The sequence below is a fragment of the Phocoena sinus genome, chromosome X (assembly GCF_008692025.1).
Source record: "Phocoena sinus isolate mPhoSin1 chromosome X, mPhoSin1.pri, whole genome shotgun sequence".
Taxonomy (NCBI): domain Eukaryota; kingdom Metazoa; phylum Chordata; class Mammalia; order Artiodactyla; family Phocoenidae; genus Phocoena; species Phocoena sinus.
The window spans coordinates 115,072,721-115,216,231 of NC_045784.1; the positions used below are offsets into that span (position 1 = coordinate 115,072,721).

The window sequence follows — 143,511 nt, forward strand, 5'->3', positions numbered from 1 at the left end:
TTCCCTCTATTTCAGGATTTATACCAGTTTTCCAGTAAATAAAGCAGGATAGAAGTAGCGAATCTTTTTTTTTTTTTTTTTTTTGCGGTACGCGGGCCTCTCACTGTTGCGGCCTCTCCCGTTGTGGAGCACAGGCTCTGGACGCGCAGGCTCAGCGGCCACGGCTCACGGGCCCAGGCGCTCCGTGGCATGTGGGATCTTCCCAGACCCATGTCCCCTGCATCGGCCGGCGGACTCTCAACCACTGAGCCACCAGGGAAGCCCCGAAGTAGCAAATTTTTAAGTAAAATCTTATCAGCTCCAACTCCACTGGAGATGAGACAACTCAGACCTCTGTCTTCCACTGTGTTTCTCTTCAGAATAAAATTAACTTGTGTGAGTCTCCTGTCTTAGGATTTATGGCAGAAGCAGCAGAGTTTTAGAAACAGAATTGGAAGGTTTGTGAGGACTTCCTGAAATCCGTCACCTCCACTTTGGGGTTTCCCACTTGACAAATGAAATCACAATATTGCAAGATTTTTAGACCATGATTTTAGAAAAGGGAAAATGTATCCAAAACAATCGAAGACGTGCTTCTCACATCCTCACTCATACAATTTCCCACCAGATAGCTCTCTGTCTTCAGGCAAACGTGTATTAGAAGGATGCTCTCTAGGCCCTGTTATGCACACTCTATCTCTAGTGGAGCATGTGTGCCTGATGTCACCTTGCCCCTACCTCCTTTGTTTTTAAAATTTCAGTTTTTAGTTGGACTAATAGTTTTCAAGCTAGAAGAGCTATCCACTGGGAAAGTTTTCCCCTCTGGTAGTCTTAGTTTCTTAATTCACAAAAATCCCAGGGAGAACAGCCTCGGGGTCACTGCTGTACCGTCTCATTAGAATCTCCACTCAAGGCACACAACGCTGTTTTTCCGTTACTGGCATCAAACTCAGGGGGAAAGCATGTGAAGCTTTAAGTGGCCCTTGGCTCTGATTTTTAGCATTCTCCTCTCTGGATTTTGGGACGCATACGTGCTCACTCCCCCTTTGTGATATTTCCTAAAGCTGTGACCAATAAAAAGTGAATCTCCCATAACGCAAAATAGTCACTAGAGTAGGGGTAATACATCATTCTTTAAATTAGATGAGGTAATAAAACACCCTTGACTGCCTAGGGAAACCTTCCAGTTCCTGGCTACTACTCTGACCCTTATAATATGTCAAAATTGCCTCAAGGTTAAGATACAGGTGTCTTTTTTTTTGCGGTACGCAGGCCTCTTACTGTTGTGGCCTCTCCCGTTGCGGAGCACAGGCTCCGGACGCGCAGGCCCAGCGGCCATGGCTCACGGGCCCAGCCGCTCCGCGGCATGTGGGATCTTCCCGGACCGGGGCACGAACCCGTGTCCCCTGCATCGGCAGGCGGACTCCCAACCACTGTGCCACCAGGGAAGCCCCAGGTGTCATTTTTAATTGTAAGAATTCTAATTCCAGAAAACTTTATCCTTCTGTACTAATATGTTGAACATATTCAGGATGCTGTCATAAATTTCCGGTTTCTCCAGGCTGAGTCCACTTTGGCTTCCAATCTTCTCTCCAATACCTGTGTGCCCAGGAAGGTCTGGGCTAGGGGCCCAATGTGTGTAGGTAACAGAGGAACATTAGGATTATAAAGGCATGCACCACAAATCCTATGCATTAGAGAATTTGCTAGACCTGCTGGGAGACATGGTAAGAATTTTGATGCTAATAAATTTTTTTAATGGCCCCTTCTTCCCCCACCGAGAAAGCTTCCTTTGACCTCTGGGAGGCATGTCTTAAGGAATCTTCTCTAGGACTAGAAATGAGGTAGGCTGGGACCTGGGCCCCTTTGCTGCAGGGCTGCAGAGCTTGCACCTGGACAGATGTCTCCAGGAGCAACAAAATACAACGAAACTACATGGGACTAAAAATCACTGCACGCATGCGCAGTGGGGGCAGATTACGGACAAAAAACTACAAAAAAGCCAAAAAAACCAGCTGCCACTTCTGAAGAGCTGAAGCAAAAACAGGGTACTGCACACGCCCCCGGCACTCGACACCACCAAAGGGGTGGGCACACCACCTAAGCCAAACCCCTGGACACACCCCTACCCTCCCCATATAAGGAACCAGCTCGCCTGCCCCCCAGGAGTGAGTGAGGGAACCCGCTACTTGTTCTCGCTCCCCCCTGCTGTAGCAGGGGCCCCACTGAAGCCTTGCCTGAATTTCTTGTCTGGCCTCTAGTCAATTTCTATTGATTGGGGAAGGCCAAGAACCCTGGTCGGTAACAGGAGGAGGGCTGAAGTGTACCTGGGCTCTGTCCTTGATTGTGTCCTAATCATTCATAAAAAGATTCACTTTTGGTATGACCGTGGGTGGAGCCACCAAGTAATCCTCAGGTGCAGCTCTGCCGTAATTCATCCCGAGTTCTTAAAGCTAATAGTAAGCCCCGAGAAAGCAAGCTGCCCCTCCGGGAACCTCACTGAAGAGCAGTGAGGATGGTGGGGACAGAAGCTTCAGCTGCCACTGAGCAGCACAGAGAGCTGGGGCCTAATCAGAGGCAGTGGCGGTGCCGGCACCATGGCTGGCAGGAGACGGTCATCCAGCAGACACTGAGGCTTGAGTCCCAACACGAGGACCTGTAGCAAGTGTTCAAGGAACGCAGCACCTGTGTGAGTGTCAGTTATTCTGAACTCATCATGATAATTCTGTTCCCCTTGTCAGGGCAAGACTGACACGTATCTGGGATGCGACCCTGTGCCGTGAGACATGATGGTGAAGTTGCTCTGCTGTCGTGTCCCTGTCCCCCATGGGAGACATCCTCCCCACTAGGCAGCATAGCAGAAAAGAACCTGGCAGCCCCAGAAGCACCTGAACGGACACTAAGAACGTACCACCCTCTGGCACGCTGCCAGGGAAATGTGGGGCTTTGGGGCTCCCTGGTGGGGAATCTACCCCTGAAACCATCTTTCCTGAGGCCAGGCAGCCTGAGACAACTAGGTTGTTGCTTTGTTTCCTTAGAATTTTTTTTTAACCCATCTCATCCTTAAATATTCTCCCCTTTTCTAAGCCTGGCTTCATGTTGGAAAACCAAGATTATATTTTAGCGGATTTATCCAGAATTATCAAAACCTGGTGCTGCCTCCATCTGATCCACAGATTATTACTAAGCCAAAAATCAGAGTCAAATGACCTTTTGGGGGCAGTGTGTTAGTCTCGTAGGGCTGTCTCACCAAAGTACCACAGACTCAGTAGAAGGAATTTAATCTCTCACAGTTCTGGAGCCTGGAAGTCTGGGACAAAGGTGTCAGCAGGCCTGTGTTCCCTCTGAGAGCTCTAGGAGAGGCTACTTCCTTGCCTCTTCCTGGCTCGTGGTGGTTACCAGCCGTCCTTGGGATCCTTTGGCTTGGAAGCACCTCGCTCCACCCTTGGCCTCCATCATCACGTTGCGCTCGCCCAGCGCGTGCCTGTGCCCGAATTTCCTCTTTTTATAAGGACACCAAGTCACGTTGGGTCAGGGCCTGCTTTACTCCATCTTGACCTCGTCTTAACTTGATTCCATCTGCAAAGAACTTATTTCCAAATAAGGTGACATTCCCAGGAGGCAGGGGTTAAGACTTGAACATATCTTTTTGGGGGACAAAATTCAACCCACAAAAGGCAATGTTGGTGAGTCTATTAAAAGGCTGATGTGATGGTGGAAAATCATCCTTCATTGGAAGATTTGAATGAACTCTTGGCAGCATGAAAGAGAAGAATCAAAGGGCAGATTTAGGATGGCTGGATTTAAACAGCGAGGTGCTTGGATGACCAGGAAGGAGAATGTGAAAGGAGGCTGGGTAAACTTTTCTGAGGATATGGAATTCTCTTGGGTAGCCAGGGAAATCTTTGGGAGAGAATAGTGTCTTCCATTTTTCCGGCACATAAACTTGGCAGCCATAAGATGAAACCCTGTGTACGTTGTTTCATTATTTGTCACAATTCTAATAGGAAGTAGCTCCATTTTCTAGAAAAGGAAGTTGGAGCATAAAGAAGTAAATCGCTTCAAGTTTACTTAGTAAATAAATGGCGGGGCCAGGAATAAAATTCAACTCTGTCTGATAGCAAAGTCCATGCTCTTTCCATTCACAAAAGTAATCCTGCGTTAAGTCAACGGATAATTATCACATGCCTACCATATGCCACGTACCGGACCAGAGGGTCCACACTGCCTTCCACAGAGGTAATCATTGTTTACATTTCCACTAACAGTGCTTAAAAGTACCTGATTGTCCAGCCCATTCACCAAACTGTGTATTCAATCTAGAATTCTTCAAAATCTGATGGTATAAGTGGTGTCTTGTTTTAATTTACACGTTTTTGATTATTAATGAAGTTGACCATCTCTTCAAATGGTTATTTTACCATTTTAATTTATTTTTCTCTAAACTACTGTGTCATGCATTTTGACCCTTTTCTGTTGGATTGTTTGTCTTCTTACAGATTTGCTGAAGCTTTTTATGTATTGTATGTATCCAGTATGTATCCAACATGATGGATAGTAACACTGTTATTTTATATCTTACAAATATTACTCCCTTTAAGTTGCTTTTCATTTCCCTTTCTTTCTAGTACTTACTTAGAATGATATTCCCACCGCAAGACTGTAGAACTGTTACCTATTTTTTTCTGTATTTGTATTTTTATGTAAAATGTAATAAAATACGTTTTGTTCTCAAATGATAGCCATTATCTCAAAGCCATCTACTGATTACTCTACTTGTCTTCTTTGTATCTTAAATTACAGTTTACATATGAATCATACTGGAATCTCATTTGTTTCAATTGATTTAATTATCTATTCCTTTTTCAATACCAAACTCTTTTAATATACCTTTATTAAAAACATATTTGTTATATCATTTTCCTCTTTATGTCTTCTTTTTCAGAATTTCTTTTCTACTTCTGTATTTTTCTCTTCTTGAAAAATATCAGAATCATCTTGTCAAATTCTTTCCACTGTCATTTTTAGAGGGGAATAACATTAAATGTACAGGTTAATATAAAATAATTATGGGACTTCCCTGGTGGAGCAGTGGTTAAGACTCCACACTCCCAATGCAGGGAGCCCCGTCTTGATCCCTGGTACGGGAACTAGATCCCACATGCATGCCACAACTAAGAGTTTGTGTGCCACAACTAAGGAGCCGGCGAGCCACAACTAAGGAGCCCGACTGCCGCAACTAAGACCTGATGCAACCAAATAGATAAATAAATAAACATTTTTTTTAAATTCTGTTTTTATAGAATTGTTTCCCACCCTTTAATTTAGGACTTTAAAGTTTTATAGTTTTTTGTCACGTAGCTCAAGCGCTTTTCTTATTAGATTCATGCCAAGGTTAGTTGGTGTCTGAGAGTTGCTCGGTGGTGTGGGGACGCCCTCCACACGTTGGACACAGTGACCAGAACCCTTAGTCGGTGTCAGAGAAAAGGGGTTTGCTAGAGTGGCCCTGGCTCACACAAACACGTGGTTTGTTAAGAGAAAGGATAAAGGGTGAAGGATGAAGGACGTTTGACCCCTGGAATGGCTACCTGGTCACGCATGGTATGAAGCTGCCATCAGTTACTAATCCAGTGAGTAAGTGGGTTCCCTGAGCTCTGGGAGCTGCTCTAGCAAATTAGTCAAACCCACAGAGAGAATCGTCAGTGTCCAATCTGTAGCCAGTCAGTCAGAAGCGCAGTTAAAAACCTGGGCTTGTGCTTGCCGTCTGAAGTGGAGGGCAGTCTCGTGGGTCTGAGCCCCGACCTGTGGGAGCTGATGCCGTCTCCAGGTGGATAGTGTCAGAGTTGAGTTGAATTGTAGGACACCCAGCTGCTCCTTGGTGTTGTGGGAACTTCCCCCAAAAAATACACATTGGAATTGGGTCCAAAACTTTATAACGTGTTATCTAAGAATGGTTAATGCAACTTGTAAAAAGCTGTTGCCTGTCTTTTTAAAAATCCCTGGAAAAAAATTTCACATAAAGGGCTAATTCACAGAGTTGTAAAGGGCATTGAGAATAAATAGAAGGAAAAGTTATTTACTCACAGTAACACGCATTCCACTCTGCTATGCTGGGAATTCTATTTACATATGCAAAGTTTACATGAACTTCTTTGGGATACAGCAAAAACCTTTGATTGTATTTAGAAAAAAGAAGAAGAAAACACCATGAAATAGCAAAAAGGAAAGAGAGGATTCAAAGTGAATGGAAACTCTTGGCCAACTAAAAAATTTCACACACACCCCAACTCTTTCTCTGCCTCCTGAGGCAAAGCTCTAAGGCATGTAAACACTAGAAATTAGTGTTTCATGCAAAAGCCTTCTCAGAGTATATAAAACCAGAACAGAGTTCTTAATGAATTAAGAAACTATTGAGAGAGCCCAGCACCTTTGGAGTTACTAGCTCCTCAAAAGGAGGACTGTGTATTTTATTTCTTTCAACCTGCCCAGAGCACAATGGAAAGATATTCAATAAATGCTAACTGAATTGAATCTTGATGAGAAGCAGACGACGCCGTTCTCCAAACTATTAGTTCTATTTTATGGGGCTAGCTTAAAAATTAATCCATGTAGATGGTGACATTAAGGTCAAGAATATCCTCCTTCCTCTTCCTCACTCGATTTGTGATGCCTTCTCAGCTTATTGTATTCATTGTTCTTCCCTAAAATACAGAGACTGGTTATCCGAATTATCATAAAAAATTACAAACAAAATTGCAAAATTACAAAGTGCTCCTATTAAAAGTTTAAAAAAGTCATTTCATCAAGAGAAAAGACTTTGGTGTTCTCTTCAAGTCCAATAAAGGGCTTTGAGAAAAATACTGAGCAGTTTTCTTTGCTAAGGTCCAAGAAAGACAAAAGGGACCTAAAGTGAAACTCAACTTGAACATTTCACTTATTCAATCTTCATCAGAAAATATTTCTAAGTGCCGACTGCATACCAGGCAATGTGACAACTAATTGTTCACACTGGGTTATCTGGGAAGTAGTATAATGTGAATCATTACAGATCTGTGATCTGCAGAAGCAAGATAGCTCTCTATCTTGGGGGGCTAACTGGAAAATAGCACATGGAAGTAGGTAAAACTCAAGGTGCCTCTGTCACTCTAACTCTCACTCCATGTTTATCGTAAACCAAGAGGGAAAAATCTCAGACATTCTGACTTAGGAGGTGTTAACAGATCACAGTCTGATAGGGTGAAACAAGCCTTGGCACGGCTCTGTTACCTGAACTTCCAGTAATGAAATTAAGTGAAATGAAACTAAGCATTAGTGAATAACTTAATTCGGTTCAGTGAATCAGCTATTACAGTTACTCCAAAATCATAATGAACCAAATGGCGAAATTTTTCTGTCACTTGAAAACCCGTGATGTACAAAACTAGATCAAGTGCATTGCATTCTTAAGCAACACTGAAAGTCTGGATGAAAGACATTTCTAGACCCACTGGCTTCCCTAAGGATCTCTAGATGTTTAGACTCTTTCAGAGCCGCCGTGTGGGCCTCCAGGACAGACCTGGAGGACCATATTCTCAGGAATGAATCTAGGAGTTATACTAGGTAGGTGTAAATGGTTCCTTATCCTTTTTGCTACTCTGAATTTAATCTGGAATGACAGAATTAGGATCTAAAAGCAAACAGGCAAAATGGCATCCAAAGGTTAAACAAGGGATTGAACCTAACAAGGCAAGTTTGAAATGAGATTGGAGAAGAAAGCTGAAAATAGGCAGAAATGGGTCTTATTCGCTCCTATAAGGAGCCAGACAGTTACTGACATTTCGGGAGGGACAGTTCATCATTAGGGCATTCAGGTTAGGGTTTTTAATGACAGTGTTAGGGATGAAGGCCGCAGGGGGCCCGATAAGCTTGTGGACCTTCTTCTGATTGGCTGGTGGAGGGGTAACAGGGTGATGTCTCAGGAATCTCAGTCATCAACCTTCTGGTTCCAACCAGTCTGGGTCTAGATGCTCGTGGTCAGCATCCTCCACTAGGTGGGAATGGTGGGAGGGTCTTACTTTCTAAAGAACAACCCAAGATCTGCGTCAGATTATTATCTCTATCCCTTCAGGAGGCACTAGGGGTCCTGTGACTCTACTGTTCCATTCACTACTGGAGTCTGCTCTTTGGAACTGCGGAACACCTAGGATATGAAAGCCTTTCTTCTACAAGCAAGAAACAGGGGGACACAGAGGGGCATTTGTATCCAGGAAGACCCCTCAGTGTCCTGCTTGGTTTCAAGCCAAGTTCAATTTTCTCTTTTAAATTTTTAATCAGATTTTATTTGGGAATTTTAAACAGATTCAATATTTAACATTTTCCTGAATACTTATCATTTTATTTTTCTTTTAATTGTCCAATGCAGAGAAAATGCAGTGGTGTTTTCACCAAGTCCATCCGGACGCCGTCTCCTCGTCCCCTGCAGGTGACCCGTGTGTAGATGACTATGCTACTTTCCATGACCACCGACCGGGACGTGAAAGGGCTGAGGAGCACAGATTTCCTTTGGTTGCTAGATAGAAACTTGACTGACGCATTCTGCTCCCGACCCTTCCATAAGGCAGGCCCCAGCTCTACGCTGGAGATACAACATATGGATGTCTTCTGCTCATGTATTTTTCAAGGGTTGATGGTTATTTTTGCCTGCAGACCCTTTACCCCTGCCCTCCTGGTCACTTCCCATGTGACTGAGCTGCCTCACCCCAGGGCCCCTCCCTGGGACAGCCTGAAGCAATGGGGTTTTGTATGAACCTCACTGTGGACGTGATCCCTGCCTGGAATCTGCTGACCTGCTCTTCTTCCAGCCCTGAAAGCAAGGGCCCAGGTTTCTGAGAACCTGCAGCTGTTGGGGAAATTAACTCCTCTTTTCCATGGTGCACACATGCCCTTACTGTGCCAGGAGTGGTAAAAAACTAATTTCCCTAATTCTCCTCTTTGGCTAGGAATTTTCTCTTTCCTTTCCCACTGGGTCTCTGAAGGGAGGGGAGGTGGCAATGAATTTGCTTGTGTATTTATCACCAGTTGCAAGGCTGAACTCTGTGAACCATTCATCTGGCAGGATGACTACACGTTAGGATCACCTGGAGAGCTTTAAAACCTTACCAATGCCTGGGCCAAACCCCAGACAAATGGGACTGGAATCGCTGAGGGTGGAGTTGGGGCATCGGGAGATTTTAACAGCTCTCCTGGTGTTTCTAGTTTTCAGCCAAGGTTGAGATCCCCTGCTCTTAGGGGATCTCAAGAACTAACTTAGAAAGATCTAAATTTCAATCTCCATATCAGTGGCGTAAGATTACACTTTAGAACCCTTGTCAAAAATGTTTACAGAGGGACTTCTCTGGTGGCGTAGTGGTTGAGAGTCCGCCTGCTGATGCAGGGGACACGGTTTGTGCCCCGGTCTGGGAAGATCCCACATGCCGCAGAGTGGCTGGGCCTGTGAGCCATGGCTGCTGGGCTTGCACGTCTGGAGCCTGTGCTCCGCAACGGGAGAGGCCACAACAGTGAAAGGCCCCGTGTACTGCAAAAAAAAAAAAAAAAATAGAGAATTCCCCTTCTTGAGCACCGTGTCTTTTTAAAAAGTTAATTATTTAATTAATATTTAGTTTTTGGCTGCGTTGGATCTCCATTGCTGCATGCGGGCTTTCTCTAGTTGCGGTGAGCAGGGGCTACTCTTCGCTGCAGTGCGCGGGCTTCTCGTTGTGGTGGCTTCTCTTGTTGCAGAGCATGGGCTCTAGGTGCACAGGCTTCAGTAGTTGCAGCTCGTGGGCTCTAGAGTGCAGGCTCAGTAGTTGTGGCACATGGGCTTAGTTGCTCTGCGGCATGTGGGATCTTCCCAGACCAGGGCTTGAACCCGTGTCCCCTGCATTGGCAGGAGGATTCATTAACCGCTGCGTCACCAGGGAAGTCCTGTGTCTTTTTCTTGTCTCTAAACCTTGTAGGGGATTTTTGCACGCCTCCCTTACCTTGCAGGCCTAGTCTTCTGAGATAGACACAAGGAGTATAACTAACCTAAGTTAATGCCAGGGCAGTGTCAGACGGGTAAGACATTCCCTTTTCCAATTTCACTCATTCCCCTTTTCAAATTTGTTATCAGTTTATTCCACGAATATCAAATTATGTGCAAGGAAGTATTCTCATCTAGTGTGGGATAAAAAAGATCCTTGGGACACTTCTGTGGTCTTCAAGGGTGCTTTTGGTCCAGCTTTCTACAACTAGCTAAACCCACAGCGGTGTGTGATGGCTTGAGTGAGGTTCAAAAATTTTCTACTTTAGGAGTGGTGGAGTGAAGATAATAAGTAGAATTATGACTGATAACATTATACGAGGACATCAAAATTTCAGGAATTTTATAGTTTCTAGAAAATTTATATTAAAAAAGTCACCCTTATACTATGACCTAAGAAGGTTTATCATTATTTATTTTACAATACTTCCCATGTAATTCAATATACCAAGTAAGCTAGTTTAACATCTCTTCCCCTCCCCCCTCCTTTTTTTTTTTTTTTTTTAAATAAGGCAGGAGAACAAATCCTTTAAGATGTTTCAAGGGCCTTCTGGCAATCTCAAATTAGTTCAAGGGCAAAAAGACTTCATTTAGAATTTGAATTTGGGGAATTTTATCAAAAATATCAAAAAGGTTTGCACACTTGACTAAATAGGATCACAGACTATTATGAAACAATAATTATCCATTTAACCAAACTGACAATAAAAGATTTCAAAGGCAAATGCAGAAGGTTACCTAATTATGAGTAAAACCAATCAAAGACCTGATAAAGCACAGAAAATAATTTTGATAACACACAAAATCTTTGCTTTCTAGGCAGATCACTTAAGAGGTAAAGAAAAACTTTTAATAATCTCTTATCAGGATCAGACCAATAATCTAAAAAAACTTTGTCCTTTTACAGAGAAAGAAACTAATTTTAATTTTGTACCACCTTACTTTTGATATTAAACTCATTTTTTAACTTAAATACATTAATTCCAATCTTAGCCAGCTTGACCACACATAAAGTTCCTATCCCAAGATTTCAAAAAATAAGCCTTCTGTAATTTTCTATGTCTATTTTAGTTTGTTCATTTTCTTCCTTCTCATTCTGAAATAACTGGCTTTTAGAACAAAATCACTTTTATTTCCTCAACAAAAACGCGTCTCCATTCCTTACACATTTTCTTGCCAAAAACACGTACCCTACTTTTCTTGCATACAGAGATATTTCCCTTATTATTTCTAGTAGTTTTGATTACATATATTAATTAGAATTTTTAACCCTTAGAAACCTTAATTTCTAGTGAAAACTAAGAAGTAAGCAATTGTGTACTGTCTGTTACACCAGCATTCTTTAGGTAGACAAATTTATAAATATCTTTCATAATTTCTAGAAACATGCCTTTTCATGCTGTGAGCTTTCAGTGTAGCACAAGACATGTTTACTAATAAACCCATATATCTTTAGTTCCTCTGTAATAAGACAAGAGTAGGTAATTAATGCTTCATTATTTTATCTTATTTGGAAATGATCTAGATATTTAATTACTATTCATCATTTAATCTAAATTAGCAAAAATTCTAAGGTTTCAAATTACCAAAGAGATGTGGAAAACTATTTTTAAGTACGTGTACCGTAAACCATAATTACTATTAAAAACTTCACCTAGGGCTTCCCTGGTGGCGCAGTGGTTGGGGGTCCGCCTGCCGATGCAGGGGGCACGGGTTCGTGCCCCGGTCCGGGAGGATCCCACGTGTCGCGGAGCGGCTGGGCCCATGAGCCGTGGCCGCTGGGCCTGCGCGTCTGGAGCCTGTGCTCCGCAGCGGGAGAGGCCACAGCAGTGAGAGGCCCGCGTACCGCAAAAAAAAAAAAAACAAAAAAAAACAAACAAAAAAAACTTCACCTAAAACTCTTATCCCACTTACATTTATCTAAATTATTTGTTCCCAGCAGTTATGTTTAAACTACTCATGAAAACTTCATGAGTCATTAGACAGAGTCAGCTATCAGACTAAGCTATTTTTCCTGCAGACAAATTTTTGCAACGGAAATAACGTGAACTTATTTGCCTAACAAACCCAGGTAGACTGTAAGTTGTTTATCTACATTATATTGAATGCTGATAACTTTGAAAACATGTTTAATTAAACCAACAAACTTAAACTAGCTTTTATTTACCAAAGATTATTAGGGTTAAGTTGTTTTTGTTTTTTTAATTTAATTTTTATTTTTTTGGCTGCGTTGGGTCTTTGTTGCTCTGTGTGGGCTTTCTCTAGTTGTGGAAGGACCTGGGGGTGGCTTCCAGCTTTTGGCTATTAGAAGTAAGCCCGTGTGAACATTTGTTTGCTGAATTATTTTTACGGTCGATGCTTTACAATCATGGTCAGATCATTCTGACACCTAATTCACTTTGGAGTTAGTGTCACTTGATTGTCTTTTCTCATTCAGGTTGTGAATTTCCTGGTTCTTTGTATGAAGGATGATCTTCCATTCTGTCCTGGACATTTTGGTGTCGTGTCAGGAGACACTGGGTTCTGTTGGAGCTGGGTACTGTAGCACAGGGGTCCCCAAACCCCAGGCCGAGGGCCGATCCTGGTCGGAGGCCTGTTAGGAACCCGGCCGCACAGCAGGAGGTGAGGGGCGGGCGAGGGAGCGAAGCTTTGTCTGCGGCTTCCCACGGCTCCCATTACCGCCTGGACCACCCCCGCTCCCCCCGTCCGTGGGAAAATTGTCTTCCATGGAAACCGGACCCTGGAGCCAAGAAGGTTGGGGACCGCTGCTCTAGCTTGCAGTCCCCCTGTTGAGGTTTGGCGAGCAGGCCCTGGCCTCCTGCCGTGAGCTGTGCTTGGGAGGACAGCATGAATTTCCAAGCCTCTGCGGTGCTGTTTTGGTTTGCTTGGTTTACCGCAGGCTGCTGGGGATGCTGCCTGGGGAAATGGAAGGAGCTTCCCCAGGCCGGGCCACCTTGGCATTCTAGGCGGGGGAAGGGATTCCACCTGCTGCCTCCGAGAAAGGGATGCTTCTGGAGGCAGGAGCCCCTGCCAGTGGGCAATGGGGAATGTTTCCTGGGCCTGGGCTCTTTGTGGCCGGTGCCTCCCAGCAGTAGAGTGTCTCTTGGGGGCGGAGAGGGCAGTTTCAGGGCCAGCAGAGAAGCAGTGTGCTTGCTTGGCAGGGCACGGAGGAATGGAGTCTCAGCTGTGAAGGAAAGAATTTCCCAGGTTGGGTGTTCCTTTTGGTGACCCGTCCCTTGCCAGTGCCCCCAGTTACAAGATTTCTCTGTGTGAGGGAGGGGAGCCTCAGACCGGGTGGGGAGGGGAGTCCTGTTCAATGTGGAGGGAGGGCCCCTGGATGACAGGAGCCCTACAGCCAGCAGGGAAGGATGGCCGCTATTCCTTTACTGTGACCTCACCATTTGGGATATTATTAAGCCCCATTTGCCTTCTCTTTTTAGAGTGTTTAGTCCTAAGGAGCAGGGACTGGGTTTGGGCGATGCTGTTGTCATTGTGATTTCCGTCGCCTTCAGCATTTTCTGTCCCCAGACTTCCTCTCCTTCCTCCTGAGGGAACCATGGAAGACAAAGTCATGATGGCCCCGGGTGGTGTGACAGATGCTACTGTCTCCCCGCAGTGCCCTACCCCCTCCTGAGTGCTCCTCTTGGGGGGCCCTTCCTGCCACTTGCAGAGGGTCCTTCTTCTGTCACCCACACGTGTCACCCCACCCTCCTTGTTTGTCTCCCCCCATCTCAAATGCAGGCCTGCTCCCCTTCTCCCCCATGAAATCTGTTCTTGGCCCGACCATTTTGTCCCTTTACCCCCTGCCTCTTTTATAGAACTGTTCTTGATGGATCTGGAGCTGAAGGGGACCTTGTGCTCTTTCCGGTGACTATGTACTTCTCCCAGGAGCCATGGGGTGTCAGGGTCCCAGCAAGAGGGTCCTCTCCAGGGACATGGTACAGGAGATTAATGGGAATGTGGACTCAGTGGGTGAGGACTTCTTTTCCAGGGATGAAGACTGGGCTGTTTCTGACCAGGATCCTGTCCCTTAGACACCCACCTCCTGACATCAGCTCTGAGTTGGGCCAAGAAAGCTCCACAGGAGGTGTCCCTTGATGTGATGTCCCCTTGACTAGATCAGTTCAGCATCAGCTAAGCAGCACAGTAGCCTCAGACTCAAGCCCCAGCCACCAGAGCTTCCGGAAGGGAGGTTGCACCATAGTGGACGTCCTAGGGCAGAACAAGGAGACTCCAGTGACGCCCTCACCCCACACACACTCACGGTGTCTCAGGGTACTGCGCCTGCTTGAAGTTTTTGACTCCTTGCAATTTCAAGGAACTTGTGCTTCTGAATCTCTCGTACTTTCTATTCTCCATTGGTATATTTAGGGTCCTTCCCAAAGACAAATATTTCAGGGGCACTCACTCAGTGTTTCAGTTTATCAGCTGTCAAGGGCCTTAAAAATTCAGGAAGGAGGATCTGTGTGCTCAGAGATTTTCAGCAAGCATACTTATAATTGTGGAAATTTGGAACCAAGGATTATGTCCAAAATAAGAGGCTGTCTAAATAAATAATATGCATGGATATGATGAACTATTACACAGAAATGTACAATGATGCCCATAAAGCATGACAAAAAGCTAATCACTGGATTTTGCTGGAGGGTATAGAGGTGTTCATGGTCCAATTTTTCCAACTCTTCTATACATAGGAAAATCCTCATGGGAAGAAATTTGGGAAAGCCTTAAAAAACAACATTATGGTTCATGCCTACCCAGGGACCTCAAAAAAGAAAAGAAGAACATAAAACAAGATCCATATACATTATGATGACCACCACGATGAGGCACACACCAGGCAGTATTCTAGGAGTAGGGAACTGCGATGCCAGGAAAGTATCTCAGGATATGGCTCTGAAGGAAGACACCTAACAACTATTATTTGGGAGAAAGAGCAGGTGAGAAAATTCTACTGGCAACAGGCCATCCAAAATAGCAATTCAAGTGATGGAAACACCCTTGCTTCCCTTTCCTTAACAGCCTTGTCTTAGCCCTGCACCAGTTTAGTATGAGTTTTTCCTTGGTTTTCTTAGCCAATTAAAAAAACGAACGTTGGGCTTCCCTGGTGGCGCAGTGGTTGAGAGTCCGCCTGCCGATGCAGGGGACACGGGTTCGTGCCCCGGTCCGGGAGGATCCCACATGCCGCGGAGCTAGTGGGCCTATGAGCCATGGCCACTGAGCCTGCGCGTCCGGAGCCTGTGCTCCGCAACGGGAGAGGCCACAACAGTGAGGCCTGCATACTGCAAAAAAACCCAACCAAACAAACAAACAAAATAAAACACGAATGTTCTCTTACTTTCTCCCTTTCTTTGATCCATATTGTTCACAGGAGGAAATCAGTGTGGGGGACAGGGAGGCAGGGATTAGGAAGATTAGGAAGGGCAAGGGGAGGGGTATTAGAGAGAGATTGATATATGATCACCAATGGCGGGACCAGGGCCAAAGTCAAATACAGCAGGGCAGGGCTGGTATATGTGTTGAAGACATGAAATGTGTTGGGGGGAGTAAAGTTGACACTATTACTAAGCATTCTCTCTGGTTAAGATGGCAATTTATGTGGATGGTAAACCTCATAAGGATGTAGCCTCTCCTCACCACCATGGCCACTGTAATAGCCCCCATGCGGATCTTATGATGTCACCAAACTGCTGTTGCTCCTACTTAGAGCATTGTGCCTGGAGCTGGAGCAACGAGAAGGCCCAGATAATTGCCCTTAGGCACCAGAGAAAGGTATTCCAATAGGGGTCTTCACCCAGTCCCTAATTTAGTTCCCCTTCTGGCAAACTTTACAGGCACTGCTGTTCTCTGTTTTGTTTTAATGAGATGATGTTATACAAAATATTATGTGTAAAACACTTAGCACAGTGCCTGGTGCACACATGTATCTGTGTCAACTGTGGGCAGATAAAACTAGCAGATTTCCTTTCTTCTAAGTCCCTGGCACTGGGGTCAATGTAAGACAACATTGGAAGGAATTTCAAAGAGTAATCTGCTGTTGATCAGCAGGACTAATGACCTTCCATCCACTTGTAGTCATATTTCAAACAGCAGTATCAGTGCTTTACTGGAGGCTCCTATGAGGTCACTACAAAGGATGGCTAAGTTCATACTTTTTACATTCATATTTGTACATCACATGCCTACTTTTACATTTATACTTTTACTCTCAAGTCCTCTCATAAAAGAAGCCAGAACAGATTTCACTGTCTTTTATATCAAAGGAAGACTAAATGTGGGGTCATAAGGATCCCTGGCCCCCAAATCCAAGTGGGTACAAAAGGAGACCTGGGAAATGTGGACTTACCTTGAGCAAGAACCACAACTCCCTGTAACAAAGGTAGCACGTGAGACTGGCAGAAGTCTCATGGGTGGAGCTTCAGTACCACGCTAAATCAAAGTGAAAGGCTCGGCAGAGCCACGTTCAAAGGTAAAATGAGATGCCCAGCCTAACAGTGAAAACAAAGCCTGTGGTACCGGGGGTTGGGTGGGGAGCGGACAGGGAGTATGGAAGAAGTTTTATAGCAACGACAACAGAATCACTATATTGCTTTCACTTTTTATTTTTTTCGGGAAAATCCCTTAGAAATCACTTTATCTGAAGTTTTTTTTACTGAAGTCATAAAGGAACTTATGGGTCTAAACATCATAATCAGAAATTTGAGGTTTTATACTCAGCACCTTTTTAAGAAGAATTTAGAAGCTTACTGTTGAATCACTCCATCTGCTTATATAATTTTGGAATGTGCAAAATCACCACCACTACTTAACAGCTGGAATTTATCTAAATGTTTTACAAGTGGTTGAAACAGTTGAGTCTTCATATGTGCTATAAGAAAACCAACTAGCACTAAGAGAATTTCTAACTTTTCTTTCTCCCCAAGAGCTCAGGAATATGAAGATCAGTGAAAGGAAAAATGGGTTTGTTTTGAAACATTTTCTTTTACCCTTCAAGCTATCTTACAAGCACTTTTGAATAAAAATTGACTTCCATTCTTGAAAAGAAAACTCATTTCATTATGGTCATATAATTTCTTACAAAGAAGGGATTATGTGTGTTTCTTCTACAGGAGGAAAGGTTTAAGAGTGCCTCTTGCTTGCAATAGGTACAAAGAAAAGAGGCAGTAGGAATGACCCAGGAAAATCTTAAAATATTAGACAATGTCTATTGATATCACACCCTCAAAGTGTTTGATAAATCTTGCAGTTGATATTAATATCCTTATACAAATGGCCAATAAGCACATGAAAATATGCTCAATATCATTAACTATCAAGGAAAGGCAAATCAAAACCACAATGAGATACCATGTCACATGTACTATGATGGAGATAACAAAAGAGACAGATCATAACAAGTGTTAACAAGAATGTGGAGTAATTAGAACCCTTATACACTTCTGGTGGGACTATAAAGTGGTGTAGCTTATTTGGAAAATAGTCTGGCAGTTCCTCAAACAGTTAAACATAGAGTTACCATATGATCCAGCAATTACACCTCTAGGTATATATGCAAAAGAAATGAAAACATATGTCCACACAAAGAGGTGTACATGAATATTCATAGCAGCATTAGTCATAATAGCCAAACAACCCTAATATCCATTAACTGATCCATCTTGTTTATCCATACGACAGTAATATACGTTTATCCATACAATGGTAAAAATGTAATCCATACATTTTGAAACACTAAGAATAGAAACTATGTAAAATCTAAAAGGCATATTTTGGGCTTTCCTGGTGGCGCAGTGGTTAAGAATCCACCTGCCAATGCAAGAGACGGGTTCGAGCCCTGGTCCGGGAAGATCCCACCTGCCGTGGACCAACTAAGCCCGTGCACCACAACTACTGAGCCTGCGTGCCACAGCTACTGAAGCCTGCGCGCCTAGAGCCCATGCTCCGCAACAAGAGAAGCCACCGCAATGAGAAGCCCACACACCGCAACAAAGAGTAGCCCCCACTCGCTGCAACTAGAGAAAAGCCTGCACGCAGCAACGAAGACCCAACCCAGCCAATAAATAAAAATAAAAGCCATATTTTTCCCCTAAACATTTCAATATGTATATCCATACAAAACAAAATGTGGTCTATCCATACAATGGAAAATTATTCAGCAGTAAAATAGAAATGAAGTACCGATGCATGCTACAACATAGATGAAGCTTGAAAACATCAGGCTTAATAAAAGAAACCAGACACAAAAGATCACATATTGTATGATTCCATTTATATGATATGTCCTCTACAGAGAAGAAGGTAGATCAGTGGTTGCTTAGGGTTGATGGGGGGAATTATAGGAAATGAGGAGTTACAGCTAAAGGGTTTGGTGTTTGTTTTGGGGGTGATGTAAAAATTTTATAATGGATTGCCATAATAGTAGTACAACTCTACATATATACTAAAAACTACTGACTTTTGGCATTCTACAAATGGGTGAATTGTATGATTTGTGAGTTATATCACAATAAAGCTGTTTTAAAAATCTGATTACTAGAACCAGAAGTCAAAGTCATGTTTAACAACTCCTTAATATTATGAGGCCTCAGTTTCAAAAGCTACCACTTTTACAATGGAATCTGCACTGGAACTGTTCTTTGATTACTACCTGTTGCATCTCCTTCAGCACGAAATAAAACTTTTAAAATTCCTTTGTAGCATCAACAGAATCATGGAGGGAGTCCGAACTCTGTCTTACAGCAGAGATAATTTCAATTCAGCAGCCTGCTGTTATTCTCCACCCGTCTTTCCTCTTTTCCAAACGACTCCCTTTGTCATCACAACTTTGGTTTTTGGAGGCAATCCTTTTCTTTCTCATTCTCATTTAACCACATCCTTTCTCTTCCAAGTTGGTTTCCAATTCTCTGTATTTCTCAAGAATTTATCTACAATTGCCCTCTGCTAAGCCTTCCAGAACATCTTCAGATTCCTTTCTGTAAAGGTTTCCTATGCAGTTGCTAAACAAATTCCTCTATCCCAACTCTTGGCCCAGTTAGAAATTACAACATTTTTGTGTTGTAGGTTTTAATTTTAGAAATTCCTTCTCCTTCTTTGTCCTGCTCATATGACCTTATTCAAAAATTGCAAGATCTTCTTCAAGTTGCTTCCACCTATAAAGTTGTTTGCTGCCCAGGATCACATCTTGATTCCTTGGGTGAATCGAGGTTGAAGTGTTTAGGGGAAAGAAAATGCCCTTTAGATTTTACATAGTTTCTCTTCTTTATTTTGTGTTTCAAACATATTAGCCAAGACATTACTGTGGATGGGATCGGGTGTTATGGGTTTAAATTATAAACCTTTAATTTTGTAGAGTTTTATAAAAGAAAACATGACTCAGTGCATGCTTTTACCACTAACCATATTAACAATATGTGATGAAATTTGTTTTAAGTGAATTACAACTTGTCTTCCTGGAACCTCTAGTCCTTTTCAAGAATTTTCTCTTTTCTTTGAAGCGTAAAAGCCATAGTAGGCTATAAGAAAAATTGAAGAGATCGTTATATTTATGTCCATATTCGTTCTAAATGGCTAACTATATAATCTATAGATAATTTCTATTGAAGACAATTACAAGGGATAACTGGCAGATTAATATTAAACTCCACACGGTTTAAAAACCTTACTATTTCAAATAAAAAGGAAAAAGAAAAGAAAAAGAAAATGCCTTTATCCCACCGTCCTCATTGGTTAGTGACTCAGCTGAAAGGTAAGCCTGGGAATTGTCCAGAAGCAACAGTGCTCTGACTTCCCCTTCATTGTCCTAAAACATTCGGTTGACAGTGCCTGACCTCAGGAACAGAGCTTTGAAGGAATCATTCTGAAAATGATTCTCTGGTGAAGCAAACATCTTTACTAGGTGTACAATCACAGACAACGCAGTGTCCTCTCGCACACTTCTGGGCAGCTTTACTTTGCAAATATGGATTGACCTTATCTTCTGAGAGTAATCTTCATTTGCATGTAAAAAGGTGGACAGGAGATCCTTGTTTATTTTCCTCCCAGGCATGCAGAGCTCTGGTCCCCTAGCCTGAGTGGTTTCTCACACTGATTTACAAAAGACGTCAATTTCATCCCCACTGTACAACTGAGCTACATACAGTTTCTCCTCTTTGATTCATATGGATAACTTCTGTCCAAATGGCTCAACACTAGGTAAACACTGAAAATTTGGAGGCACTGACAACCCGAGATATTCGGGTTCTTAGAAAGACGCCTTCTCCAGAGGACTATGCTAAGCATTACAGAAGATATAAGACGAAACAAGGTTCCTCTCCTTCAGGGAAGCATAATGTAGTAGCAGAAACACGGGGTATGCCAACAGGAGACCAAAATTGGTCTAAAAACTGCCACCGGTAATCCAAGTGACCCTGCGGACGTCGCGTCCTACATCTCAATTTTTTTATATGTCAAGGAGAAATATAAATGGAACCCACACCATACGGTTAAAACCTACCTAACAAGAATAAAATAATAATAGCTGGGAAGGAAGTGCCAGCGAACCAGACAAGGGTTTTAAAAATATAAGGGACTGTTATTCCTGATCTAGCGAGGGGTCTGACCAGGAGGACCAAAGGCCTCTTAACTTAAGGAGTCCCGGGACAAGCCTAGGGATGATTTTCGGGGTTGGTGGCCCTAACCAGGCGAACTTCCCGGTAGAAAGGGACACCGACTGCCAGAACGCGACGCAGGAGTAATCTGGACGCCACTCCGCAAGTCGGGGGTCCGAGATCACGGCGTCGCGCGTCAGCAGGCTGCATCGTTCCCAAGAGACGAGACGCCTTTGTGGCATAGCTAGGCCTCCCGCGAGCCCGAGACGCGGTGACCAGAACTCTTTTTTTTGCATCCGGGGCTAAACCCGGGATGGGAAGGACCCGCGGGCCGTTCCAAACTCGCTCTGCTGCGACTCCCCAGACTGAGGGAGGGCGAGGTTGGGCGTGGCTGTCACGGAGCCACCGGAAACGCATTCTTCCTTTTCCGGTTGGGGCCTGTCCACAGCCCGCGACCCCAAAATGGCGGGTTGCGGAATGTTCTCGGGCCGCTAGTGGGATTGGGCTGGGGACTGAGCTGCCAAAGCCCCGCGCTCCCGGACCCCGGCGTCTTGGCGCGCCGCTCGCGGGGCCTCGCGCTTTCCCGACATCGCCCCCGGGAGCGCGGGAACCCGGACCTTCCTTCCTCCCCGCGGGGGCGAGAGGCGTGGCGACTTCATAGCCGAGCCCAGAAAGAGGGAAGTGGCGTCCACGGAAGCCGGAGCTGGGTGGAGGTAATTTGATTTTCCTTCTGGGTTTGGTCAGGAGGGCCCCCGAGAGATGCCGGCCGCACGCGCCAGCTGCGTGGTGGCGAGCTGGGGTGCGGGCGCGCAGCCTTTTCCTTTTCGCGGTGGCGTCGCTGCCGGGCGGCGGGTCGGCCTGAGAGCCGGTGGGACCTGTTCTCAGCGAGGCCGGCACTCAGTCTCCTACAGCCACATCTAATCTCTGGAAGCAACCTCTTTGTACCCTGTGTGCAGATATAACCCGGGGCTGCTGCTGAAGCACGCTCGGAGGCTGCCGGTGTGCTGAGTGCACGCGGGCGCCCTCGCGGTCGGTCCCCACATGTAGGTGTAGATGGGGGATGGGTTGTAAGGCCTACCAATGAGCCCAGCGAAACTTGCCCGTTTCCGCTGGCTTATGAGCATATCCCTGGACAAAGGGTCATTTCAGCTTCCTAGACATTAGTTTTGGCTGACAAAGAAAAACAGGACGTGTCCCTGTACCTCCTGAGCCTGTACAGGCAGCAAGGAACCAGCCAAATTATTTCTTTGAATACCGGTGGCATCCTTGAAAGAACTTTGTTGTTGTTTCTGCTGGATCACCTCCGAGAAAATCAGACTCTCAAGGCCGTCCTCAGCCTTGCTTAAAGATCTCTATGACCCTGAGGAAGTGTAAAGTCAAGAGAAGGCTTACGTTTACAAGGACCCTTCCTGTCTCTGAAGAACCTTAATTGTCACCGTTTCTCCTTTCCTTTTTTATAGTTTGACGTTTGGGTATCTTGTAAACAAAGCCAACTGTCAGTTTTTCCAGTAAAGTAAGCAAAAAATTTCAGACACAGGTACAAAGCCGCTCAGTGCCCTTTATAAGTCTTCCCCCAAAAAAACAATGTTGACGCCATCTGATTGCTTAGTGGGAGGATACTTGCTGAGAGAAATAAGGTTACTTTTTCTCTAATTACTTCTTTTCCGATCTGGCCGCCTCAGTTTCCTTTCCAATATTAATATGATGGAAAAGAGAATATCAAATGTTCCATGAAGCAAAGGCATCAGTCTCCATAATAGGATGAAGGGGCAGAGAAGTTGTTTTCACCCTGACTAAAGACAAAAAACTGGGGTGATCTATTACAATTTAGAGAAAGTCAGATATGCCCCGTTTGTAAAGGTGGGACAGGAAGCACATAGATTAAGTATTGGATAATATCAAAACTCATTTTAGTGAATGGGTGCCAGTTTTTTCACCCATCAACCTTAAAAAAAAAAAAGTGATCAACTGACTTTTGTCTTCCCTGAGCTGTGCTTTGTTTCAGAGTTGGGTAACAAAGGAAAGGGGAAAAACATGTCTAGAAGTAGTCTTGAGTCATCCTGAGTGGCAGTTGATTTTAAAGGCGAGGCAGGACAGGAACTTTTCTGTTCTTTCTTCTCTGATAACTATAAATAGCAAGTAAATATGTGTCATGTGGCTTTCTTCTTGACGTGTACTTTTTTTTTCTGCCCCCCCTCAGTGACCTTGGGGAGAAGATCCACTCATTGGTTTTGTACCAAGCCTGACAAGGCCTCAGTTGTCAAAGGTGGCACCAGGAGGATGTCACACATAGGAGTAAAACTATTCCTAGAGCAAATGATGATGAGACATCTGAAGGTGAATGCATGCTTGTACCCACACGTGGAGGCTTTGTGGGAGACTAAGGGGTCTGTGAAAGAGAGCTCCAGTCAGAGTAAGAAATCCAGCCCACAGATGGACAGTCTTGGTCCTGAGAGCGCTCGCCAGCACTTCCGGAGCTTCTATTATCATGAAGCACCTGGACCGCTTGAGGCTGTCAGCCAACTGCAGGAATTATGCCATCAGTGGCTGAGGCCAGAGATCCACTCAAAAGAGCAGATCTTGGAATTGCTGGTGCTAGAGCAGTTCCTGACCATTCTGCCCAGGGATATCCAGAACTGGGTGCAGAAGTATCATCCACAGAGCATCAGAGAGGCTGTGGCCCTGGTAGACCGTTTTCAGAAAGAACATGGTGGAATAAGTAATGAGGTGAGCAGAAAGATTCCTTACGTGTACACTGAAATAGGGTAAAGGTCCGGGGGGGGGGGGGCTGCTAATTGGATAATGGGATGGATTAGGTCACTGTTCTGTTGTTGCTTTAGAACAGCTAAGTGCGATCTGAAATCACAGACTGGCAGCGACAGTCAGCCTCCAGGTTTCGGAGTTCCTGGGAGTCTTTCCTGGCCTTCGAGAAAAGAAATGCATTTCGCCCTCTTCAGGGCCAGGGTGAATTGAGGGTGATGGGCCTGGTCTAGCATGGCCGAGGAGACAGGACTTAGCAACAGAGAAATAAAAGGCAAGAAAGACTTGGGGAAGGAGAAAAAAACCTGAAAGCGTGGACAGCACTTAGAGGTCAAAGGCAAGAGAGGGTAGCAACTGAAGTATAAATCAAATATCTCTGGGGAGACTGCAAAGGAAGAGATAGAAAGAAAAAAGGGAAACAGGGATACGGAAAGAAGAAAAGTGCCAACAGAAAAATGGAGAGAAAGTGCTGAGGGGTGGTGCCCTCTGTGGTGGGAACACACATCTCAGGGCCAGGAGGAAAGAGCCCTGTGGCCTCCCTTAGTGCTCGGCCTTGGCCTTGCTGGTGAGTGGGGAACCAAGGTCTGTCCTTGGGAGATGGCAGCACACTTCCTTTCCTCGAGAGTCCACCTTGAGGAACACAGGTGTCTTATTACAACTGAAGCATATGGAGGAAAGTTAGAGTCCCAACTCTTCCCTCATTTTTTCCCTCTGCTGCATCCCCTTTCTCCATGAAATCGTTCCCTGGACATGGGAGGATTGGAAAATCTGACTGACAGGAAAACCTTTTTTCTTTGCATCCTTATTGTTTTAGAGAAAACTAGAAGATACAAATCCACTAGGTCAAGGATCCAAGTCTAGAAAGCAAGAGAGTGGAGGCAGCGAAAGGACAGGCATCCTACCCCACCCTGCTCGTGGCCTGAGCTGTGGCCATCTGTTGAGGGGTGGAGGCCAGCAGCAGTCACAGCTTCTCTCATTTTATCCTAATCTTCCCAGATCACGTGTATAGTTCCTTGTGAGGAAACCATGGTGCAGTATCTCTTTTAAAAAATGACTTCCTGGGCTTCCCTGGTGGCGCAGTGGTTGAGAATCTGCCTGCTAATGCAGGGGACATGGGTTGAGCCCTGGTCTGGGAGGATCCCACATGCCGCAGAGCGACTAGGCCCGTGAGCCACAACTACTGAGCCTGCGCGTCTGGCGCCTGTGCTCCGCAACAAGAGAGGCCGCGACAGTGAGAGGCCCGCACACCGCGATAAAGAGTGGCCCCCGCTTGCCACAACTAGAGAAAGCCCTCGCACAGAAACGAAGACCCAACACAGCAAAAATTAATTAATTAATTTAAAAAATGACTTCCTTTAACGTTACACGCTCCCCAAACCTGGGCTCTAGTCTTGTTTGTTCCTCCACCACCACCCCAAGACCAAAAGTTCTTTGCTAATGAGGATGGGGATTATTTCTAGGTCACAGCCCATGAGCTGGGAAAGGAGGCATTGCTCTTGGGAGGAACAGCAGTGGCCCCAGGCTTTAAGTGGAAGCCAGCAGAGCCCCAACCAATGGGTGTGTTCCAGAAAGAATGTTGGAATACATACCGGGTACTGCAAGAACAGCTGGGCTGGAATACTCAGAAAGAAACCCAGCCTTTATATGGAAGAGGTGAGGAGCTTCATAATAATTCTCTTCTCCTGGGAGCTGTGATAGTAATTGGTTCAGCTAGAATGTCACGGGAATTTTCCAGCTGCCCAGCCCTGCTGGCACTTAGGATGTCTCTCTGGTGGGAGTATAGTAGGCCAGTGGTGGGTGAAGGTGAGGGTCATTCTGTGGTACAGAAACATCCCAACCACAGAACCCTGGTATTTACAATGTGGACCTTGCTCCTTAGAAATGTGAGAGGAGAGAGGAAGATACAGCAGGGACAGGCGGGGTCATCTCACCCTTACAAGTTAAAGGAGAAATTGGGATCAGAAATGGGCTGTCATTGGCAGAATGGGAAGATAATTGTACACCAGGAAAAAAGTAATAAATCTCCCACATTTCCTACCGTACACTGGAGGACCTGAGGCTTTCATTTTCAAACACCTCTAATTCTTGCCCAGCTCAGCGAACAGTTTATTTTATGAGAGGAAAAACATAATGGATTTCCTTTTATTTCATGAAATCTGTGGAAAGAGTCAACTGGGAACCAATTCTGCGGAGTGGTGGATATTTGGTTCTTGTTTGCAAGGAGAAGGCCACTTCTGGCACAGCACATCACACACGCACGCACACACACGTGCGCGAAGATGAGCCATCTTTACCGAAGGAGTCCTATATTGTAGAAATTGCCTCAGGGTATTCGTAAATAGAAAAGAGAAAGTTTTTCTGGCTCTTTTCCCCCCACAGCTGTGCCTGCTCAACAGATTCTAGCCTTTTCTGAGCAGGAAAGCACCCCAAGCTGGAAGATGGCATCTGAGCTCATCCTGCCTGAGTCCCAGGTGAGCTGTACTTTCCAGCTTTTCCAGGCAGCCTGAACGTGGCCTTGTCTGCTTTTCTCTGCTACCCATGACCCACCCGTACCTGGCAGGTGCTCTGAGGGGCGTTAGCCCCAGGTGTTCGCTAGGCAACGAGGCTTGGCCCTGTGGGAATTGGGCACCTCCCAAGCTGTGTACTGATCTCTTTGGTGCCTTCCTTTTCTGCCATCTCACTTCTTTTCCCTTAAATATTATACTCTTAAGGTCTTCAGTGACTGACCTCCCGTGTCATTCGGAGATGAGTGATAGGATGGCTTTTGTCGTGGCAAGTACTGAACTACAACTTATTCTCTTCTTTAGAGTCTGTTGACATTTGAAGATGTGGCCTTGTTTTTTACCGAGGAAGAATGGCAATTACTGGACCCTGCTCAGAAGATCCTCTACAATAATGTAATGCAGGAAAACTATGAGACTGTCATCTCTCTAGGTAAAGATTCTTCCTTTCCTTTGTGTAGAACTTGTGTAATCTGTCCCGTCCTCAGTTCATGAAAAATGAACTCCTGTGAGAAAGTCCCAGTGTTCCAGTGGCGGGTTGGTTCTCAGCTTGATGGTGTGGGGAAAAGGAAAGGCATATCCAGACCACCCGGAGAGCTTTTTACGAATACACATCTCACTTCTTTATTCTAGGTAGAGTTCTTGATCTCTCATACTCGTGCCCCACCCTGCAAACCCACTCTTCCCATATCTTTTCCATGTCAGTAGCAGGCACCACGACTTACCCAGTTGCTCAGGCCCAAAACCTCTCAGTTATCCTTCTTTCTGGTCTTTTTGTTACACCCCCCAGCCGATCCGTCAGCAAGTGCCCTGAGCTCTGTCTTCAAAATAGGTCCTGCAACGCCGTTAATCAACTATACTCCAGTATAAGATAAAAAAGTTTTTAACAAAAGGTGCTGAATACAACCACGTCTCAACCTCTTCTGCTCTCACCATCTGGTCTAAGCCACCTCATCTCTAAACAGGTCTGCTGGAATACCACTGGACTCCCCGCCCCCTCCACGTCGTTTCCATCTGTCCTCCTTATAGGTTTAGTTCTTCGCTTCATCATTGCATATCCACCTACAACCACAGTAGAGTATAAAGAAGATGTGGAATCTAAGATTCTGCCCGTTTAAATGTTGGGAGTAAATAAAAGTATAAAAGAGTCATTCATTTTTCCTGAAAATAGTCTGGAATTAAGATGGCAGTCCATGACCTCAAAGTTTTATTCTCAGAACATTATCATTGCACCCTAAACTTAAAGCGATCTGTTTAGCACAAGGGCAAGAACCATAGACCCGAGGTCCCCAAGAGTTCAAGGACAGTCTTAGAGAGTCTCCTTGAGGTAAGTGTATACATAGGAAGAGGAGAAGATTCCTTGATAGGAACCGTTATAGGAGCTTAACATTTTTAAGATTCTGTTCCTGTATTTTTTTAATTAAATTTTAATTGAGTTAATTGTAGATTCATATGCATATTTAAAATGTAATACAAAGAGAACCCATGTACACTTTACCCATTTTCCCTCAATGATAACTTTTGCAAAAGTATATAATATCACAACCAGGATATTAATACTGATATAGTCCACTGACCTTATTCATGTTTCCGTTTTCCCTTGTATGTGTGTGTGTTTAGATCTATAAAGTTTTATCACATGTTGAGGTTTGTGTATTCACCCCCACAATCAAGATACTGGACAGTTACATAACCACAAGGAGCCCTCCTGTTGCCCTTTTATAACCACACACACTTCCCTCCCACATCCCACCCCATCACCAACCTATGCCAACCACTGATCTGTTCTACAGTTTTTTAATTTTGCCATTTCAAAAATGTTATATGAATAGAGTCATGCAGTATGTAGCTTTGGGGGATTAACTTTTCTCATTCAGAATAAGTCCCTGGAAATTCATCTTAGCTATTGCGTGTATTGGTAGTTCAGATGAACTGCTGAGAAGCATTCCATGATATTGATATACCACAATTTGTTTAACCATTCACCCATCGAAAGGTATTTTTGCTGTCTTCAGTTTTTGGCTATTGCGAATAAAGCTGCCGTGAACATTCACGTACAGGATTTTGTGTAGAGATAAGTTTTCGTTTCTCTGGGATAAATGCCTTTAAGGGTGCAATTGCTGTTTCATATGGTAATTACGTGTTTAATGCCAAACTGTTTTTCAAAGTTGCTGTACCATTTTACATTCTCAGCCAGCAATGGATGTGATCCAGTTTTTCTACATTCTTGCCATTGCTTAGTAGTATCACCATTTTTAAAAAATACTTTTTTTGCCTTTCTGCTAAGTATGTAGTGTTATCTCATTGTGGTTTGGATTTGCATTTCCCTAATAGCTAATGATGTTTTGTAGCTTTTCATGTGCTTATTTGCTATCTCTATGTTCAGTGAAATGGCTTTTGCCCATATTTTAATTAAGTTGTTTTTTAACTGTTGAGTTTTGAGAGTTCTTTATAGATTCTAGATTCTAGTGCTTTCGTGGATATGTGGTTTGCAAGGAGTTTCCCCAAGGCTGTGTATTTTTCTTTTTATCCTCTTCCCATGGGCTTCCACAGAGTAAAAGTTTTGAATTGTGATAACCAATTTTTAATTTTTTCCTTTTACAGATTGTATTTTTGTTATCAAGGCTAGCAGTCTGACTAGCTGTAGATCCCTAAAATTTTCTGTGTTTTTCCTAAAAGTTTTATAATTTTACATTTAAGTCCACGATTCTTATTGAGTTGATTATTATATAAGGTATGAAGTTTAGGTTGAAGTTCATTTTTTTGCTATGGAGGTCCAGTTGCTTCAGCCTCGTTTGTTGAAGAGACTGGCCTTCCTCCACTGAAATGCTTTTGCACTTTTGTCAAAGATCAGTTGGACATATTTGTGTACATCTATTTTGTTCCATCGAGCTATGTGTCTATCCTTCTGCCAGTATTGCACTGTCTTGATTACTGTAGCTGTACAATTTAGGAAGCCTTAATATCTATCAGGTAGAGTGATTCTTCCTACTTTATTCTTTTGTCAAGATAAAATTTTATTTTAGCTATTCTAGGGCCTGTTCCTTTCCATGTAAATTTTAGAATAAGCTTATCTATGTCTACAATAAACTTTGTTGGAATTTTGCTAGAAATTACATTAAAGCTATATGTTAATTTGAGGGGGAGTGATATCTTTACTATGTTGATCTTTCTAATCAGTGAACACAGTATGTCTATTTATTCGGGTCTTCTTTGACTTCTTTCATCAGCTTTTTGTAATTTTCAGTGTACAGATCTTTTGCATGTTTGTTACGTGTATGTAGAAGCTAATTTTCATTGGAGCAATTGTAAATGGTATTATTTTAAATTTGGTTTCTGCATGTTTATTGTTTTTGTATAGGCGTGCCACTAATTTTGTTTTGTTCTCTTATCCTGTGACCCTACTGAATTCACTTATTAGTTCTAAGAAGTTTTTTAAGTCTTTCACTATTACCTATGATGTTAGTACAGGTTTTTTTGTTGATACTCTTATCAGGTCGATATAATTCCTTATTTTCTGAGTGTTTTTTTATCGTGAATGGATGTGGGGTTTGTCAAATACTTTTCTGTGTCAGTTAATGGGATTATGATCTTTCAAAGCTCGTTGATATGGTGGGTTACGTTGATTGATTTCAAATGTTGAACCAGCTTTGCATACCTGCAGTAAATCCTACTTGATCATGGTATATAATTCTTAATTATTGTTACATTCAGTTTGCCAGTATTTTGTTGAGGATTGTTGTATTTAAGTTCATGGGAGCTGTTAGTCTGTAGTTTTCTTTTTTAGTACTGTCTTTGTATGATTTTGCTATCAGGGTAATTACTGGTCTTATAAAATGACTTGGGTAGTATTTCTTCCTCTTGTCTTTTCTGGAAGAGATTATATAAAAGTGGTGTTAGTTCTATAAATATTTGGTAGAATTCTTCAGTAACACTATATGAACCTGGAGATGTCTTTTTTAGCAGCTTTTAAATTATGAATTCAGTTTCTCTAATGGTCAGAGTGCTATTCAGATTATCTATTTCATATTGGTTGAATTATGGTAGTTTGTGGATTTTGAGAAATTTGCCCATTTTTCCTAACTTTTAAAATCCATGAACATAAGTTGTTCATAGTATTCCCTTATTATCTTTTTTTTTTTTTTTTTTTTTGCGGTACGCGGGCCTCTCTCACTGTTGTGGCCTCTCCCGCTGCGGAGCACAGGCTCTGGATGCGCAGGCTCAGCGGCCATGGCTCACGGGCCCAGCCGCTCCGCGGCATGTGGGATCTTCCTGGACCGGGGCACGAACCCACGTCCCCTGCATCGGCAGGCGGACTCTCAACCACTGCGCCACCAGGGAAGCCCCCTTATTAATTTCTTAATTGCTTCAGAATGTGTAGAGATATACCCAATTTCCTTCTTGACACTGATGGTTTATATCTTCTCTCCTATTATTTTTGTCAGTGTTGATATAGGTTTATCAATTTTATTTTCTTTAAGAATAAGCTTTTTGTTTGATTGTGATTTCTGTTGTGATCTTTATTATTCCTTTCTTCAACTTTTTAAAATTTTATTTTGCTTTTTTTCTAGTTTCTTGAGTTAGGAACTTAAGATTATTTATTTGAGACCTTTCCTCTTTTTTATTGTAAGCATTTAGGGCTATACATTTTCCTCTGAGCGTTCCCTTAGCTGCATTCCACATATTTTGATATATTTTAATTTCATTTTCATTTAACTATGTATTTTTAAATTACCCTTGAGACTTTCTTTTTGAATCATGGATTATTTAGAAGTATACTGTTTCATTTCCATATATTTTTAGATTTTTCTGTTGTCTTTCTGGTTTTGACTTCCAGTCTGATTCCATTTTTGTCAGATTGCCTTTTCTCACTCAAGCTGTGATTTTTTTTTTTTTTTGGTTCTAGGTGTGATGTGTTATTTTCTTTATTGCATCCTGATCATTTTGTCTATTATGTTAGGAGAGTCTGGGTCCTATTTAAATATTTTATTTTAATGGGCAGTCACTCTGTTTTAATTTAGCACACAGGTTCTTTCCTACTTTTGTGGAGTATGTGTCTAGTGACAGTTTAGTTTTCAGAGCCTTTATAGTGTTATTGTGGTCTCCTTGGTTTATATGGTACTGCTAGGGTTCCCTTGCGTCCCCGCTGGTGCTGCCTGATGGTGAGGAAGATATTTACCTAGGCCAGAGTGTCTCTCAGTGGGAATCTCTGACCTGTAGGGATGAAGAGGCTTCCTGGGCCCGGCCACTTGTGGCTAGGTCCCTCTTGCTAGTTCTGCATGCCTAATTTGGTGTCTCCTCACTGGAGTTCTAGTGTTGTCAGAAGGTTTCCCATTCAGATTTGGGAAGGAATAAGCCTATCCAGATAGCCTTCTGTTGCTAGGTTGCGGTTTGGAAAACACTAGATCTGGTTTGCCTTCTTTTTTGGGTGTGGGGATGTAAGACACCTGCTGTGTTACTCTTGTAGTTCTGGGGTCCCAAACCATTTTGCCTTCTTTTTACCACTTTTTAGAATTCTCTGTCCATTGTGTCTTGCATTCTTGAATGGGTTTGTTGTTGTGCCTAGCAAGGAGGATCAGGGAGAAATGGGTCTGTGCCATTTTGTCCAGATTGGACCAGAAATCACTTGTTCTTGTATTTTTTAAAAGCTGTCATCGTTGATTTTTCTTTTCATTCCTGTAGTTTTCTTGTTTTGGGATCAGATGTCTGATTCTTCTGTTTATTCCAACAGGGTTAAAGCTCAAAAATGACACTGGAAATGACCAACCTATGTCTCTTTCTACATTAGAAATACAAGCATCAGGATGCAAAGTATTAAGAAAGGCCAGAATGAAAGTTGCCCAGAAAACAACGGGCAAAGAAAATCATGGTGGTACACACAGGGTACGGAAACGGCATCGAGCTTTTCCAGGGAAGAAAAGAAAGAAACTTACAACTTGCAGACAAGAGCTTCCAAAACGTATGGATCTTCATGGGAAAGGCCATGCAGGAGAGAAACCTTTTAAATGTCAGGAATGTGGGAAAAGCTTCAGGGTTAGCTCTGACCTAATTAAGCACCAGAGAATTCACACTGAAGAGAAACCCTATAAATGTCAACAATGTGATAAGAGGTTTAGGTGGAGTTCAGATCTTAATAAGCACTTACTGGCACACCAAGGAATAAAACCATATAGATGCTCATGGTGTGGGAAAAGCTTCAGTCATAACACAAATCTACACACCCACCTAAGAATTCACACAGGAGAAAAACCCTTTAAATGTTATGAATGTGGGAAAAGATTCATTCAGAACTCCCACCTTATTAAACACCAGAGAACCCACACAGGTGAGCAGCCTTATACTTGTAGCATATGCAGGAGAAATTTTAGCAGGCGGTCAAGCCTTCTTAGACACCAGAAACTCCACAGGAGAAGGGAATCGTGTCCAGTGTCTCCAGTCTGAAGAAAGCCAGCAGCTAGAGCTTGACCCTAGAGGTGATAAAAGAATACAAAATGATGAGGCACCCAGTGATAGGAATCTATCATCAACAAAATTTGGGAGGGGCACATGTCATGTTTCATAAAAAGGAATCTAAACTCTCTTTTATTCAGCATTGTATCCTCAGTGCCTCCTAGCACAAGACTGATCCATAATGACTTCTTTATAAATAAAAGAGTGAAATAGTTCTCATATATCTAAAGTTACCTATCTATCTATTTCTAACTATCTGTATCTGTCTGGTTACTCAGCTTCCCCACCCTCCGTGATCTAAATTCTTCAGGTATCAGGTGCTCAGCAAATATGTGATGGCCATGAGTCCTACTCCCATTCTTTCTCAGGAGAGACGGAAAATAAGTATTCAGGTCCTCTGAAGGGAGCTCAGAGAGAATTACTAAGTTTGAGGCAGTTTCTGTGGCTACCATTCTGGCTACATGAACAACCAAACCAGGGTTCAGGGAACTTCATTCTGGAATAGGAAGAGAGGGTTCAGTGTTTGCCCTGGGAGAAGTACCCCCATTCTAGTTGCCTCTCTCCTGAGCAGCCACTACTGCTGCAGTGTTTTCTGTCAAAGGAATTCCAAGCAGCACGCAGAGGCCTGAATGCCAGCACAGACCTAGGGACCCTGGAAGCACTTGATATCTTTCTTCCTGCTGGTCCTCTCAACACTGAGGTATTCAGAATGAAATGATGAAGGAGGTAATCGGGGCCCTCATCCAGGTATCTGTAGAAGGCAGAGGGCAGTGGTGAATGGCCTTTTTTTGACTTTCACTATGTGGACTGGAAGGCTTTCAAGTTGATGCCACCCTGCTCCAGGACCTAACAGGAGGCCCATTTTTATGGCTGTTCAGCCACAGCTCCATATACATGGATGCTTTGCAGGAAGGTCTGGATATTTTGCAAACTGATTTACTAGAGTGGTAAGGAGAGCCACGTGGCCTCATGGCCTCGTAGCCTCGGTGAACATTGGATGTGAGGAGGGAGTGTCCAGTCAGAGCAGGGTGAGGCCTGTGACTTAGAGTGATAGCTCAGTGAGAGCCAGGTCAGACAGAAACTGGTTTGTTCATGGTGGTTCCTCTTCCTTCCCCATTGGCCTGAGGTTGCGCAGTTGGCCCTCTATATCCACAGGTTCCACGTGCACAGATTCAACCAACCGCGGATCAAAAAAATTCCAGAGCTTAGGAAAGGTAAAACATGAATTTGCTGCATGCTGGCAACTGTTTGCATAGCATTTACATTGTACTAGGTATTGTAGGTAATCTAGAGGTGATTTAAAGTATATGGGAAGATGTGTGTAGGTTATATGTAAATACTGCACCATTTTACATAAGGGACTTAAGCATCCTCAGATTTTGGTAGCTGCAGGGGGTCCTAGAACCAATCCCCTGCGGGAGAGACAACTGTATCTCCTGAGAAGACGATGTGATGTCAAGGGAAGGGCAGGGAAGTTGGAAGACATGGGTTTATACCTGTGTCAGATCCTAGTTTAGGATGTTGGTCAAGCCTTCTATATACTTATTATTTCAAAATTTTTATTCAAAAATTTTACTTTTTAAATGAAAACGGCATTTTGTTTCATAAGAGATTTAAACATCAGACAAAATTCCATTGTTTCCATATTACCCAAAGATGACCAGCGTTCACTTTTTTAGAATAGGTGTCTTCAGATAATTTTTCTCTTTTTTTCTTTTTTTTTTTTTTTTTTGGCCACACCGCACGGCATGCGTGATCTTAGTTCCCCAACCAGGGGTGGAACCCGGGGCCCGGCAGTGAGAGTGCTGAGTCTTAACCACTGGACCACCAGGGAATTCCCCAGATAATTTTTCCATGAAGAGTCCTTTCTAAGCTTGTTTACATGTTTATAAAATGGAGATAGTGATTCCTTCCTATCAGGGCTGCTGTGAGAATTAAGAGAGACTGGTGAGATTGCCTAACATTGACTGGTTACAGAAGATGGTCCATAAACATTTGGAACAGTCTATGTTCATGGTCCCTAAACCATGTTACAGAAGATGGTCCATAAACATTTGGAACATCTTTCATCTTGTTTTAAAAAATCAACTGTCTACTTATTCAGCTTTTAAGCATCCTTACTGAGTTTTCCATCATTTCCAGCTGTTTTTTTTAATATAAATTTATTTATTTATTTATTTTTGCTGTATGCGGGTCTCTCACTGTTGTGGCCTCTCCCGTTGCGGAGCACAGGCTCCGGACGCGCAGGCTCAGTGGCCATGGCGCGCAGGCTCAGTGGCCATGGCTCACAGGCCCAGCCGCTCTGGGGCATGTGGGATCCTCCCGGACCGGGGCATGAACCCGTGTACCCTGCATCGGCAGGCGGACTCTCAACCACTGCGCCACCAGGGAAGCCCTGTTTGTTTATTTTTGCCTGTGTTTGGGTCTTCGTTTCTGTGCGAGGGCTTTCTCCAGTTGCGGTGAGCGGGGGCCACTCTTCATCACAGTGCGCGGGCCTCTCACTGTCGCGGCCTCTCCCGTTGCGGAGCACAGGCTCCAGACGCGCAGGCTCAGTAGTTGTGGTGCACGGGCCTAGCCGCTCCGCGGCACGTGGGATCTTCCCGGACCGGGGCTCGAACCCGTGTCCCCTGCATTGGCAGGCGGATTCTTAACCACTGCGCCAGCAGGGAAGCCTCTCCAGCTCTTTTTAAAGCTGGCTTATGATGGTCAGAAGGGTAGCCTTCTGGTGTGACATTCCTTTCTAGAGATGCTCCTCTCTCGTCAGTGGTAAACAATAAGCTAATGTCCCCATTCAGCTAGGTACACTGCTAATGAGTAACAACCACAATATATTAGATTCCTTAAACTTGAGATGCTTGAAAAAGGAGGGCAAGTGATGGCTAGGGGTGGAAATTTTGTGGACAGTATTTACACTATTAGGTATATCCTCAAACTCATGAGAGGTGACTGTAGAATGGCCACTAAAAAGAATGAAAGAGTTAATCTCACAGGAGGAAGTGACCCGGAAGGAAAGGAGACCATTATACTGCAAAAGGCTTGGAGAAGGACTGCCCTGCCATCCCTTCAGGTCTCTCTGTGATTGTGCCCTTGGAACTAAGGGGAAGTTCAGCTTCCTGCAGAGGGCACTTTCTGTGTGAATCCATGTTTGGTAGCACCCTAGATAGCTGGTATCATGCTGCCACGCAAAGGACATTTATTTGTGTAGCTTTTTTTTTTTTTTTTTTTTAGCCGCGACACGTGGCTTGCGGGATCTTAATTCCCCGACCAGGGATCGAACCTGCGTCCCCCTGCAGTGGAAGCACGGAGTCCTAACAACTGGACCGCCAGGGAATTCCCTGTTTAGCATTTAGGAAGAAGAGATGGATTCAAAAGTTGAAGGAAGTACCGCGTGGATGGAGCCCGCAGATACTGCCCCTTCATGAGATTCAGCAAAGTTCCTGAAAACGGGTCAGCAAAAGGGCACTCTGTTTTCCCAAAGCTGCCATCCCGTTACAACACCTTTTAGCTTCAGAGCTCATCTTCCAGGTCCTCGTCTATGCTGACCTTCCCAGGAGAGGTCAGAAGCATGGAACATGGGTCCTGTTTTAGAGATTTTTTTTTAAGGCAAGTGGCAGGAAGACCTTTAGATGTGAATGGGCAGAAACAGGAAAAGAATCGAGGATTCCTGGTTCCAAGTTCAAATACTCCAGCACCCTTTGAACACAGGGGCTCCAGGAAGAATGGACATTCTTGTCCCAGCTGTTGTGGCACAGGATGTAGAAGTTGGGGCTCCTAGCTGGCTCATTAGTACCTCTTCTTCCCTATCAACCCTCTGCCACAGCCTCGCAGGGGCTCCTTGCTCATGCATCTTGACCACTCACAGCCCTCATCATCTCAGACAAAGAAGAGACGTGGGCACTAAGGAAGGAAATGGCAGGAGGGAATGGAGGGGAGATGTCATTCTGCTTCATACTCACCTGCCACCTCCCCAGCGTGTGGCTGAAAGACGAGAACTCTGATGCTTTTCTTGAGGACACAACAGGAAGACATCACACAAAAGCCCAGGGGCTGGAGACACAGGCCGGATATTCACTCAGGGGACAGAATGGAGAGGCAGAGCACTCCAACTTCAGATCCCACAGGCAGAGATGGCACTGAGGAGACGAAAGCTGACCTGAGCCAGGTGTGAGGGGTGTGGGCTCCTATCCCCACCCCTGTGCTCCGGCCCTCAGCAACTGAGGGACATCAGGGAAAAGATGGGCTGAGCAAAGAGGATGAGAAAGGAGCCAGGAGAGCAGAGGCCAGCGGTCCTCTTGCACTCTGATCGGTCTGCATTTGTGATGCCTGAGGTTGGGAGTCAAGGGGTCGGGGAGCAGGGGGCCGCTGCCCGCTGTGGCCGAGACGCTAGTGCGTGTCTGCGTGTCCAGGCCAGATCTGTCCAGCTGCGTGCAGGGCCTGGCTCTTCAGCTTCTCCCTCCCAGAAAACAGCGAGGTGACTGCTACTCAAGAGCCTGTTGTGTGTGGGGGGGTCCGTTCCAGCCCTTCCCCCACTCCAGCGGCCTCTTCCTCCTTCACTGCCTGTCTCCCTCTGCCATGGCCACTGCCAATAGTGAGTGTAAACTGTCCCACTGTTCCCAGAGGAACGGCCACGGTGACTGAGAATGGGCAGGCAGGGCGGGAGAGAGAAGAAAAAAGGAATCATGGTCTCATCTTTGTCAGGAGATTTAAATGCTCTCCTTGCTACCTTCCCTCTGTGTCCTTTGAAAATCATTAAATGTTAGGTTGTCGGTCATGTAAAGGAGGGGACTCCCTGCCAAAGTCTGTCCCAGGCTCGGCAGCCGGACGTAGTCGCTTCTAAGCCCTTCCACTCCCGTGGCCGTCTTCGCCTCTCTTCCCTCCCTCTGTGCCCCCTGCTTCTTACTACCATCGTGGTGCCAGGCAAGGGATGCAGCTGTGGACAAAGTGACAGGGAGTCAGGGAAGCCCTCCCGAGGGTCAACAATCATGAGCGTATGAGGGGGAGAGGGCGGGAGGCGAGGTGAGAGGAGTGGTGGTGAGCACCCTTCGCCCTCAGATCTGGACAACCCGGGGGAAGGAGGGAGGGAGGTGGCCAGGCCAGCTTCCGGAGGGAGCTCTGCTCCAGGGTTGGGATTTAGGGGGGAAGTGGAGAGGAAGAGCCATGAAACACCAAGAAACATTTCCCTCGTCCCTCCTTAGGCTCTGGTATGGCCGTGTGCGACTTGGGGTGACAAGAAGGAACTGACTCCGACCCAAGGGCTGCAGACACCTCAGAGGAACCCGAGTTTGGTAGCAGAAGATGTCATGGCTGAGAGCATTCTCTCTTCAGGTAGTACCCATATATCTGCCATCCCCAGGCCTCCCTTGGGGAGGCTCTCAGCTTTCCTAAAGGGTGTTATTCTGGGTTTTCTTCTTCACCTCGTGCCCCATTCGCTGGAGTCTCAGCACCTTATTTTTTGGGCATTCCCCCTGTTGGAGCTGGTGCAGGATCTCACACAGAGTAGAGGTAGTATGGGCGTAAGCTGTCTGCAGATTTTTGTGTGTGAGAGAAATAAACCTAAAGGGATAAGTGTAACCCCCTGCCAAGATTGAAAAATAATCATCTCAACTCTACACATTGTTTGCTTTTAAAATCCTTGCTACAACAGGGAAGCGGGAATGTGAGCTGAGAAAAATACAGCAGCATAGGGCAGTCTATATGGATTATACTCTGCTTTGTCCAGTCCCCACTCCCACAGATCCTGACACAGTGGGTGAAATCTTCCTGAAAATTCTCAAGAATGGAGAAAATTCTCAAGTCTTCAGGCTCAGTGGACATAGGCCTACCCAGGGCCAGGCTCCTAATGGTCCTTGTGCAAAGACTCTCCCCCTCCCCTGCCAAAGGGATCCAAAGCCTTTTCCACCCATTTTGCTGGCAAGGGCCCCTCTGGGAGCTGGGCATACCCACGGGATAGATCAGCACACAAAAAAACATTGGATTGGCCAAAAAGTTCGTTCGGGTTTTTCGTGGCATCCTATGGAAAACCCGAACGAACTTTTGGGCCAACCCAGTATATCAATATCTTTCCTTCAGTGGTCTTTGACCAACCTGGGAAGCAAGGCTTCCTCATCTGGGGGTCCATGGATGACTTCAAAGGGCCTTCAAAGTTTTGAGTATGCGGGCAATTGTCCAAAAAGCTAGCCCGTACCTTTGTGGGGTTATCAAAAGTCTTCGTGACCCCCAAGCATTTAGGTACAATTACAGCTGCAGTTACTTAAAGCTGTATCCCCAACTCCCTCAAGTCTTGTAGTGCATTAGGGTTGAAAGAGCCCTTGGAGAAGCCGTGGAGACCATGCCCCTGGTTTTACAGAGAGGCAACTGGAGCTTAGGGGGTTTCCTTTCCAGGACCTTGAGGCAGAGGGGGGATTGGAATAGAGTCTCCCAAGCCCCAGGCCTGGAGACTAAGGTCCCTCTTTCTACACATCACAATACCTTCACCTCCTGGCAGTGGCATCTCAGGAAATGTTATCACTCTCAAATTATGATCTCTTGGCTGTCTCCCAGGGGCTAGGAATTCCTTTTTAGTGATGGTCTGTTCTGTTCTAGGAGGGCTCCAAACTATTCTTTCAGGATAACCACTCAGGCAGGGATTCCACTCCTGAGCTCTTTAAGAAAGGGCTTCCCTGTTAATGGGATACTGTGTCCTTCAAAAGTACGTCTTGTCCCTGTACACAGACTGTGACCAGATAATCATCCCCATTCTAACGCCCGAAGGGGTCTGGGACTTGTGGGAGAGTCACAGGAAAAGCTGGACAAGAGGGGCATGTCCCTGGAGAGGCAGACTCTCCTCCAAATACCCCCTCCTCATTTTTATTTTTTGGCTGTGCCACGCGGCATGTGGGATCTTAGCTCCCCGATCAGGGATCGAACCCGTGCCCCCTGCAATGGAAGTGTGGAGTGTTAACCACTGGACCGCCAGGGAAGTCCCCCACCTCCTCGTTTCTGTGCTACATATTCATTAATTGTCCTCAAGCACCATGGTCACCAAGTCACTCTTCCACTCAATTTTCAACAGCTCCCATATCGTTTAAGTCCCACACCCTGCTTTGGCTCAGTAGATCACGTGGCTTCACATGATCGCCAACCCTCTCTCCTCTCTCCCAGCTCACATATTGTTGCTGCTGAACCAGGCTGTTAGTCTGTCTTCAATTATTCTTTGCATTTAGCCCCCAGTGTTGCCTCCTGGCCTGTCCAAGTCCTTCTTTCAACATCGCATCCCCCCTTCCTCCTTCTACCTCCGCCCCAAACTCACTCCATACTGACTGTCCTTTCCACTAGAACAGTATTTAAAACCCAGATTTTGCTAAAACACTGATTGCTGGGCCTCACCCCCAGAGTTTATGCTCCAGTTAGCTGGGGGTAGGGCCAGAAAACTGGCATTTCCAGCAAGTTCCCCCGTAATGCTGATGTGCCAGCAACCCCACTTTGAGAACCTCTGCCTTAGAACCTGTCTCATGTACTTTCTCCTGAGGGCAGAGGTTGTCTTAGAAGCTTAGTAACTCTATCAGAGGCTGGCCCAGGGCTGCATAGCAATCGAAACTCCCTGAACAAATGGGCCTGACCACTTTAGGGTTAAATGTGATCTTAATCGGCGCTTTATTTCTTTCTTTTATAAATTTATTTATTTTTATTTATTTATTTTTGGCTGTGTGCGGGCTTTCTCTAGTTGCAGCGAGCGAGGGCTACTCTTCGTTGCAGTGCACGGGCTTCTCATTGCGGTGGCTTCTCTTGTTGCGGAGCACAGGCTCTAGGCGCGCGGCCTTCAGTAGTTGTCGTGCGCGGGCCCAGTAGTTGTTATGCATGGGCTTAGTTGCTCTGTGGCATGTGGGATCTTCCCAGACCAGGGCTCGAGCCTGTGTCCCCTGCATTGGCAGGTGGATTCTTAACCACTGAGCCACCAGGGAAGCCCTGTATTTTTTAAAGTTGTTTTCTAAGTGTTTACCCTGGGGACTACACTTGACATATTAAACTTTTAACAATCTAGTTTGAATTAATAGCAACCTAGTCTCAATAGTATACAAAAGCTTTGCTCCTATACAGCTCAGTCCCCACTCTTGTACTTATTATTACAAGTTAAATTTCTATTTATTGTTTCCATTAACATAGATTTGTAAGTATTGTTTTATGTGTTTGCATCTTAAATAATGTAGGAGAAACAGAGGTATTACAAACCGTAAATATGATAAAAGTGGCTTTTATATTTACCTGTATTGTTATCTTTACCACTGTTCTTTATTTCTTCATATGACTTACATTTACTGCCTAGTATCCTTTCATTTCAGCTGGAAGAATTAACTTTAGCATTTCTTCTAGGGTGGGTCTACTAGCGATGACTTTTCTCAGCTTTTTTAAAATATGGGGATGTCTTAATTTCTCTTTCCATTTTTTTTTTTTTCGGTACGGGGGCCTCTCACTGTTGTGGACTCTCCTGTTGCGGAGCACAGGCTCCGGACGTGCAGGCTCAGCGGCCATGGCTCACAGGCCTAGCCGCTCTATGGCATGTGGGATCCTCCTGGACCGGGGCACAAACCCGTATCCCCTGCATCAGCAGGCAGACTCTCAACCACTGCGCCACCAGGGAAGCCCTCTCTTTCTATTTTGAAGCATAGTTTTGCCAGATATAGAATTCTTGGTTGAGAGATCGACAGATTTTTTTTTCTGTCAGCACTTTAAATATGTTATCCCATTACCTTCTGGTCTCCATGGTTTCTTCTGAGAAATTGACTGCTAGTCTTATTGAAGATTCCTTTTACTTGATGAGTCACTTCTTTCTTGCTGCTTTCAAGATTCTATCTTTGTCTTTTTACAGCCACTGTGTCACCATGAGAGAGTTCTGAGTTGGGTGAAAAAAAACTTGCACCTTGTATCTGTCCTCAGGGAAACCCTAGACGGGTCAAAATAGACAAATACAATTCCTTGGGAACAAGGTCTACGCTGTTCCTCCAGAACAAGATACCTACATCAGGAATGAGGGCTACTGTCTTCAAGACTATCACCATGGAGGGGAGGGGAAGGGGGCAAGGCTCAGTTAAAACACCACAAAGCCCTCCTGTCGAAGGCTTCTTTTTGTTGATTCAGCATTCATTTGGTTGCTTCAAACCTTTATTTCCTAGAGTCTGACCAATTTAGTTCTGACAGTGTTTGCTCATTTTGGTGTTTCTGTGGAAGGACAGGCCCTTCAAATTCCCTACTCTACTACTTTTGTTGATGCCACTCCTCTGTATTCTACCTGTCTATTCTTGCCTGTTGTCTATTTTTTTTCCATTATAGCCCTTAACATATTAACCATAGCCATTTTTTTATTTTTTTAATTTTTTACTTCATTTTTTTATTTTTGCTGTACGCGGGCCTCTCACTGTTGTGGCCTCTCCCGTTTTGGAGCACAGGCTCCGGACGCGCAGGCTCAGCGGCCATGGTTCACGGGCCCAGCCGCTCCGCGGCATGTGGGATCTTCCCGGACCGGGGCACGAACCCACGTCCCCTGCATCGGCAGGCGGACTCTCAACCACTGCGCCACCAGGGAAGCCCGATAGCCATTTTTAATTCCCTGTTTGACCATTCTAAACTCTGTGCCGTATCTGAATGTTGTTCTGATGTTTGCTTTGTCTCTTCAGACTCTGAATATTATTTCATTCTAACATGGATTGTAATTCTTTGTTGAAAGCTGTAATGATATATTAGATAACAGGAACTAAGGTAAATAGGCCTTCAGAGTGAGGTTTTATGTTAATCTGCCTAGGAGTTGGGCTTTGTTTAGTGCTTGCTCTAGCTGTAAGTGTCAGACACATCAATTTCCTCTAGCATCCTTATTTTTATCTCCCTTGTTGGCTTGGTTGTCCCTAAAAACTCCTTCTTAGAGGCTGGACCTTGCAGCCTTTTCCACTGCAGTGTAACAGTATAATAATCCCCTGTTCTTATACTAGATCCTGTTACTGTGGTGTCATTATGTGGGGGGAAGCGAAGTATTATGTTATCAATCACCAGATCCTATGGATTCTGCTTCCTTATGTTTTCCTTATCTCTTTTCCCTCTTCATTTGCTGTAGCACTATTTTTTTTGTGTGTGTGGTACGCGGGCCTCTCCCGTTGTGGAGCACAGGCTCCGGACGCGCAGGCCCAGCGGCCATGGCTCACGGGCCCAGCCGCTCCATGGCATGTGGGATCTTCCCGGACCGGGGCACGAACTCGTGTCCCCTGCATCGGGAGGTGGACTCTCAACCACTGCGCCACCAGGGAAGCCCTGCAGCACTATTTTAATTCAGGCTTTCACTCTATTTTCTGTCTAGATTAATGTAGTGGACCTTATCTTAATCAGAACTCCGTGCTTTTAGTCTAAGAAATCAGACTGTGCATATTAGTGCACAGAAATCAACCACCTTGTTTTCAATGGCTGCAGTGTAGTCCATGGAATGAACTCACCATGACTCATTCAGACAGGCCCCTATCGAGAGACATTGTATCAATCCCAATTTATATGTCACTGGCAAGAGGGACAGGCAGGTTCCAGGAGGATGGCAAGAATGAAAAAAGAGAAAGTGAACACAGTCTAGTTTTTTCATTGAAGAAAGTAAACAAGGAAAAAGCATCTCGAAGGGTAGAATTCTTACTAATGTTTTGTTGAAAGAGATAACACAGAGAGATCCTGTAACTTGGTGTTTCTAAACTATTTTCTGGGAGAGTGGGGCCCACAACACACTTGGATCAAATAAAATCTTTCTTGAAGGTCCAATATGCAAAAATAGTGGACAATAGGAGCTGCTCTGGCAGAAGGATGGGCTAAGCTTAGAGCCACCCCTACCAGCTTCCTGCAGATAGACTTCAGGTAATCTGTGAAACCTAAGAGAGAGATAGGAAGTTATTGGTGCATGTGCTTTTTCACTAAGGAAATCCATAATCCCCATGGCCTATAATTTTCATTTGATTTTAACAAGGAACACTGATATGCCAAAGTTTAAGGATCTGTTCTCTAGGGGTTCAAGGGGCATATTTTGAAAACCAATACTCTAGTCCAAATCTCTACCCATTTATAAATTAGAAGGCTAATAATGCTTGCATTTGGGTTGAATGGCTTATTTCGTTCATAGCTCTTGCTGTAATTGGAAATTGCTGTTTCTTTATGTATGGTGTGTGACCCCCCGCCTCGCCCTAGCCTGTGTGTTAAGCTCACTGGAGCAGGGATCTTGCCTATCATGTTCACTGTTAAACTCATGGAACATACAACTGGCAGTGTGAGGGGTACATAGGAGACTTTCAATAAATATTTGAGGTAAACGTGAATGAGTAAAGGGCATTATCAAGAAAGTGAAAGAATGAGAGAATATATTTGCAAATCATAGCTATTAATAGAAGCAAGGGTCTAGTATTCATAGCATTATTATTTGACGAGATTGGGGTGTTCCCTGGAAGGTTCCATTTGCAAACCTGATTTTATTTGTCCTGACTTGGAGTTAACCCAGGGTGAAAAGCCTTTCCTGAGGCCATTTGTCGAAAAGAAAGTTACTGGCAATTGGCTAATTTTATGGCTGCCTGCGGCTATGGTACACTTGAGAAGGCTGATGCTTTTGCTCTGGCTGATCTTGAGTTTCTGTGTAAGCAAGAATTGAGACTAAAGTAGACTTGTAACCTGTCTACATGTGCATTGAAGGTATGACCTAACATGAACACAAAAGTTGGGAGACTTATTGATTCAAGATATTTAATAAAATCTATTTCCAGTTGTTTGTTCACCACAAAGGTAACTGAGAAGAAACTTCAGTGACCGCAAGTGACAAAGAATACAAACAGTAAAAATTCATTCGGGAAAGTCACTAAACAAACAACAACAACAAAAACGATAAAACAAACTCCCAACAACAACAAACCTGGAAGAAGGGGAAAATGTGACTTCCAGAGTTGGCACATTATAGTATTTGAAATGTATAATTTAAGCAAAATGATCGAGGCATGCAAAGAAGCAGAAATGTGTAACCAATACAGAGGGGAACAAAGCAGTTCATGGGAACTGTCCCTGACAAGGCCCAGATGTTGCCTTACTAGATAAAGCCTTTCAAGAGCTGTATTGAATGTGTCCAAAGGTATAAATTAAAACATGCTTAAAAATGAAAGGAAAGTAGGAGAGCAATATCTCACCAAACAGAGAATATTAATGAAGATGGGGAAATTATTAAAAAAAAAAGAACTGAGTGAAAATTCTGAAGTTGAACAATACAGTATTGGAAATGAAAAGTCCCTAGAGAATCTCAAAAGCAGATTTTTGCAGGCTGAAGAGAGAATCAGCAAGTGTGAAGACAGCCTAATGGAGACTATCCGGTTTGAGGAATGGAAAGAAGAAAGGATGAAGAAAAATGAATAGACCCTCAGAGCACAGCAGAAGTGATGCTTTATGAATTCCAAGGTGAGGTCATGTAAGACCATGGAGTGTGCATTTTATTTTTCACTAGGTATACAGTGGAGAGATTTTGTGTCCCAATTAAAGAGTCTGTGGCTACATTAACTTAATGCCTGTTCATAATCTGTATGTTTATATTTACTTTGGAGGTAGAACCACACTGTTTTGATTACTGTAGCTTCGTAGTAAGTTCTGAAATCAGGAAGTGTGAGCCCTCCAACTTTTCTTCTTTTCAAGATTGTTTTGGCTATTCAGGGTCCCTTGAGATTCTATAGGAATCGTAGGATGACTTTTTCTATTTCTGCCCAAAAAAATGTATTTAGGGTTTTGATAGGGAGTGCCTTGAACGTGTAGATCACTTTGGGGAGTACTGACATCTGAACAATATTAAGTCATCCAGCCCATTTACATGAAATGTCTTTCCATTTACTTCTTTAATTTCAGCAATGTTTTATAGCTTTCTGTGTACAAGTCCTTTGCCTTCTTGGTTCAGTTTATTCCTAAGTATTTTATTCTTTCTGATGATGTTGTAAATGGAATTGTTTTCCTGATTTCCTTTCTGGACTGTCCATTGTTAGTGTATAGAAACACAATAGACTTTTGTGCTTTGGTTTTGTATCCCGCAACTTGGTGAACTCAGTTATTTGTTCTAACTGTTTTGTGGGGGAATCATTAGGGGCCTCTGCTTTTTAACTGTCTTCATATACTATACCTTCAAGAGAGATTTCTTTGACCCAAGTGAACTGCAGCCTTTACCCATCCAAAAAGTAGCTTAGAAATACCCACCTAGATATATACCCACCTATCCGTCTCTACTTATAGTTCCAACATTCCATTTGTGAACCTCCTATGCAGCAAGATATTTTCTCTATTTACTTTCTTCTTTTAAAAAAAAAGATTGTGTTCACCTGCATTTTTTCAATGGCCTAATGGCAGTCTCACTGGCACTATTTCTCTCAGATCGCTCATCCTGCTAGAACATGCAGCTGCCCACCACCCTGGCCAATGTGTTACAAATTGGAAACACTTAAGTGAATATCAACAGAGGCCTCCCTGAATAAACTATAGTGAATCCATTCCACAGACTACACTGAAGACACTGCAAACAATGTGATGGATTTCTGTGCACTAATGTGCAAAGATGGCCATATATATTAATGAATGAGAAAGCAAGTTTGGAAGACAATGTACATAAAATAATACCATTTTTCTTATACTGGAAAAATATTTTTATGTTGAAATATCTGCATAGATACCCAAGATATAAAAAGGGCCCCTCTAGAGAGTAGAATTGGCGGGGGTGGGGTTCAGCTTGTACTTTTCACTCTGTGTTCGCTGCACATTTGATATTTTTCAGAGCTACTAAAAGTTTTATGTCATGCTAAACATAGCCCATGAATATACATATATAAACCAAAAAATATAGTCAGCTAAATGTCAGAGGGGACCTTTGATGTTTTTCTCTGTAGCTCATATAGCCTTAACTTGTTAAAATCTCATTACTGAGATATTTGCTGCACTGGGATGCAGAGGATGCAGAAAGTGACTGTGAAAAGCAGACACTGCCCATTGAGAAACAAATTTGTGAAGTTTTCAAACTAGGATGGAACTGCGTCTCAAGCTCAAATAAGTGACTTTGAGCCATATGGAAGTAAACAGAGCACAGACCTACCTCCAAATTGTCAAAGACTCTCCTGTGTCTTTCCGTGGGTAAAAGGGAGGGTGGCAATTCGTGGACGCTGCAGTGAGATGTCAGCTAACAGCTCCGCAGCAGCCTCGCGTCGCAAACTTCACTAAGCCTCAGCCACCTCTGCGGGGTTCCAACTCCTCCAGCTCTGCTGGCAGAGAAGCTGCAGGGAGATTCCGGCACCTGGAAGCCGGGGCCCTGCTGAGGGAATAATGGTGCTCAAAAGCCGTCTCTGGGGGCTTCCCTGGTGGCGGAGTGGTTGAGAGTCCGCCTGCCGATGCAGGGGACACGGGTTCGTGCCCCGGTCCGGGAAGATCCCACGTGCCGCAGAGCGGCTGGGCCCGTGAGCCACGGCCGCTGAGCCTGCGCGTCCGGAGCCTGTGCTCCGCAACGGGAGAGGCCACAACAGTGAGAGGTCCGCATACCGCAAAAAAAAAAAAAAAGCCGTCTCTGGCAAACTGCCATCCTGAGCAAACGCCCGGCGCACGGACTCCCGGGCAGTAGGCGCCCGGGGCGAAGCGCAGAGGTCAGGAAGCGGCCGTGGGGCTTCGGGGCCTCGTGAGACTGGCCTGTGCCTGCCCTTCCCTGCCTGCGTCTCCCCGACCCCGCCGCCAAATGGACTCGGAAACACTGCGACTTGTCTCCGGGAGTTGCTTGAGGGTTAAAGGACGTGGATGCCTCTCAGGCCCTGAGCCCAGTGGTTGGCACAGATGAGCGCTCAGCACCCACGGAATCAATGCAACCAGAGCACGGACGCCACCCTCCCCAGCAAACCTCAATTTAACAGATGCCCGCCAAGAAAATGACGTCTTCTCCGTGTCCCCCGAGTCATCCCCTCGGTGCCAGACTCTGGGGCAGGTTTCTAGGGCAGAAAGGTGAGCAAGTTAAACACGGCCCCTGCCCTCCGACGGGGACAGATATATGATTCCTCCACTTGGCTTCAAATACGTACGCGTTTGTCAAGTAAAATCAGGGTCACCCTCAGATCGGGCCGATGCACCGTAGGGGAAATCTGGAAAGGCATCTGCTGCAGGAGCAGCTGGGGAAATGCAGGGTCGGGAAGCGCCCCCATGGGCCTTCTCTGCGAGGGTGCTGTGGGGGGACAAGGGGACTGAGAGGTACCTGGTGGGAGCGCTGGCTGCCCGGGGCACGCCCCCTCCGCGGGGTCCCCCTCTTCCAGAAGACGGGCACCGCCCTGGTCAGAGGCCTGAGCGTGGTCACCGCAGCCTGGGCACACGCCACACGAGATGATGCACGAGGCTGACGCCGCTGCCTCGCGGATGCCCTCTGGTCACAGCGACCTCTCGGGGCCTGAGCCTCCTGCTGTCTGTCCTCAGCCTCGGTGCCCCCAAGGGACCCAGCTTCCACCCTAGTAGGTGACACGGGCCCCATGCTCCAGTGTGTGGGTTCATCACATGCAAGGCCCACCCCTGTGGCCGTCCAGCCAATGAGGGTGCAGCTGGCGGGCTCCTGTGGCGGCTGTCTGGAGCTATCCAGATGCGGGAGCAGCCTGTGCAAAGCTTCTGAGGCCAGAGTGTGCCTGATGCGTTCAAGGAAAAGCCAAGTGCTTGGAGCAGAGTAGGTGAGAGATAGAATAGTAGGAAATGTGATCGGAAAGAGAATAAGGATTCAGGCTTCTACTGTACATGAGATCTGAAGTCCCTGGAGGGTTTGGATCCTTAGAGAGGATTCTGTCTTATGTTTTGGAAGGATACCTGTGGCTGCTTGACTGTGAAGAGGTTATAATGGGCTGAAGAGTGAAGCAGGAAGGCCAAGTAGAAGGGTACTGCTTCATGCCTGGGCACTGTGGCGGAAACTGTGCGCCCTTCATGCCCTGCAGAGGGAGACGGCAGAAGAGCTGCAAAGGGGATCATCTGATGGAGGAGATGGAAAGGGAGACGCCCGAGAACCAGGGGAGAGCAGTGTTCGCACAACGAGGGGAGGTCTATAGGGCGTGGGGGGCGTGGTGTTGTGTGCAGGGGGCTAGAAATGTCTGCTGGGCTTAGGTGATCGCCAGTGGCTGTGGGACGGATTTGGGCAGCAACAAGTCACAAGGGGAGAATAGAGTGTGGTCTGTCCTTTCAGCAAGTGTCAGCCTGAAAAAGAATGAGAGAGATGGGGAAGAATAAAGGCAAGGTTTTTCCTTAACGTGCTAGTCGTGGTTGAGCCTTTAGAGTGTGTGCTCTGTGCTGGTACTGTGCTGAGCACTTGACGTGCAGCAACTGATTTCATCTGCCGAGTTCTTCATGGTCGGCGTTATTATTATTATCCCCACTTTATAGATGAGGGTCCTGAGGCTAAAGGAAGTGGAACAACTTGCCTGAGGGTGCCAGCCAGGGGGAAATGGGATGTGGGTCTGAGCAGTCTGGCTCCATCATTGGTGCCCATGAGCACAGGGTCACGCTCAGCGGCCAGAGCCTGGAGACACCCATCCTTCTACTGCTTCCCCCTTCGTTCCGGAAACACTCCCCAAGAGAGTGGTAAAGACCCCGGGGAGAGGGGTTGGTTGACAGATCAGGAGGGGGTCTGGGGTGTGTGCTAGCATCTTTCCCTGGCTTTCTGATCCTTGTAAGCTGTGAGTCGGTGTATTTGCTTCTTGCTCCAACTTTAGGGGCAGTGGTTTTCCTTTAACATCTGATGTATCTGAAAAGAGTTGTTGATTTTCAATTTGTTCATCTTTTTTTCTTGTTATGAGGATGAGAGTCATGACTTCCAAGCTCCTTACTTGCTGGGTAGGAAACCTGGTTTTATTTTTATGTCGGAGAATGTTCTGGTTTTTAGGAGATATGTGCTAAAAAAAAATTAGGAATGAGGTGTCATGAGGTTAGAAAATGTCTTTGAAAAGGTTCAGCATGTTGGGGAGGAAGAGATTTTCCTCTACCCTTCTAGCTTTTTCTGGCTGGTCTAAGAATTAAACTTTTAAAAATTTTAATTTTATTGGAGTATAGTTGATTTACAATGTTGTGTTAGTTTCAGAAGTAATAAGACTTAAATTGACATGAGACTGATTAACAGGAGAAAATCACAGAAAAGTATAATAATGTGTGTACATGGGAGAGACCCCAGGAGAACTGAGTAACTCCCCCAAATGGACAAAACCTTCATCTTAAATACCAACTTCAGCTAAAGATAGAAAAGGATGTTGGGGGTAGGGGTTTGGAATGTAAAAGGGGAGGAAGGCATTCCACATGAAGATGGAAAAGCAAATGTTTGGTAAACAAATGTTTGCTGGGTCCTGCAGAGACAATGGGACCCGGGGTGGACTCTGATCTCTAAGAGTTGCCCCCCCCAGCCCCAGCCCATATTCTTACAGATGTCTCTGGTGATAGTTCTATTCTGAGAACAAGCCCTGTATCTAAATTCTTTAGGTGGTTAGGGGGAAAGTCAAAGTTTCTTCTTGAGTCTTTTGGGCCTAAGAGACATTTTGGAGTGGCAAATTTTGCTCTCCTATGTGCACAGTGTTCATGGCAAGAATGTTAATGACAGTTGTGTTTAGATGGTGAATATTTGGGTGTTCATGGTGCTATTCTTTCAATTTCTCTGTATATTTGAAATTTTGTATATCATTTTGAATTTAAAATCGAAAGGAAAATAGGAATCTAATCATGTGAAGGAGCATGGAAGTGACTATTTCCCTAAGGGAAATTGTTAGCCTGGTGAGGTTTGACATCCTTAACTGACAAGGTGAGAGAAACCAGAGGCACACAACATGGGGATTCTAACTCTGCCAGAAATGATCTGGGCCCCCAAGTTGTTATGATCTAACGGCTGGGAGGAACAGGAAGTGGACTTAATATTGGGTGGAATTATAGATTACTTTCAAATACCCTGGTTTGTGTAGGGGCCTCAAGTTTTGCACTTGGTTTTCTTGGACCCCATGTAGAATGACCCCAGGCATCTGGCAGAAGCCAATGAAAATCCTCTCTGGAGTAAGCTGCTAGCATTCTAGGTCTCAAGTTATTCTTACCAATATATTTGAAACACAGTGGACAGCAGGAGTGCAAAAACACGTAGGCACAGATAGAAACAAGTCTCTGTGAATGCAAACCAGCAGAAACGGAGTCACTCTGCCCCGTTTGACAGGCACTTGCCAATAGGTTTTGTTTTAGGCTGTTCAGGCTGCTCTAACAGAATATCATAAACTGGGTGTCTTATAAACAACAGAAATTTATTTTTCATAGTTCTGGAGGTTGGGAAGCCCAAGATCAAGATGCTGACAGATTCGGTGTCTGGTGAATGCTCACTTCCTGGTTCTTACACAGAGGTTTTCTTGCAGTGTCCTCACATGGCAGAAGAGAACTCTGGTCTTTTCAGCTCCTTATATGGGCACTAATCCCATTCATGAGGGCTCTACCCTCATGACCCAATCACATCCCAAAGGCCTCACCTCTAAATACCATCACACTGGGGGTTAGGATTTCAACATCTGAATTGGGAAGAGGGGGAACACAAACATTCAGTCCATAAGTTTGTTTTGTTTACTCTGTGAAGGTCTCTTTGCCACTGATATTTTATTTTCTCATTATCATATTCTGCTTCACAGGAAATAGTTTGCATAGTCAAAGAAGGAATTACTTTGATGATTAAAGGCTGTTTAAAAATGCAGATTTTAAGTAGGTAAACATCAGGTAGACCTGGGTAGGCCATATTCCAAGTCTGGCAAAATCCACTATTAGACAAATTGTAAAAGAGGCAGAGAAGAAAAAGACATTAGGTAATAAACTTCTAATTGCATATTAATTACATGTTGATCATATGTAATATTTACTATGCCTGGAAAGCATCTCCAAACGACTTATTCTGTAATGACTGAATAATAGTGATGTGGTTAGTGCTTTCATTTGCAAGAGCATATCTCCAATACTGAATAAGATAAGCCTGTTCTAAACTTTTAAGGTATAAGTAATATTTTTAAAATATTATACTTGATTATACTTACCAAAGGAACATTAAGTTTTTTTTAAATTCTTTTTTGAATTTTAGAATTTTATTTTTTTACACAGCAGGTTCTCATTAGTCATCCATGTTATACATATTAGCGTATACATGTCGATCCCAATCTCCCAATTCATCCCACCACCACCCCACCCCACCCCCCGCCGCTTTCCCCCCTCGGTGTCCATACGTTTGTGGAACGTTAATTTTTTCCCTTTGTATTAAATATGGATTTAGTCTTTTACCTAAAAAGGAATTAATGTGATCAAAATGATTAACCTCCGGGACTTCCCTGGAGGTCCAGTGGTTAAGACTCCGCACTTCCACTGCAGGGGGCGCAGGTTCTATCCGCGGTCGGGGAACTGCAATCCCTCATGCCACGCTGCAAAAAAAAGAAAAAAAGAAAAAAGAAAGAAAGATTAATTCCAGCCATCACTGTTGATTCATACCTAGTATCCAATCAGTCTCTGAAACTTTTGCTTCTGTCCTCCTCATTGCACGGTTGCCGGAGTCAATGCGTTCAGGTGAATTTGGGGGAAGACCAGTAGGAGGCTCCACAAGAGCTACAGGAGGTCCTTTCCTCAGGGTGCCCTGGTGTTCCAGAACCTCTGGGTCTGCATAATGGCTCATGGCTGGTAATTGTGTGTAAGGATGATTCCAGGGCAAGGTACACTTACGTCCTTGTACAGTTGACTTATAATTTGCACCTGACTATACTCAGCTGGCAGAAAAACACGGACACAGTGGGTTAATACTTCCACATATATGGGGGGGGGAAGTCAACCCATAACCCCCTGTTTTAATTTTTATTGGGCTGTATTAACTATTTTCTGTGGGATTGAAGGTCCAAGCGCTTCCATTTTGTAAAACCAATTGTGCCAAAGACTTTATCTTTCATTGAATCAGAGCATAGTTTTGGGTAATGGCCATTTGACTATGGGGGAATTTATGCAAGGCAACAGTTCTGATGGTTAGGGTGAGGCATATTTTTGTCCTTTATTTTGTGTTTGATAACTCTCTCCTAAAAGTATAATTGGTACCTTTTTAAGATTTAGTGAAAATCTCCAGGTATAACTGTATTCGTGTCCTAAGTCTGATGCTGATTAAGGCTATGAAGCTTTGCCAATTGGTACATATTGAGATGCTAAAGTTAATTCAGAACCTCTCTTGTAGAAGTACAAAAGCCAGTTAGCATAATTTAATCTTTTGTTGCATAAATTCTTTTAGTAAATTTTGGATTTCCAATTGGGTAAAACTATGAACCTCTATTTTAGTTTTTTGTCCCCCTCACCATCCAGTGTTTTGCTTTTTGAGTAGTTACTGGATACTTCCAGGGTCCTCTCTGTTCTGCTTAACCCCAAATTTGGTTTAGATATCAAGACAGGTTACGCCTTACATGCATTAAAGCACTAGTAACAGGATCACTACTCACATATTGAGGCTTTCTTGGGAGACCAGGGCAGCCTCCCCAAGTAGGTCTGAAAATGGCTTGAGTGAACAGGGAAAGGAAATTGACTTTGGGTCTTTATTATGCTTAGGAGATGGAGCTGGGGTGAGGGATTTTGCTTCCACTGGGTGGGGCTGGCATGGTTTGAACTTCTGGCTTGCATCAAAGGAGGGAATATATGTACCACGTCTTCTTTAAAATGATGTGGTCCGTGTATACAATGGAATATTACTCAGCCATTAAAAAGAGTGAAATAATGCCATCTGCAGCAATATGGATGGACCTAGAGATTGTCACACTGAGTGAAGTAAGTCGGACAGAGAAAGACAAATATCGTATGATATCACTTATATGTGGAATCTATAAAAAATGGTACAAATGAACTTACTTACAAAACAGAAACAGACTGATACACTTAGAGAACTGAACTTATGGTTACCAGGGGGAAAGGGTGGGGGGAGGGATTGGCTGGGAGTTTGGGATGTACACACTGCTATATTTAAAATAGATAACCAACAAGGACCTGCTGTATAGCACAGGAAACTCTGCTCAATATTATGTTTCTAAGTGGGAAAAGAATTTGAAAAAAAGTTGTAATAAGAGGGAGAAATTGGGAAATGTATTCCACAATGAATGCATAATCCAAGTACACAAAATGCTAAATAAAAACTAAGAAAAAACAGAGACATATAAAAAAAGGAGGGAGTACTCAGGCTCTCTTACAGCTTGCCCACATGTAGGGGAGAAGGGGAAGGGGTAGTAGTAGGGCTTAAAATCTCTCAGCAAACATTCAAACCGAAGTAAAACACGTTACTACAGACGTTTCCTTGACAAACTCTGGGGTAGGAGCAATTATGACCTTCACTTTAGAGATGAAGAAATGTGGCTTAGATAAATCATATTCTCACAGTGATGGGATTTGAGCACACATTTATTTTATGTCAGTCAGTGCTTGTGTCTTTAACTGATCTAAGGTAAAGTGGGGAACATTTGCACTAACAACGAGTTGATTTCCAAAGCAAGTGAGCAGAGTGTTCTTATTATGTCTGGATTCCTGTAAATTAATGAAAAATGTTGCACCAGTTACGTACAGTATACAATTACCCTTTAAATTTCAGGATGTTACTGCTGGTATATGAATCCTTATTCCAGTTGGACATGAAGTTCACCTTTACATCAGTGCCTCGTACTGCATTAATGAAAATGTTCTGGCCTGAGGACACACATGTCCCTCGCTGCCACCAGCAATGCTGTAGACAGAGGCGGTAGGTTGGTGTGTCTGTAGGCTATGGAACTTCACAGTCTTGTGCCTGACTTGGGGCAATGACTCCCTGAGCACCATTAGTATCACCAGCAGCAGTGCTTCCGGCCTAGATGCCCATACTGGCACCCATCCTGGTCACAGGCATACCTCGGGATCCCCAGTGCCAGCGGGAACTGGAATTGAGGTCATGCATGGCTGCAAGAGTAGTTGTCCTAGCTCTCTGGGAATATGGCACATGCCGAGTTATTCCAGCAATGCTTCTCAGCAGCAGATGCTAGCAGAACTTTCAGGGATACAAATGGAATGTTCTCCCCTGAGAGAATACAAGTAATTGCATAGCCAAGGACCTGACCATCAGCGTGATGTGGAGACCAGCTCAAGACTCGGGAGCCCCAGCCCTTCTGATACTGCAAGGAGCATGAGTTTTGCCTCACTCCAAGACCTCTTCTTTGGAAATGGGCTGGAGAGGAGGGGAACAGTGCCACTGGGGAGATGAACTTTGAAGGGATTGGATATACAGTAGATCCAACCAAGACTGAGCCAAATCAAAGAGGTTGGCTGAGATGAGAACTCTTAAGGAAGGAAGTGTTGTCCTCTCCGTTTTACAGAGGGGGAGCCTGTGGATCAGAGAGTTTAAGGGACTTGCCCGAGATCCCACAGAACCGGGATTGGAAATTAAACGGTCTGTTTCCTGAGCTTGTACTCTTAACACTTCTGTGTGCAGCATCATTTCCCTAATGTGGACAAATGGTACTCACATAACTATTACCCAGCAGGGCTGGAGTTTATCAAAGCCAATTCATTTTGTGATGGCAGATAAAGATGCTACGTTAGCTAGATGTATCTGAGTGTTTTATCCCAGGAGTTGTTCTGATAAGCCACATTTCTCACAGCAGTAACAATTGGTCTGGAAGAGAGAGCAAAAAAGGGGAGAAAAATTCTTTTGCTCCTTCTCCCACTACCTTTCTCTAAGTCCCAGGACCTGATTCATTAGGCACCAAGAGGAGTCATGGTGACGCACAATGGCTCAGAACACTGTGGCCACATGCAATGGCAAGATCTGACAGTGGCTGCCACCACCTGAGTTACTCCATGTTCAGGGCTGAATACGCTGAATTAGAGGTGCTGGAAGGCAGGGCAGACATTACCTATGTTTGGGTACCACCTGTGTATCTGTTGCCTGGACACTCAGCTCTCTTCTCTCAGGCTTTTCCTTGACTTGAGCAAAATCTCTCCATTAAAATTTCTCCCATGGGAGGAATTACAAAAAGTGTCCTAACAGTGTTCATTGCATTTCAACAGGTCCACTGGGTACTGTCAGCGATTGTGGTCTCAAGATCCAATTACCCCGTGAAAGCTGCAAGGCAATTCAGTCCCAGGTAGGATTCTCTACACTTCCTTGATCTCTGGATCCAGCCTTGGCAATGACTCTCACATGACTGCTTTTTGTTAAACACCAATTCACGTAAATGGGGTGTTTAATTGTAGAAAATATGGTTGTGAGTGGTCAGACTTCTCACGCCATATTACCTTGTGAGTGTCTGATATAGAACAAGTATATAGTTAACATTAAAGTGTGTGACCCATGTGGATATTGTCTAGAAGTAGGACGTGGATTTTTACAGGATATTTTTACTAACAGTGAGGACAGGGCTTTGTGTTTCTTACGGTGCTGCTGTTTAAGGAACTAAAATGACTATTACGATGAAATGTGCCTTGCCCCCATATTGGCTGTCCTACTCAGTCTCACATAACAACTGAGGAAATTGAGACACATATGTGGAAGAGGGATCCAGGTCACACACACCCTTCCTAGAGTGCAGGGAAGGCTCAGTCATCCAGGTTTCTTCTCACCCATGTAGAACCATGTAAAGGCACTAAGATACTGTTTTCAGTGTTCAAAACAAATAGAAGGAGGGGAATTGTTTCTTTGTCTTCCACGAGGATCAAGAGGAGGCAAACTGAAGGGGTGGAAGGCGGGGGCTCTGAAGCCAAACAAATTGGGTTTACACCCTGGTTCTGCTACGCACTAGCTATGTGACCTTGGGCCAATTACATGCCTTTCCCGTACCCCAGTGCCCTGCTCTGGGTAAATGGGCATGACAGTGGCACTCACCAAACCTGTTAAGACATGAAATGAGCCAGTGTATGTTAAGCCCCTTGGAGAAGTGCCTGGCGGGCAGACTCCCTGAGCAGACGTCTGCTGCTGCTGCTGTTGCTATTCTTATCATGAGTGTATTCCTGGTAAAATGGGGAGGACAAGGAAGCCTAAGAGACTGCAGAATGGGTGTCATCACCTCCACTTTCCCTCCTGAATGAGAACCTCTTAAAGCCACAGACAGGTAGAGAGTCTTCCCTGGCTAAGTCTGTGCTCTTGCCTTCAACTCCAGTTACAGGTTGGTTGACTCTTTGTTTGGGGGTTTTGATGTCATTCTTCTGAGCCCCAGTGCCCTTCCCATGGAGAAAACAGGCTGAATCTGCGTCAGTCTGCCTTGGTGTTTGCACCTGTCTGCGTCTCAAATGTATGCTTCTGAGGAATCTTGTATTATTTAAATAATTTTACAGAATTGACTTATATTTTTACATTCCTATAGAAAATACAAGTAAGAATTACATTTATAGAGATCAACTAATAATCCATCTCCCCACTCCTTTCTTATATTCCCCCATCTTACACACCTACACCAGAAGAACTGCCATTAGCAGTTTGCTGTAAAATTTTCAGATCCTATTCTTTGCATTTACTTTTATTGATATAGATGACTCTGAAGAAAGACAAATGGGATGATAAGACACATTGTTTTTCGAGTTTCTTTCTTCAACTACCATTTCTTGGAGATCTTTCCAGGTCAGTACATAGAGGACCCCTTTATCATTTTCAATAGCTGTAATTTACATCATATTATTGATATACTATAATTTATGTACATAAGGAAATTGAAAAAATTGCCTTTCTCCTTGAGTGTCTCTTTAGAATAACAAGTCATTCAACCAGATATTTTGCAAAAAAGTATGATTGGATACAAGTTAAACACAGAAGATATTATATACTTGAAGAATAAAATATGAAATAACAGAAATGATATGTCCATTTCACACTGGCCACAAAACACATGTGAATATCATTTTTTAAACTAGAGGGAAATATGCTTGAAACGTTTTTATGTTTCCTGTTTTGAGACTAAAAATACCATTTCTTGCAGGATAGGAAAACTAATTATTGTCATCCTATCAATTCTTCCCAAAATACATCTATGAATTCAGTGTAAACATAGTCATGAACCTCAGCAGGATCTTGCCATGAAATGAGCCGACTGAAGAGACTATGTGGAAACAGCCATGATAGTGAGCTGTTTCAAGATATGAAAATCTACATTATAGATTTAGCAATTAAAACAGGAATCAAAAATTTGTCCATGGAACAGAACAGAGATTCTCGACACAGACTCATGTATATGACAGAATGAAGGAAATGATAAGGTTGACATTTCAAATCAGACTATGCCCCAAAGCAAGGTCTTATGACCACTGCTGGAAACAAGTGTGTGTGGTGGGGAGGTGGCCGGGGGGCGGGGCAAGAGGCCCCAGGGTCCACTGGATTAAGTGGGTTTCATCATCTCTTTCAGGCCACCTCGGTCGGTTGTGCTCTCTTCCTGAAGCTGCCTGTGGCGTCAACCAGTCATGGATAAAGGAGCCTCTGAAGTCACTCCCAGGACGCCCCACCCATCGTCAGAAGGATGACAGATGAATACCTAAAACCCTCCCTGGCCTCCAAAAACATAATGAGTTTTTTACTCGGTAGGCAACTGGGGAGGCACAGAAATGATGTGGATTTGTCCAAATGGCTATGGATGCTGACACGAGCTGCACCAGGATGGAGTTGGCCATTGCCAAAAAGTCGTATAACCTACCTGCTTATGCCTATCTGTAATTTTGGAAAATGAAAAAAAATGTAGAGGACTTCCCTGGTGGCACAGTGGTTGAGAATCCGCCTGCCAATGCAGGGGACACGGGTTCGAGCCCTGGTCCAGGAAGATCCCACATACTGTGGGGCAGCTAAGCCCGTGCACCACAACTACTGAGCCTGAGCTCTAGAGCCCATGAGGCACAACTACTGAGCACGCGTGCCACAACTTCTGAAGCCCGTGCACCTAGAGCCCGTGCTCCACAATAAGAGAAGCCACCGCAATGAGAAGTCCGCGCACTGCAATGAAGAGTAGCCCCCGCTCGCTGCAACTAGAGAAAGCCCGTGTGCAGCAACGAAGATCCAACACAGCCATAAATCAATAAATAATTGTAGAATAACAAACTCCTCCCTTGTTTCACCTGTTAAAATAAAAGGTGCCTGTCACTCCTTTTCATTTGATATGTTGTTATGTCGATACAGTTTTCCTGGGTTACACTGGAGAGGGGATTCTATTCCTCCTAACAGTCTATGCAGGGGCTCTCAGACACAGCGGAGATGGTGAGATCACACTGCATGTCAGATTTCTTCCATCTTTAATCTGAAAAAAAATGTAATAGTTATGTAGTTCTAGGTCACTCAAGGAAGACATCCACTGCGAAGCAAGCACACTGCTTCTCTGCTGGCCCTGAAACTGCCCTCTCCGCCCCCAAGAGACACTCTACTGCTGGGAGGCACCGGCCACAAAGAGCCCAGGCCCAGGAAACATTCCCCATTGCCCACTGGCAGGGGCTCCTGCCTCCAGAAGCATCCCTTTCTCGGAGGCAGCAGGTAGAATCCCTTCCCCCGCCTAGAATGCCAAGGTGGCCCGGCCTGGGGAAGCTCCTTCCATTTCCCCAGGCAGCATCCCCAGCAGCCTGAGATAAACCAAGCAAACCAAAACAGCACCGCAGAGGCTTGGAAATTCATGCTGTCCTCCCAAGCACAGCTCACGGCAGGAGGCCAGGGCCTGCTCGCCAAACCTCAACAGGGGGACTGCAAGCTAGAGCAGCGGTCCCCAACCTTCTTGGCTCCAGGGTCCGGTTTCCATGGAAGACAATTTTCCCACGGACGGGGGGAGCGGGGGTGGTCCAGGCGGTAATGGGAGCCGTGGGAAGCCGCAGACAAAGCTTCGCTCCCTCGCCCGCCCCTCACCTCCTGCTGTGCGGCCGGGTTCCTAACAGGCCTCCGACCAGGATCGGCCCTCGGCCTGGGGTTTGGGGACCCCTGTGCTACAGTACCCAGCTCCAACAGAACCCAGTGTCTCCTGACACGACACCAAAATGTCCAGGACAGAATGGAAGATCATCCTTCATACAAAGAACCAGGAAATTCACAACCTGAATGAGAAAAGACAATCAAGTGACACTAACTCCAAAGTGAATTAGATGTCAGAATGATCTGACCATGATTGTAAAGCATCGACCGTAAAAATAATTCAGCAAACAAATGTTCACATGGGCTTACTTCTAATAGCCAAAAGCTGGAAACCACCCCCAGGTCCTTCAGTGGGTGACTGGTTCAACAAACTGTGGTACATCCATACCATGGGATGCTACCCAGCAATAAAAAGGAACAAATAATTGTTACACAGAAGGATGTGGATAAATCTCCAGTGAATTATGCTGAGTGGGACAAAAAAAGCCAATCTCAAAAGGTTACAGACTATATGATTTCATGTATAAAACATTCTTGAAATGACAAACTTCTAGAAAAGGAGAACAGATTCGTGGTTGCCAGGGGTGAGGGGTCTGGGAATGGGCAGGAGAGGGGTGGATGGGAAGGACAAGATGTGGGTGCGTCTACAAAGGGGCAGCAGGAGGGCCCCTTGCAGTGATGAACTGTTCTGTATCCAGACTGTATTCATGTCAATATCCTGGTTGTGCCTTGTGCTATAGTTTTGCAAGATGTTACCTACCACTGGGGAAAGGAGGGAGAGGGGAAAGGAGACCTCTCTATTTCTTTCAACTGCCTTCCACTCTACAATAATGTCAAGATTAAAAGTTTAATTTAAAAGAGGGACTCTACTAAGAGATATTCCCCAGCCCCCTTCCAGAAAAACCCCAAACCACCATTTCTGAGGTCTTTCTCTCCGCACTGAGGAACCTTGACTTCAGAAACTCTTTCTTGTTAGCATCCATGCTCCACCCTCTCGGTGTCAGTGAGGCCATTCCACAGCCCTGACTGCTGACCCTAATATACAGCTAACAGATTTGGCCACGCGGCTGTGGGATTTTGGTTCCCTGACCAGGGATCGAACCCGGGCTCTCGGCAGTGAGAGCGCAGAGTCCTAACCACTGGACTGCCAGGGAACTCGATGGCTAAGAGTTTTGTTTGTTTGTCAGGGCGGGGGTCTTGCTCTGTTGCCCAGGCTGGAGGGCAGTGGCTAGTCACAGGTGCCATGTGGCTACTGATCAGCAGGGCAGTTTTGACCTGCTCCATTTCAGACCTGGGCCTGTTCACCCCTCCATAGGAAAGCTGGTGGTCCCCCGCTTCCTGAAGGTTCCCAGATTGAAGCTGAACTTAGTGCAGACACCGATCACAGAGCGCCCTACAGCCCGGAAGTCCAGGGCTCAAGCGGTTCTCCCGCCTCAACCACCGGAGTAGCTGGGACCACCGGCGTGTGCCGCCGCGCCCAGCCAGCTCACAGTTTTAAGCACTGACTACGTGCCAGCAGTGTGATCAAAATGTACGCGCTGCTCTCCCTTTAATCCTCAAAACAATACCAGAAGCCATTTTACCAAAGGGGAAACTGAGGCGCAAAGAGGAAAGTAACTTGTCCCAAGCCACGGAGCCAGTGGGCAGAGGGCAGAGCCAAGATTCGAACCCCTGTGATCCAAGCTGACACTGGCTATTGCAGCAGTGACCTGCCTCCCTGTGGAAACAGGCCCTCTTCACTGTTCCCTCTGTGCGCTTGGGGGGAAATCTGGAGGATGGAAGTTCCAGACTAAACTACAAAGTCACTTGCCCGTGTAGGTCTACTCAGGGCAATCAAGAGACTCCGGGTGGGGAAGTACGACACCGTGATGTCCCAGTCGCGGCCACCAAACCGCACATAAAACATCTCCGTCTCACTCACCTATTCCCTCCCCTCCGTCTCGCAACCTCTGTCTGCGTGCGTTTTAAAAGACTCACAGCTTCTTGGCAAGCTGTGCGGGTGCAGCTTCTGCACGCTGTTGTGGATCTCCTGGGACGGGATAGTCGGCAGCTGCTCCAACACCAGCAGCGCCAGGACCTGCTTCATGGTGCACACCTCAAGCCAAAGCCACCCAGCCGTGGCAAAGCTCCAGAAGCCGCCTGAGGGTTTCTGGGGGACCAGCGGCAGAACCCATAGAAGCGCAGATGACATGCTTCCAAGCTGGGCCTCGCATGGCTCCAGGCGCAGAAACTACTCTGCTATCACAATGAGGACTACTTTTCACTCCTGGGAGTTGGGGTCAAACGCAGACCATCTTGGTCCGGAAACCAGCTGCGACAGCTGGCGAAGGCGCCTGGCGCCTCACCCAACGATACACGGAATCCGCAGGAGTCGGCGTACCCCTGGGGCCACCCAGTCCATGAGCCCAACTCCAGCCCAGGCGGAGCAGATCAAGTGCCTTGGCCTCTGTAGGCTCGCGACAGCGGGGCGCCTGCCCCAGGTCTTGCTTCCACCAGAGCCTCTGGGAGGCACAATCGCAGGCAGCTCTTTCTTCTCTGTCTTGGACCAACACTAAACTTTGGCGTCCAGAGACACACACACTCACAAACTAGCTCGGGACGAATGTGAGGACTACATCTCCAGAATGACATCATCGCCTCTGGCCTGGCCACAACTCACGGCTGACCACCCAGAAGGGAAAATTTGACTCCAGGGGCGGGACCTGCGGACGACCAATTGGAAGACAAGAGGAGGGGCCATTTGGGCTAACTTAAAGACCCAAGAGCCCTCTGGTGGCGGCCGAAAGCAGAGAGGAATGCACGGGGTAGTTTCGTCGAAGCTCGGTTCTTTACGAGAAGAAAATACAAAGGTAGCTAGGCCACTGTGACCCGGGAGCGGAAGATCAGAGTCATTATCCCCAGAAAAGTTTATTGAAATGCAAATTCTCGAGTTCATGCGAGATCCAATGAGTATGGGTGTCGGGGTAGAGCGCAGAAATCTGAATTTTTAAGATTCTCGCAAAAAAATTCTTCCTAAAAAGAGAGGTTTGAGAATCACTGATACAGTCATAACAGATTTAAGGATGTCCCCAGTCGCTCCGGTTACTCTAGGGCTGACGGGAGAGAAGCCCTCACTCGGATCTAGAACTGGAGCACGCCCCACCCAGTCCCCGGGAATCTAGAGTCGCTTAAGACCGGAAATGGGATCGCTTCCAAAAGCGGCCTCAGGCCGAGGGGAGACCAAGGAAACTCCCAGCCTCTCCCGCGTCAGCATCCTTAGGGGCCGAGATCTTTAGGCGAGTGGCGTGTAGCCTGCCGGGGGTTGTAGTCCGCAGCCTGGCCGCGCGCCTGCGCCCTGGGCAGCTGCCCCCGGTGAGCCTGGGAGAGCCGTGGGCGCTGAGGCGGTGAGTCCCGGAGCGGTCAGAGGGCGTGGCCGTCCCTGGGGCGCGGGCGCGGGGAGCGGGGCTCCCTTCCCGCTCGGGCTGCGCTAACCGGCCGCTTCCAGCCCCGGTCCGGGTGCGGGCACGGGAAGGAGCGACGGGCGGCGGGCCCCTGTCCGGCCCGGATCCCCGCCGCCGCTCCCTGCGACCCGGCCGGGCCTTCCCGGGCTTCTCCTGGGCGGGGAGCGCCCCTCCGGGCGGCGGGACATCCTCCCCGGGGAGCACGCTCGGGCCGCGCCGCGGCCCCCCGATTTTAAGCCGGCTTTTAGGCTTGTCCCCCTATCCTTTCCCCGAGTGCCCTCTCTTTACACCCTTCTTCATCCACGGGCCCTGTGGGCCGGCTTCATTCAGGAGGCTTTGAGGAGAAGCCATCAGCCCCGGGGTGGAGTGAAGTTTTCATCCGGAAGGGCCGACGGGGAGAAAGGCGGAGGGTCAAGTCCCTGGTCGGCGTGGTGGAAGGTTGGGGACCGTCCGCGGAGGGCTGCCCAGCTGTGAGGCTGGAGCGCATTCAAGGCGGGTCCATAGCACAAACCAGCACGGTCCCTGGATGCCCTCCAGCGACGGTTAGGTGCCTTGGCGGGGTGGGGTGGGAGGAAATAGAAGCTTCCTAGGAAATGAGCTTTCCTGAGCGCTTCCTCTGTGCCAGGCACACTGCTGTTCCTTTCCCTGCGCTGGGATCCGCCTCAGGAACTTCTATGAAAGAGATGCCGTGATTATCTCGTGTTAGCGACAGAAGCCCTGGGCGTCAGGGACTCAGAGCTAGCATGTTATCACGAGATGGGTCTGCCGCTGAAGCCCAGGCTGCCATCCAGATAACGGTGCTATGGGGGCAGTGCCCATCTGGCATGACTGGGTGGGATCATGAGCATATTTTTCCTTGTCCCACCACTCCAAGGAAGAGGACAGGTACATGAGGCGTCCTGGCAAATGCAGACAGAGTGCGGCCACAGCACACGGGGCGGTGGGGGGATTGGGCACCGGTGCTGAGACCTGTGGGGACATGTACGTGACGGCCTCTGTGACCTCAGAGGCTGCACTCAGAGAACATGTGGATGTTTGGGACGTGAGCAGTGCGGGAGTCTGTAGATTCCAACCTCCTCCCCACTTCCCTCTGACGTTTACTGTGTGACTTGGGACAAAGTTATTCCGTCCTCCTCAGGTTCACCTCAGTCTCCTCATCTGTATTCAGGGCACAGTACTAGAACCCACCTCCTAACGTTGGGTGAGGGCTAAATGAACCGATGCCTGTGGGAGGCTTAGAACAGTAGCTGGCACAAGGCGTGATGAATGTGACAGATGTTCTTGGTTATTAATGTAGAACTGATTCCTGCTGGCCTGCCCTGTTGCCATGTGTTTTGCTCATGAGAAAGTCACTTAGAATACTGTTTCAGGATGAGGGTCACAGTGATGTTGCCTGAACTATGCATAACCTCCAGTGGAGAGGAATGATTGGTGGTTTGCTGTCTTTGCAAGGCATGGCCCTAGCCAAGATGCCCATGGTTGAAGGTGACTAAGGGTTACTCAAAGGTAGATGGACTTTCATGGTTCTTCACCATTGTAAGTGTTGCTCCTGCATTTCTTCTGTGGCCTAGCTATATTCAGAAACACAAGACATTTGAAATTAGGCTGGGACTGGGTTTAAAGGCCACTAAATCTGTAGGGGTTCACTGGGTCCATGGAATTCTAGAGCAGAGCTGTCCAATAGAACTTTCTGCAAAGATGTCTCTTTTTTAAAATTTTTATTGGGGTATAGTCGATTAACTATGTTGTGTTAGTTTCATGTGTACAGCAAAGTGAATCTGTTATACATATACGTATATCCACTCTTTCTTTAGATTCTTTTCCCACATAGACCGTTACAGAGTACTGAGTAGAGTTCTCTGTGCTATACAGTAGGTCCTTATTAGTTATCTATTTTACATATAGTAGTGTGTATGTGTCAATCCCAATCTTCCAGTTTATCCCTCCCCCACCCCTTACCCCCTGGTAACCATAAGTTTATTTTCTACATCTGTAACTGTATTTCTGTTTTGTCCATAAGTTCATTTGTAGCCTTTTTTTAGATTCCACATATAAGCGATATCATATATTTGTCTTTGTCTGACTTACTTCACTCAGTATGACAACCTCTAGGTCCATCAATGTTGCTGCAAATGGCATTATTTCATCCTTTTTTATAGCTGAGTAATATTCCATTGTATATATGTACCATACAAAGATGTCTCTTGAGCACTTGAAATGTGGCTAGTATGAATGAGAAATTGAATTTTTAGTTTTAATTAATTTAAACTTCCACATGGGACTATTTTATTTTTACTGAGGTGTAGTTAATTTACAGTGTTGTATTAGTTTCAAATATACAGCAAAGTGGTTCAGATATATATGTATTGGGTCAGCCAAAAAGTTTGTTCGGTTTTAAGTGAAAATAAAGGACACATTTTTCATTTTCATGAGAAACCTTATGGAACAACGTATTCACTAACCAAACGAACTTTTTGGCCAACCCAATATGTACATATATGTGTGTGTGTGTGTGTGTGTGTGTGTATATGTTCTTTTTCAGATTCTTTTTCCATTATAGGTTATTATAAGATATTGAGTATAGTTCCCTGTGCTGTACAGTAGGTCCTTGTTGTCTACTTATTTTATATATAGTAGTGTGTATCTGTTAATCCCAAACTCCTAATTTATCTCTCCCCCGACCCACATGGGACTATCGAATACCATATTGGATAGCACAGTTCTAGAGAATCCGTGGATGGTCTTGAAGATTTTGTGAACTTTTTGAAATTGAATGCAGAATTTGCTGTGTAGTGTATCTTTCTAGAAATTGTCCATGACTTTCATCAGATTCTCAAAACCCCCCAAAAGATTATGATCTGCTTCTTTAGGGCTTTGGAGAAAAGTAAGCAAGGTAAGGGAGGTTAGTCTGCCCTCTGGTAACCACTGCTGTTTCTCCTTCCTCATTTTGTCCCGTCCTCAGCTTGTAGGTGGCTCTGCCCGGAGGATAACACAAAGAAAGAAATTGGAATCTGCCGCTTCGGGACCCAGATAAATTGTACAGTGCTGGAAGTTGGCGATGGCTGTGGCCCTGGGTTGTGCAATCCAGGCCTCCTTGAATCAGGGCTCGGTGTTTCAAGAGTATGATACCGACTGTGAGGTCTTCCGCCAGCGCTTCCGGCAGTTCCAGTACAAAGAAGCATCTGGGCCTCATGAAGCTTTCAACAAACTCTGGGAGCTCTGCTGTCAATGGCTGAAGCCAAAGATGCGTTCTAAGGAGCAAATCTTGGAGCTGCTGGTGTTGGAGCAATTCCTAACGATTCTGCCCACAGAGATAGAGACCTGGGTGAGGGAACATTGCCCGGAGAACAGAGAAAGAGTTGTGTCACTGATAGAAGACTTACAGAGAGAACTTGAGATACCAGAGCAGCAGGTGAGAAAAGAGGTTGGGATCTTGGGAATTAGACCAAAAGAAGTAGCAGAGGCAGCTGGGACCGGATCAGACATTCTGTCTGGTGCCTCAGGATTTCCTTGCAGGGCTTTCCATTTTTTCCTTCTGCTGGAATTGGCATATGTTTCAGTGATTCTCAACTATTAAACCCAACTCCACTTCTATAACAGATATTTGGTAATGTCCCCTTTACTGTGCTAAAATGAAATTTATAGATAATATAACCTCCTTATATACACCGAATTAGAAAAAAAAATCAACATAATAAGTGCTCTATGGGCCAAATATTGGACAAAGCCTGTTTTTATACAACCCATGAGCTAGTAATGGTTATTACCTTTTTGAAGAGTGGTTTAAAAAAGAAGAGGCAACAGACCAATACTACCCACAAAGCCTAGAATATTTACTGTCTGTCTCTTTACAAGAAAATTTTGCCAACCCTGAGTCAAGTAGAGTCTAGAAGGAATATAAAGGAAAAGGAATGTGATTTCTTATGAATTAATAAGCATGTGAGCGTGCACATATTTGGACTTGACTGCACCAAAACTTCAGGAGGTTGTCATTTGCTTGAATCTATGCACAGATACATTGGGAAGGCGACAGGCAGAACTTCTGACTGATGTGATACAGCTCAAACACTGTGAGCGGTGTTGCTGTTGGTCATATGATTTCTCAAAGTGGCAAACAACTCTTGGTCAGTCCAAACAATAAGTAGTATAGTCTTCATTTGATTTCCAAAGTAATGCTTTCCTAGAGCATTCAAGTCATGCTAAAATATGCAAAAATATTTTGTGTTTATATGACCAACAGGGTGAGGTCCTTGAAAGGTTCTTTTTACCTACATGAATGTTTGAGGGAACATTCCTAAATTGTTTGGGAGGTGGAACAATTCTGCCCTGTGAATTGTTGGGTTGGCCAAAGAGTTTGTTCTGGTTTTTCCGTAAGACGTTACAGCAAAACCCGAACGAACATTTTGGCCAGCCGAGTACATAGACTCCCACCTCTGGCTCGTTACATTCTGATAGCCACCACCTGCCATCATAGGCAAACTGCCCCATGGGGGCGGTGGCGCTGGCCTCTGTTCAGAACCATCCAGTGAAAGCCATAGCTGAGCACGGACAGAATCTTTGGGAGAAGAAAGTGTTTGTTGGTGGGCATTAGGGGCACTTCTGCCTGGTGTGTTGATGGGGTCAACTCTCCTTGGAGTCATCCAAGGGTCCCTGTCCCCCTAGGATAGAATGAATTTATGGTTTCCCTTCCTTTCTCCATCTTCTCGGTTTAGCTTACCACATAGATTTTATCTTTGTATGGTCTAGTCGCGCACCACCCAGAACAGTAGCCACTAGCCAGGGGTGGCTCTGGGGCACTTGCAATGTGGCTAGTCCAAATCGAGATGTGCTGTAAGTGTAACATGCACAGCACATTCCAAAAACTTAGTATGAAAGAAAAGTCGGTGTAATATCTCGTAACAATTGTTTATATTGATTACATTCTGAAATTATGATATTTTAGATATTTTGGGTTAAATACTGTGTGTTATTAAGATCAACTTTACCTATTTCATTTTTTGTTTCATATGGCTGCTGGTACATTTAAAAGGACATGGGTGGCTTGCATTATATTGCTACTGGGCAGGGCTGGTCTGGACTTCAGTGACGGTTCTGGCATTTCCCCCAGCTCGATAGGCAGGAAATGCTCTTGGAAGAACTGGCACCAGTGGGAATGGCACACATACCGCCAAACATCCACCTGGAGTCACCCCCACTCCAAGTAATGGGACCTGCCCCGGAGGTCCCAGTGGCAGAGGCGTGGATCCCACAGGCAGGGCCGCAGGAGCTGAGCTTCGGTGCTGCTGGGGAAGGCCAGCCCTTTCTGGACCCTGGTAAGGCAAGGGTTTTATTTCCTTTCTTTGGTTTCCATTTTGAGAGCTCAAGAGCTCTCCAGGGTTGAGGTTGCTTAGAATACCGATAACCTGATGGAAACAGGCCACTCTGATCAAGAGTAGAAGGAGGAGGGACTTCCCTGGCGGTCCAGTGGTTAAGACTTTGCCTTCCAAATGCAGGGAGTGTGGGTTTGATCCCTGGTCAGGGAGCTAAGATCCAAATGCAGGGAGTGTGGGTTCGATCCCTGGTCAGGGAGCTAAGATCCCACTGGCCCCGTGGACAAAAAAACCAAAACATAAAACAGAAGCAACATTGTAACAAATTCAGTAAAGACTTTAAAAATGGTCCACATCAAAAAAATCAAAAAATAAAAAAAGAGCAGAAGGAGGAAATATCTCTCTGAGAATAGCTGGGCACAAAGCACCTTCAATCGAATGGGATTGAAAACCCCTTAAGCTGATGACCCTGCTCAGGAAGCCTATTTTTCTCTTTTCAATTTTTTTTATTGTGGTAAAATACCCACGACCTAAGATTTGCCACCTTAACCATTTTTATGTGTACAGTTCAGTGGTATTGAATACATTTATAATTTTGTGGAGCCATTACCAATATCCATCTCCATAACTATATTCATCTTGTAAAACTGAAACTCTAGATCCATTTAAACAATAACTCCCCATTTTTACATTCCACCACTGCCCCCCACCCCCGGCAACCACCATTCACCTTTCTGGCTTATTTCACTTAGCATAATGTCCTCAGGGTTCAGAATTTCCATCCTTTTAATGGCTGAATAGTAATCCTTTGTATGTATATATCACATTTAGCTTATCCATTTTCCATAAACGTATACTTGGGTTGCTTCTACATCTTAGCTATTGTGAATAATGCTTCTGTGAACATGGGTGTAAAAATATCTGTTTGAGACCCTGCTTTTACTTCTTTTGGGTATATAACCAGAAGTGAAATTGCTGGATCATACGGCATTTCTAGTTTTAATTTTTTGAGGTACTTCCATTCTGTTTTCCACAGAGACTGTACCATTTTATGTTCCCACCAACTGTGCACAAGGTTTCCAATTTCTCCACATCTTCACCAACACCTGTTTTTTTTTTTGATAGTAGCATTCCTAATGGGTGTGAGGTGGTATCTCATTGTAGTTTTGATTTGCATTTTCCAAATGATTAGTGATATTGAGCATCTTTTCATGTGCTTATTGACCATTTGTAAATCTTCCTTGGAGAATGTCTAATCAGGTCCTTTGCACATTTTTGATTTTTTTTTTGGTGTTGTTGAATTTTAGAGTTCTCAATATATGCTGGATATCCATCCTTTATCAGGTATATGATTTGCAAATATTTTCCTCATTCAGTGGGTTGCCACCCTGGGGTCTCTAGTACACAAGACAGAAAATCAGTCCCCGGCACCTTGGAGCTTCAGCTCCTATGGATGATTCAGATATGAAAATAGGACTGTTAAATGATGTATTGGAGGGAGTAGGATGTTATGGGAGCTCATAGGATTGCCACCTAACCAGCTTTTTGGCAGAGAGGGAAGGCATCCCTGAGGAAGGGGGATCTGGGTAGACACCTACAAGATGAATTGCAGTAAGCCTGCTGAGTGGTGGAAGTGGGGAGGGGAGAGGGCTTTGGACAGAATGGGCAGCCTATGCAAAGGCTCAGAGGGGTAGAGAGCATGGCATACCTGAAGACTTCCTGCTGCAGTGTGAGGGCGCAGAGGAGAAGCAGAGGAGCCAGAGTTGCACTGAGGAGGCTGGAGAGAGAAAGCAGGGTCCTGGATCTTGAAGAACTTTGTCAGCCTTGTTGAGAAGATATACTTTATTACCAGGACATTGGGGAACCACTGGATGTTCTTAAGTAAGGCAGGGATATACACAGATTTGCATTTAGAAGGTCACTCTGGCTACAATAAGAGAGGGAAGACTGGAAATAGCTATCCTGCAATCATCCACCTTAGAGAGCATGATTTTCTGGTCTAAGATTGTGTCGGTGGTGGTAGAGAGAAAAAGACCAATTTGAAAGATAGGTAGGAAATAGAAATTATGGGACTTGGTGATTGACTGGGTGTTGGATGAAGAAGAAAAAGAGGTTAAGGATGGTATCCAGGATTCTGGCCAGTGAACTGGGAAGATTGATAATATTATTGACTGACACAGGGAACAGAAGAGAGGATCAATGTGAGTTTAGATTTGACCATGTTGACCATGTGGAGTTTGAGTTTGAGGTGTTTGTGGGTCTCTAGATATTTTAAAATAAAGGTGACAAAAAAGAAAAACCGACAACTACATATGTATGTATATTATGGTCAAAGCAGAACTATATAATATTGTCATTTACGTTCCAATCTTTACATTACCTATAGTCTATAGTCTGTTTAAAAGTTCTAAAAAATCTGTAATTTTGTATGTATGCCAGCAACAAGTAGTGAAACTTAGCTAGAAATATTTAATGATAAATGTTTTTGCACATGCACTCTCATTCCCCACGTTAATCTGCTCCTCTTAGCAACAGTCCCAGGTACAAAGATCACAGATGATGCAGAACAGCAATGTTGCTCTTGATTGTAATACTTTACTCTTTAAAGCACGGGAATGTCCAGTGTGTTCAACAAGGAAGAGATAGAATGAATTAAACAAGTAAAATATACCAATTTGGAGGAGAGGAAACTACCCCTTTTTCATCACTGTTAAAGTGATATATTATGCTTTGCAAAATGACGCAAGACTTAGTGTTCTATAATTTAAAGGTTGCTTATACTTTTACTGGTTTTTTTTTTAAATGAAAACATCTTCGGTATATTACATGAAGCACATCATATTGTAGGCTGAGTGAGTGAAAAGCACAGGATGCTGGCAGAATAGAAGAAATTTCAAAGTAATGGAAGAGGTCAGTTGATTTTATATTAAAGTTTGGAATGTATTCCCTGTTAGCAAAACATTAAGTTGTTGGGTATATATAAAATGGAAAAAAATATATGTATATACACACATATATTCACCTAATGATATTCATTTAATGTGAATACAGAGGGGGGTGGGAAGAGAGAATAAGAGAGAAAGAGGGAAAAGAACTTAAGTAGAAAATATAAAGAAATCTAAGAAATACATAAGCTTTAAAAAATCCCTTATTTAAAAAAAAAATCCCTTATTTGAATTCAAGCCAGACACGCCAGATGTTAAGAGATAGGCAAAAATATTAGAATGTCTGCAATAAGAAAGAAAAGATGTGCTGGTCCTAAAAATATAAAGTATACCATGCTTATCTTTGAAAGTCTGGAGTTCAAAATTAGTACACCAAATTTGGAACAATTTTCATTTGCCAAAGCCTCAGGTTTTTAAAATTTAACTGCATGAGCTTACACTAGGAAATTGTATACAAAATGTCAAAGGTCACATCTTTTTGGTGATGCAGGATATGAGAGATGAAAATTTAAAGTAAAATGTAGGGCAAAAAATGCTGTCTGTAAAGCAACAAAAGAGTCTTGTAACTTAAATTTCTTCAGATTATTCTTATACTAAATGATGTATCATTAACTAATATCCAGCCCTAACAATAGTAATGATATTTCTTGGTACAGTGGAGACTTTATGACACAATGTTTGATAATGGGGCTTAATGAAGTCATTCCCTGAGCCTGGGATGGGGGGAACATTCATCAATCAAGCACCTTCTTTGTTAACCTCAAGTTGCTTTTTCCCTCTTTGTATTAGGTAGCTTTTGCTGAATAACAAATTACCCCCCAAAATTTAGTAGCTTAAAAGAAAAAGCACTTATCACTTCACAGTTTCTGAGAGTCAGGAATTTGGGAGTGGTTGACAGGGTGTTTCTGGCTCAGAGCTGCTCATGTAGTTGCTGTCAAGATGTCAGCAGGGGCTGGCAGGAGACCTCAGTTCCTTGCTAAGCAATCTTCTCCATAGGCTGCCTGAGTGTCCTCACAACACAGCAGCAGATTTCCCCCAGAGCAAACGAATCAAGAGAAAGCAAGGAGGATGCCACAATGTTTTTGATGAACTAGTCACACACCATCACTTCTACCATATTCTATTCATTAGAAGAAAGTCACTAAATCCAACCCACACTTAAGGGGAAGAAAATCAAACTCCACCACTTGAAGGGAAAAATATCAAAGAATTTGGAGCTATATTTTAAAACAAGTATGCACCTATGCTTCCCTGTCGCTACTAGCCTTTTACTTTATACTTCAGTTTTCTTAGGTCAGAAAGTAGTTTTTAAATTGAAGTGTAGTTGATTTACAATATTGTGTTAGTTTCAGATGTACAACTTAGTGATTCAGTATTTTTATAGACTATACTCCATTTAAAGTTATTATAAAATATTGGCTATATTCCCTGTGCTGTACATTATATCCTTGTATCTTTTTTTTCTTTTTCTGCAGTCAATTTTTCTTGAGTAAATTTCTTCAGTTAATTAGGTCAAATAAAATATACCCATGATGAGTCTCTTGGCTATAACCATGAGGTGAGTTTAACATCCTGGCCAACACATTATCATCACTTGGAAACTAAGGTCTAAGGTTCTAGACTATAGTCTAAAAGACAGAAGCAATGGTTGAATTTAAGGTAATAGGCTTTGGTTTCTATTTGTAGGACCCTCTTATTTTATACCAACTGAATAGCAATTGATGTTTCTTCTATTGCTGTAAAACCACTCATCCAATGGTAATAATAGCAGCTACACAGACTAGTCTGCATTGAGGGTGAAGAGAAGAGCCCCCTGACAGAAGTAGAAATTAGAGCCTGCTTTCTGACTGCCATTCAACATTGATTCAAAGCCCTGGAGCCAAGCTATAAAATATACAGTGAGCATCCTTGTGTATATGCAGGTGTCAGTAGGCTAAATTTCTAGAAGTGGGGTTGATTGGTTAATGGGTATTTAAAACTTTAATAGATATTGTCAAATTGTCCTCCAAAATTGTTGTTCTCCCACCACAGCATATGAGAGTGCCAAATTCTCCTTGCCTTCACTTATTCTGTATCATCAAAGTATTTGATCTTTGCTGTATAAAAGTCATAACTGTTATCACCATGTTAGCAAATAGAAGGAGGGCTGATATCTGTGAAAACCTTTTCAATAAGCGTCCAATTCATTCAGCATCTGTGATGGTATACTATGGAGTGTGTAAGAGTAGAGGACAGGAACTAACATCAGAAGGGTGGAAGATGGGTCAAGGAATGGTCAGTAGCCTCCGCTGACATGGGTCATGAGCATAGGTTGGGAAATGCAAACTGGTTATAGTGTCAGGAGCAGGGCTCTGAGAGTCCAGGAAGTGGAGGCTGAGTGCGCCAGAGGCACAAGGATCTGAATGTTATGTAGGATGTAGGACGACAAGGTAAGTGGGGGGCGAGGTTGGTAGATAATTAAGAAGTTCATCCAAGAAGAAGCTCAAGTATGAGCACATGTTCTCTGTATCCAGAGATGGTGTAAGGTGCAAAGTTAGGTTATTGAGATTTTTCTTCCTTTCTAATATAGGCATTCATAGCTATAAATTTCCCTCTAAGCACTGGTTTTACAGTCCTAAGTTCTCATTTTCATTTCGTTTCCATTTACCTCAAAATACTTCTAATTTCCCTTTTGATTTCTTCTTTGACTGATTGGTTACTTAGGAGTATGTTGTTCAATTTTGAAATATTTGTGAAGTTCCCAGTTTTCTTTCTGTTATTTATTTATAATTTCATTCCATTTTGGTGGGAGAATATACTTTGTAATTGTGATCCTTTAACATTTTTTATAAATTTTTATTCACTTATCTATTTTTATCTTGGGGCTGCATTGGGTCTTCTTTGCTGTGCGCGGGCTTTCTCTAGTTGTGGCGAGTGGGGGCAACTCTTCATTGTGGTGGTTTCTCTTGTTGTGGAGCACGGGCTCTAGGTGCATGGGCTTCAGTAGTTGTGGCACGTGGGCTTCAGTAGTGGTGGCACGCAGGCTCTAGAGTGCAGGCTCAGTAGTTGTGGCGCACGGGCTTAGTTGCTCTGCAGCATGTGCGGTCTTCCCGGACCAGAGCTTGAACCCGTGTCCCCTGCACTGGCAGGCGGATTCTTAACCACTGCGCCACCAAAGAAGTCCCCTTTAACATTTTTGAACATTTGTTTTACGGTATAGTATCTCAACTGTCCTGTAGAATTTTCTCTGTGCACTTGAGAAGCATGTATATTCTGCTGTTGTTGGTTGGAGTGTTCTATAAATGTCTGTGATGTTTAGTTGGTTTATGGTAATTTTTAAGTCTTCTGTTGTTGATCATCTGCCTAAATTTCCTATGCAAGGAGATATTGAAGTCTCCAGCTATTACTATTCAATTGCCTATTTCTTTTACTATTTCTGTCCATTTTTTCTTCATGTATTTTGGTATTCTGTTATTAAGTGCACTTATGGTTATAATTGTTACATCTTCCTGATGGATTGATTCTTTTATCATTATAAAATGATTCTATTTATCTCTAATAACTTTTTTGTTTTAATGTCTATTTTGTATGATATTAATGTAGTCATTCTAGCTGTCTTGTGGTTACTACTTGCATGATATATCTTTTTCCATTCTTTTACATTCAATCTATTTGTATATTTGAATCTGAAATGTGTCTCCTTAGACAGCATATAGTTGGATTTTTAAAAATCCAGTCTGACAATCTCTGCCTTTTGATCGAGTTGTTTAATTCATACCATTTAACCTTATTTTTCATATGGTTGGATTTATATCTGCTATTTCACTTTTTGTTTTTGTATGTGTCTCATATCTGTTTTGCTCCTCTATCCCTCACTTACTGCTTTCTTTGACACTAAGTAAATATTTTCAATGTAAAATTTATGTACTTTAATGAATTTTCACTATTTTTAAAGTTATTTCCTTAGTGGTTACTCTAGGATTTATTATGTACATCTTATCATAATCAGCTTCGGATTTATACTAACAATGTCAGTGAGCTATAGAAATATTTCTCCTATGTAACTCTATTCCCTTTTTCCCCTTTTGGGTTGTTACTGTCATACATATTATATCAAAAATGTTACAAACTCAACAATATCTTGTTATAGTTATCACTTTATATAATTTTAAGACTTTTAAAGGAGCTGGGAGAAGAAAGGAAAACAAGTATATGTTATAGCTTTTGTTATATTAACATTATTTATCATTTCTGATTTTCTTCATTTTTCCCGTGGATTCAAGTTACTAACTGGTCATTCCTTTAGCCCAGTACAGCTTTCTCCTACCCACTTCATTTGTGCTGTTATTGGCAAATAGAATACATTTCTATATGTTATTTGCCCAACAATATACTACATACATACTGTTTTACATAATTGCTTTTAAAATCTTTTAAGACAAGAAACAGAAATTTGTATTTGTACTATCTTTTATAATTAAATAATTACCCTTACTTGTGCCCTTTGTTTTTCCATGTAGATTCAGGTACTGTTTGGGATCACTTGCTTTCAGACTAAGGAACTTCCTTTAGTGTTTCATGTTAGGCAAGTCTGCTACCAATGAATTCTCATCAGTTTTTGTTTATCAGAAATGTTATTTCATATTCATTTTTGAAAGATAGCATTTCTGGATATAAGATTCTTGGTTGACAGTTTTTATTTTTCTTTGAACACTTTGAATATATTATCCCACTCTCTTCTGGCCTCTGTTGTTTCTGATGAGAACTCAGCTTTTATTCTTGCTAGGGTTCCCGTGTAAGTGGCAAGTCATTTTTCATTTGCTGTCTTTCAAGGTTTTTTCTTCTTATTTGGCTTTTAGGATTTTTACTCTGATATGTCTGTTTGTAGATCTCTTTGTAGTTATTGTACATGGAATTTATTGAGCTTCCTAGGTGTGTATATTGATATTTTTAAATACATTTGGGGAGTTTGGGGCCATCATTTCTTCAAATATTTTTTCGGCTCCTTTCTCTCACTCCTCTCCTTCTGGTTCTCTCATTATATATCTGTTGGTGCACTTAATGGTGCCCCACTTTTCTCTGAGACTCCATTCATGTTTCTTCACTCTTTTCTGCCTCTGTTCTTTTCATAGCATAACCTCTATTGATCTGTCTTCGAGCTCAGCAATTCTTCTGACAGTTCAGATGTACTCTTGAGCCACTGTAGTGAAGTTTTCATTTCAGTCATTGTACTTTTCAACTCCAGAATTACCACTTGATTCTGTTGTCAGACCCAAGTTTTTGTGCCTGGCACACAGTGAGGCCAAACAAACAGAAATGTCGGAGTTTGGAGCAAGGGAAGGTTTATTGCAGGGCCAAGCAAGGAGAACAGATGGCTCATACCTAAAAGACCTGAACTCCCTGATGGGTTTCAGGGAAGAGTTTTTAAAGGCAGCATTCGGAGTGAGGGCTGCAGGGTGCATGACATTCTTCGGATTGGTTGATAGTGAGGTAGCAGAGTGATGTTTCAGGAATCTCAGTCATCAAGTTTCTGACCAGTCTGGGGTCTCAGAAGGTAGTTACCATCCTCCACCTGGGTGGGGAACCTTAGCTCCTGCAGAACAACTCAAAGATATGTATCAGATTATTTTATACACACACACACACACACACACACACACACACGTATATCTCCCTCCCTTGAGGAGGAACTAGGACTCTGTTTACTGAACTATTGTTTCTTGACTGCTTTTCCTTTGTTTCTGCATTCCCTCACTTCCCTAATTAGTAACTGCTTGAATTTGCTCTTTGGAAGTCAGGGAAGGCCTAGGAGACTAAAGCCTTTTTCTACAAACAAGAAATGGAGGACACAGAGAGTCCTGCTTGGTTCCAATCCCCCCTTTGCATTGAGACTCCTCATTCCTGAGGGGAACAGGTGCCAGACAAGAAAGGGAATAAAATTTTGGATAGAGGGGTTAATCATAAACTCAGCAGAGGAACTCAGTTTTAGGGGGACTCGATTTCAATTATTTTTTTAATAATTTCTATTTATCAATATTTTTAAATTTTAATTATTTATTTATCTTTGGGCTGCGTTGGGTCTTCATTGCTGCGCACGGGCTTTCTCTAGTTGTAGCGAGCAGGTCCTACTCTTTGTTGCGGTGTGCAGGCTTCTCATTGCACTGGCTTCTCTTGTTGTGGAGCACGGGCTCTAGGCGTGCAGGCTTCAGTAGTTGTGGCACGCAGGCTCAGTAGTTGTGGCTCACGGACTCTAGAGCACAGGCTCAGTAGTTGCGGCGCACGGGCTTAGTTGCTCCACAGCATGTGGGATCTTCCTGGACCAGGGCTTGAACCCGTGTCCCCTGCATTAGCAGGCAGATTCTTAACTACTGTGCCACCAGGGAAGTCCCTGTTTATCAATATTCTCTATTTGATGTGATGTAATGCCATCATAATTTACTGTACTTCTTTAATCATGGTTTCCTTTAGTCCTTGAAACATATTCATAATGCCTACTTTGAAGTCTGCTAAATTAGATAGCTAGTCAATTTCATAGGCAGATTCTGTTGCCTGCTCTTTTTTTTTTTTTCCAGTGTAGGGGTCATACTTTCCTGTTCACATACATGTCTTGTTTTTTGTTGGAAACTGGACATTTTAGATTACATACTGTAGCAACTGTGTGTCCTTCTTCCCACTCTCCAGAGTTTATTTATTTGTTTGGTGAGTGGCTGGATTATTTTAGTGAACTCTAGTTCACCCTGCAATATTAAGCATTTGGTATTGCCCTCATGGAGCACAGCCTTGGGTGTGTGCATAGTCGCCCTGGAATGACAGTAGTTTTTGCAGGGCTTTCTTTGGCTGTCTCTTGCCGTGACCAGCCCCAGCTACTAATTGTCAGCTAATTGCTCTATTGCGTTCAACAATGCCCTGGAGCATAAATTGCTCTGTAGACTAATTCAATCAAATTCAGACACCTTAGATGGGCTAGTTCCTGAGGTCAGTTTTTGAGATTTGTTCTGATCCCAGGAGGGCTCCTCCCAGCTGTCTCTTTCCCCAGTTCTCTTCTGCAAACTAGTCAGCCTACAGTTTAGTGTGTATATGCAATAAATCTATCACTCTTTCCAATTGCCTTTCATTACAGCCTCCACTCTTTTTGAGAGTATCCTTAGGCTTGAACGTCTCCTCTCTCTCTTGGAAGTGAAGTCAGTTTCTTTGAGAAGACTTTAGGAGCTACCTCTTTTAAGGCCTGCTTGTCCTCTCAGGCCAAATCTCAGATGCATTGCTCTGGAGCTGGAGGTGGGGACAATAATGTGCTTATCTCTGAGTCACATTGCCACTTTAGGAGCTGAGCACTAAATCTGAGCCTCAGGTCTCCTTGACTTGCCTTTCCAGGCAAGAAACCACTGCCTTACAATCACAGTTGCCTTACAAAACCACAACTGCCTTGCAAGGGCAGTCAGGGCCCTAGTATTCTCAGCAATACTACACCCAAGGTAGATAGATCCTCTATCCCACCAGTGGAGACTGGGTAGATGAAAGGAGCCCTCACCTCTCAGCCACAGTGGCCTGGAATTTAGACTCAACTGTAGATAGCTAAGGGCAGGGTGACAAATGCTGGGGTCCTGCCCCTCCCAGGAAGATATCCCTCTGAATGGGAGCTGGGGGAAAGAGTGCCCCAGGCTCTTGGCTATGCCAGTCTGTAGTGAAGCTGGGAGAGGGACCAAAGAGAACAGTTTTGGTTTAAATGTGTAAGACTCTTGCTGTTCTCTGTAAATTTTAGCAGATTTTTAAAAATATTGGGCTGGCCAAGAAGTTTGTTCAGGTTCTTCTAGAACATCTTATGGAAAAACCCGAACGAACTTCTTGGCCAACCCAATAGATGTTTCCTAATTTTCTAGACTTTGAACGTTTCTTTGTTATTTTTAGTAATTTTCACCAGTTTCACTAGGAAATAGGTCTGCAAAGCTCCTCATGGTATCGTGTTGGAAGTCTGTCTGTCTCCCTCCCTGCATTTAGATTATAAATTAGTGTTTCACACCTAGGACTTTGCTACTCTCTCTGCTTATTTCAAGTTTCAGTTTGCTCCTACTTTTATGTAATTGCAGCTTTCCTTTGATCTATGACCTCCATTTTTATTTGACCTCGGTCTCATTACCCTCTCATCCTATTCTTAGCTTTGAAACCCAAACAAAAGCAATATAGTGAATTTAAACAGAATTTTATTTGCAACGCATTTTTGCTTCTTAATCTTAAAAGGTCCTTTTTTCCATGAAAATATAAAATAAGGTATTTTAGTCCACTTCCTCTGTTTTGACATGTCTTAAATTTTAAAGTTTCATCAAATTAACTTGCTGATATTATTTTAATGATGCTAATATTTAAACATCATGCCGCATTTTGATCTCAGATGAGCCACTTGCAACCCAAACTTGATGGCGGACCGGTTAACTTGGCCAGAGCAGAGGAAGGCGAGGAAGGGGCGTGGAGAGCGGATGGGAGTCAGAGTGGCTCTCCTCAGTGAGGAGAGGGTGGTAGGACACAGCAGAGCACTGAATGTAGAAACTTCTCTGGTTGTCCTTAGCTTGACAGTGAGAAACACCCTTTGATGGTTACTTGGGTTAATTTCAAGAGGATCCACTTCTAGTCTTCAGCTGAAACAAGCATAAAGACTGCTTTTCTGGTTGCTAACCCAGTCCGTTTCCATTATAATTTGAAAATCTCAACTGAAATTATTCCAGTAAGCAGTTGTATAACTTCTGGCTTTACCTCTCTCTCTTTACGTAGTACTCAGTATCAGCATTTCTCAGTTTTAATGTGCCAAAACTTTATGAAGATTTACTTCATATTTTGGCTCTAACCTAAATAAATCTATTATCAAAATAGATACAGTAGCAGTTTATTGTATTGATTTCTGCACAGAATTGATTTACTCCCTTTCCATAGGTTAGAAGAGAACAGCCTTGTTTTGTTCTTGTCTTAAAGAAAAATAAGACTCCCGCAAGAGATTCCAGATGACATAATAATAGTTGAGGAGGACGTAGATATTAAGGGCCATATGTCCAAGATATCAGCCTCAACTCTGGAAAAATCTTTGGTGACCTAAACTATTATGCTTCTCATCTTTCTTCTGGCCAGGATATCCAATACCAAAACTCGACGTGAGCTTTCCATTGGAGCATAGAGAAGAGGCATGGGTGAAGGAACTACAAGATTCCAAAGAAATTAAGCAATTACTCGATTCCAAGTTAGGTAAGTAATCATTCGTTGATAACACAGAAGAAAGAAAAGAAAAAACTCAACTTTGAACAAGGTAAAGAGTTTTGGATTCTATTGTACTTAAGAATGTCTCTATTTCTACCAGTGGTTTAATATAACTCATTTTCCTTCATGTTCTTTTCAATGTGGGACACAGTGACATCTGCATTCTGTTTCTTCTCTCAGGTTTTGAGATCGGGATAGAAAATGAAGAAGCTACTTCAGAAAAACAGAAAAAAATGGAGAATATGTATCCATTTATTGTTACTTTAGAGGGGAATGCTCTTCATGGCCCCATTTTGCAAAAAGACTATGTACAGTTAGAAAATCAATGGGAAACCCCCCCAGAGGATTTACAGAGAGATTTAACAAAACTTGTAGAGCATCAGAACCCCTCAGCAGGAGAGAAACCTGAGAGCTCCAACTTGGAAGAACCCCTCAACGCTAGACCCCATAAGAAAAAGAGTCCAGGAGACAAACCTCACCGATGTTCTCAGTGTGGGAAATGTTTTGCTCGGAAGTCACAGCTTACAGGGCACCAGAGAATTCATTCAGGAGAGGAACCTCATAAGTGCCCTGAATGTGGAAAAAGATTCCTTCGTAGTTCAGACCTTTACAGACACCAACGACTTCATACTGGGGAGAGACCCTATGAATGCACGGTGTGTAAAAAGCGATTCACTCGGCGGTCACACCTTATAGGGCACCAGAGAACCCACTCTGAAGAAGAAACATATAAATGCCTTGAGTGTGGGAAAAGCTTTTGTCATGGATCAAGTCTTAAAAGACATCTGAAAACTCATTCAGGTGAGAAACCTCATAGATGTCATAATTGTGGGAAAAGTTTTAGTAGGCTGACAGCTCTTACTTTGCACCAGAGAACTCACACTGAAGAGAGACCATTTAAATGTAATTACTGTGGGAAAAGCTTTAGACAGAGACCAAGCCTTGTTATTCATTTAAGAATTCATACAGGGGAGAAGCCATACAAGTGTAGTCATTGTTCTAAAAGCTTCAGACAGAGAGCAGGCCTTATTATGCACCAAGTCACTCACTTTAGAGGTCTTCTTTAAGGATTGTTAAAGGAAACAAGTCCTACAGAGATTGACAGTAACTCAAAAAACAAAATCTTAAACCTGCAGCATCCTGTTTGTCTTGGAAGAATTTTTTTGTTTGAGCTTATAAGAACAGCTTTTTTTTTTCTACTTTAAAAACCCATCTTCCAAGTCATATGAATTCTAGAGTATCTATCTACTCTTGCAGTTTTCCTAGATTTGATTTATTCTGTCTCTACAACTTTTATTTTTTTATTACATTGAAAAATTTTGTGAACTAAGCCAACCGTATCATAGATGTAAGCATAAAAATAATGGCAATCCTTTTCAGGGTAGGGTCAACATAATGGATAATCATATTTATCTGACATATCTATTATAGCAGCACTATAATTATTCTGCTGTCATTATTAAAGGTGATTATATTAGTTTAAAGCTTTATATGTGTCCCAAGTGGCAAGAAAGGAGACAGTGTATTTTATGAAATAATGAAAATGTGTTAGGAACACGTGGATGAAGACGATTTCATTTGCCTGGTATGAACTGGGTTCTTTCCATTGAAAATTTTATTTTTGAGGAAATTAGAATTTTAATCTTTACTTTTGAATTTTGCAAAGGTGGCTAGTCTGCTTAGCTGCAGCCTGGGGTGACGCCGCTTCGAGCTGAGTATTGATTTGATGATTTATTTTGTTCCCAGAATAAGTCAGCTCTTTGTGGAAGAACCCATTTGACAGTTGAAGCTATACAAGTGGAATCTAATTTAATTTAGATTGACTGAGGAACCAGTGTCCATTGCTTTTCACTCTCCTTTGCTATCCAGCTATGTATCTCTCAGTGCTTTTAAATTTTACCCATCCTTTAATTCAGTGTCTCCCTAAGTGTATGTCATAGAACACCTAGTTATACAAGATAGTCTGCAAATAAGTTTGGGAATCACTTCCTGCTGTTTCTGCTTTGTAGATTCACAGCGCACATCAGCATATAAGAATTCTGAGAGGTCCTCTGGTAAAGGCGGAAAAAGCACCTCTTTTGGCTCAGTGTTTTACAATCCTGTTTGAGCCCAGAACCCTTTTTCATGTATACCCAGTAATGACCCGCAAAGCTAGTATTCTGCAAATATGCTTTGGAACACACTGCCTTTAACAGATATTTCTATAGCTATCTGTATAGTCTGATTGTTCCCAAGCCTAGTTATCTCCAGTTGTCTCAAGGGTGTTATGAAAAACTCTTTAAACTTATATGTTTTTTATGTAACACACACACACATTATTTAAGGAGGTGAAGGTCACTAATTCAGATATTTATACGTTGCTCAGTGATTCACAGCCTCTTTGAATTTTACTTATAATCTCACACACACACATTGCTACTTATATAAATGTTCTCATATAATAGTGGTAATGACTCAAGTTCCTGTAGCAAGGGAAGAACTCTCTTTGTCAGTTAAAGCTGTTAATACATGAAAATATTCATTCAGCCTAGTTCCTTGTAAAATACAAGAAATAGGACATTCAAGTGAGGATACCAGTCATCCTTTCCTTAAACTAGAATTACGGAAAGTATATTTTTTTCTATTCCATTGAAGTTCTTGGAAGTGATATTTAATAGAAGCATTTTGGGGGTATCTACTATGTGCCTAACTAGTCCTGTTCTAGGCTTAATGAAAACTAGTAAAGAAATTAATCCATAAAGAGTTTATAATATCTTTAGTTAAACAAGAGTTGGGAAACAAATGGAGAGCAATGCAAGAGAGTTTGTAGTTAAGTGCCAAATCATATCAAGTGCTAGAGCCAGGATGTGTCTCTCATTTTTGTCATCTAGGTCCCAGTATGATGCTGCTATAAGTTTGGGGTTAAAATTGAGATCCCAGTAGCAATAAACATGGAACATGGGAGGAGTCTGAATGTAGAGGTGAATAATACCGAATGTAATGGCTTCTCTTTTCTCTCTTGTGGAATTGCATTCAAACCAGGACAGTGCCTTAGAATGGATGTGCCCAACTGCTCTGTATCTATGCAATATTTTAATAAAGTGGAAATGTATGTGCCCTTCCCGCTTCAATCACATTAACTCATTGTTTGAACAACTTAGAGATGCTTCCCTGAGCAGTGGCAGCAAGCACCACGATGGACTCCTGCCCCCAACCTCAGTTGGAATCACTTTACTCCCTGCAACCATGGTGCTGGGTTTATGTACCAGTTTTAGCATTTAATACAATCAATTTAGCTAGTAGTGTTCGTTGCAATCATAATATGAGCTGTATCATCTATATCATAAACACACATGACTGGATCTTACAGGGTAGAGAACATCTATTATTCATTTCTTTGTCATAGTGTCTTGTATATAATAAGCACTAATAAATATGTGTGGCATTGAATCAAGAATTACGTGAAATAGTCCTTGGAAACATATCATAGTTAAAACATTGTGTGGATGTGCCTAATTATACTTCTGAGCATTTCAAAAAGATAAGGGCAAAATATAGTACGTACCTCCTGAGTATTACGAATAGCAAAACGCAGCACCCACCTCATAAGTACTATGGAGGTTAAATGAAATATATTTTCTTCAGGCCTCACACAGTGTACACTTTCAATAAATATCCAGCATATCGTATCTTAAGTATTTGTTGTTTAATGAGAAAAGCATTTAAGGCTATGGATTTTCCTCTAAATATGTCTTTAGTCACATTCCATACTTTTTATATATAATGCTTCTATTAGCCAGGATTCTCCAGAGAAACAGGTAGGATGGGTAGGTGGATATATATATATATATATATATATATATATATATATATATATACACACACATACATATACATATGTGTATGTATTTATATATATACACACATATACATATGTGTATGTATTTATATATATATATAAAATTCGATTTATTATAGAACTTCACTCATACAGTTATGAAGATTGATACATCCCATAATCTGCTGTCTGCAAGCTGGGGGACCAGGAAAGCTGGTGGTGTCATTCAGTCCAGGTCCGAAGATGTAAGAACCAGGGGAGCCAATGGTTTAGCTCCCAGTCCAAGTCCAAAAGCCTGAGAATGGGGGATGGAGGGAGAGCTGCAGGTGTAGGTCCCTGAGTCTAAAAGCCAGAGATAGATAACTAATGAGAACCTACTGTATAGCACAGGGAACTCTACTCAGTGGTCTGTGGTGACCTAAATGGGAAGGAAATCCAAAAAAGAGGGGATATATGTATACGTATAGCTGATTCACTTTGCTGTACAGCAGAAACTAACACAACATTGTAAAGCAACTATACTCCAATAAAAATTTAAAAAATAAATAAAAGCCAGAGAACCAGGAGCTCCAATGTTCAAGGGCAGGAAAAGGTGGACATCCCAGCTGAAGAAGAGAGCGAGGGAATTCGCCCTTCCTCTGCCTTTTTGTTCTATTCAGGCTCTCAACAGATTGGGTGATGCCCACCCACATCGGTGAGGGCGGAACTCTTTACTCAGTCACGGAATGAATGCACATCTCTTCTGAAAACACTCGCACAGACATGCCCAGAAATAATGTTTTACCAGCTATCTGGGAATCCTTTAGCCCAGTCAAGTTGGCACATAAAATTAACCATCACAATGTTATTATTGATGACTTCAAAATTATTTATTATCACAGTTTTCATTATAATTCCCCTTTGACCCAAGAACTGTACAATATTGCCATTTTCCTCTTAATTTTTGGTTCTCCTGCCCTGTGATCAGAAAATGAGGTTCACTCTATTTCTACATTTAAAGTTCTTTTAGGTTTTGTTTTGTTTTGTTTTGTTTTGTTTTGCGGTACGCGGGCCTCTCACTGTTGTGGCCTCTCCCGCCGTGGAGCACAGGCTCCGGACACACAGGCCCAGCGGCCATGGCTCACGGGCCCAGCCGCTCCGCGGCATGTGGGATCTTCCAGGACCGGGGCACAAACCCGTGTCCCCTGCATCGGCAGGCGGACTCTCAACCACTGCGCCACCAGGGAAGCCCTCTTTTAGGTTTTTTAAAAAGACACATATTTGGGGCTTCCCTGGTGGCGCAGTGGTTGAGAGTCCGCCTGCGGATGCAGGGGACACGGGTTCGTGTCCTGGTCCGGGAAAATCCCACGTGCCGTGGAGCAGCTAGGCTAGGCCCATGAGCCATGGCCACTGAGCCTGCGCGTCCGGAGCCTGTGCTCCGCAACGGGAGAGGCCACAATAGTGAGAGGCCCGCGTAACGTAAAAAAAAAAAAAAAAAAAAAGACACATATTTGACAAAATTTGCTAAGTATCCGAAAAACCCTAGAGAATCAGGATTCTATTTGTAAGGCACAAATTTAGAATACAGTCTTGGACCTCTAAATTACTTTAATGCCTTTGGCAATGCCCTTGGTGTGTGTGAAGAGGCAGTAACTTAGAGGAGATTGCCTTGCTCCCCGTTCGGCCCCCCTGCAATTTTGTACTCCCCATTCCCTTGGTAAGAGTTTTATTGGGTCCATTTTATGGATGTTATATGGCGATTCTTAACAGCTGTGCAGCTATCAAGGCTGGCCCTAAAAGCAGGAGGCTAAAAGACCTTGGAGAGACTTACCCTTTCCCAGCCAGGCTGAGAAAGCTCTCCCTCGGGATTCCACAGTGGTCTGTCCCGAAAGCAGCAAGAACCTGCGATGGGCACTTTGAGGTTTTTGCAACAGTGGCCCTGCTAAATCAGCAGGGATTGTTTCCCAGTGTGCTGGCGAGGTTGTCTAGGGAACAACTGGCTCACCATCTGCAACCCTCTCTCATTTCTAGCCCAGCGTATAAACCGAACATTCTTAAAAAGAACCAAAGCTTACACTTAAGCCTTGGGCAGCTCCTGCTTCTTTTTGAGTCCTCTGTAACAGATATGGAACAGATGAGAAGACAGCTCATCTCCTAGTCTTTCTTCAGCATTAATAATCAGCTTAGTCCCCCCATTTCTGGAAATTCAACTACTGGGATTGGGGGCGGGGGGGTTAAGTTCTCTCCTCACCAAAGTGATGTGTAAGTCAGTCACTATCTAGTCTTTTTCAGCTTGCATTGTCAAACAGGACTTCTCAGAGGTCTAGCATGGCCTAGATTCACATTTTTTAAGGATCAGAAGGTATTAAAATGTCATCTTTCCTCTGAGCGAGTGAAGCCCATCACAATCTCCAACATAATACACTGATTTTCAAAAACAAAATTTTATTTCCAAGGATTACCTGGAAACCTGATTCGTATATTAGAGAACCAGTTTACATTCAAAATATATATAACTCCTGAGTCACTGAAGAATTCCTCTAGATATTTATTAGAAATAAACAACGTTAGTCCGGGTTGATTGTATGCAACCACTTACTGCTGCACTCAGAGTCTCCTTTCAACACAACAATGATGAGTCCGTTCGTGGTCTTCCCTCTCCTGGATACTCCTACTGCTGTCTTAACCTTTCACTGTGGCCTGCATTTTGAAGTGCTTAGTGCTAAAGGGAATGTTACCGAACTCAGGTTCGGCTGTTCACCACTTGAAAAGTCAATATTAAAGAGACAAGAGTTGGTTGGAAAGGAAATGTTGCTTTAATCAGGAAACCGGCTACCCAGGGAGAAGGTGGAATCCCAAAACCAACCCCAAAGACTCTGCTCAGTCATGAAAGTTTTTAAAGGGAAAAAGGGGAAATAATCTCAGTTAATCATTAAGGTAGAGGGTCAGATTCTTCGTCATTTTTCTGTTGCGTGCAGATCTGCTGGCTCGTGATCTTCCTTTGGATGCTATCTTGTCCACGTGGTTCACCTGCAAATTTGCTAACGGGGAAATTAGGAGTAGAGGGTCAGTCATTCTTCAACTATTTAATTCTTCATTCTTACTCCTTAGAATCCGGGAAATGACTCAACGCGTTAGGGAAGGCATGGTGTACATTCAGAAGAGCATAAGTCAGGAGTTAGGTTAAACGTTACCTAGTGATCTCATTTTTTTTTTTTTTTTTTTTTTTTTTGCGGTACGCGGGCCTCTCACTGTGGTGGCCTCTCCCGTTGCGGAGCACAGACTCCGGATGCGCAGGCTCAGCGGCCATGGCTCACGGGCCCAGCCGCTCCGCGGCATGTGGGATCTTCCCAGACCGGGGCACGAACCCGTATACCCTGCATCTGCAGGCGGACTCTCAACCACTGCGCCACCAGGGAAGCCCGTGATCTCATTTTTATAACTAAGGTCTGAGGGGAAACAGAGATAGACAAACAGAAAAGGGGCAAAAGAGCTGCTTACAGGAAGATTGTGCAGGATGAATAATAGTCTGTACTTCGCACCACACTTTATATCCCTTAAACCACTTGCTTCTTCATACTCCCTTTCAAAACACAATACCTTTCGGCTCAGTCTTACCAAAGCCCCTGCTCTGACTCCTACATACACTGACCCAGATTGGATGCCCCTAGAGAAGTCAAAAGCATGAAATAGAGAAGCTGGACCACCCTTCTTCATGCAACTTCACGCTTATCCTTCAACTACTCCAGCTGCTGAAGGGCTATAGAAGTTAAAGAAATCTCCCTGTGTTGTGTGTGCAGCACCTTGCCTGAGAGCGATTAAGTCAAGCCAGGCTGCTTCCCCTGTCCAGCTCAGCAAGCTTCGGGTTCCATTCAGACCTCCTTCTTCACACACTGAACTCTGAACAATAGAATCTCCAAGCTTCCGGAATTCCCTGGCTATCCAGGGGTTAGGACTCTGCGCTTCCACTGCAGGGGTCACAGGTTCGATCCCTGGTTGGGGAACTAAGATCCCGCAAGCTGCGGAGCGCGGCCAGGAAAAGAAAGAAAAAGAAATGAATCTCCAAGCTTTGGAGTCTGGTTTTGCACTTAGAGAGCGTTATCTTAACTTTCCCACACCACTACATTCCGATTCACCTCTCTAAAGGCCACTGAGATTAAGAGCATCAGCTAGCTCTTGGATTAATATATATAGCTGTACCAAGACCCATATACAAGGGGAGAGGTCACCCATATTGGTAAAGGTGGGACTGAAAGTTCAATTCTATGTGATGCCAGGAAACCTCTTAGTAGAAGTCATTTGGTCATAGTGAAGGTGCACGTCGCTACTAGATTTAGCTGCCTAACAGCTTTAATATGGAGAAGTTGAATTACCCTCAAGAAAATGGCTCACTCTCCTTTCTTCTCTGCTAAAAGCCATTGGCTGTTGGTCGTCTGAACACAGTTGTCAGTTTGACCTTCTTGGAGGGGCACCAGCTTTGCCTCAAAAGGGCGTTGTTTACCACTCTGCATTCCACTCTACAAAATGAATTGCAAGGTTTCCCCTTGTCCGCACCTTATAGTGTGATGACGTTGCTCCCCTAAGGAGTAAACAATACATGCTTTAAAGTGGACTTGTAGGATTTGAGTGTCTTTCTTTTGATTTGAAACTACATCAGATAAACTTGTACAGAGGTGGTCTGCTTCTGAGTCATAGCTTATGGTTCCTGGGATAATTATATTTGATGGGGGCTCTACGTGGTTCAGGGTTTGGTAGTTGTCCTGATCCCAAGCCTGTGCCATCTTTGTTATTGTTTTTTTCTTTAATTGGAGTATAGTTGCCTGTGCCATCTTTGTAACCTAACCTTTTCCTGCCTTTGAGGCAGCCCACGGGTATGTGCCCTCTTAGGCACTGAGGAATAGTAGGGGTTTAGCAGCCAGTCTGGAGACCTGATCTGGGAGAGAGCCAGGCATTCAGTTTCATCTACAAATGCCCGTTAGGATTCAAAGTCGACCATCCTGAAAAAGGGTAAGGTTCACAGTAAGACAGCATGAAGCTGGCCTTGGGATAAGTTCAAGTTAAAAATGAGATAAGTATAAGGGCGTTCAGTGGAGTAAGTTTAAGGTTTATTGGGAGACAATGAGAATGATGATAATACCTGGAACTGTTACTGGTCAGGAGACAAAAACATTAAGACAAAGATTTGAATAATGTTAATGTCGTGTGTGACAACAGCATAAAAATGACTGCTGGGGTCCTGGCTCAGCGGGGAAGCACGGTTGCACGTCAGAGCTGAGTGCGGCCGACACAGGGCCGCCTTCACCGGGTTGCTGGGCAGTGGCGCGCCTCCCAAGGGGCAGTGGGTTCCTCATCTCCACACCCTCCCGTCCGTAATCAGTGACCAGGGCCACTGCAGAAATCACATCGCGGCAGGATAAATGAAGAAGGAAACGGGGAAGGGGCAAAGCATTGATTGCAAATGGCAAATGTCTTAATAATGAATAAATGTGGCAGGAAAAAAAAATAGAAGACAACTGACCATGTAAACAGTTGAATCCCAGCAGGATGGATCAGATTCTGTGTGACAGAGAGTGAATCTGCTCATATGCAGACTCAGACTGGTCAAAATTCAATCCCTGGTTTAGCTCATGTTTCTGTAGCTGCATCAGGCACCAGAAGAGGCTCCCCAGCTGTCACTCTAGTGCTGTCACCTTCTGGCCAAACGGTACATGCCCAGGGAATAATAAATGAGACACCACAGCCATCGGTTATTCAGTCACCACGAATACAAACTGTTCAGACAGCAGCGATTGCAGAGACAGGTGAGTCTGCAGAATCAGAAGGTGTGATTGAATCTCGCAGAGAAATCATTTCACGAAGACCCTTTATAGAAAAATACTGAATGAACTTTTCTCTGATGTGCCTAGTGTTCCCAAGATTGAGGAATAAAATGCAGAGGACCAAGGAATGTCCCCTAGCCTGACTACCATGGCAGTACCAGCTACCATATATCAGACTAGCCAGCGCAATACAGTGTGTAAGATACAGTGTTAGGTTAGGCATCATTAATACCTAACCTGTGTCTATAAAATTAAAAGTGAATGTTAAAGTGAGACATTTGCACTGGTAGCTGTCATATACTATTGAAAAGTAAAAAAAAAAAATTATTACTGAATATAGAAGAAAACTGGGGGTAAAAATAAACAAGGGACAGTTTTTCCTATTTATATGTTATATCTACCTCTCATGAAAGTTTTAAACACGTTTTATGTTGTCTTTATGTGCACGCAAACATGATAAGATGTAAATGTCTGTATTTCATTCTCGTTGGTTTTGTTACCAACAATTACATATCATACATACTAACCTAAAATAAGCACATTTGATTTCAAAATTATGTTTTAAATGTAATTCTGTTTTCACTACTTTCTACTGAGTTACTTTGTGCTGCACTTTTTTCCTAAAAGAGAATGGAAAAATGATCTACTTTTTAAAACTATAGCAATTGGACAGATCATTTTATTTTAAATGTTAAGCACCAAACAGATACAGTCACATTTACTTTTCAAATGACTTACATGAATTATATTAAGGTTCAGAGTGAGACAACAAGCATAAGTGACACCTGGAATAAAGTTAAGGTTCAGTATTTGATAACAGGAATATAGATCTTCTATGGTTCAGCATGAAACAACACACATAAAGGGGACCGCTGGAATAAAGTTTAAGATTCAGGCTGAAACCACAAGCACAAAGACAACTATTTGTTCAGTGTGAGACAAAAACAGGAAATTTTCACTGGGAAAAGGTTATGGTTCAGTGTGAAAAAACAATCCTGAAGATTGGATTGGAATCTTCAATCCTCATTCTGCTGCAATGAGGTCAAGGTTCACTAGGCAACGCAAGCAATTAGATGACCGCTCAAATAAGATCACGTTTCAGTTTAGTGCAGGAAGCATAACAATGAATGGCAGAATTTATTCTTCAGTGTGAGACCAAAAGCATCCAGCTGACTGCTGAATGAGGTGAGTTTGGTGTGCGACGAGAAAGAAGATCACCAGGGAAATAAGTATAAAGCTCGGTGTGCCACAGCATTCCTGAACATGACGCTGGAATTAGGTAAAGGCTTAGAGGATGACAAGCTGGAAGGTCACTGCAGCAATAGGATAACGTCCAGTGTGACACAACCACCACGAAAATGATGGATTATTGTTAAGGATAAGAGTGAGACAAGAGCGTGAAGATGACTCCTGGCAGAAGGTTAAGGCCCAGTGTGAGATGCAATCAGAAAGGTAAACACTGGACGAAGGTTATTCTTCAGTGTGGGACAAAAAGCTAGAAGATAAGTGCTGGAATAAACTTAGAGTCAATGGGAGAAAACAGGCCTGTTGCTGACTGCTAGAATAAAGGTACACACGGTTCAGTGTGACCTGACAAACATGTTGGTGACTGCTTCAATAAAGGTTCAGGATGAGACCACCAACCTGAAAATGACTGTGGAAATATGGTTAGGATTGAAAGGGTGACGATGTGTATGAAGATGGCTGCTGGAATAAGGTTAAGGTTCAGTATGCAACAATAAGCAAGTGGATGGATTACAAAAATAATTAGGCTTCAGTGTGAGGCAACAGGCAAGAAGATGGCCTCTGGAATAAAGGTCAGTTCAGTGTGAGACTATAATTATGAGGAAGACCACTGGAATACAGATAAGGTTTATTGAAAAACATCAAGCATGAAGCTGACCACTGCTATTCCGTTACTGTTCAGTATGAGTCAACCAACGTGAAGATGACCACTGATATAAGGTTAAGGTTAAGTGTCAAACATTGTCAGAAACATGATAGCTTGAATGAGGTTAAGGTTGAGTGTGGGAAGGCAAGCATGGTATGACCGCTGGAACCAGCTCAAGATTCAGTACGAGACAAAATGCGTGAAGATGGCTGGTAGACTCATGTCTTGCTATGACGTGTGATCAAGCATTCAGTTGACTGCTGGAAGAAAGTTAAGGTTCACCAAGCCAACACAAACAAGATGAGTCGTGGAAAAGTTAAAGTTCAATGTGACACCAACAAACATTAGCACAGCCACTGGAATAAGATTAAGATTTAAAGAGTGTCAACAATCTAGAATATTACTGATGGAACAAGTTAAGGTTCAGTGTGACACAACTACCAAGAGGATGCCTGTTGGAATAAGGGCAGCATTCAGGTGAGTTAAGAAGCATAAAAACAACAAGGTCCTATTGTATAGCTCAGGGAACTATATTCCATATCTTGTGATAAACCATAGTGGAAAAGAATATGAAAAAGAATGTATATATCTATAACTGAATCACTTTGCTATACAGTAGAAATTAACACAAAATATTGTAAATTAACTATACTTCAATTTAAAAAAAGATGCATGAAGATGACTACTGGAATAAAAGTTTAAGTTTCAGCATATGTCTGACCACAAGCATGATGATGAATGCTGATAGAAGGCAATTATTCAGGGTTTCCCTGGTGGTGCAGTGGTTGAGAATCCGCCTGCCAATGCAGGGGACACGGGTTCGAGCCCTGGTCCGGGAAGATCCCACATGCCGCAGAGCAGCTAAGCCCATGAGCCTACAACTACTGAGAGTGCGCTCTAGAGCCTGCAAGCCACAACTACTGAAGCCCACGCACCTAGCGCCCGTGCTCCGCAGCAAGAGAAGCCACTGCAATGAGAAGCCCGCTCACCGCATCGCACACTGCAACAAAGAGTAGCCCCTGCTCACCGCAACTAGAGAAAGCCCGCGTGCAGCAACAAAGACCCAATGCAGCCATAAATAAATAAATTTATGTTAAAAAAACCAAAAAACAAATGGTTCAATTAGAACATGACAAAAGACATTTCACTAAAGAAGACATACAGATAGAAAATAAGCACATAAAATGATTTTCACCATTATTAGCCATTAGAGAAATATAAATTAAAACCACAATGAGATATCACTATACACCTATCAGAATGTCAAGAATAAAAAATAGTGATAATACCAAATGTTGATGAGTATGAAGAGAAACTGGATCTGTTCATAAATTGCTGATGGGAATGTAAAATGTTACAGCCACGATGGAAAAGTTTGGCTGAGTCTTATGAAACTAAACACGCACTTACCATACAACCCAGCAATTGCACTCTTGGGCATTTATCCCAGATAAATAGAAATTTTTGTTCACACAGTAACCCGTGAACAAATATTCACAGCAGCGTTATTCCTAATAGCCAAAAACTGGAAACTCTGGTGTGCTTCCTGGGTAAGTGGTATACAAACTATGGTACAACCATACCAAGGAATACTAACTCAGCAATAAAAGCAGTGAACTATTGACACTTGACATTCCCAGCAAATTGGATGACTCTCCAAAGAATGATGTTGAGTGACAAAGCCAATCCCCAAAGGTTACATACTGTATGAGTCCATTTGTATAACATTCTCAAAAAGACAAAATTATAGAAATAGACAACAGATTAGTGATTGCCAGGCATTAAGGAGGAAGGGCAGGAAGGAAGTGGGTGTGGCCAAAAAAGGGCAACACAAGGGATCCTGACAGTTATGAAACTGTTCTATATCTTGAGTATGACGGTGGATGCATGAATCCACACGTGATAAAATTGCATAGAACTAAACACACACACACACACACACACACACACACACACACACACACACACACAGAGTAAATTGGGGAAATCTGAACAAGATAGATAGATTTGTGTCAATATCCTGATTTTGATATTGTACAGTACTGAAGTTTTGAAAGATGCTACCACTGTGGAAAACTGGGTAAAATGTACATGGGATCTCTCTATTTTTTCTTGCAATTGTATGTAAATCTACAATTATCTCAAAAGAAAAGCTTTAATTAAAAAATCAATTGCAGTTTTATATACTAACAATGAACATGTGGAAACCAAAATTAAACACACAGTACCACTTACAGCCACTCTAAAGGAAATGAGATAGATGTAACTCTAACAGAATATCTACAGGGTTGCTGAGTAAGTACAAAGAGGTAGCCCAAAGCAGTTCTTTTGTGGTGATGGAATATTTTTGTATCTTGATTGTAGTAGTGGTTACATGAATCCTGACATGGGATAAAATTGCTAGAGCTATACATGCACACACACACACACACACACACACAAATTAATGCAGGTTAGAAAAATGGTGAAAACTGAATTAGGCCTGTAGTCTAGTCAAGAGTAATATACCAGTGTCAGTTTCCTGGTTTTGATATTATACTCTGTCTATAGAAAATGCCACCATTGGGGAAGCTGGGTGAAAGGCACAATGTCTTTTTTGTTCTATTTGTGCAGCTTCCTGTGAGTCTATAATTATTTCAAAATAAAATGTTAAAAATAAATGAGATGAGGCCAAGGAGAGGTTTCAGAAATGATTGGAGGGAACAGGTTCTGCAAATGAATGACGCTGGATCCAGTCTGGAACAAAGGGTTTCTATAAAGCATAAGTCTATATTCCTGTGCCCCTTCTTTTTCAAATAATTTTTATTGCATTATACAAGTAATACTTATAGATATACATATGGATATACATACATATACATGGAGAATAAAAAGTATGTCCTCCTTCCTACTGCCTTAACCAGAGTAAACAATGTTCCGTAATTTGATATATATCTGCCCTGGTGTTTTTTATGCATTCATATCCATGCATGGTTATATTGTTGATAAAATCATGATGCAATCCAATAACCTAGTGCCTCTCAAACTTACTTTTCTTCCTTGATCATGCAGGTAGACATTTGCTCAGTGTATATGAATCTGCTGGGTTCCTTAAACACTTATACAGAGGTTACAGAGATATTCAGTGTGATGGTGAACAGGCATTTTGAGAGGGACTATTAAGGTATTAATTTAGGCCAGCCCTCCTTGTGAAAATTGGGATGAGGTCTTCGTGAATCAGCTTCATGCAGACAGCTTTTTAAAAGTCCTGACTATAATGAAGCATGCGCATTTCAATAGTCTTGAAAACGTGATGGAGTTTGGATTGGATGTGGTTTAGAAAAAGATTAGACGAAACCACGAAAAGGCTTTAAAGCCCAACAGCAAGAAAAAGGCAATGAATGAGAGCAGATTAATACCTGAGAGGACCTTGTGCGGTATCCAGGGCAAAGATAGACTAAGAGGAGTGCTTAGAAATCACTACGGAGTGGAAGGTAAGGAAAACGAGGCAATGGAGTAATTCACGAATAAAGAAATACACATGACCAGCCAATATACCCGAAAGGAAAAAAATGCGCGTGTGGGTTTGGTGAAACTCCATAGTGCAGAGTTACCATAAACATGTGAATTCTTAGAAAAGTACAAGTGGGTTGGCTGGCCCGGTTTTCTGTGGAGACAGGGAGGGAGAGGAGATGGTGTAAACAGGGCAGAGGGTTCAGGGTGAGCCTTCTGTGCAGAATCAGCCCAGCGGTCCAGACCCTCACGGCCTCTACTCCTCTGCTCTAGCGCATTCTGCAAAAGGATCCCAGGGCAGCAGCGCCTTACAACGCGCTCTGGCCCTGTGGCTCTGTTCTCGGGAGTCGGAGAGGAGGCGGGGCTTGCCGGCGGGGCGTGTCCCGTGGGTGGGGCTGAGTCCGCGGCGGCCAGTCTGTAGCCCCTGAAAGGGGCACGGCCACGCTAGGGGCGGGGTTAAGCTGGCGGCCGCCACTCAGGGAGCAGGCGAGGGGGTGGAGCTGTCTGTGGCTGTGGCTGCTGCTGCCTCGGGAGACGGCGGAGCGGGCGGGGCGGGCTGTTGCCTCCAGGCCTCACGTCCACCTGCCCGTCCGCTCCCACTGCGGTCAGTCGGCGGGGTGTGCGCCGGACCGAACCCATGGCGGCGTCGGCGGCCCTGTCTGCGGCTGCGGCGGCTGCCATGTCGGGCCTGGCTGTGCGGCTGTCTCGCTCGGCTGCGGCCCGCGGCTCGTACGGCGCCTTCTGCAAGGGGCTCACGCGCACGCTGATCACCTTCTTCGACCTGGCCTGGCGGCTGCGCATGAACTTCCCCTACTTCTACATCGTGGCCTCGGTGATGCTCAACGTCCGCCTGCAGGTGCGGATCGAGTGAGCGCCCGCAACCACCGCGCGGCCGCGACGGCAGGGGCGCCGGCATGAAGCTCCGCGGGGCCCAGGGCCGCCGGGACGCGGCGGGGGAAGGAGAAGGGGCGGCCCGGGCCCCCGGACCCTAGACCTCGGCGGAGGTCACGGCCACCGAGCCCCAAGCCCCGGCTCTGGTCACCCACGTCGCGGCCGGTGACGAACTGCACAGAAACTCGCGAAACGGGCCCTTTCCATCGAACTCGAGAACATTACTTGAGTGCGGCCGACCTGTTGCCTCACCTTGGGCGAAGTGGGGAGCAGAAGGAAGAAATTCTGCAGCAGGAACGTGAATGACTGGCCCTGACCAAAGAGGTAGGAGGCCAGAGGTTGGACTTCGGGCTGGAGGGAGGCGGTTGCCATGACATGTAGATGTCCGGGCCCCTCGGTGGTTTCGGGGAGACGTGGAAGGGGCCCGAGAAAGCCAGCCCGGAAAGCTGCCGAGCCGCGAGCAGGCAAGGCAGGGCGGGCGCATGCCCTCCGGAGTCCCTTGTCATATTTCCAAGATGGGGGTGAGAGGCGGCGGCCTCGGCATCTTGGAGGGTCAGCCCATCACCTCCCGGCCACAGCCCCAGTGGTGTCACCTGAACACGGGGGAGTGGAGGGAAATGGGCTCAGGGAGGCCCAGGGGAGGCCCAGGGAAGGCCCTAGAGGAGAAAAGATGCTGCTACCCTTGTCCTCTACACGCTGGGGGGCAGCCTGGAAGGGTGGCTGTGTTCTTGGCCAAAGCCCAGGTCTATCTGTTTCTCAGTGCTTTGCAAACCGGCCCCCTGCCTGGTCTCTGCGGCCGGGGGACTGCTCTCTGCCTGCTGCTGCTGGCCCTGTTGCTCCCCTCTCCGCTCTCCTGGGGCATCCTCCAAAGCTCCGCATCTGCGGCCACGGAAGAGCAGGAAAGGTGCATTCCTCCCCGGCCCTCCCGCCATCTCAGCCATGCTCCCTCCAGCTCCTCCCTGTGCCCTCCCGGTGCCACAGCCCTGGACGGCCTCCAGCAGCCCCCGTGTCCCAGAGGATTTGGGAAAGTGGGGATCTCCTTGAGCGGAGGGCAGCTCTCAGGCTGGGATGGAGGGGAGATGGAGAAGGGGCTTGTAGAGGAGGTGACACTTGGCGAGACAGGGACCTCTCTGGGTGGGGAGGCAGCTCTCAAGTCCCCATCTCTTTCTTTGTCTCAGGAACTGGTGTTATAGGAAGTGACCTGCCCCTTCTCTGGTCTTGTCAAGAGAGTCCCTAACCCTAACCCTGACCCTGACCCTAGAGGTGCCTGGGGAGCAGCCTAGAGAAGGGCCTGACCCACGAGGACAGGAAGGGACCAGGCAGAGACCCCGAGGGGTGGGGTGGCCCAGTGGTCCGGTTCTGGCGTGGGGAAGGAAGGACAGACCTAGCGACACTCTGGGGGAGCTCTGTCCTCCCCACCTACTGGGGCTCTGAGAGGGGAGCGCTTTGCCCTTGTCACACAGGTAAGAAGTGGTGGAGCCGAATCTGCCTCTGGGCCTGCACTCTCCCACCTTCTTCTGGAAGACCTAGCACCGTGGGATGGGGGAAGGGAGCAGAGGCTCCCAGGGGACCTAGAGACAGAGGGGCCCATGGTAGGGAAAGTGGAGTGTATGGGAAGTCACGGGGAAGACCGGGGACAGTCTGAGCTGAGATGGGCACGGGAGAGATGAGTCCCAGCACCCCTGGGGAGCAAGGTCCTCACCCACAGAGCCGGACCTCCCCACCCTGCCGCAAATCCCACCCAAGGCTGGACCAAGGGCTCCTCAGTGTTGAGTGGCACAACCCTCTCAGTTTGGGTGGCAGGACGGGAGGATGGGTGGCTCCTGGGGACCGTGTCACCAGGAGGGGAAGGGACAGTGGTGGGTGGGTGGGGCTGAGACCCACGCCTGACCCCATGTCTCTGTCCCCAGGCTGGCCCCTGGGCCCAGCATCGCACGGGAGAGTCTCCTCTGGATGGGCCTGCATTGGTCCTGGAGGCCTTGGCTGCGCTGCTGCCTGGCGCCCCAGGAGCGGTGCAGAGGGGAGGCAGGAGAGACCCTGGCCCTCAGCCCGCACCGCTCCCACGTCTGCTCGGGCGGTGGTTGCTCATGGTCGATGCACTCAGACTTCCTGGGGCTGAGCACCCCAGCAGCCTGGTTGCCCCCAGGACAGAGTGGCCGAGCCTCACACCGTGTGCCCTCCTCAGCTGCCCAGCTGGAGCCCGGGTCCCAGGTGAGGATCTCTGCCTGCCTCACCCCGGGGCCGGAGGCTGCACCGCGGCCACCACGCGCCCCCCACAGATGCCCACTGACGGGGCCTGATGGCTTCCTTCCTTGTGCCAAGTCACCCGGGAGCCCTGGTCCTGGTGGCCCTCCTCCAGCCCAACTGTGCCCACCCAGGGCCACTTCTGGGAGCCTGCCAGCCTGCGGACTGCATCCCCGGAGCTCTGGGGACAGCCTCTGAGAGACTGTGCCACGGGGCTGCATGGGAGGAGAGCAGAGGACGAGGGGCCTCTTTGGGGCTGATTCGCAGACGTGCCCCTTTCAAGCCCAGCTCTCACCCTCCGGGTGGCTCGATCCCCAGCTCCAGCCTCTTGCTGGGCCAGCCTGAGAGGGCCTGAGAATGGCACAGGGGAGGCTCTTCACTGACCGCGTGGGTGCCCGTGCGTGAGTGCGCATGTATGAGTGTGTGCGGGTGTGAGCGCGTGTGAGTGAACGTGCGGGTGTGAGCGTGTGTGTGAGTGCTTGTGCACACACACGAGTGGCTGTGCGTTGCAGCGGGCGTGGAGCTGTTGAGCAGGGTGAGCTGTGCAGGGTGCCCTGTCCTCCCTGGGCTCCGGGCTCAGCCGGAGCTGCTTGGGGCTGCTTCCCAACAGGGAGAATGCGCGCTGGAGGCCCCGGGGCCCGGGCTCAGAGACCCCCTCCCACCCATCGTGGGAGGAGCACGGCGGTGGCCCTGGCTGGGGCTGTCTGCGCTCTGAGGGGCTGGCCGTGGGAGGGGCTGGGGACGCGTCCTTAGCATGTGCTCCTGCCGCGGCTGTTCTTATGGTTCTGGCCCTGAGTCCTTAGCTGCTTCTGCTTTCCCACCTCTTCCTCGTCTCCCCCACTGGGCCCTTGCTGCTTGACGGGCTCTCAGAGCACTTTATTTATTTGCCGTCTGTTTCTCAGGCAGTGGAGCTTTTACAAAATCAGACACCGACTTGAATAAGACAACTTCCACTTTCCTGTGTGTGATGTACTCTGCACCGGGCAGCAGCGTCTGGTCAGAGAAATGTTCTTGTCTCGGGTGTTGTCAAATCTTGTTGTCTGTCTCAGTTAAGAAGAAAGTCCTTTGAGTTCAATCTAATAAAACCTGGAGGCCTCCTGTTTCTGCCGCCTCGGAGGAGAGAGGGGCGGCGAGCTCACCCCACTCTGGTGGCCGGGAGCTGGGGGAGGGGAGCACCCCGAGGACTCTAAGGGGGCGGGGCTGAGGGCGGGGCTGGTGCCCGGTCAGAAGATGTGGCGAGACCCGAGCTGACCCGGACCACTGCTCCCGTGAGGGGAAGGCAGCAGCACAGGCCTGGCCCAAGAGGTGGCACTTTGTCCCATTCACAAACTTTATTTGAATCAACTAACGCCTAGGCCTTTTCTTCATCTTAGAGGCTGGTGTTAGAAGGCGCGTAATTCAGCTGAACCCGGAGGGTGGGCTGCGGTAGGTGAGGTGGAATGGACTGTCTGCAGGTCATTTTGTGTCCCCGAAGGCCCTTCCGCAGCCGCAGGTGGCAGGGTCTCCATCACCTCCCAGCTGGCCAGGTGGTGCCTGAGTTTTGGAGATCAACCTCTGGGACTGGAAACCTGCCTCCCTTACTCCCACCTTAGACGCAAGCTGTCCGGGCAGAGAAGCCGGGGCGGGGGCTCTGAGGCTGCTGCAGGGGAAGGGTGGGCCGAGGACAGAGGGCTGGGGGAGGGGCACCTGCAGGGGAGGGCAGCACCCGCCTCGGAGGAATGCAGCCCCATAGGACCCAGGAGAGGGGTTTCCTGAGGACTCGGGGTGTGGTCACACGAGGAGCACAGCCTGGGGTAAGACACCTGTCGCCAAGAGCTCCGCAGGGGTCAGTGTAACTTGACAAGAGGGCCCCTTCCAGCATCCGCCACCCTAGGAGAGAGGGGTAGACCCCAGTCCCAGCCAGAGCCCCGAGCTTCCCGTCCCTTGGTCCAGATGTTCCTGTTCAGTCCCTGATGGTTCTGCACCCACTTCAGGGACCAGGTAGCCTGGCACAGCCAGATGGGAGAGAGGATCCAGCACCCAGGGGCCAAGGGACCGTGATGAGGGAGGACCGTATTCCCCCGCGAGGGAGGCAGGCAGGCTGGCACATCACACTCTGGTTAAGAGGGGTGCCTAGGAGACCAGAGACCTGTGCGCTGAGCCCAGCTCTTCCACTGACCACAGCGGAGCCCCAGGCCAGCCACGGGCACTCGTGCATTTTCAGGAAGGAACCTTCAGGGTGCTGTGGGCCTTCGGTATGAGGATGTCTCTTCAACAAATGGCCCCAGGTCTCAGCCAGAGCAGCCCTGTCACCATGAGGAAAGGAAACAAACTGACAGCTGATGAGAGCCTGCCGAGCTCCAGGCACCATGCCTTAACCTCTTTATCCCCATGGCCACCTTCTGGAGGAGGTCACCACTAGGATGTCACTGAGGTTGAACCTCGAGCTGGCCTCAGGCCGTCGGTGGCTCCTCACCCTTCCCCGCTCCTTGGGATGCATGTTCTGCCCACTGTTCCCACAGCCAGAGCCCTTTTGAGGACGCGGCCTTGAGAGACTAAGGCGTCTCTGGGACTATCTGGACTGAATACGTGACTGAATTCCATTAAGACCTCTGTACAAACTTTTAAGATTCTGGCAGGTGGGTGGGGAGATCTGCTTGTCTTGTGCACTCAAGCCAAGCCTCATCTGTAAGTCCATTTGCTTAGTAACCGTGCCCCCTTCCCAATCTGGAGTGGTCTGCTTCTTTCTAGGTCTCTCCTTGCCTTCTGTGTACAGGACCAGTTTGCAAACCAGCACCACCGTTATCCCCATTTTTTGGAGAAACTGAGTCTCGGAGCCCAGTCTGAACTAGAAGCCCAAGCAGAAGCTGCTTTCCTGAGGCCCCAGTGCCTCTTGCAGGGGCAGGGAATTAGGCTGGAGGGATGGTGCAAAGACACAGTCTGAAGGCGACCCTGGTCTTTCTGGGTAGGGGCCAGGGGACAGACAAGAAACCCAGGGCTTGGGGGCGGAGCTGGGAGCCTTAGCAACGTGGAGCTCCCCATTGGAGCAGCTGGGGCCACGCTGAGGTGGGGCCACCTGTCTTCTTGCGAACCTCCCACCTCTGCAGACTGACTGGGATCCAAGCAACTGAGTCAGGGGAGGGCGAAAGAGCAGCTGAGAGGGCAGTTCCAGGAGGGCCAGTCAGAACCCAATACAGTCAGAACACGAGAGAGAGAAACGGCATACAGAGTCCCAGCCCAGCCCACCCCGAGGGAAACTGCCCAGTTTCGGATGAATTTTCACTTTGTGTGCATGTCCTTTATATACGTAAAATTAGGAACATATGACTTTTGTCACGTTATGACATAAATACTTCCTGCTCACCTTCCTGTGTGATTAAGTACGCTTCTGCTTCCAAAGCCACAGAGTATCTCTGGTATGAAGCTCTCATCATGTATTTCGCACTGCCTCTTGCTTGTTTTCCTTTGTTGTTGTTTGTTTGGGGGGTTGAGTTTGAGCTTGTTGTTGGCTTTGGTTTGCTTTTGTGGTTTTTATTGGGTTTTACTGATGACGCGGTGACAGGTGTCCTTGTGGATAAATGCTGTGCTGCAGTCATGGTCGATCTCTTACCATACACTCCTGCACGTGGGCCACAGGGTAGGCACGCCTTAGGGGTTTGACACCCTCCAGAGCAGCGGTGCCACGTTACTGTGCTCATGCCACTCGGGAGTGACACTGTTGTCAGACGAGGGTGGCAATTGTGGGTCACAACACGTTTCAAAATCTGTTACTGCCTTTCCTGCCTCAAGCTGGGTGCATTTCTCTCTCCTCAAGATCAGTGTAATCTTTCATTTAACTCATCATTTCCCTCAAACTCTTCCTTTCCCATCATCCCCAGTTCACGGCTAGAATTAAATCCACTCTCCAGTTGTCCTGGGATAAAGTCGTGGTTCCTTTCTTTCTGCTCCTCACCTTTGCCTGTAGCGAAGTCTCAAGGCAGGTTTTGAATCTCTCAATTGGATAAGCCAAATTGTTTATTTTGATATTTTATTTTGCATGCCTTTCAATACGTATCAAGATTACATTTTTTTCATATGTCCATTGGCCGTTTGTAGTTTTCTTTTCGATTGTAGGGAGTAATTTTTTATTGAGATATAATTGACATATAAATTGTGTACCTTTAAGGTGTACACATGTTGGTTTGGTACATTTATATATTGCAATTTGATTACCACCAGTAGTGTTAGCTCACACCTCCATCACATCACATAATTATCATTTCTTTTTTGTAGTATGAATCATTAAGATCTAGTCTCTTAGCAGCTTTGAAGTTTATAATACAATATTGTTGACTATAATCAGTATGCTGTGCATTAGATCTCCAGAACTTATTCATCTACTTGTTGGAAGTGTGTATCCTTAAATAACTGATCCTTGATTTTCCCACCTCCCAGCCCCTGCTAACCATCATTCTACTCTCTGTTTGGCTTTCTTGGATTGTACATAATGTAACATCATATAGTATTTGTCTTTTTCTGTTGTTCTTGTCTCACTTAGCGTAATGCCCTCAAGGTCCATCCATGTTGTCACAATTGGAAGGACTTCCTTCTTTTTCCACTACTGAATAATATTCCTTTGTGTGTGTGTGTGTGTGTGTGTGTGTGTGTGTATCTCACATCTTCTTTATCCATTCATCCACTGATGGATAATTAACCTTTTTTATTTTTAATGGCCACACCACGTGGCTTGTGGGATCTCACTTCCCCAACCAGGGATTGAACCCGGGCCATGGTAGTGAAAGCCCAGTATGCTAACCACTAGGCCACCAGCGAACTCCCCACTGATGGATACTTAGATTGTTTCCATATCTTGGCTATTGTGTATAATGTTGCAATAAACATGGGAGTTCAGATATCTTTTTGACTTCCTGTTTTCATTTCCTTTAAATATATACCCGGAAGTGGAATTCCTGGACCATATGGCTGTTCTGTTTTTAAAACCTAGAACCTAGGGACATGGAGTTGTCCTGGTGCTGAGGCCAGCCTGCCTGTGGTTCAGGGTGAAGTCGGGTGCTCACTTCCCTCTCCTGCCAGGGCACAGACAGATACTCAACAAACAATAGAATTAATGCAATCAGCACGGATGCCACCTTCCCCAGCAAACTTTCTCAGTTTAATGGATTCCCACCAACAAAATGACGCTTTCTCAGTGTCCCCCAAGTCATCCCTTCAGTGCCAGACTCTGGGGCAGGTTTTTAGGGCACAAAGGTGAGCAAGTTCAACGTGGCCCCTGCCCTCTGACTGGGGACAGATCCATGGTTCTTCCACTTGGCTTCAAATACACAGGCGTTTGTGAAAAAAAATCAAATTCACCCTTAGCTCAGGGTGATGCACCGTAGGGGAAATCTGGAAAGTCATCTGCTGCAGGAGCAGCTGGGGAAATGCAGGGTCGGGAAGCGCCCCCATGGGCCTTCTCTGCGAGGGTGCTGTGGGGGGACAAGGGGACTGAGAGGTACCTGGTGGGAGCGCTGGCTGCCCGGGGCACTCCCCCTCCGCAGGGTCCCCCTCCTCCGGAAAACGGGCACCGCCCTGGTCAGAGGCCTGAGCGTGGTCACCGCAGCTCGGGCACGCGCCACACGAGATGATGCACGAGGCTGACGCCGCTGCCTCGCGGATGCCCCCTGGTCACAGCGACCTCTCGGGGCCTGAGCCTCCTGCTGTCAGTTCTCAGCCTCGGTGCCCCCAGGGAACCCTGCTGCCACCCTAGGAGGTGACACGAGCCCCATGCTCCAGTCCCTGGGTGTGCAGTGTGCAGGGTCCACCTCCATGGCCGTCCAGCCAATGAGGGTGCAGCGGGTGGGCTCCTGTGGCCGCTAAGAGGAGGTGGGCGGGGACATCCTGGCTCCTCCCATCATTGGTGAGGGCGCCAATTTGGTGGCCATAGGGAAATGGGCTGGGGTCTATGCCCTGTGTGTGCTTCAAGGGGATGAGGGGCTCCTCTGTGGGGTCCTTGGGAGGATGGGAGACTGGCATGGAAGGTGTGGCTTTTTGATCAGAGATACAGCCCTAGAAGAAGCTGGGGGATCGGCACCCTCCTCATTATGATTCTCTTTTTTCTGCTTCATGGATCACATCCTCTGTGAATGGGAAGTAGGGAGACCCGGAAAGGCCTGGTCCAAACCCCCTAGACATACATACCATGACCAAGTGGCATTTATACCAGGAATGCAAAGTTGGTTTAACATCAGAAAACTAATTAATGTTATACTCCATATTAATAGAACAAAGGGATAACACATGATCATTGAAATAGGTTTAAAAAATGGATTTGATGAAATCCAACACCCATTCATGATTTTTTTAAAAATATTTATTTATTTATTTAGGCTGCGCCGGGTCTTAGTTGCGGCCTGCGAGATCTTCGTTGCGGCATGCAGACTTCTTTGTTGCAGCAGTCATGCAGGATCTAGTTCCCCAACCAGGGCTCGAACCCAGGCCCCCTGCATTGGGAGCGCAGAGTCTTACCCACTGGACCACCAGGGAAGTCCCCCCATTCATGATTTTAAAAACTTTTTTTAAATAAATTTTTAACGTTTTTTATTGATTGCTGGGAAGATGTTTTACTTATTTATTTATTTATTTGGTTGTGCCGGGTCTTAGTTGCGGCTCATTGGCTCCTTAGTTGTGGCAGGCGGTCTCCTTAGGTGTGGCATGTGAACTCTTAGTTGCAGCATGCATGTGGGATCCAGTTCCCTGGCCAGGGATCGAACGCAGGCCCCCTGCATTGAGAGCATGGAGTCGTAACCACTGTGCCACCAGGGAAGTCCCTCATTTTAAAAACCTTTAACAAATTTTGAATAATAGGAACTCATTCATCCCAGCAAATAGTATCTACAAAAACCTCAGTGTGCATAATACTTAATGGTGAAAGAATGAGTATTTTCCCTAGTACTGGGAACAATGCAGGGTGTTCACTTTTGCCATTTCTATTCAACATTGTACTGGAGGTTCTAGCCAGTGGAATAAGCCCCCTACCTCACTGAAATAAAGCCATCCTGATTGGAAAGGAAGAAATAAAACTGTATTTATTCACAGGTGATCCTATATGGAGAAAATCCCAAGAAATGCACACACACAAAACAGCTAGTAGACCCACAGACAAATTTAGCAAGGCCATGGGACACAATATCAACATCAAAATATCAATTGTGTTTGTATATACTAGCAACAAAACTCCAAAAACGAAATTAAGAAAACAATTTGATTCACAATAGCCTTTAAAATAGAATAAAACACTTAGGGATAAATCTGATAAAATATGTACAAAACCTGCATACTAAAAGTTACTACAAATTACAAAACATTGCTGAGAAAATTTAAAGAAGTTCTTAATAAATAGGGATAGTTCATAGATTGGGAGACTCAATATTGTCAATATGTCAACCTTCCCTAGATTTATCTGTAGATTGAACACAATATCTATCAAAATCTCAGCTGACTTTCCTGTAGAAATTGACAAGCAGATCTTAAAATGTGTGTGGAATATACATTTATATTACCTTAAACAGCCAAAACATTCTGAAAAAGGAAAACAGTTGAAGGACTTACCATACCTATTTCGAAACTTATAAAGCCACAGTAATTAAGACAGTGTGGTACTGGTGGAAGGATAAGTGAGTAGATCAGTGGAACAGATTGGAACATAAATCCTTAAATTTATGATCAATTGGGTCTTTTATTGTGGCAAAATACATATAACAAATGTTGCCATTTTAACCGTTTTAAAGTATAGAATTCAGTGGCATGAAGTACATTCATAATGTTGTGTAACCATCACCATTATCTAGTTCTAGAACATTTTCATCACCCCAAATGAGAACACCATGCCCATTAAGTGGTCAGTCTCCATTCCCTCCCTACCCCAGCCCTCGGCAAACACAAATATGCTTTCTGTCTCTATCTATATGCTTTTCATGGATATTTCAAAAAAATGGAATCATACGATATGTGACCTTTTATATCTGGCTTCTTTAACTTAGGATAATATTTTGGCAGTTCATTCACATTATTGTATTATCAGTACCTTTTTCCTTTTATGGCTGAATAATATTCCATTTTATGGATATATGACGTTTATCCATTCATATGTTGATGGACATTTGTGTTGCTTCCACCTTTTGGCCATTGTGAATAGTCCTACTATGGACATTCAAGTACAAGTTTGTTTAAACACCTGATTTCAATTTTGGGGGTCCACATCTAGGAGTGGAATTGCTGGATCACTTGGTAGTTCTATATTTAACTTATTGAGAAACCACCAAACTGTTTTACATAGAAGCTGCGCCATTTACAGTCTCACTCAGTAATGTATGATGGTTCCACATGCTCTCTAACAGTTGTTCTTTTTCTTTTTTTAATTTATGGCTATCCTAGTATGTGTGAAGTAGTATCTCATTGTAATTCTCATTTGCATTTCCCTAGGGTTAATGATGTGGAGCATCTGTTCATTTGCTTGGTGGCCATTTATACGTCTTCTTTGCAGAAATATTAAGTATTTAGGGATAAATTTGACAAAAGGTCTGCAAGACCTGTACACTGAAAACTACAGAAGAAATTAAATAATACATACATAAATAAATGGAGTGATATACCATGCTCACAGACTTGAAAACTCAGTGTTGCTGGATGTCAGCTCTACCAAACTGATCTATAGATTCAATGCATTCCCAATAAAATCACAGTAGGACTTTTAAAAGAAATTGACAAAGTGATTCCAACATTTCTATAGAAATGCAAAAGGCTAAGGACAGCCAAAAAATTTTGAAAAAGAACAAAGATGCAGGACTTACACTACATTTCAGGACTTAGTATAGAACAACAATAATCCAGGCAGTGTGGTATTGGCATTAAGATAGATTTAGAGATCAATGGAACAGAACAGAGAGTTCAGAATATACTCACAACTATAGGGACAATTGACTTTTGACTGAGATGCCAAGGCAATACAATGGAGAAAAAGATAACATTTTCAACAAAGTACTGGAAACATTGGAAAAGCACATCTTTAAAACCAAACTTGACTTAAAATTTTTTTTAAATTTATTTATGCATTTATTTTGCTGTGCTGGGTCTTAGTTGTAGCACGTGGGATCTTTGCTGCCACGTGCAAAACATGACTCTTAACTCACATCATATACAAAAATTAACTCGATATCATGACATACATATGAGATAAAACCATAATACATGCCACCTGCGAATTACTGCAGTTCCGTCGTATTGCACTGCTGGGTGCCCTTTCCCCGATGCCAATTTTAATAAAAAGTTAGATTCTATCACCCTGGGGATCACAGCGGAATGGCTAAAGCAGAGGCTCTACAACCTCACATTGACACCCACTCCCTCCACTCCCTTCCTGTGTCCCAAAACCTCTCTTCTCTTTCTTCTCTTTCCCTTATCAAAACTGGCTGTGCACGGGTGCTGTCCCCGTGTCTGAAGGCCTTGGCAACACGACACCCTCCAGCGGTTTCTGGAGTAGTTCACGGAATCCACCAGGAGATGGCGCTGCTCCACTAGCGCCGGCCAGCTTCGGGCTGGAGCGTGGAGCTTTCACCCAGCTTTGGCAGAATTCGCTTTCTGTAAATGCACAAACCATGAGGACGAGATATATAGGTTTTCGAGTTATACGAGGTGCAAGATCTTGGGCAAATAAGAACCTATGAACTGATTACGTGCTCCCGATTTCCATGCACGCTACAACAAGACTTGCAGATGCATCCGGCGGGCAGGGCATCCCAGTAAGTCACCAGGGACTTTTCAGAACACCATCAGTACTGGAGATGGGCCGTCCCATCTTTAAACCAGACGCACGGCGGGTGGAGCAGGCTTGGGAGGGGGAAACCAGCTGGGCTCGAACCCGGCGTCTTCAGGTTACGAGCGGAGTCACTTTGGCCAGGTCCTTCAGGCTCTCTGCGCTTCGCTTCCTTCATCTGCGAGATGATTAGTAATTCCCAGGTTCTCTGAGGAATCGGTGAACTAACGCACGTCAGTCAGTGAACACCGAGCACGGTGGCTGACACGTGGGAGCGGTTCGAACACGAGGACTCGCCATTATTAGTGATCAGCCTGATTCGGAGCTGGTCGGACGAGCTGCTCAGTCTCAGGACGTCAAAAGGCAGCACTGCGTCAGGGTCAAGGGCGCAAACTGTCGTTGGACACAGCAGCTCTACCACTTAATCAGGGCGGCGGGATGGCCCTGGCCTCTCTGAGCCGCAGCGCCGTGACCGGTCCAATTGGCGTGGGCAGCACCCAGCTGGCGGGCTGTCGCGGGGTCCTAGGCGGCCGCGAGCGTGGGGAGGGCCTGGCTCGTGGGAAGGACTGGGTGGGTGGCGGCTGCCGTGGGAACCCGGCCGCAGGGGCGGCGCCGCCGCGCACCGCCCGGAATCAAAGGTCTCCTTGCGCCCGGTCCGCGCCTAGTTCCCCCAGTTCTCCTCTGCTCGCGCTCAGCCACACAGAGGGGTAGCCGAGCTCCAAAGGGAGAAAAAGAAAACGGGAAACACAGGCGATTCTATCCATCAACATTTCCCCGGATTTGGAAAAGACAAAGCCACCCTGTGACTTTGATGGCGGTACTACCGCTGAAATCCGCGGTGAGCCTCCCTGAAGCTCACAGCCTGCCTCTGCTGCCTCCCAGCTTTGCTGGAAACGTCCAGAGGCCTAGTTCGCCGGAACCTTTAACCTCGCACCGCCTCTTAGGGCTGTCTCTCCTCGCCAGAGCCTCTGGGAGGACAACTGAAGGACAAGAGCCCGGCCACATTCCTGTCCCCACTCCGTCCTTCTTGTGACTTCACCTTGTCAGGGAGAAGCCGGCCTTGTAATGCTTTGTGCAGTTCCCTGTCCCTGCTTCCCGAGGTCGCTCCAAACCGGGCCCAGTTGTCCATTCAGTCCAGCCAGTGAGGCTCTGGAGCTTGTTGGTAGTGCGAAGAATTTTGAACCCCAGCATTTCAGAAACCAAAGATAGTCTTCAGGTTCGCTTGTAGTTGCTTTAAACAGAAGGCAACAAACAAACAAATCAACCAAACAGATTTAACAAAAAGTCTGGTTTGGTTTCATCGTCATCGCTAATAGTATTGTGACCACCTAGAGGGGTGGGATAGGGAGGGTGGGAGGGAGACGCAAGAGGGAGGAGATATGGAGATATATGTATATATGTATAGCTGATTCACTTTGTTATACAGCAGAAACTTAGACAACAACGTAAAGCAATTATACTCCAATAAAGATGTTAAAAAAATAATATTTATTGGACCCTGAAGAGGAACAAGGTTCTGGCCTAGGCACCTCATAGTACTGGATTCTACAACGCTCTTTATAGACAATATAGATGAAACAGAGCAGCTTGTGTCAGATAAACATAAGGCATTCAAGGAACAACCAAGTTTTTTTTTTAACCTTGAAAGCTTCCCCCCCCACCACAATCTTTTAAATCTGGCTTCAAGAAGAGCAATAGAATAAATGTATTAAAATTATGCCAGAAAGATGGTAGTTGGAGGGGAGGAAGTAGGTTAGACAAGGAGAGGCATTTTACAGCCACATCCTCAATCATTTTCCGGGTCCAAGCTGTCCTCATGTCTTGCCTGGATGATGGCGACAGCCTCCTCCTACCTGGAAGCCTTTTGCCCCTCTACACAGCAGCAAGGTTGAGTTTTTTAAAACGTGAATCACGTTTCTTCCCTGCCTAAAGCCCTAGGATTCCACACTTAAACTACGCAGCAAACACCATCCTTGTGTTCTCTCGTGCTCCCCCAATGCTCCTGCCGCATGTGCCTTGGGAGGAGCTGTCCCTTTTGAACCCCGATCATCTCATGGGACCTCCTTCTTGTCATTCAGACCTCAGCTTAACATGACATCTCAAAGAGGCCCTTCCTGACTACCCTCTGCTTCATTTGCTCAGTTCTTTGTCGCACAGGACTTATTTGAGATGAGTTATTGATCATCTGGCTCTCACTAGAGAGCGTGTATCCCAGGAGGGCAGCGTCCTTGTCTGTCCTGCCCCCCAGCTGTCCCCAACACTTAAACGGTGCCTGAGAAACAGTGGTTTAATGATGATCAAGATAATCCCACCACCTTTTCCCCTTTCCCTAAACATACAGTGATTTTCCACCCGGTTTTGTGACACTTCACGGTGACTTTACACTTGTAAGTGGAAAAGGGAGCCGGATGTGAACTCTTGTACTTGAGAAACCTTAGATAAGTGCTTTGACTTTTTGAGACTTCAACTTGACTTACACTCCTCTACTTACCCTGTGGGCTGTGAGGATTAGATAATAAATGTGAAAGCTCTTATGAACTGCAAAGCACTGTACAGTAAATCCTTGTTTGTTAATCCCAAACTCCTAATTCACTCCTCCCCCCGCTCCTTTCCCCTTTGGTAGCCATAAGTTTGTTTTCTATGTCTGTGGGGAAAGGAAGCCAAGAAAAAAAATTCTTTTAAGTGATAGCAAGTCAACAGAGATCTGCCTACTGCACCCAGCTATAAAGCACAAATATTAAACAATATGTAAATGCATTGATTTTAAGGAGACAAAATTCCAATATGCTTTTAGGAGAGGGAATAGGTGTTGAACAGTGTTGAAAAACTTCTTTCAGTGGATATTTTCCTTTTTAAAATTGTTCTCTCCTGTTTGTCAAATTGCTGGGCCTTGAGAATTTAAAATGAGCTCATAGCAGCCTTGTTTCCATGTTTTTCAGTCCTTCGCCTTCCCTAGAGTCTACACTACATGAACTGCCTTCAGACAGACAATAGTATTGCTTATCATCTTTGTCTTCTGTAGTTTTTTTAAACCTGGGATAGAATTTTTTGAAATTCTATTCACATAATCAATTACCCCAATTATTTTAAATTTCGATAGTGACTACAGAATTATGTTATAATGTAATGGAAATGTCTTGATTCTTTTAGGCATTTGCGGGTTTTCATAGAGACAACCTAGTGGTTCCAGCACTGTAAGCTCTGGGGTGAGGTGCCCTAGGTTGGAATTCCAACTGTCATGTTGGGAGGATTCGGTGAAAATCGTATATGTGAAATGCCTCAGACACAGTAAATGCTCAGTCATAACTATTCTATGGAATTTTGCCTCATCTTAGAATCTTAGATCAATAAAATGTTTAATGTTCTCCCAGATACATTCTACATGTGTCATTCAGTAGTTTAAACATCTTAACTTACCAGAAGCATAAAAAAAACCAAACACATAACTAGTTTTTACTGCATAATAATGTTAAAGTGTACTTAAGAGTCTTGAAGGACACTGTCCCGCATATGAGAAAAATCAAGTTTACCATGAAACCTGAATTATATGACATTGCAAACTGAAAAAAGAACTATCCCCAAACCACCACTCACTCATTTGTTTAACTTGCCATTAGATTCCATTTCAGTCAGAATAATCTTTGTTTCAAAATATCATTTTAATTATACAAAACTATAAAAATCTAGCAAAGCCAGAGATATGGATATATTTTCCTGGAGGTTCACATGTCAATTTTTATTCACAATCTCTTTTTCAATACAATTTACAACCTCATCCCCATTTCCAGTCTGATTATACAAATGCTAAGTGGCAGAAAGGTCTGGAATAAATATATCAAAAAAAAGTGGGGTGGGAGGGAGCTGTGAAACTAAGTTGCATTCAACAGGTTCTATGAGGCTGGGAAATAAAAAAGCATAAGACACATAAAATAAGCTACAAGGATACATGTAACAATACAGGGAATATAGCAAATATTTTATAACAGTAAATGGAGTATAACCTTTAAAACTTGTAAATCACTATATTGTACACCTGTAACATATAATAGTGTATATCAACTATACTTCAATTTTAAAAAAGAGTAAGACAAACTACTATATATAAAATAGATAAACAACAAGATCCTACTGTATAGCACAGGGAACTATATTCAATATCTTGTAATAAAGTGTAATTAAAAAGAATAAATATATGCGTATTTATACATATATACATATATGTATAACTGAATCACTTTGCTGTACACCAGAAACTAACACAACATTGTAAATTAACTATAGTCTAATAAAAACATTTTTTTTAAAAAGTAAGTGGAAGTTGGTTTTTTGTTTTTTGTTTTTTAAAGATTTTTTTTGATGTGGACCATTTTTAAAGGCTTTTATGGAATTTGTTACAACATTGCTTCTGTTTTATGTTTTTTTGGTTTTGTGGTCCCAAGGCATGTAGGATCTTAGCTCCCTAACCAGGGATCAAACATGTACCCCCTGCATTGGAAGGCAAAGTCTGAACCCCTGGACCGCAAGGGAAGTCCCTGGAAGTTTTTTGGTTTTTTGTTTTTTAATTTTTTAAAACCATTTATTTATTTAGGCTCCTCCGGGTCTTCATTGTGGCATGCAGGATCTTAGTTGCAGCACGCGGGCTTCTTAGTTGCGACATGTAGGATCTAGTTCCCCGACCAGGGATCGAACCCGGGCCCCCTGCTTTGGGATCATGGAGTCTTACCCACTGGACCACCAGGGAAGTCCCAGTAGTTGGAAGTTTTTAGCTAAAGTTCTTTCAATGTCTTCTTTGCCTTTTGCTCCAAGTTTAAGAATGCACGTGAACTCAGTTAAATGAAAGTTTCCCTTTTTGTCAGTTGTCTCTGAACAGCTCATCCACTTCTTCATCTACCAACTGATCTCCCGTTGTCGTCAGATCTCTCTTGGATAATCCTCCTGAATGGTGCCTACTGCTTCTTTATCAAAGCAAGCTAGAGCGTTCTTCTGGATCTGCACCATTTAACTTCTCACCAAACACCGGGAGGAGCAAGGTGAAATTTATGGGCCCTGGGACCTCATTCATCATGGCATTGAGGTATGCATCAGCTGGATTCTTCCCTGGAGAAACAAGCACATCACACAAGTTTTCCTTGATGAAACCATCTCTGTTCTGATCAATTACATTGGAGGCCTCTTTGAACACTTGAATCTGTCGTTGGTCAAATATGGCAAACACATTGGAGGTGGCGAATTGAGGACATTTCTTGGTGGTCTTAGTCTTTGCCATTTTGCTCTATGTGGTGGCTGTTTAACTCTGGGAATCGGTCCTTCAGAAGTTGCAGTTAATCTTGTCCAAACTCAGTCCCATTAAAGCATGAATGAATATCCCAGTCAGCCACTGTAGAAGTCTCTTCAACAGAGCCCATGGCCAGACACAAGAGCTGCCCTGTGCCCTGTTTTTTTTAAGTTCCTATCAGTTGGATATGAAACGAGATTGACAAATTGCGGTACTTGTTGAATCTTAGTAATGGGTACCTGCGAGTTTCTTAGACTTTTCTTTTGAATTTGTTGTATGTTTGAAATCTTCCATAATAAAAATAGGTTAAACTATCCTATCCCCGCAAAGGGCTGCTATTCAATGGTTGTCAAGCTCTTAAAAAAATAAACAAACTGACTCCTTTTATTTTTCAAATAAAATCTTAGGTGGAACCCTAATACGTAAACCAAAGGTGAGGTGCTCTGGCTGAAGCTAGGGTGTGGGGTGACTAGAGTCCTGCCTCTGGCCTTCCGTCCACACCAGCAGTGAGAGCCCTTGAGCCACTTCTGTAATCTATGCTTACTTGCTACTCAAAGTGTGGGTCAGGGACCAGCGGCACGAGCATCACCTGGAGGCTTGTGACGCTGAGGCCTCCACCCCAGACCAACTGAATCAGGACTTGCACTTTCACAATGTGCCCAGTGATTCCAGTGCACATTAGAGTTTGAGAAGCACAACTCCGTGGTAGCTTGAGGCTGGAGAGGCTAAGTGAGCTATATCTTACAAATGAACTAAGGAAGGCTCACGATGTGCACAAAGCCACACGGCTAGTGGGTGGGAGAGCCAAGGTTAGCAGCCAGGTTGCCTGACTTTCAGCTCAGCCATTTCTGCGCTATTCTTGTCAATTGCAACCTATGGCAGATTCCCCTCTGGTCCCAGGGGACAAGTTCATGCTTTGTTTCTGGGACCAAGCCCCTGTCTCATGTCCTTGCATCTAAATCCATGACTTGCTCCCTTACCTAACATCAAGGTGCTCCAGAACTGGGGTCAAGGGGCTTCCCTGGTGGCACAGTGGATAAGAATCTGCCTGCCAGTTCAGGGGACACGGGTTCGATCCCTGGTCCAGGAAGATCCCACATGCCGCAGAGCAACTAAGCCCGCAAGCCACAACTACTGAAGCCCGCGTGCCTAGAGCCTGTGCTCCGCAACAGAAGAAGCCACTGCAATGAGAAGCCCTCGCACCGCAATGAAGGGTAGCCCCCGCTCGCCTCAACTAGAGAAAAGCCCATGCGCAGCAACGAAGACCCAACACAGCCAAAAATAAATAAATAAATAGATAGATAAAAGAACTGGGGTCAAACCTGGTCCCCACTATCCCTCTCTCCTGACACATTCCTCACCCTGGTCCTTGCTAGAAACTGTCTTTGGAGTCTGACAGCCTGATAGGAAAAGGTCTAGGAGGGTAGGCATTTGGCACTGTGATGTCCCTAAGCTGGTGGGAATTCAAGGCTAGGATTCCAGTTTCTGGCAAGGACTGGCATGAACGATATGGGGACCGCTGTCCACATCTTTGGACGTGATCACCAATTGCTTCTGCTTCTGCTGTCAGGCAGGGCAGCTGCCACATACAATAAACATTTCAGCCTTGTTCCTTCTAAAGACCATTTTAAAATATAACAGATGCACCGAAATACTCTTTTTAAAAATTATACCTAATAAAATAATTTTATTTTTAATTTTTAAATTTAAGTATTGTTGATTTACAGTATTAGTTTCAGATGTACGACATAGTGATTCAATATTTTTATAGATTGTACTCCATCTAGCATTATTATAAAATATTGGCTATGTTCCTTGTGCTGTATAATATATCCTTGTTGCTTATTTATTTTATACATAGTAGTTGTACCTCTTAATCCCCTACCCCTATCTTGCCTCTTCCCCGCCCCTCCCCACTGGTAATTCCCCGCCCCTCCCCACTGGTAACCACTAGTTTGTTCTCTATATCTGGATACACCAGAACATTCTTAAATAGAAAGCCTTAGTTTCTTTTTTTTTTTTTTTCACGGCTTGTGCGATCTTAGTTCCCTGACCAGGGATTGAACCCAGGGCCACGGTAGTGAAAACATGGAGTCCTAACCGCTGGACCGCCAGGGAAGTCCCAAGCCTTAGTTTCTTAATTCCTGATCCCAAAACCACTCTCACTGAGGCTGGGAATGCTTGATGTAGCCCTTGTCCTCGGCCACCCTGGCCTGGGTGAAACAAGGAGTAGGGTTTCATGGTGCTTGTGGTGTGTCCTGGCCCAGGACTGCAGGAATGGATTCCTCTGCAGAGCCTTGGCACCTTGTGACCAGCAGTAAGTAGGCTGGCACTATTTATTTAATTGGACTCTGCATGCACATCTGAAATGCAACAATCTACCAGCAGATGGCGATGAGGAGGGAAGGAAACAAATCCCAGGACTTCTTCCTTCCTCCTGGGCTTTATTCAATGAAAACTAAACATCTGAGTAATGATGGCTTTGCCCACCGAGTAGAAGGAAAGGTTGGGAGGGCAGGGGAGCCTTCTGCGTAGTACTAAGGTATATTTTTCTCAGCATGAAAAGGATGTGGGTATGGATCAGGGGAGAAGCACCCTACATTTTGAAATGACTTAGAGCTTTTCTGGACATGACTTGCTGAAGATGAAAGATTTACTGATATGTTAAACAACTGCTGTGAACATTTCCAAAGCTCAAGTCCATGCACGTGTCCGGTTGTGGGAGTAAGAAAAAAGGCTGGAAAACTGGAATGTTCATGGGTGCTTTTTCTATACCTTTCCTGGCCAGCCTGATGCTGTCTCATGTACAGTACCCATGAATGTAAAATGCATGACTTGGACTTCCCTGGTGGCGCAGCGGTTAAGAATCCACCTGCCAATGCACGGTACATGGGTTCGAACCCTGGTCTGGGAAGATCCCACATCCTGTGGAGTAACTAAGTCCGTGCGCCACAACTACTGAGCCTGTGCTCTAGAGCCCGTGAGCCACAACTACTGAGCCCACGAGCCACAACTACTGAAGCCTGCGCGCCTAGAGCCCATGCTCCACAACAAGAGAAGCCACCGCAATGAGAAGCCCGCACACAGCAACGAAGACCCAATGCAGCCAAGAACAATAAATAAAAATTAAAAAAATAAACTTTAAAAAATAAAATATTAAAAATAAATTCTTTCCTTACCACCTGGCCACTTTCCAACAACTACCAGGAATGAAAGACTTCTGGTTTCTGTGGATCCTAGAAGATATTTGTGAAAACTAACTCCATTAGTGCAAGCCCCTTAATTGTCCTAGAGGAAGAGTGTCCACTCTGAACTGGGGCCTTGACAGGGAAAGGGGCAGGCCAAGGAGAAGTAGGGCAAGAGTCAGGAGTCTGGGAACAGGTTAGCTGGGTCCTCCGCTCTGGGTTGAAACCAGACTGCTATTTTCATCTGAGGCTCAGGGTCCTCTTCCAAGATCCCTGGTTGTTAATAGAATTCCTTTCTTTGTGGTTTTATGACTTTCTTGCTGGCTGTCAGCTGGGGGTCGCTCTCAGGTTCTAGAGGCTTGCCACAGTTCCTTGCCAAGTGGCCTCCGTACTTTTTTTTTTTTTTTTGCGGTACGCGGGCCTCTCACCGTTGTGGCCTCTCCCCTTGCGGAGCAGCAGGCTCCGGACGCGCAGGCTCAGCGGCCATGGCTCACGGGCCCAGCCGCTCCGTGGCATGTGGGATCTTCCCGGACCTGGGCACGAACCCGTCTCCCCTGCATCAGCAGGCGGACTCTCAACCACTGCGCCACCAGGGAAGCCCTCCATACTTTTGTAAAAAGAGAGAAATTAAAAAGGCCTGGACAGTGATGGGAAGTCTGGAAAGGCAGGGTGAGGATGTCCATAAACCTGCTCCTCCATAAAAGCAAAGAAACGCTGGCAGAACTTGTCAGTATCCACTTGTTCAGAACTCTGGAAATTAACCAAAGGCTTGCAACACTCTGACATGCTTCTATTCAAGCAAAACTGCTGAATCTCATAAGAACAGTGAGAACAGCTGGCTTTATGGCTTTTTAACTTGAACTATTCCCATCCCCTTCTCCCCAGCTTCACGGGACCCTTAAAATCCAGCAGCCTCAACCATCAACCTGAAAAATGAACCAAAAAAAGCCCAAATGGAAACAGCCCAAATGTCCTTCCATTAATAGTGATTATCTATGACTGGGGAGTGAGATTTGAGAGACTTTTGCTTTTTTACTTTATAGCACTTCTATACAATTAAATTGTTACAAGAGTGCTACTTTAAAAATAAACAACAGTAATAAAGATAAAACAGAGGAAGAGAGGGTTCCTAAAAATGCTGTAATGATCAAGGAATGGTAGATGGAAATTGTACAGAACTCTTCATGGCTCTTTCTAAATTAAAACCTATATAAAACATTGACGTTCTTTTTATTTGATGTGCCATCTTTAACATTTCATTTTAGTGAAAGCCAAAAAAAATGTTTCTAAGAGCTTTTATAGACACAGATTTGACTTTCGGTTCCTGATTCTACTTTCCATGTAAGGTTCTAAGTTCATCAACTGTAAATTCTCTTACCATGATGGTTTTCAGGGACATAACCATAGCAAGTGGGGAGAGACTATGGTACAGGACTTTATCTGGCAAGCTTACTTTACTACTCTGCAAAAATAACTATGTGTTAACTCTGCTATAATCTTAAAAGCTAACCCAAAGCAATTATAAGCAGCTTTTTGTTCCCAATGTTAAAGCCCCTCCTGGAGACTGAAACTATTTTTGTCAGTGCAGGATAATGTATCCCGTGCCTGAGAGGTACATTAATTAGCAGGAAGACTTCGGGTAGCCACCTACTGTGATAACATCCCTACAGTTCTCTAGGAGGCCATCCGTGTGAATGAGCCTAGGAAAAAAACCTGCCATGAAAAATGTCCCCCACCTTCCACTCCAGACACAACAATTATCCATGTTTTGTTTGAGACAAGGAAGTAACCTGCAGGGTTCAAATTCTCCCCATGATTATTAGAAAGTATCTCTGCTGAAAACTAGGATGTAACCACTGTGATCGAATCTCTTACCATTACCCGTTGACCTTGGATGGGATTCAGATGGTCTTTGATGGCCCTGAAATTGTAGGTATAATTTTGTGCTATGTGAATTTGAGAGAGTGTCTGTTGCTTTCATCAGTTTCCTAAGGTGGCCTGTGGCCAAGAGAAATATAAGATCCACTGATCTAAGGGTTTCCTGGATTGAGACTAGAAGTAACAGACTGATGAAAGGCATTCCTTCCCCCCCACTTCCCTCCCCGCCCCCACCCCCGCCGATTCTTCAAAGACAGCTCTGAGTCTGGGGTTATCCCTGTACCTGCAGTTTCCTTGACACTATATCCGGGCAGAGGATGGAAGCCCTGAGGGGAGGGCTGGAGGAGGGAAAACATAACAATGACAGAATGGTATTTGCAAGCTCCTGAACTGAAAGGGTCTTCAGGGAGAAAAATCTGTCCCAGCTTTGAGAGTAGCCCCAGTCTTAGCCAAGCTGTGGAGCCTAGAGGAGAGGGAAGCTGGATGTTTCCGGATGTGAGGACCAGGCAATGAGCAATGACTGCCATGTTAAGAACCACCATAGTCCCAGTTTCTAGTGGCATCACAAGTCCAGAAATCTCAGTCCTTGGCTAACTGTGTGCACTTGGGCAAGACCCTTAAACTTTGGAGATTGTATTTTCTTCTCTGCAGACTGTGAATTTTGGACTAATGACACTCACAAGCATGTATCGTTTTGAGTTTCGGGTTTAAAATTTTGTTTAGGTTTCCAAAACTTGGAAAAGCCTGACTTAGAAGCTAATTTGAACCAAATAAGACGTGACTAAGGTGATCACCTATATAGAGTACCTACCTGGGACCCTGAGATGCCTCACACCACACTAGAGTAGATTTTGATGTCTCAATTGCTATCTTAGAGTGTTCGGCTTTGAATGAGATGCCAGGAGGAAAAGGCAGGAAGTGGAATGATGCTCTGAGCTGCAGCCAGAAAATCGCTGTCTGAAGAGAACTACGTGCATTAATCCCTCTGGTGGCAGCAGAATTGATCAGAGGGAAACTACAAGAAGATTCTCTTTGGGTGTGCAGCTTTATCACATGGATCACAAATAAACTTGGAGGGATGATTCTTAGTCAATCTATGTAGAGGATAACCATAGAGGCTTGCCTATTCCCTCAAAGCTCAAGGCTATATTTGTGGAGCATTAAATTTCAGAAGTAGTTGATGAAATATATAGGAACACTCTCCTATGTTACTGGTAGGAATGTCAATTGCTCTAACTCTTTTTGGAAGCAGTTTTCAAACATTTAGTAAGAGCCGTGAAACTATTTGTACCTTCTGAAATTCCAATTTCGGACACTATCCTTGGGAAATGATCCAAATGATTGGAAATTCGTCGTGCACAGATTGTCAGCAAGGTGACATTGATCCTACTAGAATATGGGAAAATGATGCATAAAGTCTGTAAAACAACTGATGTTCACTGTCGTCTAACCTCTCCCCCCTTCCCCCAGCCCCCAGCAGCTGAATAGCACCCACATGCACACTCTTCTTTCCATTCATTTACTTGCAAAAATGCTCCTTATCATAATGTCACTATGTCACATGCGTTATGCCAAAGGCACTCACCCCCCTCTCAAAGGAGACAGCCCAAAGTCTCATCCTTGTTTTACATCGAGCTTCAAGTGCAGTACCTCGGGGTGATTATCCTCCTTCTTGATCCTTTCTGGATGCGGCACCTCATAATTCAAAGACCTACAGTTAAAGGATAACATTAACCGTCACTAACAGTCACAATACAAGATGAGAATAAGATACCAGAATACTTGCAATACAATATCCATTTAGAAAGGGGGCGGGGAGAAATCACCCTCGGTGGTCCCCAAATTCTCACATATCTCACATTCCGCTGGACAAGAGAAGAAGGGCCTCCCCACTCTGGCAAAGGCGTGAGTTTCTTAGGCGACCTTTCTGCTGCTCCTGGTTTCTGCTCTCTGGGAAGAGCAACCTTGTCCATTTTTTGTCGTGGCCACATCTGGGGAAGGCATGGGGAAGCAGTCCCCTTCTGGGATGCAGCATCCACTTCCAGGTGGTAAGCTATGTGTGTGGTGGGGTAAGCACTCACACGTCCTTGATGGTGAAGCTAGAGGTTTCTCCAGCAAGATGACCCCTTTGTCAACTGAGGAGGTTAGGCATCTCTTTGCTTCTGATCAATTCTATAGACTGATGACAAAAGCAGACAGTTACCAAGCACTAGATTCCAGACTGGGTGGTTTTGTCTCTTAGCATCAATCTGTGTTGGCTAAGCCCATTCCCTTGTCTCTGAGTTTAATGACCTCCTTGGTTTCTGCTTTAGGACAGTTCACAAAAATACCCTGGGATGGAGAGGCCCCGTGAGGATAATTGGTATCTTTCCCAGGCCTATCTTTCCCAGGTGTTTGGGAAAGACTGAGACGATCAGGCTCTGGCTCCCCCGAGGTCTCTGCCTTCACTGGTCCTACTTCACCTTGGGGCAAATAATTGGGCTTTGTTCACCTTGTATGATAGTCATCACTCAGCCATCTTGGAGTGTAGGCTACAGGGCTTCTATTAGGAGAGCTGTGTTTTCTTCCCTCTCTGCTTTCAGATGGATCAGTTTCACCACCCAAAATTTGTCTCTTGCTTGTAGAACCTTTCTGAATGCCACAAGGAGCAACTAAATCAACACCAGTATCTCGATCCTCTACAAAATCCCATAAGGCCCTAGCCTTACTAGGCACACAGTTCACAAAAAATGACCACTTTGAGGCCATATAACTGGTCTGCCCATTTCCCAACTCAAGATAGAGGGCTTCTCACTGCCATTCACCCAACCTTGCCTTAGACAATTCCACATTATTTGGCTTGTTTCTTTTCCAGGCCTTACTCCTAGGGACCAATTTCTGCATAGGAACACTTTAGTTGCCTGTGACAGCAAAACCTAATTGCTGTGTTCTTGTGGTAAATTCAGCTGAATGGGTGTCAAGTAATGCTGGCTTGTGAGATGGGGATGGAGGAGTGAAAATTTTCCATACTTCATTTTTAGTCTTTCTGATGCCTATCAGCGCTTCTTATGCCCCAATATTTGGGTAACTTGAAAGTGTCATGCCCTTCAGGCAATGGTCACCAGGAGCACACCTGCAGTCAGATGAGTTGGGTTTATTACTCACTTTGCAGTGAGGAAGAATGAACACCATGGAGAAACAACGAGGTCTTTCAGTAAAAGAAGTGTGATGGAGTTCTTCCAAGTATGTAGGACTGAAGGGTAAAGGGGGCCAGAAAGTGATATTAGCAAGAAAGTAATTGAAGGGTTGGACCTTGCAGTTCAGGCTAAATAAGAAGTCATGTGTGAAGGATAATTTTGAGGGCGGGGGAGAGGAGGACAGCAATCAACAATATCCAATACTAGGGAGATGACCAGAAAGAAAAAGACCATTTTGTCAAGACTGTTATCAATTGAATGATGGGGGTAGAAGCCGGATTGCAGTAGTTGAGGAGTACATAGGAGAGTAAGATGTGAAGGCAGAAAATATAGACAATTCTTTGGAGAAGCATGACCTTGAAGGAGGAAGAAAGGGCAATAGCTAAAGACGGACAGAGTCGAGGGTGCTGATTATGTTGGTGTTATTTTAAAGGGAAAGACTTGAATTTGTTTAAATGTTGATGAGAAACATTAAAGGGTAGAGAAGGGGTTGAAAATAGAGAGTACAAGGGAGGAATGGAGGAAAGGGGTCAGGAGAGGATTCCTTCAAATGTTTGAGGGGCTACAATTTCCCTCACACTATATAGGTCCTGAAAATGCAGTAGTAATCAAAACCCAAAGCCCAGGTGGAGAGACTGGGCTCAGAAAGAGTGACCCCTCTTCCTCTGTGACAAAAAGAGAGGAGGCAAGGCTGGCTGCTGAAATGAGTGGGGTTTTAGTGGCTTGAAGGTAGAAAGCTGAGGGGCTTCCTGCTTTAAAACATCCATTTTCCCTGAAGAGTAAGAAGCATCTTTTACTGAGGGTTAAAAGTGGGACATGGAAAAATGTGATGGTTAATTTGATGTGTCAACTTGGGTGGGCCACACTATGGTGATATTTGGTCAAACGCTAGTCTAGATGTTGCTGGGAAGGTATTTTTCAGATGAGATTAACTTTTAAGTTAGTACACTTTGAGTAAAGTGGGTTACCCTCCATAAAATGGGTGGGCCTCATCAGTTGAAGACCTTAAGAGCAAAAGACTGAGATCCTCTGAGGAAGAAGGAATTCTGTCAACTTAAAGGAACTGAGGCTGTGGACTCAAGCTGCAACATCAACTCTTCCCTGGGTCCCCAGCTTGCTGGCCTGCCCTGCAGATTTCAGACTCGCCAGCCCTCACAATCGTGTGAACTAATTCCTCAGAATCCTGAGAGATAGGTAGACATATGTTTACATAGAGATATATCCTATTGGTTTTGTTCTCTGGAGAAGCCTGACTAATACAGAGAGAGACTGAGACTGCTGGCTTGGGATACAGAGAAGACTGCTAGATGGCATCCAGGACTGAGTCCGGGGTGGTGACCAGGAATTTGTAGCGGCCAGCACCCATCCACATGGTGGCAGGGTTTCCTCTTGCAGCACTCAGCAGCCCTCCAGTAAGAAAGCAGAAGGAAGGCAGGTGCAGTTGGATTGATCCAGGATTGGAGTTCTTCTGGGGAAGTGGAATGAAAATATAAGAGGATACGGAGTCATTGAATTATGTACCACAGTCTGTTCTGGATCGGGAAGGAATTGAAGACAGAGGTTAATTGACTATGACAACATGGAAGCGTCAGAGGACTGAGATCTGCTGAGATTAAAAACCAAACCAAAACAACAACAACATACACGTATGTTATGTGTTGAATTGTGTCCACTCCAAAAAAGATACGGCTAGGGGCTTCCCTGGTGGCGCAATGGTTAAAAATTCGCCTGCCAATGCAGGGGACACGGGTTCAAGCCCTGGCCTGGGAAGATCCCGTATGCCACGGAGCAATGAAGCCCTTGCACCACAACTACTGAGCCTGCGCTCTAGAGCTCGCGTGCCACAACTACTGAACCCACATGCCACAACTACCGAAGCCCGCGCCTAGAGCCCACGCTCCGCAACAAGAGAAGCCACTGCGATGAGAAGCCTGCACACCACAACGAAGAGTAGCCCCTGCTCACCGCAAGCAGAGAAAGCCCGCGTGCAGCAATGAAGACCCAACGCAGCCAAAAATTTAAAAATTAATTAATTAATTATTTTTTAAAGATGCTGAAGTCCTAATCTCCAGTGCCTCAGAGTGTGACCTTATTTGGAACTAGGATCTTTATAGAGGTAATCCAGTTAAAATGAGGTCATTGGTATGGGCTCTAATCCAATATGACTTTATACGTCCTTATAAAATGGGGAAGTTTGGACACAGAGACAGGCACGTATAGAAGAAAGACAAAATGTAGACACAGGAAGAACATCATGTGAAGAAAGAGGATTGGAGTGATGCATCTACAATCCAAGGAATTGCCAAAGATTGCTGGCAAGCCACCAGAAGGTAGTAAGAGGGAAGGAAGGAATCCCTTAGAGGTTTCAGAAGGAGCACGACCCTGCCAACACTTGAATTTCAGACTTCTAGCTTCTGGAAGTGTGAGACAATAAATTTCTGTTATTTTAAGCCATCCAGTTTGTGGTACTTGTTATAGGAGCCCTAGCAAGCTAATACTAGCTATATGGAGAGTAAGGGAGTCAAAGAGCCCGAAGGATCAGAGTTGAGTAGAGAGTAGATGCTAATTGAGTTCAGACCCCTGAAGCAGTTAGGACGTTTTGAGGGGATGTACAGAATAATCAGTTGCCCCAGAGTTTCTGAAAAACCCAGATTTATAGAGGGTGATACCAGGTAACTAGGGGGCTTCACTGGAGCCACTGGACTCTTTCTTATCTCAGCCCAAATCTTGCTGGTGGTCCTAGGGCACCCCAGAGAAAGCCAGGGGTTCAGAATGTAGCCTCCCCAAGGTAACCATTTTGGGATCAAATGATCACTCTCTCGCTTTCACCAAACATTGCTACAAGGGCATTTTGTGTGAAACTGTAATGGCAAACAGACTTTCAGTTCACCGGAGGGTGACTTCCTTTGGCCGTCACTAGGCAACAAATCAAGATGGATCCATCTGTAGCCAATTACATGCTCTCCAAAAAAGACACTTTCTTTAGGAAGCAAACCTACAAGTCCTGTACAATACCATACCCACAGCAGAAATCCTTTACTTTGCTAAAAGCACTTTCACCTTTTGGAGTTTCTTCAAAATGAAGACGAAAACTTCACGCCGTACACTGGCTTATACGTGTAGTTAAGACACTCATTATTGTATGAGGAGTGTCTGGTTTTGTTTTATAAAGCAAGGGTGGCAGGTGACCCATTTCATTGACCTACTTTCAGTCTAAATCGAAAGTGTCAACTAACACCCATCTCATGTCAGTTGCAGAGATCTGTCTTTCAAAATTGAAGTACTAAAGAAAAATATTACTTCAGGTTTCCTCATAATCAACAACAAATGTCTACTGGACATCGACTCCAAAAATGAATAGCACACAGTTCCTGCCCTCAGTGATATGTGCTACAACCTAGTTGGGGAGACAGTATATGTAAATAGAAAGATAATAATCAAAAGTAGCATAGAGATGATCTCATTTAATCCTCAGCAGAATCTTGTGAGGGAGGTACAATTATTGTGGCCATTTTACAGATGAGGAAATCAAGGCACACAGAGGTTAAATAAATTGCCTAAGAGAACATAACTATCACGTAGTACCTCCAGTGTTTGAGTCCAGGTAGTCTGGTTTCAGAGTCCCCACTCTTAGAACCACATGACAGTAAAAATGAATGACTCTTTTAATGGCAGCCTCTTAGGTATTCTAAGTCTTGGACTAGGACAAGAAGATGGATTATTAAGAGAGAAAAGCCTTTTGAACAAAATTTCATATTCAGGTTCACAGGAGCTTTAAAATACGCATAGCTTTTTCAAAGTACACTAAGTTGTTATAAATAGAAAGTCAGCCAGTACTGATCAATTATAGAAATCATAGGTGAGTGCAATGAAGGCTCTGGCTTCTTGCCTTAATCATGTCCATCACTGTCCTCTAACTCCACTGTGATGGTTGGCCATCTGGCCACTTGAGAAAATACTACCACCAATAAGGAACATGCAACCTTCCATTTGCATTTAAAGAACAATAGCTATTATGACTATGTACAATAGCCAAGACATGGAAGTAAGCCAAATGTCCATTGACAGATGAATGGATAAAGAATATGTGGAATATATATATATACATATATATATATATATATATATATATATATATAAAACGCACACACACACACACAGTGGAATATTACTCAGCCATAAAGAGAATGAAATAATGCCATTTGCAGCAACATGGATGGACCTAGAGATTATCATACTAAGTGAAGTAAGCCAGACAGAGAAAGACAGATATCATGTTATATCACTTATACGTGGAATCTAAAACAATGATACAAATGGACCTATTTACAAAATGGAAATAGACTGACAGATATAGAAAACAAACTTATGATTACCAAAGGGGAAAGAGGGAGGGATAAACTGGGAATTTGGGTTTAACAGACACACACTATTATATATAAAATAGATAAACAAGGACCAGCTGTATAGCGCAGGGAACTATATTCAATATCTTGTAATAAGCTATAATGGAAAAGAATCTGAAAAAGAATATATATATATATATATATCTGAATCACTTTGCTGCACACCTGAAACTAATACAACATTGTAAATTAACTATACTTCAAAAACAAAACAATGGCTCGTGCATTGAGCATCATCACGTATCAGCCTGTTTGTGTATATTATTTCAATCTTCATGAGAAACCTATGGAATTAGTATTATCATTACCCTACTTGATGTCTGAGGAAACTGAGGCACAGAGAGGTTAAAGTACACACAGCTAGTGAGTGGTGGCTGGGACTTGAACCAGGTCTGACTATGGTCTGTTCTCTTAAACACTGCACCCTAATCAATTCCATACAATATTGAACGAGAAAATTATGTCTACGCGTCAATTGACTGTGCTGTTTTATATTCCTATCAATGTTTATATGTCCATTCTGCATGCCTCTTTTTAGCTTATTTTGAATATCATTGCTCTAGGACTTACGGTCATTAATTTTTGTGGAGAAACCAGAACTCCCCTATTTCTATAATGTATGGCATACTTCTCTAATTTGGGCTAACTCATTCAATTCATCCACTCTTTCTATTTAGGGGTGTGCAGGTGCATGTGCACCAATGTGTGTGTGTGTGTGCGTGCGTGTGTGTGTGAAGCAACAAGTTAGATCAGCATATCTATCAAGTGAAGGACCGTACCTATAACAGCCTTGCATTTCTAGATGCTATTGCTGTGACAGAGCTACTGCTGCTACTGCTGCCACACACACACACACAATGTACCTCAAGTTAGCAAAGTCATCCCCACCTTAAGGTCAGTTGGGGAAGTGGCCTTGGGAGCCCCCCATGCTGGGACTTATGTACAGGGAGTGCTGGGAGAAAAAAATAAGTGTCTGACGTAGAAAAATCAAACTTACCTGAGGCTCCCTAAGTGAGGTTGTAAAGTGCTGAGAGACCAGCTTCTCTGGCAGCCGCTCTTCAGCATCCACTGTCAATCATCGTGCTCTGTGACTCCTTTTCCCTTTAAAACAATCTTGGCATGCATTTGAACTTGACTTTTTCTGGATTTGAAAAACAGACTGCAATGATCAGAGATGGCATTGTGAGGTGATTTTCTGAGGCTCCTGGTGATGGGGACTTAAAATGTTCTGTCACCATCTATTCTTCTCCAGTCCCACCGCCTCCACCACAGCCCGGGTTCCCATTTTCTCCTGCCTGCTGGATCACTGGGTGGCCTGGATAACCACAATGGCTCCCCGCTTCAATCCATCCCACATACCAGATACCCGAGTAATAATCCTTAAATATCCACACGTGACACTTACTCCTCTGAGCTAAACTTTTCAATGGCTCCCCTGATTTCCAATAGCAGAAAGTCTAAACTTACCTGTTAGTGGGAACTCTGCTCAATGTTACGTGGCAGCCTGGATGGGAGGGGAGTCTAGGGCAGAATGGATACATGTATATGCATGGCTGAGTCACTTTGCTGTGCGCCTGAAACTATCACGTCATTGTTAATCAGCTATACTCCAATATAAAATATATACATATATATATATATATATATATATATATATATTTGCTTTGAAAAACGAAAACTTACCTGTTAGCCTATCCAGACCTTCCCCCATCAGGCCTCACCTCGGCCTCCACCTACTCTCACTTCCCAGACTCCTAACACGCCTCTTCTACTCTGATCAGGTCTGTCCCATCAGTGTCCCATGAACCCGGCAAGCACATTCATTCACAGGTTGTCATATTACAATGAGATGTTGTATTTGTTTCATTCAAAAACATATTGGAGGCCTGCTCCGTGCCAGAATCTCAATCAGCTTCTAGATCACAAAGTTGAACAAGATGGTCCCTAGCCATCTGGTGGAGGTGACAGACAGCTAACCGGGCAATCAGATTGCAGCGTGATGGGTGGTGTGATGAGGGAGGTCCAAGGAGCTGTGGGAGCCCAGAGGAGAGGGCCCTAACCCAGGCTTGGGAGAGCAGGGAAGGACCCAAGTTCTGGAGGCATGAAGGATGAGTGAGAGCTCACCAGGCAAGGAGCTGGAAAGGGGAAAAGGCATCCCCAGAAGAAAAAGTAGCATTGACAAAGGCCTGGAGAGAGATCCTGACCTGTTCCCAGAACTGCCAGTAAGTAGTTCAGCCTGGCTGCAGGGTTGAGAGTGAGGGCGAGGAGAAAGGGTTATGAGAGCACACAGGAGGAAGCATTCAGTCCTGTCCACTGGGTAGCCAGGGGGATGGGGGCTAGGCAATCAAAGAAGACGCCAGAGGCAGTGAGTTTGAATATGTTTCAGACATCTTTGCACTGTGCGTGCACCTAGCCCTCTCCTGGGCACACAGGAATCACTTAGGAATTAATTCTTAGTTGGACATCAGCCTCTTCAGCCGATAGGCCATATAACATTCATTTTGGCCAAGGGATGCTGTATTAGTTATGCCTTGGTAACGAACAACGCTAAAATCTCAGTGGCTGACGTCGATAAAATTTAATTTCTTGCCCTCACAAAGTCCATTGCCAGTCCAGGTGACAGACACTCTGGAGCAGCTTTCCCCCATGTGGTGACTCAGTGATACCTGCTGCTCTGATTTTGTGACACCTGTGTCTTTACCTACGCTTCCACGATCACTGTGGGAGGCAGAAGAGAAAGTGGAAGGGCTCACACCGAAAATTGAAATATGTCATGAAATATGTCACTTCATCTCACAAGTCATTGGCCAGAGTGAGTGACATGGTCCCTCCCAACAGCAAAAGGGCATGGAGAAGTGGAACCTTCCAGAGTGCTCAGAAGAAGAGAACCAGCTCAACTAACACCAGCTAGGTGAGGGCGAGACTTCTCCTAAGCATATTACTTAGGATTATTGTGTGCTAAGTGGGTCTGTTGGCTTATTGTTTTCAGAGAGCCAAGTACCCAAATGTTTGGGCTTAGATGGTTTTGTTACAGTTGTTACTTTTCCTAGCTGGAATCTATGCCATCATCTGCTCTTGGGTTTGAGCCAACAATGCTAGGCCATTTGGCAAAGTGATACATTACTTGAGCCGCAGTATTAGTGAAGTTGTTGTCACCATTTGGAAAATGCAATTTGTCCATGGTGTGAATGAAGCAAGACAAAGAGGTAAGCTGCAGACCCAGGACAGATGCCCCGCACTCGCTAGGTATTTATTGCCTGATGAAGATCTTCTTCATCTATGGCTTTTGACGGGCAATTCAGCTGTTTCCTTGGATCAGGCTAGTGTGTAACCTATGTTACACTTTTATCCATTTTTACCTATATTTCCTATATACAAACTCTATGAAGTAATATGTACAAGGCATATGTCTGGTGTGTGCTCCCAGAGTGGGTACCTAACATGGCAGCTCCTGCAAAATGGCCCTCAGAACTTTCTGAAGACATTTGCAACTTATATGGAAGAATGATAGAGACCAGTTAACACTAGGTTCCTAATTCACTCTAAATATGGATGCTTACCATATATGCATTGATTGTTGGAACAATAAGATATCATTTTTTGTCCATCATAGTAGGAAAGGTTTAAAAGTTTGATAATATTAAAGAGGATGTGGAAAAGCTAGCACACGCTTGCTGAAAGTGAAAATTGGTATAACATTTTCAAAGGGCAACTTGATAGTATCTATTAAAAGGTAAATTTCAGACCCAGTGATCCACCATTTCAAGTGCTAGAAATTTATCCTATAGAGACGTCGCCACAAATGTGCAAAGATTTATGTACAAGGATGTTTATGGCAGTATTGTCCATAAGAGAAAAACAACCCAAATGTCTATTAAAGAAACTGAGAAAATATACAACAGTGCATTAAAAAAAAACACCTAGATAGATCTAATGTACTAATACGGAAAAATGTTCATGTTGTACAGATCAGTGAAGAAAGAAAGTTTAAAAATAGTATGGGACTTCCCTGGTTTAGAATCTGCCTACCAATGCTGGGGACATGGGATCAAGCCTTGGTCCAGGAATATCCCACATGCCGCGGAGCAACTAAGCCCATGCGCCACAACTACTGAGCCTGAGCTCTAGAGCCGCGAGCAACAACTACTGAGCCGGCATGCTGCAACTACTGAAGCCCATGCGCTCTAGGGCCTGCGTGCCACGACTACTGAGCCCGTGCGCCTAGAGCCCGTGCTCCGCAACAAGAGAAGCCACCGCAATGAGAAGCCCGGACACCGAAATGAAGAGTAGCCCCCGCTCACCGCAACTAGAGAAAGCCCGCACGCAGCAACGAAGACCCAGTGCAGCCAAAAATAAATAAATAAATAAACAAATAATAAATAAAATTTTAAAAATAGTATGAATAGGTTGTTTAAAAAATTGTTTTGTCTTAAAAAATGCTATTATACATACAAGAAAAATGTTTGGAAGAATAAATACCAACTCAACAGTCGTAATCTTTGTAGTGCTGGGACTATGGGATACTTTCGCTTTCTAGAATACTTGTATGGCTCTGTAATGATTTTGGAATCAGGAAATGACATTATTTTTTTTCTAATTTAAAAGACAATGTAAAAACTTCCTCTGAGAAAACATATAATAGCATTCTTTGAATAAAACCTAACTTCTGAGAAAATCCTGGTTTACTCTATAGATCAGGGAGCAGATTTGACAGCACTTAACTTGACCAGTCATGTGTGACAGAGTAGAGTTTAGCAAAAGGCTCTGAGCAATTAAAGCTGCAGCATAATTACCAGGCATCAGAGCTTCTGATGGAACCCAGGCCTTTGCACTGTTGTCTTTGATCTGCTCTCACGGCCTAATGTTCTAAGCACTTAACACTTTGGGGGATGAGAGCACAGTTCACATGAGACTACCTTCCTTAAAACCTTCCATGGCTACCAGTTGCCTACAGACTAAATCCAAATCATTTAACACGGCATTCAAAGCCCTATGCCATTTCCCAACCCTAAATTCCCAACCCAGTCAAAGGGCTTATACAGCATAATGTTTAAGAGTTCAGGCTTTAGATCTCCAGCCAGATCTAGGATTGAATTTTCTGCCTCAGCTCCCTTTCAACAAACCCTAAACTATTTGTAGCTCAAAGCCAAGTTCAGCCATCCTTTCTCCATACGCTGCCCTTCCCAGATCCCCATCAGAAAGCATTAAACTGTCTTCCCCCAAACTCTTGAATAGCTGTAACTGCACTGCTTTCATGGTATGCACTTACACTATCTTACAGAGTGGTTTTTTTGTGATGACCTCCCTTAAAAAGGTCAGCCCGATGAAGTTAAACCCCATAGTGCACAGCATATTGCTTGCACATGCCAGGCTGATAGCAAATATTTACGGAATTGAATGAATAAACGAATGAATTTCCCTTTTAATAACCACCCGGCGAATTCATACCTGCTGCCAGCAGGTGGCGGTATTCTCCGTTGGCTCGTACCATTCAGCACACTGCTGTTCATCAGAGCCTAAAATCTTTCTGCAAGTCGGGCAAATCCCAGTTTAAGATAGTTTGGCAGAGATGAAAGTTCTGAACTCAGGGTTAGGTAACCTGGCCTTTTAGCTCCAGATCTGCCACTAACTACATATGTGACGTTCAAATCTGTTCCTTCACTTCCTGGATCTGTTTCCGTGTCTCCAAAATGAAGTAGTAGGATGGGATGATTTGCATAGCTTGACATTCTGTGATTTTCATACTCTGCAAACTCAAGATAACTAGAGGTATGAGATCCTTGGATAGTTGCCACCATTATTTCTCATGTATTCTAGAATGTTCTTGTGATAACAATATGGTCAGAGGCATTTCCTTAGAAGTCCTCTCCAAATACTCTTGCCTTGTTTGGATATAATGGGCTACACCAGGGCCTGATCATCCTGAGCTTCTGACTAGTGTTGACTCTCAGGAAGAAACTGGGTAATGATCCTTAGAAGTGGGGGAAAGGGGTGGATGAGGGGAGGAAACTCAGTTCAAGAACTGTGGAGTCAGCCAAAGCCTCTAACAGTGGGAAGAAACTCTGTTGCATGTATTTTGAAACTGCTTTTCTTCTGTATAAATGTGTTTCAAAAATCAGATTTTGGGGGAAAGGAGTAGTTACTTCTTATCATTACTATTATAATTCAGCTGTTTAAATTTTTTAAAAACCACAGTTCTACATCAATTAAGCACTGTCCCTGCCTTCCCAGTTGGGGAGTAGACAGGAGGCCTAGGGAAGTACAGGTGGGACTAAGGAGAAGAGAAATTCTTATTGTCCAGGTCAGGTTTTAAAGGCAAGAAAGGACAAAGGGCTGCCAAGTTATTTAAAGAAAAAGATGTACATAGACAGGGTTTTATATTTGGTTACCAGAGTTAATGGGCATTGCATTTAAAATGTTGGTACTTATAAACTTGTCATAAAGAGATATATTCTTTTGATAAAAAGTTGAACTTAGTGTAGAAGTCCGATTCTAGATCCAAGGGAGAATCTTCACCCTTGATGAAATTTGGAATAAGGATCTCCTCTGAGAGGGAAACTAACAGGTAGGGGAAAAAATGCTTCCTAATTACAAAGAAAAACTGCTTAAACTTTAGCTGAATCAATGATCTTAATGCATCTAAAGAAATGATGTCTTTATAGATGACAGCAGGAGAGAGAAAGAGAGAGAGAGAGAGAGGTTTTTTTTGGTACATGTGCAGCATTAAGGGACAGAAAGACTGAACCTCATGATATTAAGTGAAAAAAAATAGATTTCAACCTCTATACACAATATGATCCATTGTCTTTCATTGTAGTGTATACACACAGAAAATGAATGGCAGAAAATATAAAAAATGTTCATAGCAATTATGATGGAATGACAGGTGATAAGCAATTTTTGTTTTCTTCTGTATAATTTTCTGTATTTTCTCAATTCTCTGTGAAACTTGTAGAATCTTTACAATGTGAAAAGTGAAACGAACATCAAGGCCTATTATGTTAAGAGTGGAAAAGGCAGGTAAGGTTAAAGTTCTGTGGATCCTTGAAGCCCATCTTACTGCCCAACCCCACAGATTCCCAAGGGTAAGATATAGTCACAAAGATGGTCCAGGAAAGAGCCTACTTAGTACTGAATCACTAAGTAGTTACGTATCCTGCTAAACTGACCTGCATTACGTGTGAGGTGAAAAGAGCCCTTTTGCCCCTTGAGCTTAAGGAACTTAGGTCAGAAGCAGGCCTCAGCAGAACTAAGGTAGGCCTACTTTTTTCTCCTTGGTCCACCCTGCTTTCCTCTTTGGGCAAGGTCAAAGGTGCCTGCTCATAACAGGAGGTGACCCTGGTCTGTCATGTCATAACAGCCCAGAAGATGCAGGGGTTAGGGCAGTGGTCCCCAACCTTTTTGGCACCAATGACCTGCTTTGTGGAAGACAATTTTTCCACGGATCGGGGGTGGGGGGATGGTTTCGGGATGATTCAAGCGCATTACGTTTATTGCGCACTTTATTTCTATTATTATTACATTGTAATGCATAACGAAATAATTATACAACTCACCATAATGCAGAATCAGTGGGCGCCCTGAGCTTGTTTTCACTCGTCACTCACTGATAGGGTTTTGGTATGAGTCTATAAGCAATGGATTTATTATGGTCTCTGTGCAGACAAACCTATCTGCTGATGCTAATCTGTATTTGCAGCCGCTCCCCAGCACTAGCATCACTGCCTGAGCTCCACGTCAGATCATCAGGCATTAGATTCTCACAAGGAGCGCGCAACCTAGATCCCTCGCATGCGCAGTTCACAGTAGGGTTCGCGCTCCTATGAGAATCTAATGCAGCTGCTGATCTGGCAGGAGGCGGAGCTCAGGCGGTAATGCGAGCGATGGGGAATGGCTGTAAATACAGACAGAGCTTCGCTCACTCGCCTGCTGCCCACCTCCTGCTGTGCAGCCCGGTTCCTAACAGACCACGGACTGGCACCAGTCTGTGGTCCGGGGGATGGGGACACCCCTGGGTTGAGGGATAACGTGGAGAGAACTTGCTCCACACTGAAGAGCAGTCCCCAGTCCTCTTCTAACTAAAATCACTTTACCACACCCCCCCAGAAAAATCTCCAGCCCCTAGTAGAGGGGGGGAAGGGGAAAAGTAGGGGCTCTCAAACTTTGATGACAATCCCAGTACACACATAGCACACACTCACTCACACACCTGGAATAAAATATCAGAGACAATACCTCCTTTTTTTTGAAGTATAGTTGATTTACAGTGTCATGTTAGTTTCAGGTGTACAGCAAAGTGAATCAGTTATACATATACCCATTCTTTTTCAGATTCTTTTCCCATATAGGTTATTACAGAATACTGAGTATAGTTCCCTATGCTATACAGTAGGCCCTGTTGCTTATCTATTTTATATATAGTAGTGTGTATATGTTAATCCCAAGCTCCTAATTTATACCCCCCTCCCCCTTTGGTCACCATAAGTTTGTTTTCTATGCACAGACAATACTTTTTGATCAGGGCCGGCTGCCTAGGCATGTGACCTCTAAGGTAGCACAGGAGTCCGTGCTCGGGCCCACATTTGATTTAATGTCCTGCTGTCACTGTCTTGAAATTCTGAATAATTTGATTTTTGAACTTGTGCTTTGCAAGTGAAGTCAGGTGGAAGAGCAGAGCATGGCTGCGAGCAGACGCCATTCAGGCGGTATGTGTGGGTGCTGCCACCTCTTGCTGGCCCACTGGCACGTAGTGTTTTTGATGCCCTGTAATCAGGGAACTGCCCTGGCCTGCGACGCTTGGGAGTTCAGCAGGGCTGAAAGCAAGGACAAGGTGAGTGTGCTGAGGAAGGTGGGGCTGAGGTGGGGGAGTAGTGGTAGTGACAAACCAAAGAGGCCCTCCTTTCCTCTCGCTGGAGAGGAAACTTGTTTCCAGCGCAGAAGGCATGCAATCGAGTTCTGAGAAACATGAAGGCCGAGGAACCGTATCACATCCTATTGTGTTACTTTCCTATATTAGCTAACCTCTTATGCTGGAAATGATGACAGAGAAGGAAAGCGGACGATAAGGCAAGGCTTTCCCTCTCATTGTCCCTTACTCATCAGTCAGCTGAAGGGAGGGTGTGGGTAGAAGTCTTGTGTGCGAAGAAGTGCAGAGTGAAGTAAGTCAGAAAGAGAAAAACAAATACTGTATGCTAACACATATATATGGAATCTAAAAAAAAATGGTCATGAAGAACCTAGGGGCAAGAAGGGAATAAAGACACAGACTTACTAGAGAATGGACTTGAAGATACGGGGAGGGGGAAGGGACAAAGCGAGAGAGGGGCATGGACATACATACACTACCAAACGTAAAATAGCTAGCTAGTGGGAAGCAGCCGCATAGCACAGGGAGATCAGCTCAGTGCTTTGTGACCACCTAGAGGGGTGGGATAGGGAGGGTGGGAGGGAGACGTAAGAGGGAAGAGATATGGGAACATATGTATATGTATAACTGATTCACTTTGTTATAAAGCAGAAACTAGCGCACCATTGTAAAGCAATTATACTCCAGTAAGGATGTTAAAAAAGAAAAAAACAGTTGAATTAGTTTTGTGCAGAGCCAGCCCATTGCTCTGGTAAGAACGACCTACATAATATATATGCATGTATGAGCTGTAGAATTATGTAATTTTGGTGATTTTGCATATAAGTTAGATGCTCTTACATTTGCGTTTATTTTATTTTTTAATTTTTCTTGGAGTACAGTTGATGTAAAATGTTGTGTTAGTTTCAGGTGTACAGCAAAGTGAATCAGTTATGCATATATGTATATCCACACTTTAAAAAACTCTTTTCCAATATAGGTCATTACAGAGTACTGACATTTGCGTTTTAAACTGGCATTGCAAGACAAAAAGATGTAAGGGAAAATTCCCATTAATAATGAAAAACATCTTTTTTAACTTAGGATGACAATCAATAGCACATGAAAAAATACTATGACAAGTGAAGTGGGAGGTTGTGGAAGAAAGGAAAAATGCTTATATTTGAACAACTTTAACAATACTTTTTATCTGCTTTTTGATAAGGCAGTCCCACATTTCCATTTTGCTCTGCCAACTCTGTCACCGGTCCTGCTTATAGTGTGTGAGGCCTTTTGATACTTGCTACTCTGGTCTCCTCTATTGGTTTTCAAATGATTTCCTGACCCCGAAAGGGTTGTGATGGGCACTTGGGAGAACACTGCATTAGAGGTTAGAGTGCGTGGTCTACATACCCCCGAACATTTTTCTCCTCAACTAAAGCAAAGGGCTTAACAGCCAGGCCTGGGGTCAATCAGAGGTGGTATTGTTCCCCCTTGAGGGAGATAATCAAAGGTATCAGAAAGAGTCCTGCCAACATCTTCACAAGACTGCTTGATTCATTATCGCCATGGCTTCTAGAACCAATGAGATGGGTAATTTGGTGCCTCGAGGCCTTATTCGCATCTCTTTGATCTTAACTCACCTCAGAAGTCTCTGTAATCCATCAAAGTAATGCTTCAATTACGTTTATCCCAAAGCTATTCCAGGTACTAGGTCAAGAAGTCACCCTCTATTCTATTTCCCATTTAAAATCATGCATGATTCTATGATCCCAGTAAGGTCATCAGACAGGATTATACAATATGTGCCAGTATTAATATACTGCGGAGGACACTACATTTCTAACAAAACTAATACTATGGTGTATAAAGCATAGCTTAGGAGTCAATTAGATGAAGATACTAATCCCAGCTCTGCTCCTCTCTTAGGCACGTGACTTAACTTTTCTGAGTTTTTATTTCCTCATCTGTAAAATGGGAATATTAATACCTACCTCCTAGTGTTACTGTGAGGATGAAGTAGTTCATGTTTACAAAGCGCCTGATAGGGCTTAGTAAATGATAGTTGTTGTCATTTGTATTTTCAACTGAGAAATTTAAGTAAAGTTACCTACAAATACATATTCCTTATAATACAACTTTCATCCTCAATTGTTCAGTCCAGCCAAAAGGTTCTTTCTGGAGTGTCTGTCCAGTGGTTCTTTTTTTTTTTTTTTTTTCAATACGCGGGCCTCTTACTGTTGTGGCCTCTCCCATTGCAGAGCACAGGCTTCCGGACGCGCAGGCTCAGCGGCCATGGCTCATGGGCCCAGCCGCTCCGCGGCATGTGGGATCTTCCCGGACCGGGGCACGAACCCGTGTCCCCTGCATCGGCAGGCGGACTCTCAACCACTGCGCCACCAGGAAAGCCCTGTCCGGTGGTTCTTGATCAGGGGTGACTTCGCCCCACCAGGCGATATCTGGCCATGTCTGGAGACATCTTTGGTTGTCACGTGTTGGGGGAGGTGATATCTACCTGGTAAAGGCCAGGGATGCTGCTAAACATCGTACAATGCATAGTACGCCTCCCGCCCACACACAACAAAGAATGATCCGGTGCGAAATATCAAGAGAGGCGAGGCTGAGAAACCCTGCTCTGGTTGAAGCCTGGGTTAGCATCTGTAGGAAGGTACAGAGCTCCTTCAACGCCTCCACAATTGGATTACGCCAGCCCCACCACTCCAATCTTCCAAAGTTCCCAGAGCTATCAGAATACATGGCACGTGATGTAGTATCAAAGAATATCCATAATTATCTGAGAAAGTTATTAACACCCTCCTTTTTTTCCCAGCTTTGTATCTATATAAGTCCTGATTTTTTTCACATACTGTAACCAAAACAACATATGACAACCGACTCAACACAGAGCAGATATGTGAATCTAGCTGTCTTTTATTATACCAGACATTAAAGAGATTTTTAAAAATGCAAAACAATGTCACTTTTCTCCCTCATGTTTTTAGTTTTGGGAAATGTAAGGTTTTAAAGCAATTCATTTTACCAGTTTTGAGAAAAACATATACTCTCTATGAAATTAAAATCACAAATGAGACACAGCCTTTATCACCTACCTGGATTACCATCACATCTAGGAATCATTTTTCCGTAAGGAAACATATTCTAAATAAGAATCTAGCTGACTTTTGTCATCTGTTTTGTAGGGATAGATACAACTGGAGTGAGAATATGAGTATTCTCACTCATATGTGTGAGTGTAACTGGAATTGTCTGAGATAAAAACAGAAGGGCATCCCCATAGAAAAGGTTAAAAGATTTTATGGAAAGGAATTGATAAATAGAAGGGTAATAAGAGGTGGAATTTGAAGTAGAAAATGATGAGATAAGGCTAAAAAGTGAAAAATGAATTGAAGCTGGACCTTGGTCTACTAATGAAACTGGAGACAGACTGAAAGTTAACTAATGAGAAACCATTCAAATTTTCATTAACAGGATGATGGGTGAACAAACTGTAGTGTATTCATACGATGAAAAGCTATTCAGCAACAGAAAGGATGACTCTCCACAACATTGTGATGAGAGAAAAAAGCCAGACACAAAAGAATATATACAGTATGATTCCACTTATATAAAGGTAAAAAACGGGCAGAAATAACTGATGGGGACATGATTCAGGACAGTGGGTACCTACAAGGCAGTAGGGATTGCCTGGAAGGAGGCACAAGGGGACTTTCTGGGGTTACTTGGGTAATAGTAACATGGATTTTTACATTTCTCAAAGATCATAAAACTGTACACTCAAGGTCTGTGCCTTTAACAGAATTAAATTATACCTCAATAAAAAAATAAAAATAAGGTAACCAACCAATGGACCAGTAATGCTTTGAAAGAATCTGTCATTGATTTCACCTAAGATGCTGGTTTCTTTCCAACTGAAATGGTTGAAGCAAAGCTGTCGCGTCTTGTGGTCTGTTCTTGTGTGTTGGCATGTCTAGCCTTACGGGTACGTGCCCCTGTGTCCTAACAGGGAGCTTTATACGACTTCTCCTTTTTAGAGTACAGAGAGGGCTAGAGTGGGGGAAAAGACTCATTTTTCCAGCAAAAACATCCCAAATCATCTATTTCTCCCCTCCTCTGCTACTCCACCAGGGTACACTAAGAGCCTCCCATGGGAATCCCCTGCTTCCCATCCTGCCCTGCTACAATTTTGGCCTAGACAGCAGCTGTGTGAATCAGATCACGCACTTCCCCCACGCCAACCTTACACTGGCTTCCCACCACATTCAGGAAGAAACCAGGCTCCTTCCTCTCTCCCACAAAGCCCTGCATGAACTGTCCCCCACTGCACTCCTCATTAGCTGCTCCGCCACGTGTTACTGTGTTCCAGCCTTCTTTCAGTTCAAAAGCACCAAGTTCTTCCTTGACACTGGACAGCCACGTTGGCTATTTCATCTGCCTAGAAAGCTCTCCTCTGCCACTCTTTTTTTCGAAGTTTGCTTTGCCAAGGCCTACAGGTCACACCTGATAATGCTTATCATTCCCAATTTGGCTGTGATTTTTTATTTATTTATTTTTGGCTGTGTTGGGTCTTCGTTTCTGTGCGAGGGCTTTCTCTAGTTGAGGTGAGCGGGAGCCACTCTTCATCGCGGTGCGCGGGCCTCTCACTGTCACTGTCGCGGCCTCTCTTATTGCGGGGCACAGGCTCCGGACGCGCAGGCTTAGCGGCCATGGCTCACGGGCCCAGGCGCTCCGCGGCATGTGGGATCTTCCCGGACCGGGGCACGAACCTGCGTCCCCTGCATCAGCAGGCAGACTCTCAACCACTGCGCCACCAGGGAAGCCCCGAGTTCTGTTTTAGTTTCCCACTCCGCTAAGGATATACCGACTCTAGGAAATAGCCTTTCTGTTCCTATATAAGAGTTAACCCTCTCGCTTCCTCTCTCTGCTCCTAAGTGGCCCTGCAGAGTCCCTGCTTCCCGTCCCCAGAGTTCTCCAGGGGCTCTGAGCCCAGCGCTGGGCATCTGGAGGGAAAATGAAGGAAACTGGCCTCACACCTCCCTCCGCTCCTTTCTTGGGTGTTCTGTCACTGTGATGTGGGGTCAGAGGTCAGAGGTCAGGCAAGTCCGCCTTCACCTTTGGCCTTGGGGGTCGAGGGTCAAGGCGGCCGGAAGCGCAGGGGCTTCTGGGAAGCGTCTGTGGCTGACGTGGCGCAGCTGTGGGTGCGGCGGCGGCGGCTTCTCCTCTAGCCGGGAAACGGAGACGAAAGCCCTAGAATAAGGTAAGAAATGCACGCGGCCGTGGACAAGCTGCGCGGAAGGTGAAGCTCGCTCCTTAGGGTCTCAGAGCTGCACGGGGTGGCTGCGGTCCCTAGCCTGTCCTGTCTCATCTCCCACCAGGGGAGCCCGAGCCCTCGAAGCTCTCCGGGATGGGGTTGTCCCGCTGCTGCTGTCCCAGTGACAGAGCAGCCCACACACTCCTGAGGACAAATGCCTGGCCACTTTTTTTTTTTTTTTTTTTTTTTTTTGCGGTACGAGGGCCTCTCACTGTTGTGGCCTCTCCCGTTGCGGAGCACGGGCTCCGGACGCGCAGGCTCAGCGGCCATGGCTCACGGGCCCAGCCGCTCCGCGGCATACGGGATCTTCGCGGACCGTGGCTTGAACTCGTGTCCTCTGCATTGGCAGGCGGACTCTCAACCACTGCACCACCAGGGTAGCCCTCCTCTGCCACTCTTCAACTGACTAACTCTCAGACATTTTCCAAATCTGCTGGAATGCTGCTTCCTCAGAGAGGCCTTCCCTGAGTCTTCAATCTGTTAGTGTCTCCTGTTATTCATCCTTACAGCACATCACATTCTTTTCTTTCATGGAACTTCTCATGATTTATAGGTATATATTTATTAGTGTGTTCATTTGTTTGGTGTGTGTATTCCCTACTGGAATGCTGTTTCTTCAGGGTCGAGGGCTTATTCATCAAGAAATATTTGGTGAATGAATGGATGCTTTCATCCTGCGAACTACTTTGAAAGGGTTTCATAATGGAGTACTTTGGAGGATGCTATGAAGACTGGATTAGTGAAAAAGACATGGGAATATCAGTAGAACTACTCTGGACAGAATAGAAAGAAAAGCGGTAGTGCGATAGGGCAGGGTATCTGTTGTTTCAATGAGTGATTCTGGGGTGATTTCTCAGGTGATTCTGGGGCAGATGATCCTAAAATGGGGCTTATTCTTTAGTTGATGATACAAACACATAATTAGCACTGGGTGCTGGGGATACAACAGAGAACAAGATAGATAGTCCCTGCCCTCACGGAGTTCACATTGTAGTGAGCAAATGACTGTCTAATACAATGCGCTTGGGCTGTAACAGTGGCTCTTCCTACTGCATCTCCACCCTTGTAATTAGAAGCCAAGCAAGGACCAACAAGTACGACCCTCACCTGATCACGTTGCTTCTTTCTGCCTTCTCACTGTTTTAGAGTGAATCCTGACCAGGTCATTGCCCTTCCTATTTTCACTGTGTTTCCCAACCATGAATGAACAACAAAACTGTTTAGAGAGCTCTTGAAAATACTGACATCCTGGGCTCAGACATTGTTCTAATTGTTCTGGGGTGTGGTCTGGGCATGTAGACTTTTTTAAATCCCCAAGGTGATTCTAATGTGTAGCCAAGGTTGAGATACTTCATTAGAAAGAATACTGCAAGACATAATAAAGCTTGGGTATCTGTGATTTTAACAAGCCCTCTGCCTTGCCTGAACACTTAACCCTAACCGGAAGTTCTCCATGTGCAGTACTCTGAGTGCCTGAATGTGCTGGGGAGCTTGTGAAATGCAGACTTCTCGATTCTACACCCAGAGTCTGAGATGAAGCCCATGCGCCTGCATTGAAACAAGCATTCTCCATGGCTCTTAGGCACACGACAGTCCGAGAACCTTGGGTCTTAGAGACTGACCACTCCCACCAACAGTGGGTGCAAAGCCCTGTTCTAGGTGGTGGTGTGGATTACAGAAAGAAAGAGTACATTAAGGACCTCACAACCTAGTAGAGGAGAGGAAAGCTGGGTGTGGATAGCTGAAAGTCAAGGTACAGTAACAGAGATGACATAGCAGAGATATTTCGGTAGAAAAATATTAAATTGCTGATATTCAAATATTTTAAAGATGGGGAAAACTTTAATAGGTCAAAATAGGGCTGGAACAGGGAGGCCCAGACACCCTCACCAGCCCCCTTTTCTGGTCTGGTGCATTGGGTCTCAGTAGTGTCAGGTTTTAAGGGTGGAGTTTTCATTTCTCTGGGATAAATACCCGAGTGGCAGTTATCATGGGTAATATGATGAGGTTTTTTTAAAGTCTTTATTTTTGGCTGCGTTGGGTCTTTGCTGTTGTGCGCTGGCTTTCTCTGGTTGCGGCAAGCAGGGGCTACTCTTCGCTGTGGTGCGTGGGCTTCTCATTGCGGTGGCTTCTCTTGTTGTGGAGCATGGGCTCTAGGCGTGCGGGCTCAGTAGTTGTGGCATGTGGGCTCAGTAGTTGTGGCGCACAGGCTTCGTTGCTCCGCGGCATGTGGGATCTTCCCTGGCCAGGGCTTGAACCCGTGTCCTCTGCATTGGCAGGTGGATTCTTAACCACTGTGCCACCAGGGAAGCCCTATGATGAGTTTTTAAGAAATTTCCCAACTATTTTTCAGAGTGGCTATGCCACTTCACATTCTCATCCACAATATGTAAGTGATTCAGTTTCTCTGCATCCTGGCCATTGTTTGGTATTGTTACTTTTTTGTTGTTTCAAATTTAGCCATTCTGATAGGCGAGATTTCATTGTTGCTATAATTTATATTTCCCTAATGGCTAATGATATTGAGTATCTTTTTATTTGCTTATTTTCCATCTTTGTATCCTCTTCAGTGAAATGTCTGTTCATGTGTTTTGCCCATTTTCTAATTGAATTACTTGCTTTTTTACTGTTGAGTTTTGAAAGTTCTTTATATATGCTAGACACTAGTCCTTTGTCAGATGTGTGGTTTACAAGTATTTTCTTTCAGTCTGTAGCTAGTCTTTTCATCTTCTTCCCAAGGTCTTTCACACAGCAAACTTCTTTTTGCTTTTTGATGAAGTTCAATTTACTGATATTTTCTTTTTTATTTTTGGCTGAGTTGGGTATTTGTTGCTGCACGTGGGCTTTCTCTCGTTGTGGTGAGCAGGGGCTACTCTCCGTTGCAGTGCACGGGCTTCTCATTGCAGTGGCTTCTCTTGTTGTGGAGCACGGGCTCTAGGCATGCAGACTTCAGTAGTTGAGGCTCACAGGCTCTAGAGCGCAGGCTCAGTAGTTGTGGCACCTGGGCTAAGTTGCTCCGCAGCATGTGGGATCTTCCCAGACCAGGGCTTGAACCCGTGTCCCCTGCATTGGTAGGCAGATTCTTAACCACTGTGCCACCAGGGAAGCCCCCATAAAAATTCTAGAATAATCTTGTTTATATTTGCCAGAAATCTTGCTAAGATTTTGAATCGTGTTAAAGCTGTACATCAATTTGAGGAGAACTGAAGTATTTGCTATGCTGAGTCTTCCAATCCATGAACACAATACTCTCTATATTTATTTAGGTAGTCTTTGATTTCTTGATCAGTCTTATGTAGTTGTCAGCATACAAATCATAGTCCTTTACATGCTTTGTTAGATTTACACTTAATTATTTCATTTTTGAGCAATTATAAATGGTATTGTATTTTTAATTTTGGTGCCTACATATTCATTGCTAGTATACAGA

General features: G+C 44.6%; 3 protein-coding genes and 2 pseudogenes across 17 annotated transcripts; 4 read left to right on the top strand and 1 right to left on the bottom strand.

The window, feature by feature from the left end:
* The first annotated feature begins 21,026 nt into the window (after nt 1-21,026).
* Nucleotides 21,027-58,437, top strand: ZNF75D (zinc finger protein 75D). 10 transcript variants are annotated; one of them, XR_004348021.1, is made up of 12 exons: nt 21,046-21,317; nt 22,805-22,941; nt 24,825-25,017; nt 25,744-25,835; nt 26,172-26,298; nt 31,597-33,529; nt 35,544-36,477; nt 37,511-37,640; nt 44,610-44,744; nt 55,374-55,450; nt 56,831-56,919; nt 57,698-58,437. XR_004348021.1 is itself a non-coding variant. In XM_032619458.1 (8 exons), the coding sequence occupies exons 2-8, from the start codon at nt 22,885-22,887 to the stop codon at nt 57,726-57,728; spliced, it is 1,056 nt and encodes a 351-aa protein (XP_032475349.1). In that variant the 5' UTR covers nt 21,046-21,317; nt 22,805-22,884; the 3' UTR covers nt 57,729-58,116. The 10 variants fall into 10 exon arrangements, 3 of the variants coding, with proteins under 3 accessions (XP_032475349.1, XP_032475350.1, XP_032475348.1); XR_004348020.1 differs by lacking the exons at nt 24,825-25,017; nt 25,744-25,835 and having other exon boundaries at nt 22,805-23,331; XR_004348023.1 differs by lacking the exons at nt 24,825-25,017; nt 25,744-25,835.
* Nucleotides 58,438-61,964: 3,527 nt separating this feature from the next.
* Nucleotides 61,965-83,182, top strand: ZNF449 (zinc finger protein 449). Of its 5 annotated transcripts, none has more exons than XM_032620890.1 (5): nt 61,965-62,021; nt 65,575-66,024; nt 67,720-67,924; nt 79,960-80,073; nt 80,266-83,182. In XM_032620890.1, the coding sequence occupies exons 2-5, from the start codon at nt 65,671-65,673 to the stop codon at nt 81,150-81,152; spliced, it is 1,560 nt and encodes a 519-aa protein (XP_032476781.1). In that variant the 5' UTR covers nt 61,965-62,021; nt 65,575-65,670; the 3' UTR covers nt 81,153-83,182. The 5 variants fall into 5 exon arrangements, with proteins under 5 accessions (XP_032476781.1, XP_032476779.1, XP_032476782.1 ...); XM_032620888.1 differs by lacking the exon at nt 61,965-62,021 and adding an exon at nt 62,481-62,555; XM_032620891.1 differs by lacking the exon at nt 61,965-62,021 and adding an exon at nt 63,087-63,154.
* A 1,398-nt stretch (nt 83,183-84,580) lies between these two features.
* LOC116747197 lies at nt 84,581-89,914 on the top strand (annotated as a pseudogene).
* Nucleotides 89,915-95,720: 5,806 nt separating this feature from the next.
* Nucleotides 95,721-112,971, top strand: LOC116748078 (small integral membrane protein 10-like protein 2A). Of its 2 annotated transcripts, none has more exons than XM_032620912.1 (2): nt 95,721-96,298; nt 112,844-112,971. In XM_032620912.1, exon 1 carries the CDS (start codon nt 95,721-95,723, stop codon nt 95,952-95,954), a length of 234 nt encoding a protein of 77 aa, XP_032476803.1. In that variant the 3' UTR covers nt 95,955-96,298; nt 112,844-112,971. The 2 variants fall into 2 exon arrangements, with proteins under 2 accessions (XP_032476803.1, XP_032476802.1); XM_032620911.1 differs by lacking the exon at nt 112,844-112,971 and adding an exon at nt 97,885-99,318.
* On the bottom strand, nt 108,928-113,423 carry LOC116747198 (annotated as a pseudogene).
* Between the last annotated feature and the right edge of the window lie 30,088 nt (nt 113,424-143,511).

Coding starts and splice junctions, on each gene's coding strand:
- ZNF449 (XM_032620890.1), top strand. CDS start 65,671: ATGGCTGTGGCCCTGGGTTGTGCAATCCAGGCCTCCTTGAATCAGGGC. Junction 66,025..67,719: donor TTGAGATACCAGAGCAGCAG/GTGAGAAAAGAG, acceptor CATTTCCCCCAG/CTCGATAGGCAGGAAATGCT. Junction 67,925..79,959: donor CCAGCCCTTTCTGGACCCTG/GTAAGGCAAGGG, acceptor TCTTCTGGCCAG/GATATCCAATACCAAAACTC.
- LOC116748078 (XM_032620912.1), top strand. CDS start 95,721: ATGGCGGCGTCGGCGGCCCTGTCTGCGGCTGCGGCGGCTGCCATGTCG.
- ZNF75D (XM_032619457.1), top strand. CDS start 22,885: ATGTCACACATAGGAGTAAAACTATTCCTAGAGCAAATGATGATGAGA. Junction 25,836..26,171: donor TCATCCTGCCTGAGTCCCAG/GTGAGCTGTACT, acceptor TCTCTTCTTTAG/AGTCTGTTGACATTTGAAGA. Junction 26,299..31,596: donor TGAGACTGTCATCTCTCTAG/GTAAAGATTCTT, acceptor TTATTCCAACAG/GGTTAAAGCTCAAAAATGAC.